A 144,179-nucleotide genomic window follows, 5' to 3' on the forward strand; every position below is an offset into this window, starting at 1 on the left:
ATCTTAAGGCGACTTAAGAAAACAACAACAATATCAGCTGACATAGCCCCTCCGAACACCAGATGGTAATCGTACCAACTTGCGAACAGATATCCAGTACCTGACGATCATTACACTAGCAGGCAATGATAGAGCATTCTCCTTAACCAATAGAACAAAATCAATTGCAAACCTTACAGACATTATTATACCAGCAGGCATTGTAGAACTTTCTCCTTATCCAATAAATCAATAACAATTGCAACCATCGCAAAAGCCACTAAAGTGTAAGAGAACATAGGCAAAGTTTAGAGGTTCAGAGCCCCTCCATGTTGAGGAAAAGGAACACATATGAAAATTGCATGGAAAACGTGGATGAAGATCATTCACTTGTAACCTGAGGCCGAAGACTGGCCTGCTGAGTCCTCAATGTTGCTCGTTTCCATGTCTAGATCCTCAGGGCCGTCTAACATGCGTTTCAGTTTCAATGGATCTGAAAAGATGTGCGGAGAACCTTGGATAATCACACGATATTTTGCTGGGCCCATAAAGCCATACTGGAAACCTCTCTTCTTCAACAGCAGTCGGAGTGCCAAGAACGCATTCCTAACATCAACTGTCTCCTTGCTAAAATCCTGTGATATGTAGATTTTAGATGACTTCCACAGGATATGGTTGTTTTTCCGCATGAAGCAGAGAATTTGCTCTACATGTTGGTAGCGTAGTGGCTTTCACACAATGGCTCTAGGGCCTTTTTGAGTCTTATTTATCCTGCCCGGCACTCTATGCGCTCTGTCAAATTCTAACGGATGGACAAAGGTCATGTTAGTAGCTTGGGTGAACCAGGATTCTAGGAAGGCCACACAGCTCCCCTGTTGATCCTCCGAACCTTCCGGAATACCAAAAATACGTAGATTCCCCCTTCTGTTCCTGTCTTCTAACTCCGCGAGTTTCCGTGTCGTTTGGTCTGCAGCTATGCACAGACGTTTAATGGCTTCACATTACTTGACTTCCATATCTTCGAGTTTGCTAATCCTCGATTCTGCTTCCAGCAATTTTGCATTGGTGTCACGGTTGTCCTGCCTGATAGCCGCCACTTCCTCTTTGGTCGCCTTTGCCAGATCCCTTACTTCATCCAATCTGCTGAGTATCAGATCAATCGGGTCAGGGTTGTTTTTTCCCCCTTTGCTGGGCGAATTCGGATTCGACTGGTCGGATTTAAGCCTCTTCAAGCTTTTCACTAGCTCTTTATTATCCGCCATGGCTGATTTGGTGTAGATTCCTTTAGTCGAGGCGGATAGTCTCTCTAAACTCCCAGCCGCCCTTTATGGAATGTTTACAGTCGCTGGTCACTCTGATACCATCAGCTATCTCAATACAAGCAGATGAAAGTTACCATACAAATCACCCATGAGCCGAACTAATGATCTCTCCTGTGGTTGTCAAACGCCGTAAGGAAGTGCGCACATTCAAACAATGCATTAAGCTTGTGCCGCCATTTTGGGAGCCACCATTTGCGTTAAGCCTTACACTATTGGAGACACGCTATCAGCCCCATTATTGTACTCAATGAAAATTGCGACTTGAAGAGCTTGTTTTGTAAGTCTAAAACTTCATGGTGCTGCCCAGGATTCATTCACAGGTTTGCTGGTCTCCAATCGACAATTCAATAACCATTTCTACAGTGAAGCAAACCCTGCCTCCATGAGTCATCATACACACCACCCTTTATTATTGAGCCGTATCATTTTAATATCACATTGCTGTACTGTGACGATTATGCATGTGTTCACCGCTACTGATCGGCAGGGTGAGCCGACCTTGTTCTTCTCCTCACATCGGGTGCCGGTAGAAAAGCAGCGCCAAAAACAGATACTGACTCCCCTACGTTAAGACGCCCTCTTTTGTACCGTAGCGGTTCACGGCTGCTAATGCGCTCGCTGGTTGTAGCTCGGTGCCAAATAACAAAGTCTATCCTATGTGTGCTGCACAGGGAGTCCTCGCTCAAGAATTAGTGCGAGCCGCCAAGTAACGCAAGTGTTCCTTCACGGGTCTAATGTCGCCCGATGGTGGTTGCGTTTACTCACGATTCCAGAGATCAGCTCTTCCAGCGCTACTTCCAGTGTTTGTGCCCGACTCCCGTCAGGGTCTTATGATCCAACCGCCGATACTCTGGGCAGCCATGCGGTCTTCTCGTCCGCCTCACTCGCTGCAGCCTCCGGGGCGGGCCACCCGAAGTAGCTGAAATACCACTTCTCAGCCACAGAAATCCACGGGCATACTCTCTAGATGCTCCCCTCACATTCCGGAAACCGATTCTGCGACCTTTAACGATGTCGGAGCGGTGAGGTGCGTTCCACCTTTAATTTTCGATCTCCGCACGGGTAGAGAGAATCACCGAGCCGCCATCTCTCTCGGCGTCCAAACCACGCCCCCACATCTCGAAAAGAAATAATGTAAGAACCTAGTATAGTCAAAAGCAGCATCCATCAGCAAAAGAGGTTTTACACTGTCAAGAAAGTTTGGATCTGGATGATGAAATAGCACAGCGAGCAAGGAGGTAGAGTATTTCAGCCGTGGAACAATGTGTATTGAGTCCAGTTATCTTTACCGCACTAAGAATAATGTGAACTTTTTATCTATAAAGATGTTGTAAAGATGTGCCAAGATTGTAGGAAATAAAGAAAAACACAGTTACTTTCATCAGTAATCTCAGTGAATGGCAAGCCACCCTCAAAACTCCCCTTCTGCAAAAGAGAGTAAAACCTTCACATGACAGTAAATCTAACTCAATACAAGCATTGGCAATGCCAACAGGTCAGGCTTTTGAATGAAAGTACCTTTGTATCATTGATAGGTTCAGGCACTTAATAAGTCAATATACCTACATTCATCTTTGCATTCATGTTTCAGTTCATCAGTCGACTGACTAATTCTTGCATTCATCGTCTGACATAACCATAATAAATCACATGGAAGTGTCAGTGGTGGCATTGTCTTCTCCCCAGCATTAGCTCCTGCATCATAATTGGGCAGTCGGATTGATGCCTTGTATGTCGGGTGGACTGTTACGGACGGCTATTCGGTGATGGTCTGCCCGACATCATAATGAGGCCCAAAGTTTCCAAGAAATGCAAATTGTTCAAACACTGCTAAGTAGTCTGAATTCATGTGTTTCTGAAAAAACTGAGGAGATGTTCAAGCAACTATTGGCAAAAATGCAACAGTTTTCGATGAAGGTGCTTCAGACTACCCGGAGAGCCTCGCGTTTATCTTACAATGTTAAAACTAACTAAAATGTAGTATATTACTTGCCAGTTTTAAAAATAAAACACGATTTTATTCGTTTTTTTTTTCAATTTTATTTACACTTAATTCAAGTAATGGTTGGGTTCCACTTCCTACCTGTGGTCTTCTTTCTTCAAATCTTGGATGACGTAGTAACACCACCTTTCACCAGGAGTTTTCACTATTTCAATGTTTCATACAGAGAAAGCAATATCCAATAACATGCAAATTCCCACAAGGTATGGTTTGTAAACTAACACCATCTTCTACAAGCCAATTTGTAAATTCCAAAAAGATTTGATTACAAAAAAATGCAACTCCAACAAGCAAAATCCTGAAAAGCAGAAAAGTGTTACAAAAGAATTTGGAAAAAAATCCACTCGCAAAAAAAATTAAGAACAAAGGGGCATATTACCAACAACTAGCGATAATTATCGCTATGTTGGTTTAGCGGCGATATTTTTATCGCCGAGCTGCGGCGATTTTTATCGCTTAGGAGCCTTGCTATTATCAAGGTTTATCTCCTAAGCGATAAAAATCGCCCGAAATGCATGAATATCGCTGAAAAGTCAGCGATATTCATGCATTACCGAGCTAATGCTCTTAGCCATGTTATCCACCTACCATTGGATAACATGGCTAAGAACTGCTCAGGGCAGGTGTTAGCTTTTGGAGATATTCGCGCTGAGCGCGAATATCTCCAAAAGTAGGTAATAGGAGATAGCGATGTTAGCGACTGTTTCCAGTCGCTAACATCTTGGCACGCCCACTTTGCATGTCATTAGTGATAAATATCACTGACATGCTAAGTGGGGGCCAAGATGGTCGCTATCTCCTACTAGCTGTCGCTAACTGGTGATAATTTTATCTCCGCTTTCTTGACTTTTAAAGCCAAAAAAGCGGAGATAAAACCCCTTGATAATATGCCCCAAAATTCCCAGATGAATGCCATGCAGGAGAAAATGTGCAATCCAAAAAGTAAAAATCCAGCAGGTAATGTCTTCTTGATTAAACATAGCCATTAAATGAGAAAAAGAAATTCCAAAATCAAAATTTACAGAAAAGCAATTCTGTTGTAGTCGATGCATGAATTCCAATAGTTCCCAAGAGCCACATGTTCTTTGTCCTGATAAATCCTCATACACAGTAAAAACCACTAAAATTGTTTCAAAAATTCATAACCCTTTTGTTTGCAACATTTTGACACCTATATTTACACTGCATACAAACGCAATCTTCATGGGAATGTAAATATGGTAAAAACAAGTAAAACATACATTTTATGTATATCTACAATCCGGCTACCTCCCCCCTCTCTCCTAATAGCACCTATCTATTTAAAAATGAAAATGAAATTATTTTTACCTGACCACAGCTCTTCCTTGCTTCCGATCTTGACTGCAACATTTCTTATGAGAAATGCGCATGCGCAGGCGTGCGCGCATGTGCAGTTCTCTTAAGCAGTATTTCTAATGGCGAAGAAGAGGCGGAGGGCAGCCCAGGGACACCGCGGTTAAAAGCTAAGTGTTTTTTAAATGCTTTAGGTTAGTTTTAAGTTATACATTAATAGGGGGGTGGAGGCAGGTGGCCTAGGGGGCTACGTGGAGTTCCACAGAGCTTGTTGCCAGCGCCGTGGCACTCCGAGTAGCCCCGCTACGCACACTATTCCAAGGGTTAAAAAACACTCCATGTTGCGAAGGTGCCGTCTAATCTCTCATTGACTCTTTCTTGTGTGGCAGATGAGAGATGTCCTATTAATGGAACCCGAAAGTATTCATCAAAAGTCACCATCAGGTGATGTCCATTGTCAAGAGGACTGAGGAAGTCAACAGCAACTCTTTCCCATTCATGCCTGGGAAACTTTTACATGTTTAAAGTGTGTTGAGCTGTTTTCAATGAGAGGCAGTTGCGTAGATGACAATCCTTCAGTTCACTTTCAACTCTCTCAATGAAATGTGTAAACCAGACTTGGGCTCAGAAAGCTTGTTTTGTGGCAAGGATTCCACAATGTCATTTATGAGCCACATCAATTATCTGTTGTCACAGACTATCTGGAATAATAATTCTCAAACCTCTGCGGTTAATGCCGTCTTGATTAGAGGACAGTTCATCTTTTACATTTTTAAACTTGTGTTGTTCACTGGTAACAGAGTGAGGGTGCTGGCTCCAAGACTGATGTGCAATAATGTATTTTAGTTTTAACAGATCACTATCGTAACGCATGGTAGTGACAATTTGTTCCAATGAAATGGAAGCTGTTGTTCTTAATTTCACAATGAAATTTATATATGCTTCAGCCATCTTGGAAGGGATACCAGGGCACTGCCGAGGCATTCTTGAGTAGCAGTCAGCAGGATTTTGATCTTACTGTGGATGGTGCACGATTATGTAGTTGTATTCTTGCAAAGTTAGACCCCAGTGTTCAGGTTCACTGACAAAATATTGAGGTCAAAAATATCAACCTACAAAATTATCAAGTCATAAGCAAAGACTGCAAAAAATATCAACAATCTCTACTTAAAAATCTAAGTACATATCAACAACATATAATATTAAAAAAGCAAACCAGTTTAATTAAAATTTTAAAGTAAAAAACATTATTTTTTACAATTTAATAAAAATATTTTACAAAAAAACATTAACAATTATAAATATTATTATTTTAAATAAACAAAACCATAATGATATAAATGAAAACAATCTAACACTAATTATTAAATATTAAAATGAATACATATGGGGCCTAATTACAGTGTCGGTCAGAAAGCCTCCGACAGTTGGTCGGAGTCTTTCCGACCGACAATGGTTTAATTATCAACTGGTGTGTCATAATGAAGGTGATCAGAGTTTAATCCGGCCAGGGAATGCAACGCGGTTTCAACAGGCTCAAGTAGCCCGTCGGCCAGTCGGAAAGGCATCATAATCCCGCTAGCAAACACAAGGAGATGATAGCCGGAGCACTGAAACTTTTCAGACGCTCACCCCACAGTCACAGATCTGAGTTGAATCTACCATCGTTCTTTATCTCACTTCGCCACCTCAGTTCAGACCCAGTCATTGCAAATCACTCTTGACCCTGTGCCTCATGGGAACAGTCAAGAACGAAGTGCCAAGCCAGGTCTTCCCTGAACCGGAAACAAGCATTCTGGTACCAGTTTCAGAGTAACACCCCTCATCAGCCAGGCTTGCTTGAATCCAGTGCAAAAAGAACAATTGATGGACAGAATGCAGAACAATATCATACATTCACCCCAGTACAGAGATCTGGGCTTAAATCCATTGTTTCTTTACTCACCATGCCATTCCAGTTTGGACCCAGCCATATGCAAATCAGTCTTGACCCTGCACCCAATGGGAAAAGTCCAGCCCGGACTGCCAGGCCAGGTCCTCCCTGGACTGGAAACAAGGATTATTGTGACCGCTGCGGGGAGCGCGTGTGGGTCCCAGACCTTATTCTAGGCACGCACTCCTCTCCCATGCAGCGCCACAGTGCTCTGCTCCGCCTGCAGCCAGCCAGCCCCTCTCCGTTGCAGGGTTCAAGACTACCCAGGGTCAGGTCTCCCTCTTGCGCATGGTGTTTGCCCTTCTGTAAATTTTTTAAACTCCGTATTGTGCGCTGTGTCAGCTCTAGTCTATTGGTTTGCTCTGTAGCTGTTTTTTTCTCCCTCTAACTTGGACTGCTGCTCTTTTTTCACCCCTCACCGTCCTTGCTGTGGGCTGTCGCTTGCCTTTGTCTCCCCTCTGTTTTTTTCCTGCCACTGCCGCCCCCACCCCCTACCACCCCGCTCCCGCCTCCCATCTCCTCATCCCTCCCCTACATTATGGAGACCACTGCGCGGTCGCACCTCTGGTGCACCTTAGGCAAGCCCGCCTGCGCCCGTCTGCGCCTGGATCGCGCCAGACTCCTTGTCCCCACAACCGCCACGACGCCCAACTCCGCTACAACGCCAACACCCTCCACAAACTCAACACCGGCCGATCATCTACTGTTGTATTTCTATCTAGGACACTAATTCGATATTCCCGATTCATGCCCTTGTGCAGTTATAATCAATAATATCATTATAAGGCCATAGGAATCATATCCATATTCAGTAATAGCCCATGCAGTCCAAAGCACAGCACGGCTACTCCCATCGACTCCTAGGAAGCACAACGCGTTCTTTAAACAAACCAAGCCTCCAGCAGCCCGGGAAATCCCCCCCTGCTTTTGTTTTGATTTGAACAAGAACTCCTTGAGTACAGCAAGAACTGTTAGTTCTTAGTGACGTCTTATGTCCAACCTTACGTCAAACCCAGCACCTTTCAGGTATAAAATACCAACAGTTGCCTTAAGCAAGCACACTGTGGTTTGGAGCAGAGCGGCTATCTTCTTGCCCGAGAGCCCAGCTGATGCGAGAGCCCACGGAAGCCGCCCCTCCCCTTTGACGTGCTGGAGAAGCTACTTTTTCTCACGCCGAGAAAATCCAGCTCCGGTGTTCCCGAGTCACCCTTGCGGGTTGCTGGGAGATCGAGTCCTGAAGAAAGAGATACCAGACCTCCCACATTCTATTACTAAGGTACAGAGCTGACTAAACCCTTAAAGAGAATTCTTGATTCAGATCCTTGGCAAAAACAATCTTAACCAACTTAACTTAAACTGCTACTTACTTACTCCTTCCCAAGTATTAGGCTTAGGTAAGGTACATCGGGGTAGGCATAGTTAGAAGCACCAGTTGAGTACGTTAGTCTATAGGTTTATGTATGTATATATATTTTATCTATTTTAAAGTATCATATGGCTAAGAAACCATATCTATGCTTTTACAGTATTATTTCATAATACTACTTTTACTGTACGCACTTTACTTCATAATAAGTATTGCAATTGTGGCAATTCATTTCTCTTGATGAGAAAGAAGACTGCTCAATAAAATAACACCTTTTATTGAAAAACGCCTGTCTCTCTATTTCTCTGCACTCTGGTGAAACTAAGTATGCACGATTGACTGAGTCAAATAGCTGCCTATTGTTTTCACACAACTCTAGAGATACACTCTATTCTGAGGGAGCATAGTTGTCATGTTTGTACGGTTGTCAGAAGCGAATCCCTTCTTGTCTAATCCGGAGAGTTAACTCTTTCATGAACATTCGAGAAAGTTTCTAGTGACGTCTGAGCTAGCTGGCGAAACTAATTAAGTCTAATATAGTCAGTAGAGACCTAGTCGACCTCAGTTCTACGTCTACACTGCTGTTTATATTATTCCAATGCGCAGAGCCTATTGGGAATATAGGAACTACACTAGACTACCTGCTTATAGGCCACCTTGAAGCTCACCCATGGACCCATCACCTGCCGAAACTGCAGCTACACCTGCCAGCGCACTGATGCACGTCCTGCTAACCCCACCAAGGCAGACCACAACCACCTCAGATGCATACAGCTCAAGACCTGCTCCATCTACAGGCACGCCGTCAGACTCTGGGACCTGCTTGACTCATCCTCCCCGGACGTCGCTTTCCTGATGGAGACCTGGATGAACTCCTCATCGGCACAAGATGTTGCCATAGCCATCCTGGATGGCTACAAGATCACCCGCAGCGACCGCATCAACAGACCAGGAGGAGAAATCGCCATCGTCCACAGAAATACCCTCAGAATCTCGACCAACACCGATGACACCCTTGGCACCGCTGAACATCTGCACTTCCAGATCCACACCGATCCCAACACAACCCTCAAGGAACCCTCGTGTAAAGACCCCCCGGACTCCAGACTCAGTTCATTGACTCCATCACAGACGCCGTCAGCACGCACGCCCTGGCCTCCACAGACTACATCCTCCTCGGAGACTTGAACTTCCACCTCGAGAACACCAACGACAGGAACTCCACTACACTACTGGACAACCTTGGCAACCTCAGCCTTAAACAGCTTGTCATGACACCCACCCACTCTGCCGGACTAACGCTCAACCCCATTTTCTCGGCCAGCAGCCACGAGTCCATCAGCCACACCACCAAACTCCACTGGACAGACCACAGCTGTATCCAATTCACCTTCAAGAAATCCACCGCACACAACGACCAAAAAGAATCCCCCACTGCAGCTGGAACAAGGTCACCGAAGACCAGCTATTTACCACCCTCACCCAAGACCCGCCCACCGACCACATCAACACCGACACAGCCGCCCACAACCTCAAACAATGGATCAATGACTGCGCCAACACTCTCGCCCTGATCAAGAAACCCACAAACAAATGCACCGATAGAAGAGCCATCTGGTTCACCACCGATCTCCAGACATCCAAGCAGACCTGCCGGAGACTAGAGAAGAAATGGCGCCACAAGCAAACATTGGAAAACCACGCAGCCCTCAAAAACGCCAGTCGCAGAGACCACCAACTCCTTTGAACGGCCTAAAGGACCTCCTTCAAGGAACACATCAACAACAACTTACACAATAGCAAAGAGCTCTTCAACATCGTAAAGGAACTTGCCAACCCCAGCTCCAGCTCCAACGACAACCCGCCATCACAAGACCTCTGCGACTCTCTAGCTACCTTCCTCCACTGCAAGATCACAGACATCTATGACAGCTTCAACACCCAGACATCTCTGACACCCGCCAACACCCCAACGACCAAGACACCATCGAGACCATGATCACCATCCACTCCGGCTCCCCATCAGACCCCTGCCCAAACCACATCTTCAACAAAGCGAGCTCCATCATCGCACCCCAACCATCTTCAACAGCTCATTCATGACACCACCTTCAAAGACAGCTGGAAACAAGCAGAGATCAACGCCCTACTGAAGCAACCCAAGGCAGACCCTAAGGACCTCAAGAACTTCCGGTCCATTTCCCGGCGAAAGTCATCTAGAAGATCGTCACCAGACAACTGACCCAATTCCTCAAAGAGAACAACACCCTTGATTTGTCCCAATCCGGATTCCGCAGCAACCACAGCACCGAAACCGCCCTCATCGCAGCCACGGACGACATCAGATCCCTGCTCGACAACGGGGAAACAGCGGCCCTCATCCTCCTGGACCTCTCTGCAGCGTTTGACACTGTCTGCCACACCACCCTAGTGCAGCGCCTCAGCAACATCGGAATCCAAGAGAAGGCACTGGAGTGGATCATCTCGTTCCTCGCCGGAAGAACCCAGAGAGTCCGCCTCCCCCCGTTCAGATCCGAGGCCACCAAAGTCATCTGCGGCGTATCACAGGGATCATCGATCAGCCCCACCCTCTTCAACGTCTACATGAGCCCCCTCAAGCCATCGCACGCCAACACAACCTCAACATCATCTCCTACGCCGACGACACCCAGTTGATCCACTCCCTCACCAACGACATAGCCACCGCCAGAACCAGCCTACAAGAAGGGATGAAAGACGTCGCCGAGTGGATGAAGAACAGCCGCCTGAAACTGAACTCAGACAAGACAGACGTCCTCATCCTGGGGTCATCGCCCTCTGCCTGGGACGACTCCTGGTGGCCCCCTGCCGTGGGCACCACTCCCAAGCCAACGGACCACGCACGAAACCTGGGCTTCATCCTGGACTCCACTCCTCCCTCTCGATGACCAGACAAGTCACCGCCGTCTCATCATCATGCTTCAATACCCTGCGCATGCTCCGAAAGATCTTCCGATGGATCCCCACCGAAACCAGGAAGACGGTCACACAGGCACTCGTCACCAGCTGACTGGACTACGGAAACACCCTCTACGCCGGAACCACAGCCAAACTTCAGAAAAGACACCAACGCATCCAGAACGCCTCCGCACGACTCGTCCTGGACATCCCCCGACACAGTCACATCTCCGGCCACCTGAGAGACCTGCACTGGCTCCCCATCAGCGAGAGGATCACGTTCAGACTCCTCACCCATGCACACAAGGCTCTCCACGACCTGGGCACCAATTACCTCAACAACGGCCTGTCCTTCTACATACCCACCCGCCAGCTACGGTCGACCAGCCTCGCCCTCGCCGCCGTTCCACGCATCCGCAGAGCCACCGCCGGAGGAAGATCCTTCTCCTACCTGGCAGCCAAGACGTGGAACTCCCTCCCCATCCACCTTCGGCTAACCCAGGACCATCTCTCCTTCAGAAAGCAACTCAAGACCTGGCTTTTCGAGCAGTAACGGACCCCTCTCTCCCCAGCGCCTTGAGACCCATCCGGTTGAGAAGCGCGCTATACAAATGTCATGATTGATTGATTGATTGATTTACTTTATTGAGCCTAATGAGATTTGCATATGTTTGCATGAACTTTAAGGGTCTTGAGTTGTGCACATTATGTTGGGTGCACTGTACCTGTACACTTTTTTAAGCATAAAGTTAACTTATGCCATCCTCTCATCTGTGTTGCTGCCGAAAAAAACGAACACCATAAATTACTTAGTTATCTAAGCATTACAATGTTGTATGTGCCCCCGAAAATTAAAGTTCCGGCAGCTGGATAAATGAAAAACACGTTCACAGTTGTGTAGAAAACAAGCACTTTTTTGTGCAAGCATATAATGTCTGCCCAGTCAAAACTTGCATCCTGACTACCAACATGTGGGTAATGCTAAAACCCTCTTCTGGTGCTTCTCAAAGCCTGTTAGTTAGGTTGACCACCAAATGTCTAGCAACTGTTATGCTCTGAGGCCATATTTAGCGGTACAAAAGGGGGTTGTGATGGACGGAGCATCTGAATCAATCAAACACTCACACCCAGTCAAAAGATCTGGGTTTAATCCATCTGGCATTCCAGCCGTCTTCAGCCCGGCTTGCTTGAATCCAGTGGCAAAGTGAGCAAGGGACTCACGTCTGAGCATACCCTGCCACACTTATGGCAGCCAAAAGCGGTACAAAAGAGGGTGGTGATGGAACCAGAAGCCGGTCCTCGGAAGCTTGTTTCCGGTCCAGGGAAGGCATGGCTTGGCAGTTCGAGCTGGACTGTTCCCATGAGGCACAGGGTCGGACTGATTTGCATATAGCCATGTCTGAACTGGGGTGGCAGAGTGGGCTAAAAAACTGTGATGATTTAACCCAGATCTTTTGACTGGGTGTGAGTGTTTGATTCGTTCAGATGCTCAGTCCATTACTACCCCCTTTTGTACCGCCTGCGGCCAGATTCAAGCAGTGAGGAATACATTGATCCTTACAACACCATTTCATTTTCTCACACATTGAGAACCCATAGAGGTCAACAGAATTGATGCAAAGAATAATTTTAGAAGTGGAATCAAAATGCTGAATTGAACATGCATGTTTAGAAGTTAAAGCAGGGAATATCTTACAACCAAACTGATAAAAGAAACCCAACTGGCAGCATTGGTTTTGTGCAGGAAGGGATACTTTTCTGCATTAATACATTTCTTAGAGGCATATTCCTCTTTATATTTCTGCTACAGAATGCAGAACACATCGAAAGAGGAATAACAACAAAAAATAAAGATATTTCCCCTTGTTATGCTCTGTCAGTTAGGCACACCATTGTGGGGCAAACCAAGGTTTACATGTCTTTGGAAATCTGGATTTGCATCAGATACATGGATGAATGCATAGAAACGCCCATTTTCAACCCATATAATGCCTACATGACACAGAGTAATGCAAGTCAGTGCTATGCACGGCATTGCTTTCCTTTTATTTACTAAACCACGCAGGCTACACAATTTGAATTTGTATGGCTTAGTAAATGCCAACAATAATCCTGCTTTGTTGCTGTGACACAAAAGTGTTGCAACCCAATGCAAAATTTTAGTAATTCTGAGTAGCCATATTTACTTTGAGTGCAGTAAAACTAGCCAAGCTCACCTGGAGCAAAGAATGGGAAGATACATTTGGCAGAAGGCTCATCTGGCATAAAACAAGGGGAAGAGGGCAGTAACAAAAAACAGCTCAGCCCACATCTAAAACTCAGAGAAAAGTGACGTCACAGCTTCATGAAATGCCTACAAACATCATGTACAGAATTATATGCATTGTTAATCAGGAAACAAATTGCATTTGACCTAAGGTTGCAGTCATCTCACTGACTAATCCAAGGTCACTTGTGATCTATACTTACAAGTCAATATAGGCTGTTACTTGCCTGCCCACATCTTATAAACCCAAGAAGAAGATAAATAATGGGCAGACAGTAAATTAAAAAGCTTTTATGTCGTGGCTGCAACCACCTGCTACCACAAAGATCTTTGAGCATGGAAAAATCTGCACTCAACAGCAGAGGAGGTGTTTGTTTCTGTAATCTTGTTTCTAGAGCTTTTGAAAACTCATCTGGCAATGTGGATATTAATGTGATCTTTTTCTTCACAGTTGCTTCATTATGTCAGAAAAGTTCACTTCCAGAGCACGGCAGGTGATGATGTGTTCTTTGATGCCAGTGGGAACCCACCACCAGCCTACGAAATACTGAACTGGAAAATAACTGCAGAAGGCGTGGAAGAGAATATAGTGGTGGGAACGTATCAACCAGGACATACATCAGAGCCAGTGCTGACCTTGAACAAGAGCCTAATCCAGCTGGATGGGTATGACCAGGTGAAAAGAGTAATCTATCTGTCATTGGGGGTTTAGATGCATGTGCTACTTAGTTTAAAAAGTGTAGAGCAAACCTGTGCCCCGTAGACCCTTCTCTTGTTCAATGTCAAAATCAAAAACTTGCCAATATCATGCAATTTAGTGTATTTATTACAATAAATTCAGTGCTTGAAGCTAACTTTAGGTCTACAACATCCGGGCTAATGAATACAATGCAAACTCGAATCACAGTGAACTAAAGACAATATTTGTAGACAGACTATATGATACGATGAAGAATGAAAAAAGTACTGACAGATGAGATGGTAACTTTCTGGAAAATATTGAATGGAATCAAGAAAATTCCGGATTGTTGAAATAGGATTCTGAATTAACCCATAGAGTCATTGACAGTGATGCACTGCAAATCAACTTGCCTACAGTCTTACCAAACACAATAAAATAATTGCATGTTGAAAATGTCGAATTATTTCCAAGCATTTTGCATCAATTTTCAAAGCACAGATAAGTTCACCAGTTGCATCAATGTATGTCTCAGCTCATATAGATTTCATTAAGATGCCTTTGTCAGAAAAGATGTGTGTGAAATGAACTGCCATTGTCATCATTTACAAAAACAAGCAACCAACGTTTTTCTACAGTTTAGATAGGACTACAAGACATTGCATCTTTTTTTATTAGAGGTTACAATTTCATATTCAAGACTGAATAAATTCCAAATGTATATTTAGCCACTTGCAAACTTCCAGGTTTTAAACTTTCTACAGGGTACAAAATTCAATAATGTATGCATGTACAACATTGTTGAGGTCTAGAGAGTGTGAAAATTAGAATTAAACATTGTTTTACGCAAATATATGCAGATTCCCCTTGCCATGTACACTTTTGCAACAGCTGAAGACAAGAGTTAAAAAAAAGGAGGAAATGAAAATATAATACAAGTTACATTTATCCTACGCTTCTTCTTAATACATGGTAAAAAGATGAGCATAGGTGTACCACATTTAGTAAAAAGGTAACAAAAGTAGACTGCTATATTGTAAGGAATGCATGTAACATTAAAAACTCAGGAGTTTAGAAAATTCAATATAAATAGCTTAGTGATAATAATACTCATTTGAATACATATTTACTGGAGTTTGAAGAACATGATGTGAGTTAATCAGGCAATATGCAAGTATGGTACTGTAGAAATGACTAGAAGCAATTTTTTTACCAAATCTGTCATGAGATATCTACATTTTTTAAATTAGGGTCCTATGTTACTGTCCTGTAGTCTCTCAATGTGAATTTGCTAGATAACTTGATGAGATAATATTGCGGCTTGTATTAGTGATACTTTGGTTGGGATAAATTACCAGTTTAAAGTCATCTCATCATTGCAATGTTTTGTAGTTAAATATACCAAAGCACTCAATGACAGTCCAGGCACAGTCAGTCCATAAAATAAGGATTCTTGTAGAAATGTCTAATATGTGGTTTATTGAAGCCAAAGGGCCTGGTAAATGTAATCTTGTACACGCCTATTGAAAGCAGCACAAAACAGCCATCAGGTGTTTCATCACAGAGTGACATCTTCAGGACTAGATGAGTAATAGTGTTCTGGCAAGAGGTTTAGGAAGAAGAACAAATTCAAAGATCCAATATCCGGTTTTCAGACAGAACAAAAGTTAAAAAAAAGTGGTATCCCTGTCCAACCAAGATCTATGGATGGGCTTTTGAAGTAGAAACAAAAATTGTCTAGCAAATCAGTGATTCGGTGGAATTGGACAGCCACAAATATACTGTGGTCCAAAGTTGAGGACGTAGTACGCCCTCTATAATTAACAGGTACAGTATAAGTTATGCTACAATTCAAGGCTGTGGACCAAAAATGGTCCTAAATTTCATTGACACGACAGTCTGATAGCGGTATTTAAGGATTGATAGTCAGCCATGAGTTGAAATGCACCCATATAGAAATGAGAAGTGAACACACTTGCAGTTTTGTGGGTATCAGTCAGAAGGATCAGACTGAGACCTTGATAATTTCCTACCTATTAGTAGAGCAGTCAGTGTTTGTGATGTTAGTGTCCCGGAAGTGAGGCTCCTCATCAGGTTGTGGATCTTTCAATTTTTTCTTCTTGTTAAACCTCTTTCCAGAATGCCATTATTCATCTAGTCTTGAAGAAGTCCATGTGTGATGACGAAACACGTGTCAGGTGTTATCAGGATTAGGGTCATTCTAACCAGTCTTGAGGCATTGGGACGGTTCCTGGCTTCGGTTTTTGTAAGTCCTGGTTTGTTCGAGATAGGGGCGACCCCTTCCGGTAGCCGCAGTGCTGCTGACAATGAAAGCCTAAGCAGCCAGTGCCCTCCAGAAGGAGTCCCAAGAGGAAAATTCTGGAGGAAAAAACCTCTGATGATGATGAGACTCCAGGAATGAAGGAGAAGACAAGGAGCCAGAAAACACTGGAAGACCAGGAGCCCAAAAGGAACCAGGAGAAAACTGGAAGTCAAGCTGGAGCAGAAGTGGCAAGGTAACCAGGCCGACAACAGAAAGAAGTGATCACCAAGAGTCAAGAAGCCAACAGGAGCGAGGACACACCAAGTAGGAACAAGGAGTGTTGCAACGCAAGGAAGGAAAGGTTCAAATCCCTTATATAAAGAAAAAGAGGAAGTGACATACAGGAACAGGAAGTGAAATACAGGAATAGGAAGTGTCAAAACAGGATTCAGAGGTGTCATCATCTTGGATAGGGAAAAGAGTGAAAAGAAGTAAAGAAAGATCACCATGTTATGAAGGTAAGTAACCCTCCCCTATTGCTTTCTGGAAGCAAGGTGAAGAGGAGAGCAACAATATGGCCCCCAAAGAAGGGTGATCACCAGACACCTACAACAGGTGAGTGTAATGTCCCAAGGACCTTGGGAAGTGGATGGGCAACTGTGCAGGGATGCGGTGTGCCTGAAAACCAACAGGTGTCCTGGGTGCTTTCCGCGACGCAGTTGAAATGGCCACAGCAGGACGGAATGCTTTACCGCGGCACCCCCGCAATGCGGCCAGGCGAAGAGGAAACAGGTAGTGCCGCGGGTCGCGAGTCGGCCCAGGGCGTAACAGGAGGTCCCCCTCCTGGAGCCTCTGCTTGCCAGGAAAAAGCCGAAAAAAACAGCAGACAAGAAACAGGAGAGTGAACAGAGTCAGCAGCCTCCCAAGTATTATCACTGAGGGGATAGCCTTTCCAGTGGACAAGGAGGTAGGAGAGGACTATAAAGTATCAATGCAGGTTTTTGGGTGTTTCAATCTGTCAGGTTTAGGGTCTTTCTTATCAGTCTTGAGGCTCTGGGACGGTTCCCTGCTTTGGTTCTTGAAAGTCCTGGTTTGCCCGAGATAGGGGTGACCCCTTCCCGTAGCCACGGTGCTACCGACAATGAAAGCCTAAGCAGCCTGTGCCCTCCAGAAGGAGTCCCAAGAGGAAAACCCTGGAGGGAAAAAAACTCTGATGATGATGAGACTCCACGAATGAAGGAGAAGACAAGGAGCCAGAAAACACTGGAAGACCAGGAGCCCAAAAGGAACCAGGAAAAAACTGGAAGTAAAGCTGAATCAGAAGTGGCAAGGTAACCAGGAACGACAACAGAAGGAAGGGATCACCACAACAAGAATCAAGGAGCCAACAGGAGAGAGGACACACCAGCAGGAACAAGGAGTGTTGCAGCGCAAGGTAGGAAAGGTTCTGAGCCCTTATATACAGGAAGTGACATACAGGAACAGGAAGTAACATACAAGAAAAGGAAGTGACAAAAAAGGTGAAGGAGAGGCGTCGCCATCTTTGATAGGGAAAAGAGTGAAGTGAATTACAGAAAGATCACCATTTTAGGAAGGTAAGTAACCCTTCCCTATTGCCTTCTGGAAGCAAGGTAAAAAGGAGAGCAACAAAATGGCCCCCAAGAAAGAGAGATCACCAGATGCCCACACCAGGTGAGTGTAATGTCCCACGGTGCCTCGGGAAACAGATGGGCCACCGTGCAGGTATGCGACGTGCCCGATAAACAACAGGCGTCGCAGGTGCTTTCTGAGACGCCATTGAAATGGCCACAGCGGTCTGCGATGCTGTACCGTGTCACCCCCGAAGAGAGTTGCACCAGGACCGGTGAAGAGGAAAGAGGTAGCGCCGTGGTTCGCGAGTCAGCCCACTGCATAACATGTGTTTTGTGCTGCCAACACACATGTACAAGATTACAGTTAACTGGCCTTTTGTCTTCAATAAATCAAATTTTTGAATCTGATATTTTGATTTTATATTTGAATCCTCATTTTATGGACTGCCTGTGCTTGGACTTCCCTTGAGTGCTTTGGTATCTTCATCTACTGGGTTTACACAGTAGAACTTAGGGACCGATGTGTGTTGGCATCCCTGGTAGTAGGGTGCTGTATATCATAATTGCACTAAAATAACTAATTTGTTCAATTGATAGACATTCCACATGTACTTGTGCTGAGAGATGCAGTCTGTTAACCACTACTATCATTTCTACGGTATGCTTTGCAATGTTCTGCACTGGTGGTGGTGAATAATCACAGAAATAACATACTTCCCATAGTTTTAGCTGGCAAAATGTGAGCTAATAAAATCTGTAGGTGTGAAATTACCAAAGTACTCATTACTCGCATCCCATCACAAGAAAGATTTTCCACCCAGGAAAGAGATAGCACAGAACTCTTGGTGAGGTCTTCCCTCGCACTCCGATGCCATCTTGGGCCACACCCCCTACCCTGGAGGGCTGCTTAATGAAGATCTCAGTGCATCCATGCAGCGGACGAGTCAAGCGGGCGTGCCGAATTATGCCTAGTGCCAAAACCTCTGCTCTGTTTGCTCCAGGTAAAATGTCATCCCTGTTGGCATATTCCAGTAGGGAACTGCATGCGCTAAACAGCTCATACAAAATGTTGCAGTCTGTCTGCGTCTGTTTTGAGATAGAAGAGCTCTTCAAAGAGCCCAAACTTACTTGCACCGTCTGCGGCCGCTCTCTGAGGGCCAATTCTACATCAGGACTGGACTTTTCTTCCCCCACAGTTAGAGTTACCGCCAAAGCCAAGAACAATGGCCGCACCAAGATTTAGTCCACTTTGATAAATGCACGCTCTCTTCCTAAACACAAGCACAAAATAGCTGAAATAAGAGCTAGCCACTATCTTGATTTCTTATTTATCTCCAATACGTGGGCAGATCCTTCGTTGGGACCAGATTTCTGACAACAGCTGCTCCTGTGGGTTTCCGTGTTTTCAGACAAGGCAGGCCCATTAAAAGAAGTGACGGTCTCATGACTCCATCGCAGTCGAAGGACGTCTGGTTCCCTCTACAGCCTGTGAAGCCTTGAGCTTCAATATTTGAGTCTCAGATCACCAATCTTTTAAAGGTTTGCTTTTTCATCCTCCTGGTTCCAGGGGAGACTTCTTAGTGACCCTGGGAAGTCTATTAGAAGCTACAGCCTATGAGTCGAGTTCTACTATAATGGGTGAATATAATTTTCATCTGAAGGTTAATAATGACAAGGACTCAGATCGTTTCATTATGGAGTCAGTGGGCCTTTTGCAGAAAGTAGCCTACCCACCCATTCAGCCGGACATACCTTAGACAGCCTCTTTACTTACAATGATGCCATAACTCTCAAGGAGGTCCTTTTATTGGTTTGGTCAGACCATCATGCAATCCTATTTGACATTCGTCTTTTGGAGGTGAACCCTCCACACCTAAGGCAGGTACCCTCCAAATTTTTCCGAGTCTGGAAGAATATAGACCAAGATGTTCTCAGACAAAACCTATCAGACACTAAGCCGGCTCTTTCCTATGACCCAAAGCAGGCATCCTTGAGCTATACAGATTGGCTTCATGCCTCTTTCACCAAATTAGTCCCCTACTAGACAGCCTCCAAAAATAGAACTACACCCTCAGCCCCATGGTATTTGGAAGCCTTGATGCTCGAGAAACAGCGTTGTAGGAGAACTGTCTCTACAAACAAGCTTTGGCCAACTACAAACATCTCCTTTGTAAGGAGAAAAGCAGCTACTTTATAAGAGAAATTGAAAACGTCCAAGATTCAACCAAACTTTTATTTCGAGTGGTATCCAAACTCGGGACCGCACTTTGCAATTTAGCCAATCTAGTGATTTAATCATTTTGCAGTTCCTTAGCCTTTAGTTTTCAGGCTAAAGTAAACTCCATCTATTTCAACTTTAATGACTCTCCCCTCTATGCAAACCAGTTCAGACTGCCATACAGAATCTTTAGGAAATTTCTCTCTCAGAGAATGCATCCCTGTCTCCTCAGAGCTAGTAACAAATCTGGTAAGGGCGGCTAAATCAGGTTCACCTCTGGACCCATGTCCGCCTGCTACACTTAAGGAGTCTTCTGAGCTTATTGGGCCAGTTCTGGGCAACATCTTTTTCTATGTTTGCAATTGGTGTCTATCCTTATCAATGGATAAAAGCTTCCATTCTGCCCCTATTAAAGAAGTCAAACCTTGACCCGGAAGACACTCTCAATTATAGGCCTATTGCATGTCTGCTTTTGGCCGCCAAATTAGCAGAAAAGATTATAAATGACCAATTGACCCAATACATTCAGGGCCACAATTTGTTGGATTAAACACAATTTGGATTTAGGAAAAGCCATGGTACAGAAGGGGAACATCCTTTTCAATGCAACTTTTAAGACGCATGCCTTTAAATCGCAAGTTTTACAACGCATGTCATTACAACGCATTGCGCTGGGGGGTCCTCTAGGATAGGGAATAGATTTAATTTACTATCCAACACCTTCCCTACTATCCACCGGGACTGGAGATGGAATAGTAAATTACACTATTCACTATCCAGCCCCCCTCAACACTATGCGTCGTAACAGCATGCGTTGTAATGTCATACAACCGGTACAGAAACAGCACTTATCAAAACCACAGAGGAATTAAGGTTTGCGTTGGATGAGGGTGGTGCAGTGGTATTGGTCCTCTTGGGCCGATCTACAGCCTTTGATATGGTAGATCATGGTCTCCTGATCAATTGTATCTCCTCCCTAGGCATCAGGGACAATGCCAAAGCTCTGCTAGCATCTTTATTAGCCAACAGAGCCCAATCAGTTATGTTGGGTGATTTTGAATCCCCTTCTTTTTCTCTTCAGTGTGTCCTATAGGGCTCCTTCATCAGTCCTACGCTTTTAAATACTTACATCACTGACCTGGTACAAGTGATTAAATCTGCTGGTTTAAGCCTTAAACCATATGCAGATGATACTCAAATTGTCTTTGGAGGCCATAAGGATGGAGACTGCGTCTCGGTGAACTATCATGAAGGTATGCTGGCGGTGAGAACCTGGATGTCTAATCACTGCCTCAAATTTAATTCCTCTAACACCACGGTGATGGTGTTTGGTAACCTCTCCCCAGCATGGTATTCCCATTGATGACCGGACAATCTTGGACTGCCTCCAGTCCCAGTCACCAAAGCAAAAAATCTCGGGGTCATCCTTGATGACAAGCTATTGTATAAATACCATGTTAACTCATTAGTCTCTTCGTCCTTCTACATCCTCAGAATGGCAAATAAGCTGTTTCCTTTTATCCCCATTGAAGCCAGGAAGATAATTTTATTGGCCTTGGTTCTATCTAAGTTAGACTATTGAAATGGTCAACTGATGCTCAGCTATTAGGCCGAACAACCTGTAGCTAATTCAAAATGCTGCTGCTAGACTGCTGTCCGGCACACTGAAATCTCATTCTGCACTGGCTGCCTATCAGAAACAGTATAAAATGTAAGACACTTTGCATTGCCTCTAAAGCCACACAAAATAAAGAACCTGAATTTCTGAAGAAATTGTTAAAGATTTACACCCCAAACAGGTAACTGCGCTCGGCCGGCGCAAATCTACTGGTTGTTCCCAGGACATAAAGATCCAACTAGTGGCTACTGCCTTGGCATTTTCTTCCCTGTCAGATGAGAGACATGCTTTCACTTTTAATGTTCAGGAAAACATTAATAACCTGGCTTTCTAATAATTGGGTTCTCTTTAACTGTCTGCTTTCACTTTGTCCTGTCTCAGGAATAGCTATCGCTGAGACACCTTTTTTGGTATTTATGTGCTCTATAAATTGTTATAACATAACACTCATTGGAGTATCCAACATTGTTCCTTCAGCTTTATTATATTTAAAACATTCTCTATGCTTCTGAGACTTGCTTTTTATCAAAAGCCTGTAACCTATTATTGTTTTTTGACTGAGTGCAAGCAGAGAAATGGTCGCCCAATGGAGCATTAAGTATTGTGAACCTTTCCTAGAATGGCACTGAGATACAGAGTTTGTGATCTTTCAGCTATGTTATTGTAGACACAGGTTTCAATCATTGAATTTCATGTGCACGCCAGGTAACAAGCACCATGTGAGCATATTGTCTTGGTCATTGTTTATATATGTTTCTCCTTTAACTACCTGAAAACAGGGTGCACTCTGTAATTTCCAAATCTGGTTCCTTATCACACTCTAGACTTTCCCACATGCGATGGACAACTGAAAGTGAGAAAAGAAAAAGAACGCTTAGTGCAGATCACTGGCATACCATTTACATGCATGGGGCATTATTTTATGTAGTAGCCTAGTAGTCCCAAATGTGTGCTTCTGGGGAATAGAGAAGCCTGGGCCAAATGTTGTTTCTTTACACCCTTTTGCAAAGACCCAGCTGCCTCCCATTTTTTACCCCTCAGCTTTACCCTCATACACCTTACCATCTGGGTGGTGTCAGAGAGGTGATCTGCATTAGTTTGGAGTGTGTAACAGGAAAAATAGAACAGATATTGTAAATGTATTGGAATTACTGTTTAGTTGCGTATATGAAAAGGAAGAAGATTATATATTGTTGTGTGGTTCCCACTAATCCATAGGATCTGCTGTTTGTGTACAACCTAAACCTTCGGTGGGGAGCCTAGACTGAGTCCATGCACCTCCGCAAGGTATGGTGGCCTAGAGACCAGCTAGCTCACATTGCCACCATAAGCCTTCGTAACCTAATAGAGGGAATTTAAATTCGTCTACAGCAACATTAGAATGTTGTTCTGCGTGCTTCTACCAGCCTATAGAAGCCCAGAACACTCCTTTGTCTGCATTGGAGTGCTCACCATTCTAAAGTTCTAATTATCAGTTACATTTGTCAAAACATCTTTTGCAGAGAACCCAGTAAATACCTCTCCCATTTACCGCTCTGAGCTCTAAAAGATATGATCATTTGTGATGGACTTGGTGGGTTTCATTTTAACCACCAAACATTCAGAAATAAGCCTGAAACTTAATTTTGGATACAGTTAAATATCATTGCAACTTAAGGTGGAATATTTAATTGTTTCACACATGTATACCCCATTTGATTAGCTGTGTAGTAACATTTGCTGTTGCTTACAATCTCTTTGATAAGCAAATGTTCTTCATTGTCCCCAAAGGAGTTGGGTTCACTGAAACAATATTGATGTATAAAATATAGAAGTAAAAAATATCAACGGAAAAATATAGAATGCAAAAATATCGAGTCCCTATACTTAAACAATATTAAACAAATTAAAAAATAAAAAATATTGATGTAAAAAATATAGTTGTACAAAATATCGAATTTTATATATATATATAGAATACAATAATAAATATTACATATGTTAAATAATAAAATTCATGTAGAAAATTAAGTAGATTGAATGTAAATTAAAAAGAATATAACAAATAAATTACATACAGTAGGGAAAGTGTTAGCTAGCAGAGGGGTAAAAATTCCTAGTCCCACTCCAGTGAGTGTACCATTAGGGAAAGTGTTGGATAGTGGAGAGGTAAGCATTACTATTCCCACTCCAGTGAGTGCAACAATAGAGAAAGTGTTGGATAGCAGAGGGGGAAAAATTACTATTCCCATTCCAGAGAGTGCAACAGTATGGAAAGTGTTGGATAGCGGAGGGATACAAATTACTATTCCCACAGCAGTCAGTGCAACAGTAGAGAAAATGTTGGATAGCGGAGGGGTAAAATTGACTATTCCCACTCCAGTGAGTGCAACAGTAGGGAATGTGATGGATTGCAGAAGAGTAACAATTATTATTCTCACTCCAGTCAGTTTAAAATTAAAAACAAACAACATTTTAACAACAAAAATATTTAAAAACAAAAGATTTTTTTAAATATGTCAAAAACTAAAATACAAATATATTTAATATTATTTTTGGAAAAAACATAATATAATGGTAAATACATATGACAAATACCTACAAATATTATATTAAATACAATAAAAAATTAATTTCCAAACAAATAAATATATGTAATTAAAAATTATTTAGAAATAAAAACATTAATTATTACATACATTTACGTTTATTTTCTACCCTATAACACCACACAATTCACAACCCACATCCCAAAAAAATGTACTTCCTTAATTAACTTATGAAAATTATTTATCATCCCACACTTTGCCCACAACTCACAGCTAAAATTAAACTGTAAAAAAAAGAATTACACAATAAAAGCTTTTTTACAATTAAAAAACAAATAGTATTTAGCAACTAATTATAAAGTATGTAAAGTTAATTTACTCATATTTCATCCAATTAATCAATTTTTGTCCATAAACTTTACGTCATTTTCATGCTTCATGTGTTGCAAAAGTAAATCTTTCCAGAGGCAGCCAGGAAACTTGGATGTATTTATTTTGCATATTCAAACGTCTAATGTTGCCGAAGCTTTACCACAGACATGTGCTTTCTACATCCTGTCGAACAACCAGTGTTAAAACCCAATGAATTTCGAACTTTTTAGTTCTTCCTCAGGGGTACTGGAAAAAATAGATAAAGGGCCGTTTTAACAGATGTTCGAAAAGTAAAAATTACATAATAATAAACATGCTATGAATCTCCCAATATTCCTTCCTGTCCTCATAACCATGCAACTAAGTTCATCAAAAAATCTTTAAATACACCACAATAGCAGTTGCCATGTTCACATAAATCACACGCTTTCTATTCCTTTCCCCTTTTAAAAAAACCTAAACTGAACCTCTTGACATACAAAAGACTCGATCCGAATGGTTTACTCTCCCCACACCCCTAGCTGGTCCTCAGTTAAATGCCACTTTTTAAAGTTATACAGTTTACCTGGTTTCAGTAAAAGCCTGTGGCTTGTAGCGAATTTACTCTCCAATATATTATGAGCGTATGCCAGAGCTCCCATCAGCCTACGTTTTCCCATCAGCCTTATCCCAACTCCCCTTCGAGCCCATGTTTATCAGATGAATCCCTTAATTAGCAGCACGTGATTATTCACAGTTTCCGTGTGTTCTCTTGAGCAATCTTCCTAACGGGAAAACTACCTTTCCCATAATGCGCTATGTGAGTGCTGTTTAAACGGACGTGTACACTGCCAACGCTATTCCAATTATGAGTAAAAAACTAGTGCCAGACAAATGCTAAATGAAATTAACTTTTCAACTGCGTGAATAACTGCTGGTGAATAATAATTTTCAAGTGCCATAAATAATCATCACCAAACAATACAAAATAAAACTGACAATGTGCGCCTGTGAAAACATAATATAAATCTGGTCCTCGTTCATTTTTGTCAGTTGTGTTTTGTTCGAGCATGAAGCTGCCTCGGTGGTGAAAGTCCTTATGAAGTTCAATATTTCCGAGTTCAATTTTTTAGTCAACAGGTGGGGTGCGCATCGCATGTGGGACAAGAATTTGTTTGCTAAACTTCATGGAGAATGGCGTGCGCACACCTTCCCTTTCTTTCTTGTTCGTGTTCAACTTATTAGGAATCAGTATTTGCGTGCAGAACAGAGCTGTGTTTGTCCCAACACAGTCATCTTAAAGTGGTTAGAGGGGGGTTCGTGATTTGCGTCCTTATCTGTTGCACAGCGGCAATGAGGAAACATTTCTCGCTAGAAGAATCCATTTATCATATTTCATCCAATTAATCCATTTTTGTCCATAAACTTTACGTCATTTTCATGCTTCATGTGTTTCAAAAGTAAATCTTTCCAGAGGCAGCCAGGAAACTTGGATGTATTTATTTTGCATATTCAAACGTCTAATGTTGCGAAGCTTTACCACAGACATGTGCTTTCTACATCCTGTCGAACAACCAGTGTTAAAACCCAATGCATTTCGAACTTTTTAGTTCTTCCTCAGGGGTACTGGAAAAAATAGATAAAGGGCCATTTTAACAGATGTTCGAAAAGTAAAAATTACATAATAATAAACATGCTATGAATCTCCCAATATTCCTTCCTGTCCTCATAACCATGCAACTAAGTTCATCAAAAAATCTTTAAATACACCACAATAGCAGTTGCCATGTTCACATAAATCACACGCTTTCTATTCCTTTCCCCTTTTAAAAAAACCTAAACTGAACCTCTTGACATACAAAAGACTTGATCCAAATGGTTTACTCTCCCCACACCCCTAGCTGGTCCTCAGTTAAATGCCACTTTTTAAAGTTATACAGTTTACCTGGTTTCAGTAAAAGCCTGTGGCTTGTAGCGAATTTACTCTCCGATATATTATGAGCGTATGCCAGAGCTCCCATCAGCCTACGTTTTCCCATCAGCCTTATCCCAACTCCCCTTCGAGCCCATGTTTATCAGATGAATCCCTTAATTAGCAGCACGTGATTATTCACAGTTTCCGTGTGTTCTCTTGAGCAATCTTCCTAACGGGAAAACTACCTTTCCCATAATGCGCTATGTGAGTGCTGTTTAAACGGACGTGTACACTGCCAACGCTATTCCAATTATGAGTAAAAAACTAGTGCCAGACAAATGCTAAATGAAATTAACTTTTCAACTGCGTGAATAACTGCTGGTGAATAATAATTTTCAAGTGCCATAAATAATCATCACGAAACAATACAAAATAAAACTGACAATGTGCGCCTGTGAAAACATAATATAAATCTGGTCCTCGTTCATTTTTGTCAGTTGTGTTTTGTTCGAGCATGAAGCTGCCTCGGTGGTGAAAGTCCTTATGAAGTTCAATATTTCCGAGTTCAATTTTTTAGTCAACAGGTGGGGTGCGCATCGCATGTGGGACAAGAATTTGTTTGCTAAACTTCATGGAGAATAGCGTGTGCACACCTTCCCTTTCTTTCTTGTTCGTGTTCAACTTATTAGGAATCAGTATTTGCGTGCAGAACAGAGCTGCGTTTGTTCCAACACAGTCATCTTAAAGTGGTTAGAGGGGGGTTCGCGATTTGCGTCCCTATCTGTTGCACAGCGGCAATGAGGAAATATTTCTCGCTAGAAGAATCCATTTATCATATTTCATCCAATTAATCCATTTTTGTCCATAAACTTTACGTCATTTTCATGCTTCATGTGTTTCAAAAGTAAATCTTTCCAGAGGCAGCCAGGAAACTTGGATGTATTTATTTTGCATATTCAAACGTCTAATGTTGCCGAAGCTTTACCACAGACATGTGCTTTCTACATCCTGTCGAACAACCAGTGTTAAAACCCAATGCATTTCGAACTTTTTAGTTCTTCCTCAGGGGTACTGGAAAAAATAGATAAAGGGCCATTTTAACAGATGTTCGAAAAGTAAAAATTACATAATAATAAACATGCTATGAATCTCCCAATATTCCTTCCTGTCCTCATAACCATGCAACTAAGTTCATCAAAAAATCTTTAACTTTTTAGTTCTTTTGAAACACATGAAGCATGAAAATGACGTAAAGTTTATGGACAAAAATGGATTAATTGGAAGAAATATGATAAATGGATTCTTCTAGCGAGAAATGTTTCCTCATTGCCGCTGTGCAACAGATAAGGACGCAAATCGCGAACCCCCCTCTAACCACTTTAAGATGACTGTGTTGGGACAAACACAGCTCTGTTCTGCACGCAAATACTGATTCCTAATAAGTTGAACACGAACAAGAAAGAAAGGGAAGGTGTGCGCACGCTATTCTCCATGAAGTTTAGCAAACAAATTCTTGTCCCACATGCGATGCGCACCCCACCTGTTGACTAAAAAATTGAACTCGGAAATATTGAACTTCATAAGGACTTTCACCACCGAGGCAGCTTCATGCTCGAACAAAACACAACTGACAAAAATGAACTAGGACCAGATTTATATTATGTTTTCACAGGCGCACATTGTCAGTTTTATTTTGTATTGTTTCGTGATGATTATTTATGGCACTTGAAAATTATTATTCACCAGCAGTTATTCACGCAGTTGAAAAGTTCATTTCATTTAGCATTTGTCTGGCACTAGTTTTTTACTCATAATTGGAATAGCGTTGGCAGTGTACACGTCCGTTTAAACAGCACTCACATAGCGCATTATGGGACAGGTAGTTTTCCCGTTAGGAAGATTGCTCAAGAGAACACACGGAAACTGTGAATAATCACGTGCTGCTATTTAAGGGATTCATCTGATAAACATGGGCTCGAAGGGGAGTTGGGATAAGGCTGATGGGAAAACGTAGGCTGATGGGAGCTCTGGCATAAGCTCATGATATATCGGAGAGTAAATTCGCTACAAGCCACAGGCTTTTACTGAAACCAGGTAAACTGTATAACTTTAAAAAGTGGCATTTAACTGAGGACCAGCTAGGGGTGTGGGGAGAGTAAACCATTCGGATCGAGTCTTTTGTATGTCAAGAGGTTCAGTTTAGGTTTTTTTAAAAGGGGAAAGGAATAGAAAGCGTGTGATTTATGTGAACATGGCAACTGCTATTGTGGTGTATTTAAAGATTTTTTGATGAACTTAGTTGCATGGTTATGAGGACAGGAAGGAATATTGGGAGATTCATAGCATGTTTATTATTATGTAATTTTTACTTTTCGAACATCTGTTAAAATGGCCCTTTATCTATTTTTTCCAGTACCCCTGAGGAAGAACTAAAAAGTTCGAAATGCATTGGGTTTTAACACTGGTTGTTCGACAGGATGTAGAAAGCACATGTCTGTGGTAAAGCTTCGGCAACATTAGACGTTTGAATATGCAAAATAAATACATCCAAGTTTCCTGGCTGCCTCTGGAAAGATTTACTTTTGAAACACATGAAGCATGAAAATGACGTAAAGTTTATGGACAAAAATGGATTAATTGGATGAAATATGATAAATGGATTCTTCTAGCGAGAAATGTTTCCTCATTGCCGCTGTGCAACAGATAGGGACGCAAATCGCGAACCCCCCTCTAACCACTTTAAGATGACTGTGTTGGGACAAACACAGCTCTGTTCTGCACGCAAATACTGATTCCTAATAAGTTGAACACGAACAAGAAAGAAAGGGAAGGTGTGCGCACGCTATTCTCCATGAAGTTTAGCAAACAAATTCTTGTCCCACATGCGATGCGCACCCCACCTGTTGACTAAAAAATTGAACTCGGAAATATTGAACTTCATAAGGACTTTCACCACCGAGGCAGCTTCATGCTCGAACAAAACACAACTGACAAAAATGAACGAGGACCAGATTTATATTATGTTTTCACAGGCGCACATTGTCAGTTTTATTTTGTATTGTTTGGTGATGATTATTTATGGCACTTGAAAATTATTATTCACCAGCAGTTATTCACGCAGTTGAAAAGTTAATTTCATTTAGCATTTGTCTGGCACTAGTTTTTTACTCATAATTGGAATAGCGTTGGCAGTGTTCACGTCCGTTTAAACAGCACTCACATAGCGCATTATGGGAAAGGTTGTTTTCCCGTTAGGAAGATTGCTCAAGAGAACACACGGAAACTGTGAATAATCACGTGCTGCTAATTAAGGGATTCATCTGATAAACATGGGCTCGAAGGGGAGTTGGGATAAGGCTGATGGGAAAACGTAGGCTGATGGGAGCTCTGGCATACGCTCATAATATATCGGAGAGTAAATTCGCTACAAGCCACAGGCTTTTACTGAAACCAGGTAAACTGTATAACTTTAAAAAGTGGCATTTAACTGAGGACCAGCTAGGGGTGTGGGGAGAGTAAACCATTCGGATCGAGTCTTTTGTATGTCAAGAGGTTCAGTTTAGGTTTTTTTAAAAGGGGAAAGGAATAGAAAGCGTGTGATTCATGTGAACATGGCAACTGCTATTATGGTGTATTTAAAGATTTTTTGATGAACTTAGTTGCATGGTTATGAGGACAGGAAGGAATATTGGGAGATTCATAGCATGTTTATTATTATGTAATTTTTACTTTTCGAACATCTGTTAAAATGGCCCTTTATCTATTTTTTCCAGTACCCCTGAGGTAGAACTAAAAAGTTCGAAATGCATTGGGTTTTAACACTGGTTGTTCGACAGGATGTAGAAAGCACATGTCTGTGGTAAAGCTTCGGCAACATTAGACGTTTGAATATGCAAAATAAATACATCCAAGTTTCCTGGCTGCCTCTGGAAAGATTTACTTTGGAAACACATGAAGCATGAAAATGACGTAAAGTTTATGGACAAAAATGGATTAATTGGATGAAATATGATAAATGGATTCTTCTAGCGAGAAATGTTTCCTCTTACCCGCTGTGCAACAGATAGGGACGCAAATCGCGAACCCCCCTCTAACCACTTTAAGATGACTGTGTTGGGACAAACACAGCTTTGTTCTGCACGCAAATACTGATTCCTAATAAGTTGAACACGAACAAGAAAGAAAGGGAAGGTGTGCGCACGCTATTCTCCATGAAGTTTAGCAAGTTAATTTACTCCCCACACTGTACCCCATAACAATAAAACCCAGACACAAAAAATATAAACAAATACCCTAATTAAATATAAATTAATTAATATTAATGATCAACTAATTTCTAATTAATCAAACATGCATTACTTCTCACCCTTTACCCCTACAAACCTCACAACCCACGCCTAAAATTAACTACACAAATGCCATGTTTAATTTTCAATTAAATGATGAATATTAATCAATAGCTGATTAATAATTAATTAAAAATTAATTACTTCCCTCCCTTTACCCCATAAACCCCACAATCCACACCTAAAAACAATCACACAATTACCATAATTAAGTATCAATTAATTAGCTGATTTAAATTAACAACTAGTTATTAATTATTTAAAAAATAAGTGACTTCCCACCCTTTACCCCTATAAACCCCACAACTCGCACCTGAAAAACACCACACATTCACCATAATTAATTATCAATCAATTCATTCATGTTAATTAACAACCCAATAATAATTAATTACAAATAAATTACTTCCCACAATTAACACTATAAAATCTAAATTAAATAAATAAAAAATAATCATGAATTTATTACAATTAAATTACTTCCCACCCTATTCCCCTATAAACCCACAACTCGCTATGGTACTAAAAAATGCAAAATGTTATTAAAATAAAATTCATAACTACTAAAGAGTAACACATATATTACAAAATATAAGCAATACTTATACAAAGAAACATGCATCACATACATTTAAAATATAAACGAAAATACCTAACACTAATTACGAAATCTTTATTTTGAAATATATTTTTGCAAACAATATTTTTTACCTTAAATTCGATATTCTTGATCACAATATTATTCCTGTTAATATTTCAGAATCACGTTATTTCCAATTTGATAATTGTGCAAGTCGACATTTCCAACTCGATATTCTGTCTCAACACCAAGGTTTGGAATCCACACAATATGCTATCTTCTTGTGTGGATCAAACTTCCCTCATGTACAATACAATACAATACAATGGGCTAACTCACTCACAACAACTGATTTAGACTATAGATTTGTCTCTACACTACACACACAAGCCTTTCTGCAATATAAACATGAATATACTCTCTGCATAATTAGGTTATGACTATTGATCAGTATCATTACAGCATCTATACTGATGGTTCTGCCCAGCCTGCGTTAGGGACAAAGCACCAATACTCAGCAGTGTGCGCAGTTGTAAAGGGGTGCATGTAGGATGAGAACTCCATCCTGAGAAATCTACACACAGTCACTCTGTGACTGCACTGCACAGTGGCTAAACTTAGCGCTCTAATACTGGCACTCGAGAGAACAGATCCGGGATTCCCCACACTCCAAGGGGTCGATTACGATGTTGTTCAGAAAGCATTCCGACCAAATTGGATCCGGGGAGTGCGACCATCAGGTTACAATGCATCCAGGTGCTTCCAGATACGATTTGGTTGGACGCACACAGACTTCAAAGAAAGCCTGTGTTTCAACTGAATACGCAGGGTCCCATTAAAGAAAGGGGTGGCTGTGGAAAATGGTGCACCCTGTGGCGGGCCACTCGTGGTTAGAAAAGGGGGTCCCTTGGGTACTCCCACGGGACCCATTTGGAAGGCCCTGGGTAAAAGGGGGTCTTCCACGTGCCCCCAAAGTCAGATTCTGACAGCCGATCCGAGTCGGATCAACTGATTTCGCAAAGCTTTTTCAAATCTGACTCTGTAATCGCTAGGTCGTAAAGCATACAAGTTGTTCAGAAATGCAGTCCATAGACACAAAGGATTCGGCTCTGAACGACTCAAACTTTCTGAATGCTGTCCAGTTCGGGTTTGGAAAGTTCGAACATTGTAATCGGTCATTCAGAATGGTTACTTAATTGGTCAGAAACAAGGCTTCCGAATTCGATTTGGAAGGCCAGAATTCGATTTGGAGCCTTTCTGAAAGACATCGTAATCAATCCCATAATGTGTGATTTGTATTATTGTGTCTACTTATACACTACAAGAGCCAGAATGGGTTCAGGGATTCAAAAGGGTTCATATTCAAGCAAGCACAAAATGCTTTCGGACCAGGTGGTAAAGCGGAAAGATTGGTTGTTCTGGACTCATGTAATCCATACATTGAGTTATTAGCATATTGGTTTACACATTGCAGGCAATTCTATGGCTGATGAAGCTTAAAATCAGCAGTGAAAACTGCTGCAGTCACTGCAATTACTCATTCAAGTACGAGAATAGACACTGACATCACTACGGTGTCAATGCTGCACGCAATGACACCCTCTTGCTGAAAGGATTTGCACTCAAGTACTTCTATAAATTAGATGCTAGGAACATACCATTTGCTATAATTCCTAGAGTAGAGAATAGCATAATAGCAAATTCAGACTGCGGGCTAAGACTAATTATAGCTGCACATAAGGGTCTTGCATCTGCACATGCAGGGGTGGCTGCTAAAATTCCATTATTGAAGCAACGCTATTGGGGGCTAGGTCTCTGTTAACAGACCAAGGACTTCATCCTCAAATGTGACAAACACTAGCACATGAAGGGTTCCACAGTGACAGGCCCACCACAGACACCTCTACAGATTTCAAACAACCCTGTGGTTTTTGTATTTCTGGATCATTGTGGAAACCGTACAATGCAGCTTCTATGTTCTTGTCTGTCTTCTATAACCCTTACCTGTCTCTCTAACTCTCACACTGCTCCTTTAAGTGTTTCTCTCTTTATACAGCCTTGATAGATCAAGACTCCTTGACATCACGCTTCACTAACCTAATTTCCAAGGACACTTGGGTTTCTCCTGCACATGTTGCTGTATTTTGTTTTAACTTATTGCAGAATAAATTTTTTTAAACTATCAATGTACAAGCTTGTACAACCAGGTTCCTGCCACTTAATTAATGTCAAGGATGTAGCTATTTTCACCTCATGTTTAAAGTAATTTTTTTGAGTTATCTTTTCTTAACCCCTTGGCCGCGGGGGTAATTCCGCCGCGGCGCTAGGGGGTAAGGGGGGATGCGCGGCGCCACCATGCTCGTGATGGAACCACTCCGTCTCGAGCCATGGTGGCACTGTGCTTGTGATGGAATGTCCCGCCCACCTAATAGAATGGTCAGTGCAGGCGCGTATTCAGTGCCGCGCAGGCACGGCGGCCGGGCCGTTACGGAACCATTCCGTCACCAGCACAGCACCACCGTGGCTTGTGACGGAATGGTTCCGTCACGAGCATGCAAGGGGTTAAACACATTTAGAAAACTCACTGAAAAAGTATATTTAAAAAATTTTGAAACATTTAGTCATGTTAAATATTAATATATTAATTTCATATATATTTGAAATGTAGAACAAAATAACATTTCCAAAGACTCAATAAGTGTTCTTTTTACTGAGTTACCCATATCACCCATTAACTCAAAACATTGTGACTAGTTCCCGCCCACAGAACTCATTTAAGATAAAAAGTATATGTAAAAACGAGTAAGTGCTAACCAACACCCTGCAATCAGCATAAATGATATAGTAATGATGCTGACTGCACCCCTGTTGCTACCTTATTGATCTAATAATGGCAGGTGAAAGGATGACAGTCGGAAAGCCCAACCGCCACGCAGTGGAGAAGTGTGGCTCACTGGTTAGAGCAGGCAGACCCTGAAGCAGAGGTCAGACCCGGGACCAGGGTTCAATTCCCGACGCGGCAGGGTCTTGAGCTCAAATGTCCACGGACTCGATAATTCTCGCTTCGGTGCCTGACCTAATCATGGGTTCACACTCTGCAACTCTGGGCATTAAGCTTGCTTAATCTCCACAATGGCCCCCCGCGGCGGGATGCCTGGCTTTCACCTTGGGGATGCCCTGTAGGGGCTATCTCACAGGGAAAAGCCAGGACGGGTTCCCAAGGCAAGCGCTTAGAGACCCCTGGGTGATAAGCCCTATATAAATCCAATATACAATACAATACAATACAATCTGACGGGCTCAATGAGCTCGTCGGTGTGTCGGAGGCATCCATAATTCCTAAAATGGTGGCGGTGCCTGTCAGACACTTCCCTAAGGAATTATAATGTACCTACCCACCAGCTGTGTTATGGCGGTTTAACCACATTAAAAAAGGCTGAGGGAAATGGGAGGCCTGTAGCAGGCTCTCTGTCCCCCCTTGCCCTCATAAGTGGGTGTTGGGGGCATCCTACGGTTACCCCTACATATCCCTACACCATGTGGCAGGCACTGCATGGTGCCTGCCACATAGTGCAGGGATATGTTTCCTGTCTATTCTTTGTACTGGAGTGAGTGCTGCAGCACGCCGCACCTGCCACAATACAAATGATAGACAGTGTAACCACCTTGGAGGCGGTCGCATTGTAATCACACTTATGCAACTGCTGATAGCTAATCAGGCAGACTCGTTGTCTGATAGGGTGGCGGGTGGCTGGACATATGTTCGCCTGCAATCCTAATCACCCCCTGGACATCAGTATGTAGTTTTGGGAACAGCATTACATAGTAAATAAGTTGTACTATTATACTACTAATAAAAGTACTATAAAATGCAGTTTTGCAATAAACCCCTGAGATGGTACACCTCTACTAACATTAATCCTGGGTAATCACACGTCGTAATGGGTTTCAAAAGGCTGCATTAGCTTACTCCTCATTCTTAACGCACATGTACATAGCAATAAATTGAGTTGCAATGAGGCACACTAGTGCTTGACTGTGAGCCTAAGTTGAGCCAAAGAAACTTTACAAAATTCCTTGACAAGTTCTGATGAGATAAAGCCTGTATGCGACTCTATGGAATATTCTTAATGTGGAAGAGAGATTTCGCTTTTTTTATGGAAAAATTAAGGATGCAACATTAACTATAATCATGGTATCAGCAGAAGAAACTGTATTACTCTGATTCAAATTTAACTGTACATCAATATTTTGTCTAAAGTGATGTATTTCTGTTCTCTTAGATACCTCAATCTTCCTGCAGTGAAATGTGCCCGGTTGGATTCAGAAAATCCACTCGAGAGGGCCAAGGAGTCTGCTGCTACGACTGCATCCCATGCTCTGAAGGGGAGATTTCTAATCACAACAGTGAGTTTAGTGGGACCCATTCAAGGGCCAGAATTATGTTTCAGTGCATTCTTGACACCCTTTCTGTGACAGAGAGATTTTCCTGAGTGGGGCTTTATAAGGAATCTACAGTTTAAAGGAATCTTAGATGGGTAGCTGTGGTACTAACTTGGAAATAGTCTGTTTACAGAAACGCAAGAGGGTGTTTTGTAGAAGAACTCCTGAATGGTTGTTGTTGAAATATGGGAATGCAAGACGGTGGGTTTTTACAGTATCTCTAGAAATGGATTTTTGAACAACCACAAGATGAAACAATTCTATCTGCTGGGAGGTGGCCAATCACTTGGGCAAGCATGCGCATTATCAGATTCTTTCTAAGTGCCACATTGGTTTTGAACTCTGTAGTTGCATGGTGAAATACCATTTGCACAAGGTATCAGGTTGGTTTTACACCCACTTACTCCTTTATTCGTTAAATGAATATGATTGGTCCTTAAATCAAACTTTTTTGTGGTTAAAACACTCAGGTTTGGTGTTGGTGATCCATGAAACGTTTTTCCATTGTACCAAATCCATTTCAGGAGTTGTTAAAGTTTCTCTGGAAAACAAAAGGAGAGCGAGGAATAAGTAGAGGGGTACATCCTCTTCTCCAATATAACAGTAAGGAACAATGTGGATGGACCCACAGATAAGTATTACCACTTATGTTGACTCAGCATAGTGTCGCAGAGTACAAACATCCAATAGCTTTGTAAGAAGACCTCTCACCCACCAACCTAGTTGGTGGCATGCTTCATCATTGGGGACCCAACTGGGCTGCTGAATGCAACCTAGTTGTGCATCAATGCCCGAGTACAGTGGAGCGGGTTTGGTGATTCAGTGAGGTTGGTGCTCAGAGAAAGGGAAGGGAAGTGAAAAAGGGTTAATACCCTCAATGGATATCCGGGCGGGCACGATAACAGTTTACCCTTCAGTCTAACTGCAATAACTAGTTAGATATTGGGCGCTCCTGGATACCACCTAAAATGAAAGGAGAGTTGCTCCAAAGTCTAGTAGGAGTCGAGCACCCACACCTTACTGGGAGTTTAGCCAGCTCTTGTGCATCTACCCCAACTGTACTCCGACATAGCCCATTGAGCAACTCCCCTCTCATTGCTAGGTGGTATCCAGGAGCGGCCAATATCTAACTAGTTATTGCAGTTAGACTGCAGGGTACACTGCTATCATGCCCGCCCAGATATCCATTGAGGGTATTAACCCTTTTTCACTTATCACATGCACCACACTTTATTTAACTTGTTCTCTTGTTCCTGAAGAAGCGCCACAGATCTATTTCGACCACACAGGCGCGAAACATGTCAACCTCTTTTAGTTACCTAGGGCCCATTAAACCTACATAGGGCACACCTGACCTATGGGTTTTTTCGTCCGCCAAGGGTGCCCTTTTCATTAAAAAAAATCTTTGGGTAACCCTTAGACAGTTTTAGACTCACTCTGCACGCACCACTGCACCCTCTTAGAGGACACACACCCGCATGCACCATATGGCGTTTTGTCTCAAAAGATCTCCGCTAAAGTGAGCCTTCGGGGGACCCGTAGGGCATTGCAGCGCTGGCCCGACGAGGATCAAAATGCCCAATGATGAAGCATGACATCCTTCGGGGTGTGTGAGGGCATTAAGAGCCAAGACTTTCTCTTTCCACTCACAAGTGGGCCTCAAAAATCCTAGGACTACCTACACCTCGATCTTACTCTATATTGAATGAGTGACTACCTGTACCCCTCATCTGGAACAGTGCCCCCTGTTTTGGTTGATACGGTTTACGTTAGGAGCAGGGGCACTGGACCTTAACTGGCTCCTGGTCTCCCCCTCTTTGTATAGATACGGTGGTTTATAATCTACATCTGCATAGGGGTATGTTTTTACATAGAAAGATTTCTTAATATCCTTTTGAAATTTGAACATTTTAGACTGGGTAAGGTCATCCTTGTAGTCAGCCATTTCTTTGTTGACTTCATCCAGACTTTTTTTAATGAAGTTAGGGTGGTTTTGAAATAATCCTCTGTAGCTTGAATGTCTATGAGGATGGCGTCAGACAGTCTTTTTGCTGTCTGGATAATTAGGATAATCCAGTCTCTGGTACACTGCCAGGCTATTTGTGCCCAGTCTCTCTGAAATGCTGTGTCAACTAGGAAGATGCGAGGAGCATTGGTGATTATTAGTCCCTTTGGGGCAGTGTTGCTACGTAAGTATTCCTTGAGAACTGCACCATGTAGAATGGTTCTGATATGATTTCTCTTTTTTTCAGTGAGATTTTTCCAATCCGCTCTTTGTGCTGTAGTCTGTGCAACATTGATGTCAGCAAGTAGAGGTGGAGGCTCAGAGCACGACAAAGCAAGTGGAATGCAAATAAGGGCAGCCACATGTTCAATGCATTTGTTTTATATGTTTGTATGTCCTTTATGGTAGGTTTTTTGAAGCATGCCACCAAATAGGTTGGTGGGTGAGGGGTCTTCTTACAAATCCATTGGATGTTTGCACTCTGCGACACTACATAAGTGGTAATACTTATCTATGGTTCCATCCACGTTGTTGTTAAAGTTTCACCTGATCCTAAAATGGGTTGCGTCAGTCTACCTAATATCAGTTTGGAAGGAGAATGCTGTGGGTGCCCCATCGAAACGGCGATTCAGTATCAGGTGTAATAATGGTTTGCAACCCAAATTCCAGTTGCATTTACAAGAAAAGTTACAGACTCACAAGTTGGGTTGGTAACCAATTTGCAAAATACTGATTGGTAAAGAATCCTTTCCTATTTTTGAATTGAGGTCAGAGTTTCAAGGGAATTAGGCAGTGGTTCCAGGGACCACTGCCAACTTCCAATGAAACTTTTTTAATAAGCATTTTCAAAAAAATGTTTTAGAGCAAACACGGAGGGGCAGATTTATGTTAACTGGCGCATCCCCAGGGATGCGCCGGTTAACGTGCGCCACAGTGCGCCACAGCTCCGCCACCCATGGTGCACCGCATTTATAATGCGGCGCACCATGGTGCAAAAACGGCACAGATGCGTGACGCATCTGTGCCGGAAATGTGGCGCATTGCTGGAGTTGTGTCGCTAAGCGTGACGCAGCTCCAGCAAGGCTCGGGGGTGCCCCATGTACACAATGCAGTATCAAGACCTATGCCTGCTTCAAGCAGGCGCAGGGTTTTGACGCAGCATTGGCCTGAAAGTGACTGGGTGAAATCTATGAGATTTCACTCAGCCACTTTCAGGAGGCGTTCCTGCGCAGGAACGCCCCCCCCTGCGCAGGAACGCCTCCTTATGGCGCAGGGCTTTACAATGTGACGCATCTCCTAGATGCGTCACGTTGTAAATAGGGTGCATTGTTTGCGCCACAGTTGCGTCAAATAAAGTGACGCAATTGCGGCGCAAGGGCATCATAAATCTGCCTCATATTCTTTAAGGAAATAGGTCTGCGTAAAAAAAATATTGGGTGCGTAGTAAAGATAGGCAGCAATAACCCAAAAACCATTACCTCCAAATGAACTTTGCACTCATTTAAGAAGGAGCTTTTATCTGTCCAATGATACAGCCAGAGGAATGACTTTGAAATATGTGAAATTTGTCCATAGAAGGGGCAGCAAACAAATACAGAAAGACGAACTTAGAAGCAATCTTAATCAAGCATTTTGGAAAGCCAATACGTAAGGCATTGGACAGCTGGTGAAATATTTATTTGTAGAAATTGTTTATTGTAAACATGTGCCACAAAAACAAACAAAAGAAAACATGTCACTGCCTAAAAGTGGCAGCATATGCAAGTAACGTATGGGTGTTTCTTAGCAGGCAGTTCTTTTAAGCATAGATATAAAAACCATCTTTAGTATTAATTCACATGCCAGGAATGCCGGAGCGTGGTATCCACCATATCTTATATTATGCTTACTGTGCTTTTAATGATATCTTTGTACAATGCTTAGAATGTTACTGAGATTTCTTGATTCACTAGGTCAGGGATCTCCAAACCGGTCCTGGAGGGCCGGATCCATTCCAGATTTTTTGGATATCCCCATTGAGATACATGTAGTAATTTTAAAAATCTGGCATGGATCCGGCCCTCCAGGACCGGTTTGGAGACCCCTGCACTAGGTAATCTGTTTATAGATTATTGTTTCCCATGGATTTGCAGGTAATCTCAGCTGTCTGAGTCGCATTTCTATGGATTAAGCTACCATTGTTTTCTTGAACTTGGATTTGCTCTTGTGTGGGTCTCTTTACCAGTGAACACCCTGGTTATTTCCAACATGCAGTGAGATATTTTGTCTACACCAGGGGTCTCCAATCTATTCTGTAATGAAAGCTACTCATGTACTACGAAAATAACCCTGAGCTACTAATATTATGAGTGTCGTAATAGAGACTGCATCAGATAAGATTTTGTTAGTTGCCATAGTGGAAGCAAAACAGTACCCCAAAATTTTAGACAACTTAAAGCTTACCTCTAATCAGAGCTGTCACATTTACTGGAGTGGAGAAGGTGTTCAATCTCAATTTCATGTGGAAATGTGTCTCCACATTAAGGAACCACCTAAGCATCGAAATTAGAAAAATACAAACAATATAGTTATATGAAGAATGCAAAACCCAAAAATTATTATAAGCCCCAAGTGGACAGCATAAAACGGAAGAGTAATGGACAACATCTCTAGTTGAAATAGAAAGTCTTCTGGCTCATCCCCAAAATCAAGGTTTTTTTTAGAAATAATTTTTGCATATGAAATTACAGAGTCTACTCACTGTGGTGTGAGCAAATGTAGCAGTTCGTCAGCAAATCAGAGCACATGAAAAAAACGTACATTGCCTTAATGCCTAAGCACAAACCCACTACATGAATATTTATACATCCCTGTAAGGATTTGCCTCTATTTGCATGATCATCCCCCAATGTATTGGGCCGTTGCCTCTGGTTGTTCGACTCTGAAGGTGCACTGAGTCTCCCAAACCGGCCTCAGTGCCCTGAACCGTAAAGTGTGTATGTCATATTGGCTTACCCAAAATTGGAGTAAGTTAACTTACTTATAAGTCCCTGTCGTATGGTACCAGGGTATCACGGGGCCTGTAAGTTAAGGCGTCTCTCATGGATTGCAGCACGTAATGTGCCATGATGAGAGTGCAAAGCAAAGCATTATTTAAAGCCCGGCAGTGTGGACTGGCGGAGAGTATTTGAACTGGAAGCTCGACTTTGCCATTAAAAGCAATGGCAAAGCCCAAGTACTCCTTTTCAACATCTATATGTCACACCAAAGGCAGGCCTAATGAGCCCTAAAGGCAAAGTGCATTATTTTTCTTAGACATGTGTTTTCTAACTTTATATGTCATTGTTATTGTTGTATTTACTGTGGAGAAGCTAGTAACCCCTCTAGTAAATACAGAGTTACACACTCCCAACTCTGAATAGGGCCAGTAAAAATGATACTTCAAGACATCAAAAGAATCATTGCATTAAGCCATAATTGATGCTCAAGTTTAATTTAATGTAACATTTGCACAAATAGCAACTTTAGAAAGATGCCTCTTTGTTGTCCAACGTTTCCAATGACCATTTACGATTGCTAGCCATGAGACAGCCTTCTGACCTTCGGGGATTGAAAGGTGTGATCGACTCTCCGGAAGGACCACAAAGGGCCTGCCTTTGAAAGGTGTGTGACCTCTCCTTGGCACAAAGGCCAAATAGGATGTGAGCACAAAAGATGAGCTTCAAAGAAGTAGTTGTATTTGAAGGGGCAAATGTTTTTTCTTCGGCATGTTGCCTGCCAGGAAGTCAAGCCTCTGTCATGGGCTAAGGCGCCCTAAACATAAAGAGAAGAGTTCTGCCATGTTGGGAGTGGGCAGAATGGTGCATTCTGTGCTAGCTAGAAGCCACACTTTATAGTAAGTAAAAGACACACAATTGATGGACAGAATGCAGAATTGATCAAAACATTCACTCCCACTCAAGAGATCTGGGGTAAATCCATCATCATTTTGCTCACTTTGCTACCCCAGTTTAGACCCGGCCATATACAAATCAGTCTTGACTCTTTGTCTCATGGGAACAGTCCAGCCCAAACTACCAAGCCAAGTCCTCCCTGGACCGGAAACAAGCATCCTAGGACGGGTTTTGGGTTTTCACCCCTCATTAGCCAGTATAGCTTTATTCAAGTGGCACAGTGAGCCCGGGATTCTTATTTTGAAACTGGACACCACTGCTGGTGCCTTCACTAGTATCTTCACTTTTGTCAATATGGACTTCTAGATTATTGCCTTCACTGGTTTCACGTTCACATTGTTTTTTACACCACTCTGGACCCATGCTGCAAAAGGGGGCTTGATTTTGTGAATCAGTCATCGTTCTCAACACTTCTTCGTCCACTACATTCACTCTTTTTGTTTGAACAGTTTGGGCCTACTGTGGAATTCCTACACACTTCACAGCAGTGTTAAACACCAATATAATCTGCTACGGTCAACACCATCTTTCCTCACTGTAATTTTTACAAAAATATCTTCAGATAACAATCCAGTTGTCTGGGTTCAATGGGTGAGATTTAGTATCTTTTGTTGGTGTTGTTGCCAAATTCACCTTTTAAGACAAAGATTTCACCACATCAGATAGACCCTTACAGTAATCTAAAATGATTCCATCAGTAAATGAAAAAAGTCAAACTTAAGTAGTATAAACCAATCTCATTTCTCCCTCCATCAATACTTCATAGGTGATATAATATTTTCTATGTCAGGGGTACCGTACTCCTGATGCTCATCAAAACAAGAGGAAGAAAATCTTGCCAATTCAAAACAGTGGAAGCACATACTTTTGCCAATTTGTTTTAAATGGTTCCATTCATTCTCTCAACTATGCCAGAAGATTGAAGACAATAATTAAAATGGAACTTCTGATCAATTTGTAGAGCTGTACAAATTAGTTGCAGAATCTCATTTTTATTAAGTCTGAGCCATAATCTGTCTCAATATAGTTTGGCAGGCCGAATCTTGGTTATAATTCCATCAAAAACGTTTGTCAACTGTCTGGCTGTCAGATCTCCTGATCGGATATGCCTCGGCCCATTTACAAATCAAGCAGCCAATCACAAGAATGTATTTAAGACCTTTTTAAACTGGCATTTCAACAAAATTTGCTTGAAGTTTTAAAATGCTCCCTCTGATTTGGCAGTATGACTCAATAAAATGCTAGCTTGATTATTCTTTAGACATGTTAAGCAGCTGCTGCACAGATAGATCTTCAGTAACATTTCAAAATTCAGTATTTGCTCAATACTTATTAAAAGTTCTTACCAGGGAACTTCTCCCTGCATATTACTTGCTGTGCAAATAATTGGCTATGGAATGCAACACTGTGTTAGACAGCACATTTTTGTTCTCAGGAGTGACATAATAGACCTGATAATTCCTCTTTTAACCAAACATTTCTCATTTTATTTTCTCATCCACTGCAGCCTCCTCCTGCAGATTTCTCAATTCACACTAAACAGTCTTAACTGTACTAAACAAGTAACACCTTACATCTTCTGTGTTTATCACAATTTACTTTTGTTGCACCTTTCTCTGTTCCTTAAGTCACTTTCTCATTTTCAAGTGCATAATATCTTGCCATTTGACAAATATATTTATTTATCACTAAGGGAAATATTTACAAAGGAAATTGCGCCATCGGAGCGTCACATTTTTTGATGTTCCAGTGCCGCAATGCCCTACTCCATATTTACAAAGCAGCATTAAGCCACTTTGCATGGCTTGATGCAGCTTTGTAAATATCGGCCCTTTCACACAGGTATCTGCGTGAAGGGGAGTGCAGCTGGTGTTGCTGTGGGCTTTCCACTACAACACCTTTTGCTTTTTTACACTTCCTCAGATGTTCAAGGATCTGTACCTCTGAGGTAGCGCCAAAAACTAATGCCACTGAATAACAGGCATTAGATTGGCACAACAAGGAGAAATACTCTTATTTCTCCTCTTTTTTTGCTCTTTCTATGTGTGCTACATCCTTCACATAAACAGTCATCCCTGCAACACAGACACCCTTGCACCACTGTGCAAGGGTACCGGCATTGCTAGGAATCATCCCTGCAATGCAGGCATCCTTGCACTATGGCACAAGAGTGTCTGTGTTGATGCTCGGCAGCTTTATTTAGCAACAGCACAAGGAAAACACAGGGGTGCACTGTATTCTTGTAGATACACTTCATCCCTGCATTTTTTAAATGAAAGCGCAGTGCTGCTAAATTGAGTTGAGTGCCTCGCAGCATCATTTACTTGGGAATATTCCCCTGAGGTTCTTAATTTCCATCACAGGAGACTCATAAGGGCTACCAAGAAGTTCCTGACCAATTCCTTATTCATTTTTTCAATGACTGGCTTCATACCTTTTCTCAAAGGTTTGTATTGTTTATTTCTATAGAAAAACAGCATTGGGTTTAACACTGATCTTAACAGGTTTTACACTTTTTAGTAATCCTATTTCTTTACCAGAAAAATTCCACAGATCTTTTTCTGACAGCATGTCTTAAATCCAGACCTATAGTATCTTTATCATCCTTTGTACAATCATTCACAAAAAATGTATCTCACTAAGCAAGTCTCTGGCCAACCAGTTTACAGGACTTGAATCACACATAATAAACTAATGGCTATTTTACTTTGACCCTATATAAAAGGAACATCTGTTGGGACCTGTTTAGTAACCTGTTTAATACTGAGTCCTACAACTTGGACTTCTCTTCCCGAGAGAGGTAGGTTTGGAACTCCCACAGAACAAACTGTAGAATGGGTAGACCGGTATCTACCTTGATGGAAACAGGATGGCCATTAACTTCATCACCAATGTATGGTATGCTTTGGTCTACCTCCAGCACTGCTCCAAATAAGCAATCCTTCTTCCCTCTCATGTACCATCAATGAGAATTATTTTCTGGAGAAAACGGAGGAAAATAATTACTCAGGATCAATGGATTCTGTTAGGACCCTGGATTATATGGAATTGTATTTTTATATTTTGCTGCAACACTGACATTATTGGCATATTCATGAAAACCTATTACTGATCATGCATACTCTGTACAGGAATTGGTTGGGCTTGGACCATTGACTGCAGATTTTTCTCTATTTTAGGAAAGGACAAAATCATTCTGAATCTGATCTCAATGTTGTCACTATTTCCACCCACAGTGCCTGATTTTATCACAAAAATGACAAACAGCTCTCTTCCTGAGCATGTCAACCTTATCATTGATTCGAAATATATTCACTATCCCTCTTCTGTGACCTTGCACTTGCCTCACTCCATTTCCCATTCTCTCACTTTTCATGGAGGACTGTACATTCATACCAATTTTGTATTGAACAAAACCCAAGTCAGAACCCATCAACTGATTCCTACCATATTCTCATATGGCTTAGACTGGGAAACCATCCGCTTCTGTTTCCTCATTGTCTGCTAAGCCTCAAACCAATCACTGCTGTATTAGGGAAATTTTGGGATTTCCTCTATACTCTTTGTTTACAAACACTTTGAATATGAGAACTAAGCGCAAGACGCAAACCCATGACATAAAGCAGAAACAACACCACTAGCACCATCTTTATTAGGATCATCAACTCAGCTATGCTACGTAAAGAGCTAGATCTGTTTCTCATAGAAGGAATGCACTGACTCATATTGCTCTTATGAGAATCTCAATATCTTTGCCCAATTAATGCCTTTCTCTGGCATGTTCTTTTTCACATGTTCTACCATCTCTTATTTATCAAAAAACCCACATTAGAAGGAGCATTCCTAGGTACAACCTTAGCTGGTTCCTCAGTCAGCCAGCTTCAGCAACCTTACACTCAGACCAAACATCACTAATAGCTATAATCTTAAATAACAAATTGAAATAAGTCCAGAATATTTTTGAAATGGTGGTCAAACCATGAACTTCCTTGTTTGACTTTTCAGGCTCCTTTTGCAATTTTGGAAGGTTTGACATAAAAGTATATGGATCAGTCATATACATGCACATACTTCTCTCCATGTACTTCTCTTAATGGGACTCTATCCTTGTTTCTGATCACTAGGTTAATCCTCACTTTCTTCCCTGTTTCTGAAGAGTGTTTTTACTAGTAATTCCTCTCATCTATCTTTCTCTATATTTCTTAAAGTCACTTCATCCATGTATCTTTTAAAACTTGTTCATCTCCTACATCCCAAGCATCCTCCCCTACTGCCCTTTTGCTTCATCCTACGTAGCCACGAAATTGGCCTAGCTCTTCATCCAGTCCTTAGGTTCTTCACGTATTTTAACCACTCCTCAGGTCATTCCTAGTCCTGATGAGGCCCTTACATCCGACACAGGGTTGAAATATGGACATCATCTTAAAACAGACCTACGCTTTTTCAAACACAACATATATTCCCTCTGGTGTTCCTAGTTGTAGTCAATACATTGGGCTGTCTTTTGACTTATACCAATATGCAGTTTGATTTACACATTGTCAAATCTTTTACTTTTTTTCAGTTGCGGTCCTTCTCACTTAGGGTTCTGTTGAAAAACTCTTGCTCACTATTCACTTGACCACGTGTCACTTAAGACGCCCCCCCGCTAAAGTGCCTATGCAGCTGAAAAGCCCAAACTTTATTTTGCTGGTGTTAATTTTCAGGCCATGAATGCCGTAAAACTATTTTAGCCCCCTAGTAGGATTTCAAATCTTTTTGGCACTTCAAACACTAGCATGGTGTCATCAACAAGCAACCTAGAAAAGGGGAGTCATTTACACAGTCCAAAAGGAAGTCTACACAGCCATTTATGAAGAGAAGGAATAGTGTTGGGGTCAAGACGCACCCTTCCTAAACACCCTTGTGGACCGTTTTTTGGTCAGTTGTTTCCCCATTAACTCTACATCTAATTTGGGCATAGTTATCAGTGGGACTAACATGTCTATAGGGTGATATGGGAGCCCCAGTCCACTTAGGGTACACAGAAGCTTTCCTCTGGGCAGCATATCAAATGCAGCCTTTAGGTCGACAAATGCCATGTAAAGGCTACCCCTATTTATGACAACCACTTTCCATCTCATGAGTAGGAATCTAAAAACTTGAGCCAGAGTATTCATTTTAATGTGGAGCCCAGCTTTTGAATTGGGAAATACTTGTATTGTCTTCAATGCACAGTAGGAGACTATTGGGATTGGCTTGCAGAAAGGTTTTGAGCAGCATCAATTAAGCTTGTTGGGCTGTAAATAGCATGGTTGGATTTAGGGCTCTTCTTGAATATAGGAACTGTCTCTGCTCCTTTCCAGGAAGCAGGGATACGGGCATCCGCCATGATGGCACTGGCAACAAGATTTAAATGAGGAGCCCTGACAGTGGGCTCTGATTTTAAAAGATCCTTAGGGATCTTATCCGTACCAGGAGCCTTACCCACTTTATGCAAGCTAATGGAACACTCAGTTTCCATCACGGAAAATAAGCAACCTATGTCATTGCCTAGTTCCTAGTCAAGTCAAGTCAAGTCAAATGATTTATATAGCGCGCTACATACCCAGAGGGTCTCAAGGCGCTTGAAGAAAGGTGGGGAATTACTTGTCGAATATCCAAGTTTTAAGTTGTTTTCTGAATGCTAGGTGGTTCTGAGTGAGGCGAAGGTGAGTGGGAAGTGAGTTCCAGGTTTTAGCTGCCAGGTAGGAGAAGAATCTACCTCCCATGGTGGTTTTGTTGATGCGAGGTACAGTAGCAAGGGCTTGGTTGGAGGATCGTAGCTGGCGGGAGGGGGTGTAGAAGGAAAGTCGTGTGTTGAGGCATTCAGGTCCAAGTTCGTAAAGTGCTTTGTGCGCGTGGGTTAGGAGGTGGAAAGTAATCCTCTTATTGACGGGGAGCCAGTGGAGGTTTTTCAGGTGACCAGAGATGTGGTCTTTACGCGGGATGTCTAGTATGAGTCTGGCTGAAGCGTTCTGGATGCGTTGGAGTTTTTTCTGGAGTTTTGCAGTGGTACCGGCGTATAGGGTGTTTCCGTAGTCCAGGCGACTCGTGACCAGTGCGTGGGTGACCGTTTTTTTAGTTTCGGTGGGGATCCAGCGAAATGTTTTTTTGAGCATGCGAAGAATGTTGAAGCAAGATGATGAAACGGCGTTGACTTGTCTGTTCATAGAGAGTGAGGAGTCCAGGATGATGCCCAGGTTACGTGCGTGGTCCGTCGGGATGGGTGCTTTTCCAAGGGCCTCTGGCCGCCAAGAGTCATCCCAGGCGGAGGGGGAGGCACCCAGGATAAGGACTTCTGTTTTGTCTGAGTTCAGTTTCAGACGGCTGTGCTTCATCCACTCGGCTACTTCTTTCATTCCTTCATGTAGGTTGGTTTTGGCAGTGTTAGGGTCTCTGGTGAGTGATAGGATCAGTTGAGTGTCATCAGCGTAGGAGATGATGTTGAGGTTGTGTTGGCGTGCGATGGCCGCGAGGGGGCTCATGTATACGTTGAAGAGGGTGGGGCTGAGTGAAGATCCTTGTGGCACGCCGCAGATGACTTCAGTGGCCTCTGACTTGAATGGTGGGAGGCGGACTCTCTGGGTTCTTCCGGTGAGGAACGATGTGATCCATTCCAGTGCTTTTCCTTGGATTCCGATGTTATTGAGGCGCTGTAATAGGGTGCTATGACAGACTGTGTCGAAGGCTGCGGAGAGGTCGAGGAGGATGAGGGCGACTGTGATAAGACAAATATCTATTATCTGTAGGACCACCTCAAATAGGCTATCCCACTGTACTAAAAGAGAAGTGTTTTCAAGTCCCATACATTCTGTTGGGAGCCAAAACCGGGATTTTCCAGCACATCCTCCTGACTATAGTCGAGAGGTATCGCCATTACCAAAAGCAGGTTTGGATTCTGACCATTTGTTTTCCACACAAGGGAAAGTCCCAAGAGATAAATATCTACTGCCCCACATGAAACAACACTATCCTTGCCCAAGATGTCCCCCTGTTAGGAGCCGTTTAGAAGTTAGCCATCTCTTTTGTGACCGAGCTCCATCTCCTCCACCTAAACCTCAAATAATAAGTCAATTTGTACCCATGTTAACCCCTTCGCTGCTCATGACGAGCTGGCACGGTTGAGCTGCGCTTATGACGAGCTGAGCTCATCATGAACAATGGTATTCAAAGAATATCAGCACAGGAGGGGAAAACCATTAGCAGCCAAGGTTTTAAAGCACCTCCTAAGCATCAGAATCAGAAAAAATACAAACAATTTAACACATAATATGGATTAACTGAGCCCATTCAATAACTGCGTTCTAGATCGATGAAAAGTTAAAGGGTTTTATTATGCAATTCAAATATGAAGGGGTACAGAGGCAATTTTATGAAGGGTCTAAAAGCAGAGTTACACATCGAAAGCAAAAAACTGTAATTATAATAAATCCCAAGTAGACAGCAAAAATCAGGAGAGAAACGGACCCAATCCTTGGCAGAAAAAGAAAGTTGCCTGGCTTACCCCCAAAATCAAGGGTTTTTATAAATTATTTTTGCATATGGAATAACAGAATCCACAGACGTACTGTGATGTGAGCAAATGTTTAATTTTATCCTCAAATCAGAGCACATATACAGGAAATACATTTGACATTGCCTTAGCACCGAAACACTAACCCACTGCATGAATAATTATTTTGCACTCTCTAAGCTCATCTCATCCAGAGATGCTAGAACATAACTAGATACATGTACAATAAGGCGTTACATGAATGCATAGGCACAGCTAACCAGTGGAAATACCTTGTGAAATGTTTTCAGGTGTGGCTGAACTGGGTAGAGTGCATTGAGAGCAGAATAACAATAACAGTGAAAATAAACCAGTACATTTCAGCTTGACTGTGTGCTGTGGAAGAAGCATGAGTGACAAGGATGACTGCAATCCTATAAAACATGGAGTTAGTTCTTAAACTGAGGCGTAGTTAACATATATCAGAAAATGACAATTCTAGGCTTCAAAGGAACTCTTTTTAGGTCTTGTGGCGATTACCGCGCGAAAGCGCGGTCTTGCCAGAGACCTATAGTCACCGGCTCAGCTTCCCAGGAGACAAGAGATGGCCACGCGCATCTTCATGAATCGGATCGGAGCGGGCCGCGTGCGCGTGTGCACATCTCCTGTCTCCTGGGAAGCTCCAACACACACAGCCACACCTCCCCCTGCTTTCGCACATGCAAGCGCGTACACCCCCACACGAGCGCACACACAGAGACACACACACAAGCGCACATACACGCACACACACATACAGAGACACCCCCCCAGCCACCGCCGACCACTGAATGCCCCTGGTTCTGCATAAAGCGTATCAAGGACTCACAGTGCGGTGCCTGCTGCAGAGCCAGGCTCTGTGTAGCTCACTCCCTGCCCACTGATCTGCTGTTGCCGGCGCGAGCTGTCCCTGCCCGCGCGCCGCTCTCTGGCTCTTGCCCACATGCTGCTTTCTCTCTCACACACTCTCCCCGCGCCCTCTCTTCCCACTGCCCGCGCCTCGCTCACACCCGCAAGCTGATTTGCCCGTTCACGCTCGAAGCCACGCCCCACTATTCCTGCCACTCCCAGCTCCACGCACGGCCTGCTCGTGCCGCGAGCTCTTCCTCTACGCTGGAGGTAAACAGGCGCCGCCATTGGTTGGCGGTGGAGCCCAATGGAACTGTCGATCTCCGCGGGGCAGAACCAGGTTCAGGTTTCAAGTCTTTATTTCGATTTGATAAATCATAAAAGACACATTGTTGTACATTAATAAAAGCTATAACTTAGAAAACTTTTTACACAGAAAAAACATATACAGATGTGTTTGCTGTTAATTAAAATCTCACTACAACAGCAACTAGGTTCAAGTATAAAAAACAATACATTAGTAGTCAAGACACCATACAAATAAACTAAGCCAAGTAAACCATACAAAAATGATAATAATAAACCCTAGATAAATTGATTATAAAGAATTTTAAAAAGAGTATTAAACATCTTAAATAAGAAACCTGATAAAACATAAAGATTAACAATTACATAGGAAACCATGACAATCAATGAAACACCGTTTCATACATAAAGTGCAAAAAGTGCGAACAGTGCAATCGTGTATTTATACAGTAAACAGAGAATGCCACCTTATGAAGCAGTATTGGAGGACTCTAACAACTTTGACATATGTTTTGACCTGATGGTCCAGGCATACCCCAGATATTTGGCTAGGCTCACTACGAAGACCTCAGAGGTGATAGTCTTTAGCGCCCAAATGGCCTCTGCAGATTTTCTAATTGGTAAACGCTGAAACAGTGGTTTTAACCATTTGTTTCGCGGCGCCAAGTAGCTAGGGCAGGCAAAAAGAAAGTGGCCCTCTGATTCCTTCTGCCCCGAGCAGCCTTTACAGAGATCTGAGACACCAGTGGACCATTTATTAACAAAGGTGTTCAATGGCAAAGCACCTACCCTAAACTGGTGGTAGAGTTTCTTGTCCAGCGGTTTATTAATGACATCCCAGTAGGGCTCATGGGACAGGTCTAACTTAAAAGTAAGGAACCTGCCCGTGAGACTGGAAAGACTGGAAATCGAAACTCGGTTTAGACGAAGAGACGCCCAATACAATCCTTTAAACTCTTGTTTGGAGTGGAAGGCATTAGTGGAGGGAGCTATCCAGAGTTGTTCTAAACCCATATCCACCAGGATGTTTTTTACCGCTTGGAGCCATGGGATTTTTCCAGAGCCACCAATTGACCTGACTTCTGCTAGTTCTTTCGCAAATAAGGACAGGTCAGGGGAGGTCCATATTCGCCTCCACAGGGCCACCAATCTGAATCTGGCCATCTCATTAATTGGGAGGCACCCCAGATCCAAGCAGAGGGGAATAGATGGAGACGACTGTGGTAGACCTACCAGGTTCCGTAGGAACTTGCATTGGGTTTTAAAGAGATTTAAGAGGTCCATGTAGCCCCAGAGATCTGCGCCATATAAGATTGCAGTGCTGATTTTGGCGTCATAGATCTTGAGAGCTGGGGTGACCCGCTTAGTGATGGATCTCTTTTGTTCCTTTAATAGACAGCCAGTTAGCCGTGCTAACTTGAGATGTTGTACGCCAACTTGATCTTTCCATCTCAAGCGGCTGTCTAGGGTGACCCCCAGGTAAGTCATGGTCTCAACTTGCTCAAGGTTGACTCCACTCAAGCTCACGGAGCTCCGGACAGAATGGTTTCTCGAAAAAACCATAAACTTTGTTTTGTCCACGTTCACCGCAAGATTGTTAATGGCACAGAACTCCTCAAAGCGGTCCAGCGCCCGCTGTAGACCGCTGCGTGTTCTGGAGAGGAGTAAGGTGTCATCGGCGAAGATGAGCAATGGGAATCTTGTCCCGGCCAGCATTGGGGCATCAGTGGGGGTATCCGAAAAAAATTTCACCACTTGATCAATGAACAGGAGGAAGAGTGTTGGTGCCAGGACACACCCCTGACGGACACCTCTAGTTACGGGAAATGCTTCCGTCACTTGTCCCTGGCCTCCCCACCTCATCCTCGCATAATTATCCTCATGGAATTTAATTATGAGGTCAAGTAGTTCTGATGGTAAACCCAAGTTTTTCATGACTCCCCACAATTTGTCCCTTGGCACAATATCGAAGGCGGACTTCAGATCAATGAATGCTGCGAAGATGGTACCACCACCGAGCAAGACCACTTTCCAGTAGATCAGACAAAGTCTGAACACCTGGTCGATGGTGCTTATACCCGATCTGAAGCCCCCCTGCATGGGAGATAATATGTCCTCGTATTCAATCCAGCCCTGAACCCGTCCCAAGACCATACGTGCGGAGATTTTTTGTATGGAGTCAATGAGACTGATCGGGCGGTAGTTCCCTGGAATGGACCTGTCGCCTTTTTTAAATATTGGTATTATCTCGGCTCCCTTCCATGATTTTGGAATACTGGCTCCTTTAGCTAATGAGTTGGCAATCATGGTTATATAGGGAAGCCACAAGGCGGGGTTTGATTTAAACAAATCCGCTGGGATAAGATCCATACCGGGAGCTTTCCCTCGCAGGGTTAAGCCAAGAGCAAGCTCAACCTCGGATTCTGTAAAAATGAGTTTCTCCCCATAAGTGTTTAACGGGGTTGCCTTTCCCAAGATTGGTAAGGGTTTGGGATTTTCACCGCTGAATTGGGCAGAATAAAAGGTTACCCACTCTTCTGGAGGTACGTGATTTGCCGGGGTGCACGAGTCAGGATCCTTCCCCCACTTAACTAAATCCCAGAACTTTTTCGGATTGTTCGAGGTGGAGGCATCCAAAAGATCCGACCAGAACCTGTCCTCCCACTCCCGTTTTGCTTCCCACTGAGTTTTTCTGTAGCGTAACCTAGCTGCTTTAACTGCGCCCATATCACGAGATTTGATAGTTTTAATAAGATCTGTATGAGCCTCCCTACATTTTTTGTTATACCATTTCTGGTGGTGGGAGTTGGCTTTGGTGGGAGCACTCCGACAAGGGAGAGAGAGTAGGGACTTTAAATGGTCGAAACAGCTAATGTGGAGATTAATAACATTATTTGCCAATTCCGGACTACCCCCAACAGATCAATTTTTAACATTTCATTATACACATTTTTAACCACTGTATTAACATTGACCCATAAGGTTTCGTCCTCCACGACCCTGGACCATTTCAGCCTCCTCCTATCGTTAGTTATCAAAACATCCCCTGTCTGTGAAGTAATAGGCTCCACCAGACTCATTATACCTGGCAGTTTCAGTAGGAGCAACAAGGGGTTATGGTCACTTTCTGGGCGCGGTGTTACTTCTATGCCCACTAATAGGGGCCAATATTCCAGTTTTAACAGAACATAATCAATACGGGTCCGCCTTAAACCGTTGTCAAAGGTACAGTTGGCTCCTTTATCTGATCTTGTTCGGCCATTACAAGCCCGGAGTCCCCTGTTTAGGCAAAGAGCCATCCAGTTCACTGCCGCCTCGGTCGCTTTGACAGTTTTATCGACCATCAAATCAGGAATGTCCCAAGCGGCGTCCTCAGCCGAACCCCAGCTGTCCCCTATATCATACAATGGCTCAATGGTACAATTTAAGTCTCCTGCTAGGAAGGTAACATTCTCACTACCCATTTCGACAAGCTTATAGTCTAAAACATTCAACAACGGGGGACTGCGGCCACCAGGCATGCCTCTGGCGTATATGTTGAACATAATCAGATCCCGGTGGCTTGCCTTGCTCAACTTAATTATGAGGAGATCCGGGCTCTGAACAGGTAGCTCTATGGGATGAAGTCCCAATGACTGCTTTACCCATATCAATAAGCCACCTGAAGCACGCCCTTTGCCCCTTCTGATCGCAGGTTTGAAGAAATTAATATAGCCCAACTTGAAGACTGGTTCAGGTGCCCAAGTTTCTTGGAGTAGGATGATGTCAAATTTATCCACAAACTCCAACCAATCTTCAGAGAGCATACGGGCCTTAATTCCTGCGATGTTCCAGGATAGTATTTTCAGATTATCAAGAACAGAGGCCGCAGGGGGGGGTGGCAGGGCTGAAACTGCAGGAAGTGCCTGGTTGCTCCCTCTAACCCTCCTGTTCTCCATGAGCCTAAGGTTATCCATAGAATCCCCACTCATTATGACCTCTGAATCGTCTTTGGGTGCTGGTAAAGTAGTCTCCCTTGTGACTAAGCCTCCCATAACTGCATCTAGATTATCAATTGAATGTGGGGTCTCCCTATTCCACCTCGTCGGCTTGTGATCAACTACTTCAGCAGGGGGAGTCAAACAGGGTGTTATATGATGTCAATCTATGGCCTCAAGGTCGGAAAGGGGACCAAAGTGGTTGGAAAGGAATGGACGTTGCTGGGCAAGGGGTGTTATTTCCGAGGGGTATCTTCTAGCTAGGGGTTGACCAAAGTTGGAATATGATTGGATGGGACTTTGCCTGTGGGGATAGAAATACGATAGGCCCAGTGTTTGGACGTCCCCCTGTCTAGCGAACCTAGCTTCTCTTCGAATGGTATCTACCACCCATGGGTCCTTAAAAGAGATTAGAATGCAATCTCCCTCCAGATCCTTGGTACCATGGCCCACCCAATCCACTCTCCTTACAAATAGTATTTCAGTGGGTGAGGAGGGGGGTAAAGGTCGGTTTTTATTTAACCAGAAGATCACTTTGTTGCGAAGGTCCCCATACGACTCCTTACTACCAGGTTTAATGGAGCAACACCTGTTAATACTATTGTATAGCGTGTTGCCTCCGCAGGTAGATCAGCGCGTGGGGTGGTAAACCTTCTATGCCTCTCCACCCTTTGGTTGGTGTTACTGCGCTGGCTAGCTATATCTCCTTGTGGTGGAAGACGGGGGGCAGGATTAGGTTTTACTTGTGGGGGTGGCCTAGTGCTTTGAGGACTACAAAAATTGTGTTTTTCAGTGACCTTCGTCTTAGATGCCTGTGTTAGGGTACTCGCAGATGACTTAGAAGATGTAGTTTTTGGCTTTCCCCCCCTATGGGCATATTGGTATCTACCCCTGGTGTTTTGTTATGGACAGGGTTGCCAGTAGAAATATTATTTGTGCTTGAGGTCTTCGGGGCTATTTGTGTTTTGATAACTCCTATAGAACTGGGGCCGGTTAATTTTTGTAACATGGCCTGGTTTGAGTTCACTGCAGCCTCCATGATGTCTATTTTTGAGGTCATTAACCTGGTCTGTTCCAGGACGGGTAGTAATAGGGTTTTAAACATGGCCTCCATTTTTACTAACAAGATTTCATCACTGTTAAGGCACATTGGACAGGGGTTCGAGGAGCCCAAGGTGGTAAGGGAGGGGCACAACACATTAGGAAATACAGAAGGAATTTGGGTGTCTAAAGGATGCCCAGAGCCCTGGCTCCCATTGTCTGATGTATCTTTTGTTTTTGGAATCTTGCATTCTCTCCCCCCCAAGAGACTTGAATCTTGTTTTCTCTTTCTAGAAGTGATGTCTGAACTTGGGGGATCTGTGGCAACAACGGTGTTAGAAGCATTAAGGGGTAAATAACCAGATATCTGACTAGGTTCGGGTCCTACACTAGCCTGTTAATCATCCCCCATGCTAGCTTGTGAATCATCTAGGCTGTACGCATCTTCCTCCAAAATGCGAACTGTTGGGCTCTCCCCCACGCTATCTAGATGAACAATAGCATGCGTGGTAATAGATTGCACACAATTGAAAGCAGCATGTGCTACGGGGCTGGTGGTGGTAGCAAGTCCGCCCAGCGATGAGCGCTTTCCGCTAATAAGGTCAAGCGAGAGTCTTTTTTCCACCATCGCAATTTCCTTCTCCAATATCCCCGTGGCCCGTGTGATGAAAGCGTCTAGTGGGCCTGATACGACTCCCTTGGTGGTTTGGATTTGGACAGTGCGTTCTTTACCTGACCTTAAGGGCATGGTGGGATGTAGGTTAAATACAAGACCACACTGTCAGTTAATGTTACTTATGTCCGTCCCCACAGTGCCAAGTATCAAGAGATTATAAAATAAGGTAGACCGCCTACCTTAGTTACATCAAATCGGCCAGGGGGGGTGGGCCTGGGCCGGACTCTGCCGTACTCGAACGGCCTCAAACGGCCCGCTCTTTGCCCGGTCTTCGCCCCGGTAGCTCCCGCACGCTACCGCGCAGCGGTTACTCCGCCCTGTAAAATAGGGCTAGTACAGGGCAGGGGACGTAGCCGGCAGGGAGAGCGGCCACAGGTGTAGCACGCAGGGACTCCTGACAATGGAGTCCCTGCTAGGCTGCTCGCAGCCCTGTCGGTGGACAAAGTAGTTCGAGAATGTAGAGCACCTCTCCCAGCGCCCCACAGGGTGTCTTCAGGCGCAGCGGGACCCGCGCAGCGGGTACGGCAAATTGTTGGTTCTTCCAGGAAAATCCTACGGTGACAGGCAGCAAAGTCGAGTGAGCCTCCAACAGTGCTCAGGCAAATCCAGTGAACGAGGTTTCCCGCTGGGTAGAGGAAACAAAGCACTTTTCACCAGCAGACAGGCAGGGAGAGCGGCCACAGGTGCAGCACACAGGGACTCCTGGACAATGGAGTCCCTGCTAGGCTGCTCGCAGCCCTGCCGGTGGACAAAGTAGTTCGAGAATGTAGAGCATCTCTCCCAGCGCCCCACAGGGTCTCTTCAGGCGCAGCGGGACCCGCGCAGGGGGTCCGGTAAGTTGTCGGTTCTTCCAGGAAAATCCTACGGTGACAGGCAGCAAAGTCGAGTGAGCCTCCAACAGTGCTCAGGCAAATCCGGTGAACGAGGTTTCCCGCTGGGTAGAGGAAACGAAGCACTTTTCACCAGCAGACAGGGGGCGTAGCCGGCAGGGAGAGCGGCCACAGGTGTAGCACGCAGGGACTCCTGAACAATGGAGTCCCTGCTAGGCTGCTCGCAGCCCTGCCGGTGGACAAAGTAGTTCGAGAATGTAGAGCACCTCTCCCAGTGCCCCACATGGTCTCTTCAGGCGCAGCGGGACCCGCACAGCGGGTCCGCAAGTTGTCGGTTCTTCCAGGAAAATCCTACGGTGACAGGCAGCAAAGTCGAGTGAGCCTCCAACAGTGCTCAGGCAAATCCGGTGAACGAGGTTTCCCCGACAGAACCACCGACCCCCGATGCCGTGCCAGCCCATTGCCGAGTAACGCCACTCTCATTGAGGCAGAGGGTTCTGTCATACACCCTCGCCGCACACAGGGAGGCTGCAAGGACCGTCCGACAGGTAAAGCGATGCTTTTTTGTTTTTGTTGCGAAATTAAGGTGGGCAGAAATTTCCCGGCAGTGGGAGGGGAGGGGTGGATCTGGTTGTAGGGCAGTCTGTCTGTGAAAAGCAGGTACATACTGTACCTCTTTAAGGAGGGAATGGTAAACTCCCAGCATATGCCCTTCTCATTTCACGCTGGGCGTCACACGTTGTTTTTTTTTATATTTGTTCAAAAAAGTGAAGAGGGGCGTACGTGTTAATTAAGGTTGTTAGTGACTTTTTGTAAGCAGTGGTGGTGTTGGAAGCGTTCACACATCTACTAAGGAACCCGGTACCTACCTCAAATAAAGGAGGGACCCACCTTATCCAGCTCAATTTCGAATCTTAGAGAATATCACTGTTGGGGGTTTATCATAACAACTCCATAGCTACGGAGTAGTGCAACAGCACTTTACGGGTTGTGGATTTTAAGTACTTGCCAGGTTAAACAAGAAACTACAGGTCCCAGAATGAAATGAGTAGCTATTTGCTAAAAACCAACCACGTCCAGCATCTCACATGGTACGTGGTATGCAGAGCCCTATATAACCCATTCCGATTGGGCTGAGAAACAAGAGTAAAACTGGAGAGCAAACAAAGGGGAATAATGTCCGAAGGAGTCAGGAAATTCACTGTCTGTCTGCGTGGTCTTTAAATAACTTTTGTGTGTGTAATGGCGTCCCATTGATTGTTGATTTGGGGGGGGGGGGGACAGAACCCTGATTTATTTTGGAGTTGCAGTGTACAGAGACTTTTTGAGAGACTCTATGCTTAATATAATGTAACGAGGACAGAAGTTGTCTTTAATTTGAGCACTGGAACATGCAAAATATGGGACCCAAAATAACTGAAAAAAATGAGCCATTGCATATTAATTCCCCGCTCTGGCTCATTTAAATATGCTTTGGTTCAGGTCTACTTTTTAGGTCGAGCCTGGGCAGCTTATGCGCTGCCCTGCGAGGCATACTGTGTTCAGGTAGGGACTTGAAGCCCCGCCCAAGCCGCACCCTTCTATCCCCACCATCAGCTGGACTTGTGTCTCTATTCCAGGCATGCTGCCCTTCGTGTTATTGACTCATGTGTGATTATTTTTACACACGGTTTTCTGTAATTTCTGCCCGTTCACGCTGTTTTGTAGCGCTATGCAGTGGAGCCAGCGCCAGCCAAATCACACACGGGCACTGCCGGGCGTGCACAGCTCTCGGGTCCTGATTCACTTGCACACATGAGTGTCTGTGTGCTGTATGTCTCTGTGTGTCTGAATGTGTACTGTGTCTGTATTTGTGCGTTGTGTATCTGTATGTGTGTGTTGTGTGTCTGTATGTGTGCGTGTGTTGTGGGTCTGCATGTGTCTCTGTAGGTGTGTGTGTTTGAAAATGCGTGCGAATGTGTCTATGTAAACACTGTAGGCCCGATTCACAGAACTAATTTAAGACAAAATCCTAAACTTACTACTGTTGGTATTCACAGAAGTTAGGATTTTGTCTTAAGTTTGTCTTAAGATAGACTTAAGTCAGACTTAAGACAAAATCCTAACTTAAGTCTGTCTTAAGTATGTCTTAAGACAAACTTAAGACAAAATCCTAACTTCTGTGAATACCAAAAGTAGTAAGTTTAGGATTTTGTCTCAAGTTAGTTCCGTGAATCGGGCCCATTGCTATGCTGCACCAGTGCGTTTTAATCAATTCAGCTGTACAATGTCTTCGAGGCATGAACAACGGCTTGTAGGCACACATGGCCATGCCGTGTTGTTGAATGGCTAGGACGGTCTATCCTAGGGATACTAATATGCCACACAACACTACACCGAGGAAGAATAACAAGCTGGAAATGTGGCCAGCCCGGCTCCTAGTAATAAAATCGCCCCCCCTCCCCCACTAGCTTCATAAACAGCCAACACCATACAAGCTTCCGGTAAAATAACAGTCCGGCCTTGCTGGAAACTCGCCCTCCTTGTTACCCTCCCTTAACAATGTACTCTTAGTACAAAGTCCTGTTCTCCTCTTCCTCTGTACTATCTCCACTAGAAACACCTACTATTGCTCTTCCTCTCCAGTGCCCTCACTACAGCTCCTACTGCTGCTCTTCCACTCCAGTGCCCTCACTATAGCTCCTACTGCTGCTCTCCCTCTCCAGTGCCCTCACTACACCTCCTACTGCTGCTCTTCCTCTCCAGTGCCCTCACTACAGCTCCTACTGCTGCTCTTCCTCTCCAGTGCCCTCAAAACAGGTCCCTCTTCACACACTCCCCACCATCACACAATCCGCACCCTCATACACTGCAACCCTCCCACTCTCCGCACCCTCCCACTCTCCGCACCCTCCCACTCTCTGCACCCTCACACTCTCTGCACCCTCACACACTCCGCACCCTCACACACTCTGCACCCTCACACACTCTGCACTCTCAGACACTCTGCACCCTCACACACAATTACACTCTACTGATCACAACATACACTCCACACAATACCACTCAGTGCCACATAATTATATGCTACATAATTACACTGCGCACAATGCAACATAAACTCCAAATACCACTCAGTGCACATAATTACACTCCACATAATTACACTGCACTCAATGCAACATACACTCCAAATACCACTTGGTGCCACATAATTACCTGCCACATAATTACACTGCACTCCATGCAACATACACTCCAAATACCACTCAGTGCCACATAGTTACACGCCACATAATTACACTGCACTCAATGCAACATACACTCCAAATACAACTCAGTGCTACATAATTACACTCTACTGAATGCAACACACACTCCACACAGTACCACTCAGTTCCGCAAAATCATATGCTACATAATTACACTGCACTCAATGCAACATACACTGCAAACAATACCACTCAATGCCACATAATTACACACCACATAATTACTCTACTGAATACAACATACATTCCAAATACCACTCACTGCCACATAATTACCTGCCACATAATTACCTGCCACATAATTACCCACCACATAATTACACTGCACTCAATGCAACATACACTCCAAATACCACTCAGTGCCCCATAATTACACGCCACATAATTATACTGCACTCAATGCAACATACACTCCAAACAATACCACTCAGTGCCACATAATTATACACCACATAATTACACTCTACTGAATACAACATACACTCCAGACAATTCTCGATTATATAATTATATGCTACATATTTACACTGCGCTCAACGGAACATATACTCCAAATACCACTCAGTGCCACATAATTACTCGCCACAAAATTACACTGCACTCAATGCAACATACACTCCAAATACCACTCAGTGCCACATAGTTACACACCACATAATTACACTCTATCTATCGTATCACCACAGCATCACTCAGCACCACCACAGCATCACTCAGGGGCACCAGAACATCACTATGCGCTACCACAGCATCACTTGTTGCAACCACAACATCACTCAGCACCACCACAACATCAATCTGTGCAACCATTCAACAACAACTGGTTCAAATATGTTCTCTCAGTGTTTCAAGCTTTATTACAAATGTCACAAAAAAAGGTTAATATTTCACTTCTGTTCTTGGATTTTTGTCACAATAAAATACACTGAACATAATCTTCACAAAAGTTATTTACAAAAATTCAACCTATTGCCATTATAAATTACAATAACTTTTATTTAAGTATTAATTATTAAAAACATTCAAAGCAATTGTTATTTGCAATATCAATACATCTAAGTCACGTAAATACAACACATATTGCATTACAAATGCTATAGGTGTCACATTTGTGAAAGTTAAAAGTATTGGCATTGTAAATGACAAAGCTATTAATGTAGCTATTTTCAAAAGCAACACATAAATAAAAAATGTGTCATTTACAATACCAATAGCTCAAACTTTCCTAATGCGAGACCTATTGCATTGCAAATGCTTGTTTTCAAAAGCAACAGCACTAAGTATGTGTGTGTGAAACTGAGTGCGGAAATACATTCTGCAAACTGTAAATGATGCACAAAACTATGAACACAAAAATATTCTACAACACCAGTGCTTAATTTGTAAAAGAATAAGTGTGGGAAACCAACAATTTCTCAGAAGCCCATGGCTGGAGCTATCAAAGGTTGGGATGCCGAGTACTAAGGCTGTGTAGTGTTGATTCCACCTCCTTTCTTTTCAATACATCACCTGGTGATCCATCGTTCTCAAGTTGTAAGTTTATTTTACTCTGCTTGACTAATTAAAGCCATTGTAAATGAATAGAACATATAAAACAGCACAGTTAAATATAGTCCAAGAGCATACCATCAAAAATACATTATTTGATAAGATTTTTTCAATATTGTTATAAGTCGATATCACAATAATTTTGGACAACAGTATCCAAAAGTGACAATACCTTGTAAAAGGACTAATAGTGATACACTACTAAATAAAACCACTAGCACTGCTATTGCACTCATTATAACAAAGCGAAAAGTGACTGTGCATCAATAAGAAAGTGCTTTTAGCATGGAGCAAAATTTGTATGCAAGCTCTGTATAGGATATCAATTTCCTGTTTACATTCATAGTTTTTGAATATCAATATCATACAAGTGCAACTGGTCGTAAAGACTAAAACAATTGGGGATACAGAATATATTCAACCAATGATTGGCAGGGTAGCAGTTCTTAGCAGTGAGTGTGCCAGTTTTATTTACAAATTTGACTAAAAAGCAAATAGCTTGAGAATTTGCATCGCTGAGCGAGAAGTCTACTGCTGCCTGAATTGTTTGTGAGCCTTGTCTAATCCATGTTTGACGAAGAAGTTTCCTACGATCTTCAATTAGGGCTGGGCAGATGCAGAGAAGGTGAAATATATTCTCCTGGGTTTTACCACAGGGCCGACATCCGGCTGAGACAGAAAGCGTTGACCATGGTGGTGCAAGATGATATGATGTAAAGTTTCCCATTCTTATAAGGCAGTGCTTAATTTTGTAGGTCACCACAAAAGTATCTGTAAGATATTTTTTTACCTTTTTTTCGTTATAACTTTTTAGTATGAGATCTTGGGTCTTAATAGTCTAACGGTCTTGTGCAAATGATACAATTTGAGTGAGATGGTTTAGAGCTTTTTAAAAAGTCTATTGTGGGAGGTTTTGATTCAACAGTGTTGTGACTTTATTAAGGGCCAATGCTTTGTGCAAAGTGTCAGTCCATGAATTTTGAATGACTATGTGGTTTGTTAAGGTTATTTCCGTCCAAATTAAAATTTTCAGAGTCTCTTTATTCGCAGCGCGAGTAGTGTAGGTAGTGGAAGATGCTAGCTTTTTGAGACAGGATGTGATCGCATAATGTGAATTACAATCTAATTTAAGCTGCTTCAGAGTGATTCGGAAGTTTAAATGAAGTTCTGAACACTTGACTCTAAGACGTATTCAGAAAAGAGCCCAGTTTCCTGGGGAAAGCTTCGGAACCGTATGCCAACATAGGGATTTATTTGGCTTTCACTATTTTCAGCAGAGGTTCTAGGGTGGGATTCTTGGTGTGCTTAAAAATAGATTGAAATGCAGAGAATAATGATGCAAGTTTTGATTTAAGAGAGTGTTCATGGGTTAAGTGACTGCCCTTGTCATCCAGCCAGCATCCAAGGTACTTGTACCTAGAAGCAGTAGATAAACAATGTTTATTGAAGTACCATATTCCGGGTTCTTTTTTTGACCAAAAATCATGACATTGGTCTTCTCAAAGTTTACCATCATACCATTTGTCGTACTATGTATGGATAAATATCAAGCAGCCTTTGTAAACCCCTGACTGTTTGGCTCTAAAGAACTACATTGTCAGCATGGAGAAGGGAAGTTATGGATGATTGCCCCAATTTTGGGGCATCGCTGACAACAACATCTAGGGAGGGAATCAGATCAGTCATCAATTCCATCTTTCTCCTTCTCCTTATTTTCCCCTGATGGGATTTTCTCTCTCAAAATCGATTGAGGGGAAATAACTGCTGGTCCCCAAAAATGTGTGCTGGTGGGTCCCACCTGCATCTAGCTCAATGTAGATACTGTGGCTTGCCCAATCAAGATTGCCAGCAATAACCACTTCAGTGCATCAGAAAAGATTAGTAATTAGTAGTAATGTAGAAAGGGCTTTATCAATCTGAAATGACGCTAAGTAGCTAATGCAGAACAGCCGTAGGTGCAATGCCCATGGCACCAAGGTAATAATGTGAGTAATAAGTACTCAATATCACATAATTTGTCATCCATATATTAGCTTTAAATATAATTTGGAAAATCAACCTTGTTTTGTCAAACATAATCTGTGATTTATATTTTTCAATCATGGTATGCCTATATTAATTGAAAAATGCCAAAGATTTAAATTAAGTGGGTTGAGTTACACACTGGAGAGCTACCTACAGGGACCTGAAGAGCTACCAGTAGCTCACCAGCTACTCTTTGTGAAAGCCTGTTTTACACAATTGCCATTTATGTAAAAGATATTGACTGTTTTCCATGCCTTGCTCACTCAGATCATCAGAATCAGACCTTGACAAAAATTTTACTGCAACAAGACGGAAGGATGACTGTAAAATGTTTCCATTCATACCCCTGGCAAATAAATCAAGGTGGTGTGTCTGATCTTGTCACATGGATATCTTTATTTTGTTCTAGATTCACCTGACTGCCTGAAATGCCCAGATGACCAGTGGTCCAGCGAGAAACGGGATCGCTGCATCCTGAAATATGTGGAGTTCCTCTCCTTCCAAGAGCCCCTGGGTTTCATCTTGCTTTCAGTGGCCACAACCAGTACCATGGTTATCATTACAATATTTGTCATCTTTTTCAAGCACAGAGAAACCCCAATAGTTAAGGCAAACAATCTGAGTCTGAGCTACCTTCTTCTAATTAGCTTGTCACTCTGCCTTCTAAGCACGTTGCTCTTCTTAGGACGCCCTACTGACATCACCTGCATGCTTCGCCAGGTCACATTCAGCATCCTCTTTGTCATGTGCATTTCATGCTTGCTGGCCAAAACTGTCCTTGTGCTGATGGCGTTCCAAGCCACCCACCCCAACACGCCCTTGAGAAGTGGACTTGGCGCAAAGATACCAACTATGATAGTCTTTGTTTGCACACTTATTCAAACACTGATCTGCACAGTCTGGTTGTCCTCATCCCATCCCTATGCTGAACAGAATATGAAGTCCCAGACTGGGAAGGTTGTGATTGAATGTAACGAAGGCTCTCCCACAGCCTTCTGGTGTGTCCTGGGGTACATGGCGCTTCTGGCCCTCGCCAGTTTTCTTGTTGCATTTAAAGCGAGAAAGTTGCCCGACAGCTTCAATGAGGCTCAGCTCATCACGTTCAGCATGGTGACCTTCTTAACCGTCTGGACACTGTTCCTTCCATCCTATCAGAACACCAAAGGGAAGTACATGGTTGCTGTGGAGGTCTTCGCTATCATCTCATCCTCAATGGGGATTGTAGTTTGCATATTTCTTCCCAAGTGTTACATCATTGTCATCCGGCCTGACCTGAACAGCAGAAATTATTTGAAGGGGAAGCTTCAGTCACTGACATCAGCCAACTGAACCCATAAATAAAATGGACAACCCTCATGAGGAGATTGTAGGTCCCATTCTGATAATTGCTTTAACCAACTAGTAATAATGAAATTATAATGAATTCAGAATTACATGAAGAATACAATGCAGAAATCCCATTACTCCCACTTTTTCAAAATATAAAGGCACAAAATAGACCCAACTTTTATGCACTAAAAGCTGGTTCTATTTTGCATCTTTAAATGTGGAAAATAGAAGGGGATATTTACTAAGATTTTGTGCTGTATTTGCTTCACAAAAGTGATGCAATTTGGCGCAAAATCTTTTTTTCCCAATTTACTTCCCAGCGTTAAACTTGTTTAGTGCTGGAAATAATGGAAAAGTAATGCAAAGCAGAGCATAGCACTTGTTCACGTTAATTTGTGCCATGGGCGCATACCAAGGGTGGAGCATGGGTGTTCCCATGCAACCACCCAATGTTTATCATGCTAAACCCAATTAACTAAATAACATAGATTGAGTTTAGCGTGAGAAAACTGCGCCCTTTTCAAGTAGGCACAAGGAAGGAAAAATGCTTTCATTTCTCCTTCCTTTTACCGACTTTGCATGCGTGCTTCACTGTGCAGCATGCATTCAAAGTGGGAAAAACTTCGCATTGTGTATGTATATCGTATTTTGTACACAAAACCTATGCTGGACTAATGCACACACCCTAACCCTATGGCGCTAAGGTGTGTGAGTGGCGCACCGCAGCTGTAATCAACGCAGGCGCAAGGGAAAGGGGAGCCATATCTCTGAAGATTTGGTGCTGTACTGCTCCCTCCCTGTCGCACGACGCAGCACAGACTCGCTTGGGGATGCGCTGCGTGAAGTTTTGGAAAATCGCCCCTAGAATTTCTTATACAAAAATTTTGCTTTTTTCCAGTGAAGAAAAGCAAAATTATGGGTCCAACATGTAGAATGCAGTTAGTTGCCCCTGATAGTCCCATGTACAGCCCAGGTGTTCATGGGCCCTGGGCTGAGGGAGGTCCCATTTAACGAGAAAGAGGCTGCACCTTAGGAGGTGCAGGACCTCTGTTATGACCCAGTCTTTATCTAAACACAAATTGAATGTGGGGAAACCACTGCCTGCCCATTTAGTACATTCCTACCCCTAAACAAACTCTGAGGGTGGCAGGAGCCTTGCCTTCTGGGGACCTTGGATTTTGAAAAAAAAATATGTAACACTCATGGACATGAAGTACTATGAATAGACTAAAATAATCAATTATATGCAAACAATGATTGAATAATTAGATGAATGATAAACCACTCTCCTCTAAACCTATGTTTTAAAGTTACAAATGTTATTTTGAAATGTGTATTGAGTTTAACCTACTTCATATAGTTTCAGATCACATGTTCTTTTGTTATTTTTCCAGACTGATTTAAACTGTGATGTACAGTAGAGGTCTCTCTAAGCAGTTCTTGCTCAGGCAATATTCTGACATATTCATTCTCGGACAACATAATATACAATCAAAAGGAACACGATTTTTGAAAAACCAGTTGATCATATCACAGGTTTGGAAGTTTTTGAAGAATCTCAGACCTACTTCAAGAGCTTATAAAATATCCATGTTGTTTTGTGATGCCTTCTGACCAGTGCATTATACTTATGATGGGCATAGTACAGACATCAAGGCAAAATTAGCATATGCACAAACAATAGCAGTGGTTCAGATCAACACAGAAAAAACGCCCACAAAATGATTACTTTAGATTTACTTTCAGAAGAGAAGAATCTTCTAAGACCCATTTCAAAGGATATATAGAACATTGCACCTCTCCTCACCAGAGCCTCCACTATGACAGGGGCATCTACGCAAGTTCTGGTCACATGGATGGATTCTATAATCTGAACTTCTGCCCCAGAAAATGTATCTTTGTACCAAAACTTTAGTTGTAGTCCTATTTCCTATTGGTGGGTAGCCAACAAGAATGCTGGGTTGGTAAAGGATTTAGCTTCTGGCCCTGGTAGAAGACTGCTTGTTGTACTTTTACGCCTCTGCTTACCTGGTGGGGTTCCAGTGATTGTCGCCTTGCCATAAATAGGACACGTCAACTTCAACTGTAAACTGAATCTCCTTTTGGGGTTTGGACTTTTGGGTCAAGAGTTTCCATTGGTGAAGTGGACTGAGGCTCCACACCTGAAAATGGGGAAACATCCTTTAAAACACAACTTTTACCATGCAGTGTCTTTACGAAGCAACTATTACAACGCAAACCATTACAACGCATTGCGCTGGGGGGCGCTCTAGGATAGGGAATATATTTAATTTACTATCCAACACCTTCCCTAGTGTCCACGGGGCCTGGAGTTGGAATAGTAAATTAAACTATTCACTACCCAGCACCCCAAAGCACTATGCGTTGTAAAGGTGTGGTTGTAATACTTACGTTGTAAAAGCATGCGTGGTAAAAGCATGCGTTGTAATGTCATACATCCCTGAAAATGTGTCAGTTTCCTGTCTTTATATGAACTGGAGTAACCTGGGCTTGGTGGTTTACAGCTGTTCTCCTTTTCCTCCATCCCCTAACTGACTGTCCCAGGTTGTTGCAAATTAAGAGAAAAGCCTATGACATACAAATGCAAATAAGATTTCTCAGGAAATGGTCAGTTCATAACAGGCAAGTCTTCAGATCACTTATATGACATTTCTATGGCTTCTGTTTGGCTATGAGCATCATTCTACTGTCAAATGTGTGACACTTTCTCATGAGTAGATCAAAGAAAGCAATAACCAGTGTTTGTGTGTCTCTCTGGGAGTTTTCGCTGTAACCAGACATCATGAAGAAATAAACATTCATCTAAAACAAACCAGGCCTATTGATTCACCAATGATTATTAGCAGAATCAGATCGATGAATAACAACAATGATTTTGTTAATGCTTACAATTGTAAATGCCATAATTGGGAAAAATGTGAGCTGTGAATTGAACAATTCTAGGTCTGTGGAAGGGGGGGGTGGTATTTGGAGTTTCTAAATCACTCTTCTTCTTCCCTTCACCCCATTTTCCTTTGCGGTTTCTCACTCTGTTGGCCACTTACCCATCTGCAGATTGTTCTGCCCTGTACTTTGCTGACAGCAGGCAGGCTGAGGTTGGTGCTAGCCATTGAGGAAGCCTGCTCTTAGACTGAACTTCTGCTCTGGTTGCAGGGCTGTCTCACAAGACTGTTCTACTGTAAGGACAGCTCTGTCTGCCTGTTAGCTGCTAGTGGCATTGTCTCACAGGTAGGCAAGCAGGAAGGCTGTGCCCTCTATGCCTCTCCTAAACTCAGATCCATTTTCAGGGCAAAGGCTGGTCGGTCAGCTCTTATATTAGTGTGTGCTCTCTGATGCTGCTGCTGGGACCAGACACACTGCACTCCCAGGCTGGCCCTCCCCCCCATGGAATATGAGTGACTGGCGGGCCGGTGAGGAATTGTTGACTAACTGCACTAGTAGTCATTGTCATTCCATATGGCTCGGACGGTTCAAATTATGTTTGGGGGATGCTAAGGGGACCGGCAGGAAAGGACTTAATCGACTCACACTCAAGCCGCTAGAAAAGAACGTCCTGCCAACACCGCCTCCTCCACAGCAAAAAACATTGACAGGGTCAAGTTGGGGCGAATGGGCAACTGCACAGAAGAAACAAAGCTGTCACCGTCATTCTAAGCCAATCATCTGCCGTGTGCTTGCATGGTGGTGAACGGGTGCCGTGCTGCAAAACAGAAAGCAAACGTGCTACTGGATTCACCGGTGTAGGTCTGCACTGCCATCCTTCTGATCCAGGTGGCTTTATTATTTGTTAATTCAGCATCATGTTGTCCACCCAGAGGGAGTGAGGCAGGCTGGGCTTGACCGGAAGTTGAAGCTGGACTTTTGTTGCACCATGATGTTCTGTCCACAATGCTCAAAACTCTAATTCAATGAAAGGCACAGAAATAAATACGGAACTCGAGTATGGGCCGGGATGCCCGCCACCCCTTTCACCACCAATCCCAATGGGAGGAGACAGACACAGTTTGAAGTTTTGGAAGGCAGGGGGGCCTCACGACCCCCCCGGCCGTATTTATTAAAATATGAAACAAAATTTAAAACTTTAAATTAAAACGTTTCATGTATCATGTACAAATTCAACTTCCATTACATTTGATGAAGACAGGTATTCAGGCTAACCTTAACAAATCTCTAATACAAAGATTTCCTAGCCGAGTCTAACATCATGACAAATGCATTGCATACGAATTTGTACATCCTAACATTAAGGGCCAATGGCAAGGTCTTAACCGGTGTCAGGTCCCTATCACCAAATTCCTGCCCTCACGTGTGAGTGGCGCATGCGCAGAGGACTTTACCCTCGTAGCCAACTAAAACTTCCCTTGTCGTGGGGGCCCCCTTTCACTCGACGCCATCTTAAGGTTGTCCGAGTTCCGGTGCGGGGTATCCGTAAGAAGGACAGCGTGGACTCCCCCCTTTTCCCCGCACTCTCTTCCGCCGGAGCGGATATCCGGCCCCCGGGAAATTCTGTGGAGGGGCATATAGCCGTCTCCCCCTGGGAGGGGCCTATGGCCGTCTCCCCCTGGGCGACCCATCCGTAGTGGGTGCCGCCCCCCGTGGGAGGGGCCGATGGCCGCCTCCCCCCGGGCGCTCCCATCCATATTGGGTGGCGCCCCCCCTAGGGACCTTGAAATCACTGCTCACCGATCATGACCTTACCACCCGACCGAAGACTAAATAAATACGACAGTTAGTTACCTACTAGGGGGAGAAAACCTATGCTTACTATTGTAGTACAGCTTGATATATCAACCGACTTTAACATTGCTACAAAGGAAAAAAGGTCCTATAGCACTGAACGTTCTTTATTGCATATATTCCTTAACATTTCTACAAGGGGAAAAAGGCCTATAAGCAAATATCCAGTTACATACATACTCTTGTCATTGACTTAAGATGAAAGCAACGATTCCCACAAGACATGTTTTATTACAATCCAATTGCAACATAGAACCTTATTCATCCCCAAATTTTGCAACAGGGGCTGGTGGATGGGTCAAAAAGTGCAGCTTGTTCCCTTGAGGGCTCACGAGCGACGAGTGGTGCAGCCTTCTGAGCGCAGGAACAAGAGGACGCTTCCCTGGATTTGCGCGCCTTTTATCCAGCAGCGGGAAGGCGGGGCCGCGACCCCATCCCGCCCATCGGTGCTTGGACGTCCGGACGGGTGTTTAGGACAACCTTTTTTAGGCAGCGGGGGCGTGCTCCGACCATGCCGCTTTGGGCATACCGGCCGAGGCACGCCCCCGCCTGCAACGGCTTCCCGGGGGATCGGGGCACCCATCCATACGTTCGGGGTGACCGAGTGGTCTCCCCTTTCCAAAAGCAGTGCTCAGCCTATTTTGAAGCCATTGATCACCCAAGGAGCCGGTACTCCACATATTTCATTTCACTCTTTTACTTGTATCTCTTTTTTCCTAAAAAAGCATCAGTCCACAATGAACAATTAATTAATTTACATTTAGTTACAAATGCAGTGCAAAATGCTACATACGTAGTAAACAGTTTGATTGGTTGAGCGTTATGCTTACAGCTTCTTTCCTTGCTCATTTCCTCAAATGTGTTTCATTACATATGATTTATAAAGCTCAACACACACTCTAGTATAGTTTATTGCTGCTACTGTGCTCAGCAAAGCTAAACAGGAAAAGTTTGTTTACTGATTCAAAAGCTATGTTTTAAGGGCTTTTTCTGAACTTGAGCATTTCCGATGTATCAAAGATTTTGACTGATATAGAGTTCCAAGGTTTGGGATCACGTATCCTAAAGGCATGCTTTTGTCTACTGACCTTGCTGATGTTTCCGAAATGTGTAGCCAGTGTAGAGGGAGGCAAGCATAATACATATTTTAAACATTATGCAAGAAGTTTTGAAGGAAAATCTCTTCCTAATAGGTAGCCAATTAAATAATCATAGGTGACTAGAGGTGAACTCAAAACTCATAAGCTGACTAGGCAGGTCTGGATAATTTGGTGATGGTTGAGTGAGGGTTTAGGGCTGTCCAATTAAACTGCTTTCTCATAATATAGTCTGGCATACACAAAGAAATTATCTTCCTTGATTCTATGAGCAAAATATAGAAAGTGAAAGACTCTTCCTAGCAGTCGTATTTGACGAAAGCATTTTTTGGTTAATGGGAGACTTGGGAATTAAGGTTCAGTGTGGTATACAACAAGATGCCCAGGTTCCTATGCTTGGGCGTGTCACGATCCTGTGATCCTGCCATCGGGTGATACTACTTGAAGACCTTCTGCAGGCCTGCTGCCATTGCGAACACTAGTTTGGAACTTGTGCTAAACTTCCGTGTTCAAACGCCCTTGGAAATCAAATCCACTCCAGATTGTATTAAAGGTTTACTAATCAACCACTATTCCATTATGGTGCTTGTATGCTTTACCTTATGATGAGAGCTGGAGAGGAGACTTTTGGCCTATCACATTACACCCAGAACTATGTCTTACCTCTTCCACTATGTGCCTGTGATGGCCGGTGCAGGTAAGAGTGGTGAGGCGGGGGAAAGAGGGGGGAGTCAACAGACAACAATGAGGAGAAATAAAAGAAATAAAAGAAAACCACTTACCATACGCTGAATGCAAGGTAAGTGGTTTTATTTAATTTAATTTTATTTTCCCTCGTTGTTTTCTGTCGACTCCCCCACCTGCCCCACCAAAACGCTCTCACCTGCACCGGCCATCAATGGCCTGTGCTCCCTTGTACAAATTCTGGTCATATTATGAGACTAGATCTAATCTATGTTACACTCCCAATGTTCGTTCTGCCCACTGGTTGCTTTCTGAAACCTTTGTGCACGTATTTAGGCAAAGAGCTGAAAGAGGGACTTTTTAAAAATAGTTGTATTGAGGTTTTCAAAAGAGCAACAACATAGAATGTACAACCCAACACTGTTATAGGATGTTTCATACATTTTGTTCACAGACGAATAGCAGCAGTTACTGTACAGCTGGTCACATTGTGTTATAGAGGGAGGGAAAAAACCCAAACAGGAGGGAGGGGGAGTCAATTAGCATAGCTTCCTGCTAAACATGGCAGCCTGCGCAGATCTTTGCAGTCAACCCTGCAGCTGGGGGGTCTACTAGCTAAAGTGTTGTCAGTGTTGTCTGCAGGGTTCTTGAGCGCATTCTAGGGTTTAAGGTACAACTCTAAGGAGGACAACACATCCTTGGGGTGGCACCTCACTGGCTTCAAATCCCAATGTGCGGTCAGCTATTCCCTCCTGTAGGTTGCATTGTTAAGCTGTACTCACAGAAATGTATCCAAATCCTAGTATGGCTCCTAAAAGCCTTCTCAAATCCTTTTGGTGGTGTATACCACACAAAGCGGAAAGAAAGGAATTCCTTTTGATATTTAACCCTCACACACCCTATTGGTGTCATGCTTCATCATCGGGTTCACCCTGACTCTTAGACTCAACCGTATTTCAGGGAGCTGTTAGGAAATGTAGACCAGGGGGACTTAAGGATACAATTCCTACTACACCCCCAAGGTATGCCTTTATTGGTGGTGATGTAGGGGATATTAAAAATGGTTAAAACGGGTCTTCTTTGAAGGTTATGGTCCTAAGACCCTAATAGACTGCCAACATGTTTCAGTCCAAAAATTCTGTGGCCAAAAGTGGTCCTGGGCTTTCGTCAGGGCCCAGGGAATATTCCCTTCCTGGTATTGATCAAAACATTTTTCTTGACCTATATATAAATGGTGGAGGTGCAGAAAGCTGCAACCTTCGTGACAACAGTGACAATAAAATCAATATCAGTGGGGACAATACTTGTCACCCTTCCTCTTGTATCGAAAAAGCCCGCCCAATAAGAGGGGAATGCAAATGTCAACATTATCATGATTGGGTAGCTTTGTATTCAAACGTAGTCCAAAGTTCCTGCCCAGTGGTCAACCTATTTGGTATTCGTGATCTCCGGCTCTTCACGAATGTAAGGAGTCCACGTTTTGTATTGGGCTGTTTCCTGTCGCTTGTACTAGGCCCACCCACACAATTGAGGTACCATTTTTATCGGGAGACCTTGGGGAATGCTGGGCAGCTAGAATTGAGTGGTCCGCCACAGATTCTAGAACTTTCCATTGCAGAAATGTGAGGAAAATGTATTTTGTTTACAAAGTTTGAGGTTTGCAGAGGATTCTGGGTAAGAGAACCTGGTACGAACCACACAAGTCACCTTATCCTGGATTGCCCAGGATGTCTACTTTTAAAAAGGTTTATAGGTTTGCTAGGTTTCCTTACGTGCTAGCAGAGCTAGAGTCCAAAATCCACAACTAGGCACATTGCGAAGAAAGAATCAGTTTTCACTGGAAAATGTGATGTATCCACGTTGTGTTTTGGGCCGTTTATTGTCCTAAGTACTAGGCCTACCCACACAAGTGATGCACCGTTTTTATCAGGAGACTTTGGTGAATGCTGGGTGGGTGGAAGTTTGTGCCTCCTTGCAGGTCCAAAACTGTGGGTACTGAGTGAGTGTCAATATCAACCTGTGTCTCCCGGCACCTTGACAGCAAACCTCCCTTCTTCATCCAAACAGGACACATGTGAAAGGAAGCTTGTTTGCCCCTAAGTAGAGTGAAAGTACTGGAACCTGTGACAGCAGTCGGGGTGGTGGGATGTGCACACAACATACTCTGGACAGCCTCCTTAATGTATACTATGAATGATACAGCCCACTGAACACATTCAACAAGGATACGGTTGGTGAGCTCAATAAAACCATTGGCCTGTGGGTGATATAAAGCCACATGCCGGTGGGTAATATCGCACTGGAACAGAAAATCTGACATTTCTTTGGATGTAAACTGTACCCCATTGTCAGATACAATCTCCTTGGGAAAACCTTCCCTGGCAAACAGACATTGAAGGAACTTGATGACCTCATGAGAGTTGGGTTCTGTCATGAAATGGACCTTCCACCACTTGCTGAAGTAGTCTGCAACTACCAGTGCAAACTTGCATTTATTGGGTAGCACATTGAAAGGTCCCACAAAGTCGACCAAGGACCATCAGGAGCCTCTACCTGTTGTACTGGAGGCGAAACAATTTTATAACCTTATCACTGGTAGAACATGTCACACACCCCTCCACGACATCATTGATTTGAAAGTCAATGGAGGGCCACCAATACACACATCAATTCCTTTTTTTAGTGTTCGTCTGACCAAGATGTCCCTCGTGACCATAATCGATGATGCGACCTCTGACAGATTCAGGAGGGACAAACTTATCCCCCCGCATGATCAACTCTCCCCCCACTAAAGTAAGCACATCAGTGACCTTGGCAAAAAGATATAAATCACTGTCTAGATGTTTTTCCTTTGGCCAACCTGACACAATAGGATGCTTCACCCTCTTAAGCACAACATCCGACTCCATTCCAGAAAACCAGTCACATTCAGTGAAACAACCCACACCATATGCATCAACTGCAGCAATAAGACACTCTTCCTCTGCATTGTCGTCATGATCATGTTTTCCTAAGGGCAGAGGAGACCTTGAAAGAAAATCAGCTTGTGTGTTTCACCCTCCAGGTATGTGCGCCACCCTAAAATTGTACTGCATCAATTTAGAGCTCAACCTAGCGATTATGGGAGTGTGGCCTTTGACAATCCTACCCTCAAGGATTGGGATGAGAGGCTTATGATCAGCAAAAAGCGTAAACACCTTCCTCCACAAAAAGCATTTGAAACGCTCAACAGCCCAGCAACAAGCCAGTAATTCTCGCTCAAAACCGAGTCGATTTTTTTACTTGGGCATAAAGCTCAGGAGGTGAAACCTACAGTGTACTCTTTACCGTGCTTGTCCTGGGAGATCATACCCCCAAGACCAACTAGACTGGCATCTTGACACCGTACATTGAAAGAGAGGATCAAAGGGAGTAAGAATGTTGCAGGACTCTAACTCTTTTTTTAATCTGCGAAAACTCTTCCTGATAGGAGTCATCCCAGAAAAACTCAGTTTTTCTTTTGAGGAGACCTCTCATGTGGATTGTCTTGGCGGCAAAGTTGGAAATTAATTTTGTGTAGAATTCACACAAACATAAGAATGAGGAGACTTGTTCTTTAAAAATGGCCTCAATTAAACCCTCTCTCGACACAATACCATCACCAGAAATACGTTGTCCCAGATATTCAATAGACTCAACACCAAAAACGCACTTGATCTTATTAGCCACAATAGGCCACAATAGCCTTACCCTCCAATCTATCCAACACCTTTGCAAGATTCTTGTCATGGAACTCCTAGCTCTTTCCAGCCACCAATATGTCAACTTGGAAGACAACCGTATCTGTGACACCCTCCAAAACCTTCTCCATAACATGCTGAAAACTGAGACTGACAAAGCCAGCCCGAAGGGCATCCTCCAAAACTGGAAAGTGCCAATGGGTGACACAAAAGCTGTCAAGTGCTTGCAAACCGGATCCAGCTCAGCCTGATGGTATGCCAATGCTAGATCAATCTTGGAGAAGTCCTTCGCACCAGCAAATTTAGAGAGGATGTTGTCGATATGGGGAATGGATTGTGAATCTACCCAAATCTCCCTATTAAGGCTGCACAAGTCAATGCATACCCTGAGAGTCCCATTCTATTTGCGTGCCGCCACCAAAGCGGATAACCAAAGTGAGGACTCGACGGGCTCAAAAACTCCTGATTCACACATTTTCTTAAGCTCCAATGACAGGTCATCCCTGATGCTGAAAGGAACATTACGCAATTTGTGTTTGATCTGGAGAGCCCCTTCCTTGACCTTGATAGAGTGTTTGAACCCTTTAACACAGCCAAGCTTGTCACCAAAGACTTTGGGAAACTTCATGGATCAGGAAACTAAACTCTCCCCTTCTGATTGTTCACCCACCACTGAAACCTGTTCAGACGTGCCAGGCCTGAGAGTCATCCAGAACAACCCCCGGTGATACCAACCAAGAATGTTAAGGCCCTTCTTGGTCACATAAACCTTCCCTTGGATGTGCCTGTCCTTAAAGACTAGGGAGGTCTCAAAGAACCCCGTCAAATCAATTCTTCTCCCTTCATAAGAGACAGGACTTCTGTCAGGAGGATTGAGACGTGTGTTCCCCCAAGTAATTTCAAACTTCACCATAATCATAGTCATACGCACCCCCTAATCCACCAGCAGTTGCAGACACTTCACATCCACCACCACATCTACAATGGGATCGACACAATCTTCGGAATCATCTGTAACAACCACCACAAAACCGGTAAGTGAGCTAACCACTTCGCATGCAAGATCACTCTTAGGTTCCTCAGAGTACACAACATTTACACTCCCCCGGAAACCGCACATTTTGTCGAAATGGCCTTGTTTCTCACATTTGCGACAAGAGGCATTCTTTGCGGGACACACCCTCGAATTGGAATGTACCACAATTTGATCTCGAATGAGTTGAGATGTGAAATGTACAAATTTGCATTCTGAAGTGAGAATGCGCAAAGCAGCTACATAAAACACTATGCTCTCTTCACTCTCCTGCTCTCTAGTAAAGAACTTGTGCCTAGCCACAACTAAACTGCTCGCCACATCAAACTGTTTTGCTAGCACATGCCCACAGCTTGATCATACACATGTAATTCTTCTTCACCCTCAACTACAACTAGAGGTGGAAGATGTTCCAAAACAGCATGTCCCTCGAACACCAGATTGTGCTCTAAAATGAAACGCTTCCTTTCAGCGCTAAATCTTGAGCCCCCCTTGGCGCCTAGGTATTTCACGAAGGCTCTATACCACACTTTCCACTTGACTGGTGGATCACCTGGAAGCTGTAAAAAAGGGGAAGGGGGTTGTACATTTTGCATGGTGAAGACAAGAAGAAACAATTACTGTATGCCGTGAAAATATCTGTGGAGTAAAGAAGTTAACCTAACACACTACAGTAAATAATTAGGTAGTTCACCAGTGAAAAAAAATTGCTATTAATAAATGAATAGAGCAACACCACGTTGATGATGAACTTCCACTATGACTGTTAAATGTTGCAGAGAACACTATACAGGCAAAGGTTGTAAATAGCTGCACATCCCTTCTTGAAAAGAACGTTAGTCACACTTGTGATGATAGGAGATGAAAATAAATGCTGCAACACTTATTCCAGAACGTCAGACAGCTGATGGGATAACGTGCTTGAAAATAGTATAGTAACAAATACAAACAACCATAGCATTCCTTTCTTAGCATTTCTGCCTTTCAAATGTAAGTCAATTTGTGACTCAGAAGTCATTTTGAAAAAGGACCGCTAATTCACATGCTTGTATGGGTACCCACAATTTTGGAAAGGTGCAAATAACCACTGCTTCTAAACTCTATGTTTCATTCCCATTTCAGAAATATATAGGTTGCTTTGGTACCTATTTTTCACTCTTTATATTTTACCAAATGAATTGCTGTATACCCTGTACGCAATGAAAAACCATTGGAAGACTCAGTTCTGTTATTGTCTCTTAGTTCCTCCGGTTCTTGGTGAAAGTCCTATACATCCCCGCAACCAGAAGGGCCCAGCAGATGTGACGGATTGCTTTAAACAATCTGTAATACTTAGAAAAGGTTAGAGTTCAAACTGCTGCCACAAATGGCTGTTTTTTATACTACATTTCAATATTTTTTTATGTTTCACTGTTAGTTTCTATTAAAAAACCTTTAAGGATCTACACAAATGACCTTCGCTAAGTTATGTCTACTTTTCAGAAATGTATAGCTTTTTGAGATCCATTATTGCTTTCATACCAATTTCTACCACTAACTGGACGGATGTTGAAAGCACAAAAAATAGCAAAATATGCCATGTCCCAGTAAAATGCCAAAACTGTGTAGAAAATATTGGTTTTCTGACAAATGTTTGCCTGTGAATCACAAGAAGAGTAACTGGTGCCTAACAGGTTCAGCATACATGCCCCTAAGTGCCAATAGCAAGAACAGGGTATGCAGTCCCTAGTGGTTGCAGAACTGCAAGATGCAGTGGAGGGGAGGGTGATATTCCAGGTGACAGAAGAAGGGTAGAAGGAGAGCAGCTCCTTTAGGAGCAAGGGTCCTCACAAAAAACAAGAGGTGTCATGCTTCATCATCGGATAGCTCCCCATTGGCCCGGCACTGCTATGCCTAAAGGGCCTCGCAAGGGGGCTTTTTGCCGGAGGTCTTTTCTTTTTGCCGATGTGAGATGGAAGGGGTGGAAGGGCATATGTGTTGGGAGCAGTATGAATAGAGGTGGAAAAGAGAGAGTGCCAAATAAAAATAGCTACAGGAATCCCACGGGGTACTTTTAGTGGCTGGGTCCCTATGCTATAGTAAAAACAAGAGACTGTAAAGTCGTAGCTGGAGAAGGACATTTGTTGCCTCTTGAGCTTAAGTTTATGTGTGTGGGGTGAAAGGGGTCAACATGTTTCATGTCTTTTGTAGTCCAATGGATCTCTGCATTTCATCAAAACCAGGGGTTCCTTGTCTACTAAAGTTGGAATGGTGTAGGTGTGTGTCCGTGAAGTACTGTACCCTATAATTTAGATTTGTTTGGTCGTATAATATATACAAATATACAATGTACCTTCTGGGTACACCTGGAGTGAGACCAAACATCAACACAGCTAAGCAACCAAGGCATCAATGATATCATGGCTGAGGTGTATGATATTTGGTTGGAGAACGTTGCAGAGCACTATAAAAACAGTAATTAATCATTGGGGTAGTGAAACAAGTACTTGTAGTTATAAAATCAAGATAATTCATTTAAAACAACAACAAGTATAGATCCATAAAAGTACGAAAAAGTACATTCACTAGTTATTCATGCTATTTGTCTTGTCGGTATTGATAAGGGAATGGCGGTACTAGTGCATTAGTTTGACACTCAATACGAGGCTCCACAGAGAGGGCAGTGGTTGTGTACCATTGCAGATGAGCCACAGCCCATGTAACCCTGACATCCCGCCACAGGGGTTGTCAGGCCAAGGCATGTATGCTACATGATGACTTACCTAATGAGGGGGGCTACTTGCCCCTGTCATAACAACTGGATTGCTCGCACATTGGTGATGTTTGAGAGCCTAAAAGGAAAGGTTCAATTAGAAGTCACAAAGCAAAGGGCCCAAATTACCTTTGCTGGGGCTAGGTGGAATCAGGAGGTACAGTTGATTATTTTTTCCTCCATTATTTATGTAGTGGGCAGTGGATTAGCCACATAACTGGTAACAAGAAAAGACAGGTCTGGTTCCAAGATTAGTCAGGCAGGGGGCTCTTGGTGAGGGCCATGGTCAAGACAAGCCCTGTGGAAGCCCCCCCCCCCCCCCCCAGTGGCTTGGGCAGCAAAGAGAGTGCCGGGTCTCAAAAATACCATAGAGAGGCCTGCTCATCAGAGGGGGATTGTAGGCTGTGAAACCCGGTAAGGTAATCAAACCGAGAAGGAGCGGGCAGCTCACATTCTGTCATACCACATACTCACACGTCAGTATGGCTGCAAACTATTACAGACCCTCAAGGTGCCTATGTGGGAGTTCTCGAAAACACTCACATCAATTGGTGCTACAGGAGGTAGGAGACCTACCCTGCGTTCAGCTGTCATGGAATGTGCTAGAGTCTCAAGGGGACAGAATACTTAACTACAGCGGGAAGGGCTTAATAGTAATAACTAGAGCGCAGATGTGGTGAAACATACGTCCAAACATGGTTGCCCAGATCTCTGTACTGGTGCGAATGTATGACATTGTTCTGCATTCTGTCCATCAACTGTTGTTTTTGAAATTGACACCCCGAGAGGGACGGGTATGCTCAGACGTGAGTCCTGTGCTCTCCATGCCACTGAAATCAAGCTATATAGTCTGATGAGGGCTGAAAGCCCGAATACGGTCCTAGGATGCTTGTTTCCAGTCCAGGGAGGACCTGACTTGGCAGTTCGGGCTGGACTGTTCCCATGGGGCACAGGGTCAAGACTGATTTGCATATGGCTGGGTTCAAACTGGAATGGCAGGGTGAGCAAAAAAACAATGGATTTAGGCCCAGATCTCTGTACTGGGGTGAATCTTTGACATTGTTCTGCATTCTGTCCATCAACTGTTGTTTTTGCATTTGTCACACCGAGTGGGACGGGTATGCTCAGACGGGAGTCCCGGCTCTCGATGCCACTGGAATCAAGCTATCCTGGCTGATGAGGACTGAAAGCCCGAAACTGGTCCTAGGATGCTTGTTTCCAGTCCAGGGAGGACCTGGCTCAGCAGTTCGGGCTGGACTGTCCCAATGGGGCACAGGGTCAAGACTGATTTGCATATGGCTGGGTTCCAACTGGAATGGCATGGTGAACAAAAAAACGATGGATTTAGGCCCAGATCTCTGTACTGGGGTGAATGTATGACATTGTTCTGCATTCTCTCCATCAACTGTTGTTTTTGCATTTGTCACCCGAGTGGGACGGGTATGCTCAGACGTGAGTCCTGTGCTCTCCATGCCACTGGAATCAAGCTATCCTGACTGATGAGGGCTGAAAGCCCGAAACCGGTCCAAGGATGCTTGTTTCCAGTCCAGGGAGGACCTGGCTTGGCAGTTCGGGCTGGACTGTTCCCATGGGGCACAGGTTCAAGACTGATTTGCATATGGCTGTGTTCCAACTGGAATGGCATGGTGAGCAAAACAACGATTGATTTAGGCCCAGATCTCTGTACTGGGGTGAATGTATGACATTGTTCTGCATTCTGTTCATCAACTGTTGTTTTTGCATTTGTCACCCCGGGTGGGACGGGAATGCTCAGATCTGAGTCCCGTGCTCTCCATGCCACTGGAATCAAGCTATCCTGGCTGGTGTGGGCTGAAAGCCCAAAATCGGTCCTAGGATGCTTGTTTTCAGTCCAGGGAGGACTTGGCTTGGCAGTTCGGGCTGGACTGTTCCCATGGGGCTACAGGGTCAAGACTGATTTGCAATTGGCTGGGTTCCAACTGGAATGGCATGGTGAGCAAAAACCAATGGATTTAGGCCCAGATCTCTCTACTGTGGTGAATGTATGACATTATTCTGCATTCTGTCCATCAACTGTTGTTTTTGCATTTGTCAACCCGAGTGGTATGGGTATGCTCAGACGTGAGTTCCGTGCTGTCCATGCCACAGGAATCAAGCTAACCTGGCTGATGAGGGCTGATAGCCTGAAACCGGTGCTAGCATTGGCCTCAAGAAAATGGAGAAGTTGAGCGGTTCATGCGCACCCTCAACTCACCCTGGGCGCAGTTCATGTTGTAGCGCTACGTGTAGCTATGCAAAGTGCACTTTGCACTATGCGAGCTACGGTTAGCTATGCGAACTGCAAAGTGCACTGTGCAAAATGCTGTTTGCACTGATTGCACAGTGCCGGATGCTTGTTTGCTTGTTTCTGAAGCAGAGCAGAAGTGCCCACCCCTCGCTACAACAGACACCATCAGTGATAAAAGTATATAAGGCACTGGGGCAGGGAGAGATTAAACACATGGGCCACTTGCAGAGGGGGTCTACAGAAAAGCTGAAACTGACTGCTAACCTGATCGCAGTGTAAACTATGCAGGAAGCTATACATTACTTGGCAAAATAGGGCTTAGTGAATTAATATTGCCATTACATAGTGGCCTAAAACTATTATAGACACATTGAGTGGAGACAAGGTCAACAGTTTAGTGGTGTTTGATGAAATATTGAGCAGTTTTTATCTTCACTGAGGTTGCATATCATCTGCTGAGTTTCTTTTATAATTTGGATCATTCTGATAGTCTTGTTATATTGGCAGGTACTACATAATAAATCATCAAATAATAGTGAATTACCAATTATTGTGTGTGTATCGATTGGGGGTGCAAGGGTAATGCTCTGCTTAATCATCACCTGCAGATAAGAGATTCTCTTACAGGACTGTCTGTTCCATCTAACAGAGCATAGCTCTCTAGAGGAGGATTGAAATACACCTGCCAATTCTTCTTTTCTCTATATCCTTATGTGGCAAAGGGGATCTATCAAGTGTGATTCTATAATATTGGGGTGACCACAACATCAGCCCTCCTGCCATACACTTAATGACCCGACAGTAATCATTGGAACGACTGTTGCTAAAGGGACACGCGTTCTCTTCTCAAACATGCTGACAGCTGGAAAGATCTTCTCGGTGTCTTAAACAGTGGTTGTCCCTAAACGTTGCTGATTTGTGTCTGCTCCCCAATGCTTCATCTTGGCCCTAGTGGACACAGAATACTAGAGCCAGGCATTTATTTTGGAAAAGTACTCCTCCATCAGAAGCCCAAGGGCCATCCACACCCCTACACTCAAGCCTGGACACACTTTGAGTGCCATTTTCAGATTTCATAACAGGTGTTTCATTTTCCAGGTTTTCTCAATATCAAAGAACTATCTTGGGTCCGGAATAATGCATGGGTCTTTTACAGCAGTAATTCCATGGACTGTTATTAAATATAATGATATGGTTTTTCCTGAGCCTTCAGAGATAAGGATGCCCTAAAAATAAATATTATTATTTGTCCTGCGCCATCTGAGGAGAGGATGCCTGCAGGGATTGGGGACAGGGTATAAAAGTCCCTCGGAGCTCTCTGGTATGAGCACAAAGGTCCCCTACCCCGAGATCACCAGACTATACTCTACCTTTTTACACCCAGTGGAAGGCTGAGGTCCAGAGACTTTGAAGCGTTTCTCTAAAACCAGCAGGATCAGCGGAGTGGCCTGCACAGCTTCTGGGAGGTTTAAGTTCGATGTTAAAAACCCTCCAGCGCGCTCAGAAGCCGGCCCTCTAGGAGCACCTCTCTGTCGGACCCTTCTCTGATCCCTGAAGTTTCAGGGGTGGCAGGCTGATGGCCCGTGTCGTATGTGTCCTCCTCGCCCTGTCTGCAGCTCTCCATCTGACCTTTGGGGAGCCCGGATGTAGGATGCAGGACCGGAAGGGAGAGGGGTACACCATGAGCGGGGACTTCATCTTGGGGGGCATTTTCCCCCTTCATTACAGCAGCTATAACTCCACCTTTGCGTTCACTGATCCGAGCGATAAATTTCAGTGTCACACGTGAGTTACATTGCATCTGTTTATTGAATTAGTATATTTGCTTAATTGCATATGCTTGCTTCAGAGATATTTTGTTCTCAAGGAGATCTGTGTAAAAGAGAATTTCATTATGCTTTCTTTTATTAACTAAAGCACCCCTAATTGCATCGAATAGAAACCTGTCAATTTGATGAAACCTCTTTCGTTTTATTTGTTAATTTCTTTTACAATTTTACTCAAACTGTATTTTGCTTGATAATTATAAGTTGTTTAAATCACGATTGTTGTTCTGCCCTAGAACAGACGTGTAATCTCCTTCGGTGTGTTTTTCTTTGCGTCTGAAATGTCTTCAAACATTACACTTTACAGGCTCTTATAAATCCATTTTACCCACTGGATTCTGCTCCACGCCCTCTGTAATTCCCAGATGTTTGATACTCTGAAGGGTCTAAAATGGTGTACTGGCTTCTCTACAGACTAGAAGAAAGTGCCATTATGTAAATCGCTAGAAATAAATATATATTGACGACATTGTTCTTCCGGGCGAGGGAGTACCGTTATTTATGTATTATTTGAGTACGTTTTGACACATCGTTATTTAGAAATACGCAACCCTAAAATCGAGTATGTGCCTGGTAGTACGCAGCTAAAGAAATTATTTCCTCGATTTTAAACGGCGAAGAAGCCCTTAGTGTTATTATCAGTCAACGCGCATGCGCAGATGACTTGTGGCTAAGGCGTCCTAAATCGCTCCGAGATGCTGCATTACAGTTTACAAAGCAAACACAAGGAGATCAGGATGGAGCGCTGACACTTTTCAGACACTCGCCCCCAGTCACAGATCTGGGTTGAATCCATCATCTTTTTTTAGCTCACTTCGCCACCCCAGTTCAGACACAGCTGTAAGCAAATCAATCTTGACCCTGTGCCTCATGGCAACAATCTAGCCCGACCTGCCAAGCCATGTATTCCATGGACCGGAAACAAGCATACTGGGACCCGTTTCCGGCTAACAGCCTTCTTCAGCCAATCTAGCTTAAATCCAGTGGCAAAGTGAGGAAGGGACCCACGTCTGGGCATACTCTGCCAATTTGGGGCAAACAAAGCAAGCACAAGGAGATGATCGACGGAGCGCTGAAGCTTTTCATACACTCACCCCCAGTTACAGATGTGATTTGAATCCATCATTGTTCTTTAGCTCACTTCGCCACCATATTCTGCATTCTGTCCATCAATTGTTGTATTTGCATTTGTCACCCTGAGTGGGATTGTATGCCCAGACGTGGGTCCCTTGCTCTCAATGCCACTGAAGTCAAGCTATTCTGGCTGAAGAGGGGTGAAACCCCGAAACCGGCCCTAGGATGCTTGTTTCCAGTCCAGAGAGGACCTGGCCTGGCAGTTCGGGTGGGACTGCTCCCATTGGGCAGAGTCTCAAGAATGATGTACATATGGCTGGGTTCAAACTGGAATGGCATGGCAATCAAAAAAACAATGGATTTAGGCCCGATCTCTGTTCTAGGGTGAATGTATGACATTGTTCTGCATTCTGTCCATAAATTGTTGGTTTTAGTAAAGCTTAAGTGAATTTCGAAGTCTTAGGCAGCAAAATATAATGTGTGTTAAACATTCACATTTGTAGCTGCAACACTTGAGGTCTGGTCATTTTCAAACAATTGTTTTTAGATTTCACCAATACACAGCATAAGCCCTAACCTGCATATTCTGTTTTAGTGAATGAATTCCATTGCCTCTATCAGATTTTTTTGAAGAGTCAGTCCGAGGTATATGGGTTTAAAACTATAGCCACGTGTTTTAATAGTGACTAAGTTTAAAATATGAATTACATTATTTTCACACAATTGGTTTTTGAAAATAGTTTCTAATTGGGTCAATGATTGTGGGTTCTCCCAGCCTTCATGTACTTTTTAGTAAACCCAGTCCTTTTAGGAGGGCATCAAGGTAACTGTATTATTGCTAATATTCCGCAACTTTGCCCACAATGTGCCTCTTAAAGTGCCAATTTTTGCGTGTTTCCAGCAATACCAGGATCCCTGCACTACTGTCTGCCTAAGTAGACAACATTCTTGGCGGATGTGAGCCTGTGAGGAAGAGGAGGGAAAATTTAACAGCCGCTTAAACAGATTGTATTAGGTTAAATCCAACCACTTTATTGCATGAACAGGGAGAAACTTATTCAGGGGATACATTTTGCTCTGATAACGTCCAAAAGCAACGCTAGAGATGTTCCTTGAATGGGATGTCAGAGTAAATACCAGTCTGTTTTGGCATGTAATTAATTATAATAAGCTGACCACTAGCAGTAACAGCAGAGTTTGTGCCAAAATAATCCCAGAATAAGGAGTGAGTGGATTTTTTTAAACTGATAGAACCTAACAGATTTTGTAACCCTGGTCACTGAACATCCCTCTCCTATTTCCTTATTGATAGTGTTTTTACCTTGGATGAGGTCATCTAGGCTGTTACAAACAGGCCTGTAATAAAGCCCCTCGGTCGGATGGAGTCCCCTTGCATCTATGTAAGGCAAATCTAGATCTTTGGGCATTGCTAATTGTTAATTTTGTAAACTCAGCCTGGGAGTCTGGTTTCCCTCATTCCTGCACTGTGTGATCATTGTACCCATTTTTAAAAAGAGAGTCTCAGTTGCTGTCATCCAATATCCTTTCTAGACTCCGTACTGAAGGTTATGGGCAGGATGGTGCTTGATCGTCTCACAACCTGGATGGATGAGGATCAAGTCTTATCAAGGGTGCAGTTTGGGTTGCAAGTGGGTCTAGGTACGATGGAACAATGTCTTTATTTACATCTTCTGATCAGTAAGTAAGTGATCTCTAAGGGTAGTTTCAACTACCTGGCCTTCATGGATCATTCATGTGTCTTTGATAGTGCTGTGAGAACAAAAATGTGGGGAATTATAGAATTTATGGGTGTCGATAACGACATTGGTACTTTTTTACATGCTTTTTATTAGGAACTTGAAGCCTCAGATATGAGCTGAATAGCCGACGCAGAAGTTGATAGAACTGTCTTGGGGGCTCAGCAGAGGAGGATTCTCTCCCCTGTGCTGTTTCCATTGTACATTAATGGGCTTGAAGCAGCTTTCATATAGTAGGGAAGGGATCTGCCCATTGTTAAGAACAAGGTTGTGTCTGTGTTCTTATATGCGGATGACGCTGTGCTGCTGGCAAGAATTTCTAATGGGCTTAAACTCTTGTTGCATATCTTTGTTGATTGTATGGCTCAACTGGATTTGAGAACTAATTCGACCAAAACCTTTGTTATGGCGGGTGGACCTGGAAATCTTAAGGCTATCTGAATGGCTATGCAGGGAAGGCCCATTATCAGAATTCATGAGTTTCCCTGTTTGGGTGTAACATTTGACATCCAGGGTTGCTGGAAACCGTGTTTTACAAAGAAGATACATAGATGTTCACATGCTGCTGGGTTTCTGTTTAATCTGGCTCCCTCAATTGGAAGTAGAACTGTCAGCCCGCTTCTAGAAGTTTACAGGAGCGATTAATGAGGCGTTGAGTCTCAACCATGTGGAAGATTATATCAAACTAACTCCCCTGTTGTTATGCTGTTTGAACTGGTGTAACTGGCAGGCCACCATTAACAGGGAGGTAATTGATGACTGCTTGACTTGTGAATTGGGGTGTCAGATACCATGGCTCTCTTGCATCCAACAAACCAGGAATATGCTGGGTAGGCCTTTAGTCTCCAATCCAAGGGCATTACATGCCAAATAAATAGGATGGATGAAAATAAATTGTATAGCACTGAAGAGGAAGGTAGCGAAAATGTGGATCTAGCTAAGACAACAAACTTTGAATATCTTAGGGTATGTACAACTATAGTTGTGGAGTCATATCTGGATATGTGTATAATGGGATTGGATCTTCCTCACTAAATAAAGGTTTAGGATCATTAGAAGTTAATTGTGTGTCCCCCTGGGAAACACAATTCTATTGGTCAACTATTATCATTGTATTGTATTGTATTTTAAATATGTTTATATAGTGCGTATTACCCCTGACGAGACGCCAAAGTGCTTTTCTGAGAGTAGCACACTACTCTGGAAACCCAAAGAGGATCAGTGGTGGATTAGTATAGGGAAATAAGAGTGAGTCTTGAGCTGTGGACATGAGAGTCTATAAATTGGATGGAATAGGATAAAAAATGTCAGGAAGAGAGAAGACCGGGGAAACAGCAAAAACAGCAAATAACATCAGATACAACAAATAACAAAGAAATCAGGTAAAAGCAGCATAAAATGACACAAAATCAGAGCAATACGGTGGTAAGAAGGTAAGTGGGTGGAGGATGAAACAGCACCAAAGACAACAAATAACAGCAGATACGAGAAATAACAAAGGAATCAGGTAAAAGCAACAGGAAATGACACATAATCATATCAATACGATGGGAAACGATTGCATAGCTGCCAAGGTTTCAGATTGCTTATCTGTAATTATGAGTGACTTTCAACAACTATGAGTGACACTTTCTTGCAAACAGTATATTTTCCCCTACACTTAGTAGTGGCGTGGCACAGACCTCAGCCTTCGTAGGACACCTGTTGCCAGGCGGGGTGGCAGAGAAACAATCAATTAAACAGTGGTTCCATGCCTTAGTCAACCTGCGCCTCTCTGGCTGGCAACCAATGAAATTAATTGCATGATCAGATCATGATCAATTGACAGAGTCTGTCCAGGCTGTCTGCCGTGTGGTACCTGAGGCTGAGTACAGGATGTCCCGGTGATGAACACTCCAATATTGAGGAAGACTTGTTTTGCAACATTTAAGTCTGCCTTGGTATTTCTTCAACATCTTAATGACGCTTCGCGAGTTTTAGTGTATGTTGCTTTGTAAAACCTGCCTTGTGTCAGAAAAATCTCATGTTTTAATTTTTTACTGTAATTTTGATTGTCTAATATACTTGGATGATTTTGTTTTTATATCTATCTATCTATCTATCTATCTATCTATCTATCTATCTATCTATCTATCTATCTATCTATCTATCTATCTATCTATCTATCTATCTATCTATCTATCTATCTCCACGGCAATAAATTGAAAGATCTGCATTATACTCTTTTGGGGTCAGTTCCCAACCCCGGACGGGGGGGAGACAGAGAGAACTCCTTAGACAAAGAGAGACTTATTTTATTCTACTGCTTGATTCTAAGGCACCAAATGGTTTAAATGCAATTGATGAGCTTCATAACTTTCAATAATTGATATTTCGAACTTATTGTTGAGGTTTTCTGGAATGAGTTTCTAAAGCCAGTCTAATTAAGTACACTCTGATTAGACAATTTTGATTCTAGTTCTACACCAAACGAATTAGGATGATTTTCATATTGTGTGCTTCAGCTGTGACCGTTTATTATTACACATTGTTTATAATTTGAGTTTTTTCACCCAATTCACACGAGCACTTTTTGTTTTAGTTGGCATACTGAGATCATGTTTCATGTTTTTTGGGTACACTGATTACAAGGAGATACACTTTTTTGAACATTATGGTTGGGTTACTAGGTGATCTAGTGGCAATTTGTAATAATTGTATGGAGCTTGAGATACACAAAATTTATTTGAGCAACATTGCACTTTATACAATATCAAGCCGTGATCAAGAATCTGATTCTCATTATTAGAAATTGATAAATTTGCTACATCACCCTACTTGATTTTGAAATTACCATCATGAATTACAGTCCATTCGTTCAAACCTTAAACCTTTGCATATGAGCACTATGCTCTGATTGCCTCTTGGTGTTTTTTACCTTGTTTTCAAATTGTACATTCTTCAAAGTGATGATTGTCTTTATTCTATAATGATTTGAGCACTATGCTTGTATTTGCTTTGTTGTGTATGTGTGTTTTATTGAACACAAACACAAAGTGACTATGTATTCATGAATTGATTTTATGCCCATTGATTGCTTTGTGCTTTTAACCCTTTTTTCATGGGTGATAGAGCCTTTTCTTCACTATATATTGTTACACCTACTTTGGGCGCGTCATGTGATCAAGCTCCGCCTGCCGAGCGTCGAGAAGAGCATTTGCTCTGCACTTTCTGCAATACATTTTCCACTGCTTATATCTGATGGTGTGATGGCGTTTTACTTCTGAGCCTAATCCATGTAATTGAGAAGAGGTCTGCGCCTGCTGTGTCACCGCTTCGATAGCGGACAGGAGTGCCGATTTGATATATACGGCAGAGTCCGGCCCGGGCCTACTCTCACTGCCCGACTTTACTATATTTTATGTTGGAGGAACGTATTGAATAAAACCCCAAGCAAACTGTGCATAGGTAGTAGTTATATCATCCATATCGTGTGGGTTATATAGATCTCTTAATATCTTACCTATTAGTGTATGAGACATAATTGGTCTAAAGTAGATAGTAACATGCCTTTAAGATCAGGCAAAGAGCGTACAGTTCAAATACAAACCACCAAGGGAGTTGTTTCGGGCCCACTTGACGCCTTTATCACCAGAGCTACAGGGATACTGGAAAAGGAAATTGCGATGGTGGAAAAAAGACTCTTCCTAGATCTTGTTAGCGGGAAGCGCTCCTCGCTGGGTGGGATGGCAAAAATTACCAGTCCTGCAGCCCATGCAGCATTCAATTGTATACATTCTGTCACCACGAGGCATTAGTTCACATAGACGGTGAGGGGGAGGGCCCCTCTGTTCTTTCTCTGGTTAATGTTGACGAGAATTTGGATGATACTCAATCAACGGGAAGGATGAAACCCAGGATAGTGGGGAAAACGACCTCAGTCTAGAAACCAGTCACCCATCTTTTAACACCTTTAATGCTGTTAATGCTGTTTCGAATCTCCCAGTAGAGGTAGACCTCTCGAGCTTAGAAGTAACATCCCGAAAGAGAAAGCAAGATTTGAGCCACCTGGGGGGGAGAGATCGTAAGATGCCCAAATTAAACGACCCATCCAGTAATGATGCTCCCGCTCTCGATCATCCTCTGGATTCACAAATACCCCCTGTACTCCCTAACGTGTTATGCCCTTCCTTTATTCCCCTGGGATCCTCTAATCCCTGCCCAATGTGCTTTAATAGTGATGAAGTCTTATTGGTAAAAATGGAGGCCATGATTAAAACCCTTTTACTTCCTGTTTTGGAGCGCACAAGGCTGATGACCTCAAAAATAGATGCCCTGGAGTCAGTAATGAGCACAAATTTGGGCTTTCTACAAAAGCTAACTATTCCCAATCCAGTGGCAGGTGTCCATACACAGCCAGCAATTAAGACAAAATGCACTAATAATGCTTCAACTAGTAAAGCCGCTAACCCAATACCAACAGGGGTAGTTAACAATAAACCGACTGTGGGGGGGAGGTCTGGAGATACTTTTAGTACGGTAGCTGTGGGCACTTTGTCACAGGCCTTTAAGAAGAAGGTCATTGACAAACCTAACTCTGATAGATCTCAAGCAGCCCGGTCGATTGAACGGGCAAATCCTAACCCCAGTAACCCTCAACAGCCACTACCAGGGCAAATATCTAATCACCGAAGCACTAAAACCCCAACTGGGGGGAAACATATTAGGTATAGTATCCCACGTGCAGACCTACCCCCGGAGGCAACCCAATACACAATAGTATTAAGAGGTTTTGCCCCATTAAAAGCTGGTAGCAAGGAGTCATATGGGGATCTACGTAATAAGGTGATTTTTTGGTTGAATAAAAACCGTCCCCTGCCACCATCATCGCCCACTGAAATTCTCTTTGTAAGGAGAGTTGATTGGGTGGGATAGGGCACCAAAAACCTGGAGGGTGACTGTATATTAATATCGTTTAAGGACCCATGGGTCGTGGATACTATTCGAAGGGAAGCAAGGTTTGCTAGACAGGGGGACGTACAAACCTTGGGGCTTGCGTATTTCTACCCCCAAAGACAGAGTTTTATTCCTTCAGTTAGGAGGTATCCCACAGTAATGACACCACACCCCCATCAACTTCCATTTCTCTTTAATCACTTTGGACCCCTTTCCGATCTTGAGGCCATAGACTAACATCATATACCGACTAGGAAGATCAAGTCTGTTGAGAACCGTGGGTATGTGGCAGCGATGCCAAGTCGGGAAGTTCCATCTCTCGCAAACAATGTAGAGGCAGGTCTGGGGGCACTAGTAACCGAAGAAGATGCTGTAATAGTTGTTGAAGATCAAATAGAGGTTATGCTGGTGGGGGAAACTTTGGATAATTTTGACAGCAAAGAGAGAAGGCTAGGAATCGGGGGTGAATCAGCGACCCCGGAAGCTTCAGTATCAATGATCCCCCGCGGTATCCTCTTCTGAAATACTTAACATAGTGTCTTGAAATGTTGCTGGAGTTAAGGGTCGAATGTCCTCTGAAGACTGGTTGGAGTTTGTTGATAAATTTGATGTTATCCTACTACAGGAAACTTGGGCACCAGATCCAATCTATAGGGTAGGTTATGTAAACTTTTTTAAACTAGCTATCAGAGGTGGTAAAGGGCGAGCTTCAGGGGGTCTGTTGATCTGGGTGAAGCAGTCATTGGGTTATCACCCAACTGAGATACCTGTAGAGAACCCGGACCTTCTGGTAATTAAATTGAGTAAGGATGGCCATCGGGACCTGGTTGTTTTTAACATATATGCACGAGGCTTACCTGGTGGCCGCTGCCCCACTTTGCTGGATGTATTGGACCATTACCTTGCTTGACTGGGCAGCGAAAATTTTATCCTCCTTGCAGGAGATTTAAACTGCACTTTTGAGCCGCTTTATGATGCAGGGGATAGTTGGGGGTCTGCAGAGGATGCAGCTTGGAACATTCCTGATTTGGTGACTAATAAAACTGTTAATTCGACTGAGGCAGCCATGAACTGGATGGCTCTATGTCTAACCCGGGGACTACGGGCCATTAATGGTCGCACAAGATCAGACCTAGGGGCCAATTACACCTTTGATAATGGACTAAGGAAAAGTCGGATAGACTATTTTTTGTTAAAGTTGGAATATTGGCCTCTGCTGGTGGACATGGAAGTGGTACCCCGCCCAGAAAGCAATCACAACCCCCTGACACTCAAATTAAGGCCACCGGGTATGAAGAGATTGAAGGAAACAGATACCTCCCGGACAGGGGATGTGCTTTTGACAAATGACCGAAAAAGTTTAAAATGGTCCAGGTTCGCGGGGGATGAGACCCTACAGGAGAATGTCGAGACTGTGGTTTCTAATATGTTTAATGAAATATTGCCTTATGATTTGCTGGGGGGTAGTTCTGAATACACAAACATTATTATTGACCTCCATGAGCGTTGTTCTGACCAACTAAAGATTCTTCTTTCTCTTCCATGTCCGAAGGGAACTACTAAATTAAATGTCCCCCGTCAGAAATGGTACAATAAAAAGTGCAGGGAGGCCTATAGTCACCTTATTAAAGCAGTTAAATCCCGGAACATGTGCGCTGTCAAGGTAGCTAGGACGCAATATAGGAAAATTCAGTGGGAAGCCAAACGGGAGTGGGAGGATTTGTATTGGTCCGACCTTTTGGATGCCTCCACTTCGAATAACCCGAATAAATTTTGGGATCTAGTAAAGCGGGGGAAGGACCCAGACTCACGTACTCCCACAAACCACATTACCTCCCGAAGCTTGGGTGACTCATTATTCGGCACAATTCAGTGTTGAGAACACCAATCCCCGATGCATATTGGGTGAGGCGCTCTGCGGGGAGAAACTCAATTTCTCTCAAACCGAGGTAGAACTAGCACTTGGCTTGACCCAGTGGGGGAAAGCACCATGGATGGATCTTATCCCTGCTGACTTGTTCAAAGCCAACCCCGCCCTCTGGGTGCCTTATATAACAAAGATCGCTAATGCAATAGCCAAAGGAGCTAGAATCCCCAAGTCGTGGAAGGGGGCGGAGATACTCCCAATCTACAAAAAAGGCGATAGGTCTAATCCGGGCAATTATCGCCCGATTAGTCTTATCGATTCCCTCCCAAAAATTATTGCACGCATGGTTCTGGGCAGGGTCCAAGGCTGGATCGAACTAGAGGACATACTATCTCCCATGCAAGCGGGCTTCAGATCGGGTACGAGCACCATCGACCAGGTGTTCAGATTCTGTCTGATCTACTGGAAGGTGGTCTTGCTCGGCGGTGGTACCATCTTTGCAGCGTTTATCGATCTGAAGTCCGCTTTCGATCTAGTGCCGAGGGACAAATTGTGGTGTGTCCTGAGGGATTTAGGATTACCAAGGGAACTACTTGACCTAATAGTTAAAATGCATGAGGACAACTATGCAAGGGTGAGATGGGGAGGTCAGGGACAAGTGACGGAACCCTTTCCCGTGACCCGAGGTGTCCGTCAGGGGTGTGTCCTGGCGCCAACACTCTTCCTATTATTCATCGATCAAGTAGTCAAATTCTTCGCAGACACTCCCACTGATGCCCCTTCGCTGGCAGGGACAAGGTTCCCAATGCTCATCTTTGCCGACGACACCCTACTCCTCTCAAACACACGTAGCGGTCTACAGCGGGCATTGGACCGCTTCGAGGAGTTCTGTGTCACCAATGACCTTAAGGTAAATGTGGGTAAAACCAAGTTTATGGTCCTCACCAGGAACCATTCTGTCCGGAGCTCTGTAAGCATGAGTGGAGTCAACTTGGAACAAGTTGAGACTATGACGTACTTGGGGGTTACCCTGGATCGTCGCTTGGGATGGAAAGATCAAGTCAGTGCTCAACAGCTTAAGCTCGCCCGACTCACTGGCTGTCTTTTGAATGAGCAAAGGAGATCAATTACAAAACGGGTTACCCCGGCGCTTAAGATTTACGATACCAAGATTAACTCGGCAATCCTATATGGTGCCGACCTCTGGGGATACATGGATCTCTTAAGCCTATTCAAAATTCAGTGTAAGTTCCTACGGAATCTGACAGGGCTACCCCAATCATCCCCATACATACCCCTCTGTTTAGATCTGGGGTGCCTTCCAATTAACGAGATGGCAAGATTTAGATTGGTGGCCTTCTGGAGGCGCATATGGACCTCCCCCGACCTTACCCTTTTTGCCAAGGAATTGGCCGAAGTCAGATCAATTGGGGGTTCTGGGAGAATCCCATGGCTACAAACTGTAAAAACTATTTTGGTAGATATGGGTCTAGAACAGCTGTGGACATCTCCTAGTACCAACGCCTTTCCCTCCAAACAGGAATTCAAGGCACTGTACTGGGCTTCGCTCCGTCAGTCACGAGCTTCTGCCTCCAGCTCTACTAGTCTTACGGGAAGGTTTCTGACTTTCAAGCTGGATCCCTCCCGCGAGACATATTGGGATGTTATCACCAAACCGCTGGATAAGAAACTCTACCATCAGTTTCGGGTAGGAGCTCTGCCATTGAACTCCTTCACAAAAAATTGGGCTAATGGAGCTACTGAATTCTGCAGATGGTGCCCATGTCACAAGGAAACTGAGGGCCATTTTTTGTTTGCCTGCCCGATCTACTCAGCGCCGCGAACTAAATGGTTAAAACCTCTGTTTCAGCGTCTGCCCATTAGAAAGTCCTCTGAGGCCATTCGGGTTTTAAAAACAAATACCTCAGAGGTGATTGTGGTGAGCCTAGCCAAATTTTTAGGGTGGGCTTGGCTCATCAGGGTAAAAAGTAGATAAACCCCTTAATAGGGCTTCCCAATGTCTCTACTAAAAGTTCAACCATCTTCCTTTTTTTCCCTGAATACAGGATAACATATTATGTATTTTGTATTAGGAATGGTTTTGCTTAATTGTATCTTTTTAAACTTTTCAAATTCAAATTTTAATATGTCTTGGTCAGGTTTGTCTTTGTATCTCTTGATGTTTAATAACATTTTTAACCTTAAAAGTGTTTTTGGTCAGTTATATGGAATTAAGCCGATGTTGCTGCTGTTTTAATATATCATTTCAATTGATCATTGTTAAGCCTATTTTGAAACCCTGAAACTTTTAAATATGTTATAATGTTGTCTTTTATGATTTTTATATCGAAATAAACACTTTAAAACCTGAACCTGAACCTGAACCTGAACTATAACGTGGGAATTTCAATGGTTTTATGTCAGTAAAATTTTCAGGTAACTATAACTGATGTGAAACCTATGTTTTTTTTAAGTGAATTTAATAGCTTTTTTAAATGCTAATTCCTAACTATAACTGGTGTGAAACCTATGGTTTTTTCAGTGAATTTCATAGTTTTTTTAAATGCTAATTCCTTTCTATATCGAGTTTGTAACCTACGATTTTTTTTATTTGCTGTTTTGTGTGAGTATTAATTAGTAATATATATTTTTTAATAATATTTGTAAATTTTTTTATTTTTTTTTTACTACTTTTTCTTGGGGCGCTCTGGGTCCGCGCACCGGTAAGCTCTCCGGAGAGCGCACCCAGAGCGTTACTTGCGTTCGTGTAAAAAAATATGAATGAAAAGTAAATAATAACGCAAGACATTTAGGACCATACATATAAAAGCAGTTTTTTTGAATAAGGAAATGAAAATAATTTTGCATTTCCGTGAAACTATAAGAACGCCACTTCGGCGCGCTGCGTAAGCGCCCCCGGAAGCGTACGTTCGCGCCGCGTATGCGCCCCTGGAAGCGCCTACGTTCGCGCCGCGTATGGACCCCCGGAAGCGCTCCGAAGCGCGCAGCGTCAGCGCGTCAAGTCATGTGACCTTAAAATAACACTTTTCATTGGTTGCTAACAGTTTTTTTTACAAAGAATGAAATCCCCACCCATTTCCTTCACTTCTTCTTTCACTTTTGTGACTGAAAGACCTGCCTTTTTTCTCTTCGATCTTGCTTGGTTAATCATGGCTGCCAGACCATCCAGCAGTGAAGATGAGCCTGAATTCATTGATGAAGAGCCTCCTCAGACAAAGGTGCAAGAGCATTTCATCTGGAATTTTTTTTCCATACCAGATGACCAGAAAAAGGTGAATGCTCCAAAAGTGGAGTGCAGGATCTGCCATACAGTCCTGTCATGGGGTGACCCCACTAAGAAATATTCATTTGGGAACTCCACAATGCTTCGCCATGTGGAGAGGAGGCACCCCCAGAATTTTGCCCGGGAAAGTGTCAGGGCTCTGGCACAAGAGGTTCCCAGTGATGGGGCCTCTACATCCACCGGAGGAGCAACTACTTCTGTGAGGGGGCGATCGCAGGAGCTGGTTCCAAACATTCAGCCTGCATTCAACAAATGTGTCCTGAAATGCAGATACTGCGATCAACTACTTACCTTTGGGGAGCAAAGTGTCCTACTCATGGTTCGAGCATTGGAGAACCATCGCTGCCGTTCCCAGCCCTAATTTTTTTTGTTTTTTTTTGCTCCTGTTGAGCAGTTTCCATTCCCTGTTTTTGTTTCTGTTCTAAAAAAAGAAAAAAAGAAGAAAAAAAAAAGTTCTTTTCAGAACTACCTTCAATTCTCATCAAAGAGCTATATTCTTAAAAAAATGAAAAAGAGTAAGTGAAGTGGAGTGCATTGATAATGGAAAGGAAAATGAGTAAGAAAGAACAGAAAGGTATGAGAGAAGAAAGGAAGTGCAGTAGGGGGAATGAAAGAAGGTGAGTGTTGGGAAGGAAAGTAAGGAGAAGGAGAGTGAACATGGGGAATGTGGATATTCAAAGAAAATGTTGAAAAGGAACGGGGGTGTGGAAGGGTAAGAAAAGATGCATTGCTGGAGTTGCATCATTTTTGTGACACACTCCAGCAATGCATCACTTTTGCGCTTATAGATACGTCTGAAATACTGACATATCTGTAAGTACTTCCGACATAATATGTCATATATTTAATATGACGCATGACTAGAAGACTGAAGGCCTCATTTATGAGGCCATGCGTCACTTTAACGCCACCGGTGCGTCACTTTTTGTGACGCACCAGTTTTGTAAAAAATGCACGTTATTCAGTCATATTTACAAAGTGACGCATCTAGGTAGATGTGTCACTTTGTAAGCCCCTGCGCCACATTTTACATCAGGTGTAATGTATGCAAAAGGGACGTATTGACGCAAGAAAGGGTCGTAGAGGTGACGCAGTGAAATCTATGAGATATCACTGCGTCACTTTTATGACGCTGTTGCGTCCAAATCTTGTGCCTGTATCACAACAGGCGTAAGACTGATGCAAGCCCTTTCACATGGGGCCTGGCCCCATGTGAAAGGATGGATTGCTGGAGTTGCATCATTTTTGTGACACACTCCAGCAATGCATCACTTTTGCGCTTACAGATACGTCTGAAATACTGACGTATCTGTAAGTACTTCCGACATAATATGTCATATATTTAATATGACGCATGACTAGAAGACTGAAGGCCTCATTTATGAGGCCATGCGTCACTTTAACGCCACCGGTGCGTCATTTTTTGTGACGCACCAGTACTGTAAAAAATGCACCTTATTCAGTCATATTTACAAAGTGACGCATCTAGGTAGATGTGTCACTTTGTAAGCCCCTGCGCCACATTATACCTACGTCAGGTGTAATGTATGCAAAAGGGACGTATTGACGCAAGAAAGGGTCGTAGAGGTGACGCAGTGAAATCTATGAGATATCACTGCGTCACTTTTATGACGCTATTGCGTCCAAATCTTGTGCCTGTATCACAACAGGCGTAAGACTGATGCAAGCCCTTTCACATGGGGCCTGGCCCCATGTGAAAGGATGCATTGCTGGAGTTGCATCATTTTTGTGACACACTCCAGCAATGCATCACTTTTGCACTTACAGATACGTCTGAAATACTGACGTATCTGTAAGTACTTCCGACATAATATGTCATATATTTAATATGACGCATGACTAGAAGACTGAAGGCCTCATTTATGAGGCCATGCGTCACTATAACGCCACCGGTGCGTCACTTTTTGTGACGCACCAGTGCTGTAAAAAATGCACCTTATTCAGTCATATTTACAAAGTGACGCATCTAGGTAGATGTGTCACTTTGTAAGCCCCTGCACCACATTATACCTACGTCAGGTGTAATGTATGCAAAAGGGACGTATTGACGCAAGAAAGGGTCGTAGAAGTGACGCAGTAAAATCTATGAGATATCACTGCGTCACTTTTATGACGCTGTTGCGTCCAAATATTACGCCTATTTCACAGCAGGCGTGCAGGCCCTTTAACATGGGGCCTGGCCCCATGTGAAAGGATGCATTGCTGGAGTTGCATCATTTTTGTGACACACTCCAGCAATGCATCACTTTTGCGCTTACAGATACGTCTGAAATACTGACGTGTCTGTAAGTACTTCCGACATAATACGTCATATATTTAATATGACGCATGACTAGAAGACTGAAGGCCTCATTTATGAGGCCATGCGTCACTTTAATGCCACCGTTGCGTCACTTTTTGGGACGCACCAGTGCTGTAAATAATGCACCTTATTCAGTCATATTTACAAAGTGACGCATCTAGGTAGATGCGTCACTTTGTAAGCCCCTGCGCCACATTATACCTACGTCAGGTGTAATGTATGCAAAAGAGACGTAATGACGCAAGAAAGGGTCGTAGAGGTGACACAGTTTTTTTTTTTTTACCCCGCGGGCCCCTATTGTAGCCCCCACATCAAACCTAGGGGGTCAGGGGGGTCTACCCTGCCCCCTTATGGTCATTTCCCCCTTTTTTTTGCCACCTCTTGTGTCTCGATCCTACCGAGACACAAGATGGCGGCCACCCGGACTGTTTCGAATGTTTACAGACACCCGTGAGCCAATCAGCTTTCCGTGCGCAAGTCGCGTAGCACACCCGGTGCGCTTCTGGTGCGCGTACCGGGGCGCGCCTATAGATATATATATTTTTTTTAACCTAAATTACTCAAAAACCACTGGAGCACATATCTTGAGACATAGCAAAGGCACATTGGGCTACCAGTCCCTACAATTTTGCCAAGTTTGGTGTAAATCCATTCAGCCGTTCGGGCTAAAAGTGAGGTCGACCGCCCTATGCAAATTAACATGGGGAAAACACGTTTTGGGACCCCCCTTTTATCTCGGCCCCCGCTTGACAAATCCCCCCCCAAACTTTCAGGGAAGGACCGGGCGCCGCGAGGCCATTTTGAGGAAATGTTCAGGCTGATTCGTCAACCGGCGCCAAAGTTATTCCAAATAGAATTTTGAGATTTAACATTGAAATAAATCCTAACTATAACTACCTACTGGCGACGGCCAGTAGGTTATATATATATATATATATATATATATATATATATATATATATATATATATATATATTTATATATATATATATATATACAAGCCTCATCCTCTGAAAAACCAGCCGAGACGCTTCTTGCCACGGTGCACCTCCGGGTCAAAGGCAGCCCGGCTATCAATACCATTCACAGCGCAACAGTGCACACGTGCACTCCTCTTAGAAAAATTACGCCCAAATCCAATAGTCTGCTACAAAGACGTTTTCTTTATTAAGTATGAGCCAAACATTTTTATGTTTGGCTCATACTTAATAAAGAAAACGTCTTTATAGCAGACTATTGGATTTGAGTGTAATTTTGCTAAGAGGAGTGCACATGTGCCCTGTTGTGCTGTGAACAATATATATATATATATATATATATATATATATATATATCCAAGCAAACGCTGTTTCCAACCTTCGTAAACAACATGCAGCGGACACCCAAATGTTTGCAAAAGCGTGTTCAATGGTGGCATCACAACTCTACGGTTCTCGGAGCCGGAGCTCCTTGCTCACGGCACAAGTAACTTTGTTGCAGTTAGAAAAGCAATTAAATAAAAAGCATGTGACCTTTGTTCATAGACATGATGAACAGACTTCATAATTCAACCAAAAAGACGACTTCTGAGTTGACCTATTTCATTCTAAAATATCACCTGATAATTCAGATATTGTAACAAATAGGGGCATGGTAATATAATGTACAGGCACATTTTTTGCCTGTTTGTTACTGAAGCTGCAGAACGTTTGATGCTATTCCGTTTAGAGATAAAGTTTTGAACTAACGTCATTGGCTGTTTCTCATTGTGTGCAGGGAAACACTCATTCTACGCTGAATGTATATTCACAACCCTGTGATTTTACTGTAGCAAGGATCATCAGCTCACAAGGAGCCAATATTGACACTCACTGTAGTGTTGTATTATGGGAACTGGAGTCCGGGACATCAGGGCTGCAGCTGCTACCAATCAACAGTGATTCCAGCTTGACTCCTGCCCATGGGAGGGCCGTGTAGCATTCAAAGAAGGGACAGAGCGAGTCTCAGTGCAACAGGCATCTGAGGAAGGCACATCCGCCCAAATGCATCATGCCCTGCACTCTGTGAATAAACGGCTGCCAGAACTTCCCCTGCTGTGTCCTCTGAATTTTCCTTCTGGAGCGGATCGTTTGTTCATATTTTCACGTGCTGGCCAATTGCGCGTGTAAGAGGACCCGCCTCACCAAGTGGCCTGCAAACAAAAGTGGCAACATGGCGAAGCATCCAAGGTATAGGAAGATTGCAGGTCTGCCACATGCAAGGTTCCGGGAATATGGCTGCTGTTAGGAACAGTCCGTCACTGTACGGAGATGCGCGGTAACTTTACCTGCGTATCACAGCCCTACTTTGAATCCAGAACTGTGACTGAGGCGTTTGGGGACCCAAGGCAACCGGGAACACTTCGAATTTGGGACTTGATAGGTTGCCATCAAACCTTTCCCTTCTTTCAACACAGGCATCTTAGCGCTGACATCTCTCACAAGGAGCCACTATTGACACTCACTGTAGTGTTGTACTATGGGAACTGGAGTCTGGGACATCAGGGCTGCAGCTGCTACCAATCAACAGTGATTCCAGGTTGACTCCCGCCCATGGGAGGGCCGTGTAGCATTCAAAGAAGGGACAGAGCGAGTCTCAGTGCAACAGGCATCTGAGGAAGGCACATCCGCCGAAATGCATCATGCCCTGCACTCTGTGAATAAACGGCTGCCTGAACTTCCCCTGCTGTGTCCTCTGATCTTTCCTTCTGGAGCGGATCGTTTGTTCATTTATATATATATATATATATATATATATATATATATATATATATATATATATATATATATATATATATCCAAGCAAACGCTGTTTCCAACCTTCGTAAACAACATGCCGCGGACTCCCAAATGTTTGCAAAAGCGTGTTCAATGGTGGCATCACAACTCTACGGTTCTCGGAGCCGGAGCTCCTTGCTCACGTCGCAAGTAACTTTGTTGCAGTTAGAAAAGCAATTAAATAAAAAGCATGTAACCTTTGTTCATAGACATGATGAACAGACTTCATAATTCAACCAAAAAGACGACTTCTGAGTTGATCTATTTCATTCTAAAATATCACCTGATAATTCAGATATTGTAACAAATAGGGGCATGGTAATATAATGTACAGGCACATGTTTTGCCTGTTTGTTACTGAAGCTGCAGAACGTTTGATGCTATTCCGTTTAGAGATAAAGTTTTGAACTAACTTCATTGGCTGTTTCTCATTGTGTGCAGGGAAACACTCATTCTACGCTGAATGTATATTCACAACCCTGTGATTTTACTGTAACAAGGATCCTCTACAGTACCATGTTGAGTCACATGTATGAATTACATACAAATACACATCTCATGTGATAGCCAAAAAATATAAGACAACATTTCTTGCTGCCCTAGTGGGCACCGTTTCTAAACAGCACTCTATATTTCCTCGTGGAATAAACCTTCTGACCTTTTGATTACTAGCTTTAGCATTACACAAGCGATGTAGCCGTAGTCACTTTCACAATTACCTAAGGGGGCATGCAAGTTGCATAGCAAAATTGCTCAGCATGAGTGTGAAAAATAATCATATTTTGACATCACCATATAAGTCGGACCCTGTGGGCTTAAGCCGCTAATGTTACCCTTGCTTCACTAGAAAGGCCATACATCAGGGCCAGTCCAATACCATTTTTTTTAATTGTCTACTCTTGATTTATCATGCTGCTTCATTCTTATAATATAGATACATTTTGCTCTTCTGCTTGCCTTCCACTTGTTAAACAGTTCAATGAAAATCTGGAAAAACAGAAACAACAACTGTGATTACCTGTCACATTTGAAACTTTTGTTTCTAAAACTAAAGTGCATATTAGGAAAACTGGTGAGCTTAAAAACAAAATTACAGTTACAATAAAAGAGTATAATACAATAAAACCTTGTTGTTCATCAGTTTGTTCGCGTTCCCATATTTTATTGCAACTTTACTTAATCCTAAGTGTACCGATAGTTCCTCATCCCCATTGTGGCCTATAGGGATCTCATGGTGTGATATTGTATTATAATTTAGGATTCTAGGCGCCCGAGTTCCCGAAACTTATCACCCCCTTATTCACATACAGGAATAGTGTCAAGCTTACAAAAAGAAAGAAGGTTACTGTTCTCATTGTGTTGAGTTTTGAAATGTCGGGCAATCGGACACTGTTTATAGTAATTTTTAATTGCTCGAAGATGCTCTAAAATGCGATTTTTTTCCTTATGTATCGTGCTACCAATGTAGTATTTTTGCATGGACATTTCAAAGCATAAACCACATGGTCGGCGGTACATGACACATGTTTTGTAATTTTGTAGGGTTTGCATTCAGGTGACAGTTCCACCTCTTTGCAATTGTGGCTAAACTTACAAGCCTTGCAACTCCCGCAAACGTAAAATCCTTCAATGCCTGTTCCTCTGAGGTCAGGTGTAGTAAATGTTTGGCAGATGATATCTTTCAGTGATCCTGCCTTCCTAAAGGTGATCTGTGGATATTTCTCTATGTGTTAAGCAAGATCGCTGTCTGTTTTGAGTACATGCCAGAATTTTTTCAGACCCTTTCTTACTTGTTTAGATTGGCCATGGAATGTCATAATGATTTCGATTTTGTGTTCTGGATCTTCAGGAGATGCCTTTTTAGGCTTCAGTGGTTCTTTCCTGGATTGCTTCATCATGGTCATTTCTGCTATAAATTCCTCTTCCGAACTACATTTGCGTTTAGCCCTGAGTAATTCGCCAAGAGCAATACTGCGTACGAGGTTTTCTGGGTGGCAACTATGAGCATGAAGCAAGCTGTTGCCTGCTGTCTCTTTGTGATACACATAGCTGTCAAGCCAATCACCATTAACATTTAGTTGGAGATCTAAATATTCAATCTTGTTTCTGTCCATTTGACTATTGAATTTCAAGTTCAATGTGTTGTCATTTAAAACATTGACAAAGTGATTGGCTTCATTGATGTCTCCCCTCCAGATGCAAAGTATGTTGTCTATTTACCGTACCCACAGTATGACCTCTTCATTATATTGGTCCAGTCTGCTTACCACCTGCTCCTCCCATCTGTCGAGGTACAGACCTGCAAAACTAGGGGTGAAGCATGTTCCCATTGCGGTACCAAGCGTCTGTCTGTAGATCTTTCCATCAAAAGTAAACTAATTCTGGGTCAGGCAGGTATATATCATGTCAATGAGCATCTTGGTGTGAAAAAGGAAAGAAAGGGATCTATTTCCGCAGGAAATGGAGACATGCCTTTAACCCTAGGTTGTGCAGGATACATCTGTACAGGCTGTTAACGTCCAGACACACGAGAAGATACTCACCTCCCACACAACATCATGGATTGATCTCAGGAAGTCACTTGTATCTTTAACGAATGAGCTGAGCTCGTCATGAACAATGGGGAAACTCAAAGCTCAGCATAGGAGGGGAAAACTCAAAGCAGCCAAGGTGTTAATTGATATCTAACTGTGTCATTGAGTTGTTTGTTACCTTCATTAACATACATTTCCCCGGAAAGTTGTTAGGGTTTCTGCACAGCAGAGAGCATGTCCCCTCTCATTGCACTAGTAGTCTCTGTAATAGCTTTCTTTAAACATACTATTGAAAGCCTTTTTTGTTATCTCAACCCCTCCCTAAGACTTCTGTGTATGTTGCTCAATGTATTCACAAGTTTGGACATTGCTGTTTTGTTTGTACATTGGACCTTGCTTTTACCAAGGCTTATGCACATTGGACCTTGCTTTTACCAAGGCTTATTTAGAGCACTCCTCCCTAGGCCATGTGTTGCTTCAACTCATTAGCATAATAACTGAAGCTCTGCACACCTGCTTGTGAGAACCACACCCAGTTCTTCGAACCACACCCAGCTCTTCGAACCACACCCAGCCCTGTCTATAAAAGGCATCCCCTGAGCCTCACCCAGTGCATGTGCTCGTCTACCTCCCACTTACCTGAGAACAGATCCTTCAGCGCTGGCATTCCTGCTCTCTCCAGACCTTCATTGTCTTCAACGGGCGCGGCTGCTGGCTCTTCCTTCTTCCGGTTTCCGGCTTCTTCTTGCCAAACCCCCTCTTCTGTCCACTGCAATCGACCTGCAAAAGAGAAAGAGGTCAAGGTTAAACTGATCAGTATCCCTTTTCAGCAACAAGTAAGTGCAAAACCTTTAATTACCTGAAAGAACTTTGTCGGCGATTTCTGGGTTCATGTAAAGACAATTGGAGACAAGATATTTCCCACGAACTTTGTGGTTCAAACTCTTTGTTACAAGAATAATTTGTGGAACTTTGTGAAATAAACATTGTTTTACATGGAACGTTTTAAAGAATCGAACAGAGGAAACCATTGACAGCAAGGCAAACAGTAAATCAAGGACTTGCACAATTACCTGCTGTATTTTGATGTAAAAGCACAGTATTTGTTTTATAAAAAGTCTGGAAATGTGTGAAAAGTGAGTTTTGCTGTTAAGAATTTAGGCTTTAGTTATATTAAGAAGAATGTTAGACGTTGGTGATTCCGATAATGAAAAGGGGGGCCCTTGCCCCCCCTCCCGCATGGCGGTGCGGCGATCCCATCTCCCCTTGCCTCCCGGTGGTGTGGGGGTGTGATCTCCCGGCGCCCAATGGTTACGCGGGAGGTATGCGCCACACCACCGGTCGGCCGACGCCCAATCCCTGACCCGGGAGGCATGATCAGTCTTCCGGGTCAAGGGGGCGGGCGTCATGGGGTGAGGGGAGGGGGCGGCCCGCCCTCTCCCCACGTCCCTGGGAATAAAGGAGGGGGGAGAGCTCAGTTGGCCCTTCTTGTCGCCTGACACTCCCCCACACTGATCGTGCCCCGCGCTCGGGGCCTCCTAATTTTCTGTTTTATCTTTCAGATCAAGGATTGCTGCTAGGAGTGTGTGGTAGCGTGACGTTGGAAGCAGACTGACGGAGAGTTGATCGTAAAGTCCGAAGCGTTCACGCAGTATACCAGTGTACAGTGGATCTGTTGAGTACAGGACACGCAAGGCATCGACAGTAAGAGGTGAGCGGGGGGCTTGCATTTCATCGCTTCGTGTGGCCGCCGGGTGGGTCTACGTTAGAGTTTGGCCACCCCTAACACTTGGAATAGCCAGTGTTGCAGTCGCAGTTGCGTGGTGCTCATAGCCCCCTGCGCATCCTCCGTCTCGTGAAGGTACAGGGAGCACGGGTTGCGAATCCACGCAGTAAGCGAATCGATCGATAGTCAAAATGCCGGGAGACAAGGGCGCTAAGGGGTCTAAAATGGAGTTGATGTTGCAGGCCATGATGCATAAAATGAATGCCATGGATAAGAGATTGAATAAGGTGGACGGCTTAGATGCTCGTATGATGGAAAGGATGGATGATATCGCAGGCCCACGCGGTAGACCCAAGCGGCATATTGAGGCGATTCCGGAGGGCGATTCCGACTCCTCGCCTAAAAAGGGCAAGTCCAAAAGACCAAGGCGCAGTGCACCCGCTCATGCTCCTGTGGCGGTGCCCATTACCCCGGAGCCGGTACTCCCGGCTCCCATGGCACCGGCTCCCGCCGTGCCAGCAGGGGCCACTCCTGTCGGGCTGGCACCGCTTGCCCCAGTTGGCCCACTTCCGTTGCCTCCCGTGCCGGCACCCATGGCGCCCTCCCCGCCGGTGATGCCGGCAGCAGTACCTGATTGCGAACCTCAGATCCCCCCGAGTTAACGGTGCAGATAGCGGCTATACTTCCTTGGCTGCAGAAGGGGGATATGATGCCCTCAACGCTAGACCATGCTGCTGAGGCGGTCAAGATGGTGGAAAAGATTAGGGCGGGAACAGTTGCGAGTGCGGCTGTGGCCTCTGTTTCTCTGTCTTTTGAAGGTTTGGATGCCGCTCAACCGAATGGAAGCGACGTGGGACTTTCCCCGGTGTCCGGTAATGGTAAGGAGGTAGCACTGCCTCTTTTAGGGGACGGTACGATCCCGTCTAGGAGCGAAGATTTAGCGCAACATGCTTCTTGGGCGGTGAAAGAGATGATTTGGGCGGGAAAGTACATATATATTTTCTCTTTGCTATTAGATAATAGGGAAATGGACAATGCAAAAATGCTGAAAGAATGGATGCATCCTAGTGAATGGAGAGTACAGTGTGCAAAGTTTAGGGTGGAGGAAACTCTGCGCAATTGGATCAGGGCCTTCTCCATCCTTTCGGCTATCACTGTTGAACGCCCTCCAAATGTGCATGCAGCAATGGCTTGCTATCAGAGCAGGATTGTAGGTTGGAGCGAACAGTATTCTGGGGACGCATGGAAGGAATTTGATGTTAATTTCAGGAAAGCGAAGGAATTCGACTTGTCGTTATCATGGGACAAGGTGGACTCGCTGTCGTGGCATAAGCAGTTCGCAGGGAGCACGGCCCCTGCCCAGCCGGCGAGCGTAACCAGTATGTTCCCTGCTAAAACTCAGCAGCCCTTTTGTGCGGTGCCGGGGAATGAGTTCCCAGGGAAGAATAGGGGAAGCGGCGGGGAAAGGAAGGGTGTGTGTTGGGACTTTAATAAGCATTCCTGTACAAGGCCGGCCGGCACATGTCGATTCAGACATGCATGCGCAATTTGTGGTCACACCTCCCATCCCGAGACAACATGCATATCTAGAAATGGTAACCAGAGTCAGAAAGGAGGAAAGAAACCAGAGTAGCGCTGGATGCACGGTTATCCCCTCCCCCGTTAATGTCCTAGCAATGATCCCATGGTTGAATAGATATCCAGACCACGCTGCAGCTGCTTTACTACAGGAAGGTTTCTCCCGAGGTTTCCGGATCCCGGCTGGGGGATACACAGGCAGTGCACACTGTAGGAATCAGTTATCAGTACAGCATAATCCTGCAGTAGTCATGGCTAAGATTAAAAAAGAACTGTCAATGGGTAGGATAGCGGGGCCATTCTAGGACGTCCCAGTGCCCGATTTTGTGTGTTCACCATTGGGTGTAGTCCCCAAGAAAGAGAAGGGCGAGTTTAGACTGATCCACAACTTATCTGCACCGAGAGGGGCGTCCTTGAATGATGCGATAGACTAAGGAAATTGCAGCGTGAAGTATGCTTCCTTTGACCAAGCAGTTGAGCTATTGCGGGGGTTGGGGCGGGGCACTCTCATGGCCAAATCGGATATTGAATCTGCCTTTCATCTGTTTCTGGTGCATCCTTTGGACCACCTCTTACTTGGTTTCGCTTTAGAAGGAACATTTTACATGGATAAATACATGCCTATGGGTAGCTTGATCTCTTGTGCATACTTTGAGACTTTTAGCTCTTTTTTGGAGTGGGTCATGAGACAGGCCACGGGCCATAACAGGTCATGCATTATTTGGACGACTTCCTTTTCCTGGGAGCGGCGGGGACTCGGGAGTGTGCCTGGGCATTGCAGGAACTTTGCGTGCTCATGCGGGCTTTCGGGGTTCCGCTAGCGCCCGGGAAGACGGTTGGCCCTACCACCTGTTTAGAGTTCTTGGGTATCGAGATTGATTCATTGAAAGGGTGCTTCAGGTTACCCAAAGACAAAGTATTGAAGTTCAGAGCGGCCTTGCGCCAGTGCCTCCTGAAGTAGAAGGTTACATTGCAGCAGCTACAAGAGACGGTGGGTCAATTGAACTTTGCATTGCGAGTTATCCCAATGGCACGCCCCTTCTCTCGGTCGATTGCCCAAGCTATGAAGGGTTTGAGAGAGAAACATCATCGCACTAGACTGTCAGCTGAGGTTCGCCAGGATATGCGGATATGGACGGCATTCCTGGAGGATTTCAATGGCAGGGTAGTGTGGCAGGGCCCCCGACGACATCAGCAGAGTTGGGTTTATGGACAGACGCTGCTGGTAGCGTGGGCTTCGGCGCCATCCTGGGAACCAAGTGGGTCGCCCAGAAGTGGCCGGAGGAATGGGGGTCATGGGGATTGACCGCTAACATCCGATTCCTGGAGTTATTCCTGATATGGGTAGCACTGATGGTCTGGCCGGAGCACCTTAGCAATCAGTCAGTGGTGTTCTGGTCGGACAACATGAGCGTGGTAGAATGCATTAACCAGCAAGCGGCACGGTGTCCATTCATACTTCGCTTGGTAAAGGAGATTGTATTACAATGTTTAAAATGGAATGTGACTTTCAGGGCCAAACATGTACCAGGCGTTCTCAATAATGCAGCTGATGCCCTTTCTCGCTTTAAAATGCAGGTGTTCAGGGAACAGCTTCCAGCAGCAGACCCATCGCCAGCACCTTTCCCGGTTGCTCTCTGGCGGATTGGTGCCCCAGACTACCGTACCTCGTGGCATCTAGCTTAGCTCCCAGGACCAAGACAGCATACGAAGGGGCGTTCTTGTCTTACTGTAATTTCTTAGGGCACAGTTAGGAGGCTAGCTGGGCACACGAGGACAGTTTTGTTGCATACCTAGAGTTGTTGCATAAGGAAGGGCGCTCAGTGGCAGCCACAAACAGGCACAGGGCGGCAGTTTCCTTTTTCGCACAAGTCAGGGGCGTAAGCGTCCCACAAACACGTTTGTAGTGCGCAAGGCTTTGAGGAGCTGGCGTCGCATACAGGGACACTCGACGGATTTGAAAAAGCCGATTGGGCTTGTAAGGCTCACAGCCCTGTTGTTAGCACTCCAGGGTGTCTGTAGTTCATCATGGGAGGTGCTGCTTTTCAAAGCGGCGTTCACACTAGCGTTGTATGGGGCCCTAAGAGTAGGCGAGCTAGTAGCTGCATCAAAAGCTGACAAAATAGGCGGCCTGCAAATGAGCTGTGTGGTGATCCATGATAATACCATGTGGGTAACGATTCAAAGATCGAAGACCAGGAGGGAAGGGGGGACACCATAGTGCTCCACCGGGCTCGGACCAACCCTTGTTGCCCAGTCTCGCATGTAGAGGCTTTTCGAAGGCAACGGGTCGGTACGCTGGGGGGGGGGCACTATTGTGTCACATGGATGGTACTCCTTTGACTAGGTATCAGTTTAGGAAAGTCCTGGACCTGTCGGTCGCATAGGCAGGCCTGAATCCCACGGAGTTTGGCTCCCACTCTTTCAGGATCGGGGCGGCAACTGAGGCAGTTGTAAGGGGACTCCCAGCCGACAAGGTTAAAAGGATTGGGAGGTGGTCTTCTGAGTGTTACAAACGTTATGTACGTGTTGACATGTTGTGACATAGCCAGATGACTCACACTTGGAATCTCTTGGTTTTGCAGTTTCTCGAACCTGTCACGCGGGAGAGGAACTTGCCGAATGTCGGCAGAAAACATCAACAAAGCAACACAAGCAACTAGAAGATCGTCAGACAATGGTGACTTGGATCGTGGGCCACTTTTATGTTCGGCGTGTGAAAAATGTATTCCTTGCAGGTGACAGGATGAGAAGGGCTGAGGAAAAGGGGTTCTCTGTCTGCTTCTTCGGGAGGGGTGGCTTGGGCATTAGGCAGTTCAAGGACTACTTTATGGAAATATTATCTCCGCAACCCGCCCCCGTCAGTGGTGATACTTCACCTGGGGGAGAATGATTTGACCAAACTGGGGAGACGCATCCTGATAGATGAGATCATATCCACTGCGGGCTGGGTGTCTAGAACATGCGCGGGTTGCACGGTAGTCTGGTCGCAACTTATTCCTCGTTGGCAGTGGTGAGGGGGAACTCGGTTAAGGCGTTGAATCACTCGGTAAAGAGGATCAACACACAGTTGGACAAATTGTTTCGAGCCCCCCGGTTACAGACGATTCCTCACGGGTGTATTTGGGGGGAGCATTTCTACCTGCGGGACAGGGTGCACTTGACTAAGGCTGGGAACGCTGTGGTCCAACAACATATTAGCATGGCTGGAGGGATTTGGGAGGGGAACATGACCTTTCTGAGGAGTAGGAAGGGGGGAGGCCAGATCGTCGGGTAACAATGCTGGCCTGTGGCGGTAAGGTCATGACCGGTGAGCAGCTATTTTAAGGTCTTAGGGGGCGGCATCATCCTTTGGAGGTGTCCGCCCAGGGGGAGGAGGGGTCACTGGCCCCTCCTAGAACTTCAGGGGCAGCTGGTAACGCAAGTTAGGGCCCTCCTTCACTGGTTAAATGAAGTTCAAGGGGGGACAGAGTAATTAACGGGCTCGGCTGCATGGGTGGACCGAGTAATTAACGGGCTCGGCTGCATGGGTGGACCGAGTAATTAACGGGCTCGGCTGCAAGGGTGGACCGAGTAATTAACAGGCTCGGCTACAGGGGTGGACCGGGTAATTAACGGGCCCGGCTGCGCATGCGCACCTGTGTAAGGGCGCAGCTTGTAAGACCTGACACCGGTTAGTGACCTTGCCATATCGCCATAAATGTTAGTATGCAAAAATTTTCAGATGAGGATGTTAGATTCGGTTAGGAAACAAGCTGTATTAGAATCTTGTTAAGGCTAGCCGATCACAATTGTCGATATGAATGTATCTAAATGTTTCCGAATATTTTTGCATAAAAATTGTATATTTTGTTTAACAATTTTTTTTATTTTGTATCTTAATAAATACGGCCCGGGGGTCTTGCGACCCCCCGCCTTGCAAAGACAAATCCTGTTACGATTCGTTGTGTTCTGGGTTGATGTGGGCATACAGGGAGAGGGGCGGTAGCCGTCACTGACCATGTGAAAAGGGGGGGCCCTTGGCCCCCCGCCCGCATGGCGGTGCGGCGATCCCCTCTCCCCTCGCCTCCCATTGGTGTGGAGGCGTGATCTCCCAGCACCCAATGGTTACGCGGGAGGTGTGCGCCACACCACCGGTCGGCCGACGCCCAATCCCTGACCCGGGAGGTGTGGTGCAGTCTTCCGGGTCAAGGGGGCGGGTGTCGTGGGGTGAGGGGAGGGGGAGGCCCGCCCTCTCCCCGCGTCCCTGGGAATAACGGGGGGGGAGCGCTCAGTTGGCCCTTCTTGTCGCCTGACGCTCCCCCACACTAGTCGTGCCCCGTGCTCGGGGCCTCCTAATTTTCCGCACCCACCATCCCTGTAACAAAGCTGTGTTGTGTATTATGTATACCTGTTTTGTTATTAATCAAGTGTTTCCCTTTAGGATGTATAATTGGAGCATAATGTCAGCAGACTGTTTGATGTAGACTGTATTTGTGTATATTTCTATTAAGTATTGGCTTCCCGTTTTGGGGAGAAATGTTAAAATGTAATTATCACTGATTTCTGCTTTGTTAAGGCCTTTTTTCCCATAGTAGCTTGATGATGGTATGTCATGACATGTGTGGTAGATAGTGTAGCTGTCCTTTAGTTCCTTTTTTCCACAGGTCGTCGTATTTATTAGGGTATTGGTCATGCAGTAAGGTCATGACCGGTGAGCAGCTATTTTAAGGTCTTAGGGGGGCGGCATCATTCTTTGGAGGTGTCTGCCCAGGGGGAGGAGGGGTCACTGGCCCCTCCTAGAACTTCAGGGGCAGCTGGTAACGCAAGTTAGGGCCCTCCTTTACTGGTTAAATGAAGTTCACGGGGTGGACCGAGTAATTAACGGGCTCGGCTGCATGGGTGGACCGCGTAATTATTGGGCTCGGCCGCATGGGTTGACCGAGTAATTAACGGGCTCGGCTGCAAGGGTGGATCGAGTAATTAATGGGCTCGGCTGCAGGGGTGGACTGGGTAATTAACGGGCCCGCTGCGTATGCGCACCTGTGTAAGGGCGCAGCTTGTAAGACCTGACACCGGTTAGCGACCTTGCCATATCGCCATAAATGTTAGTATGCAAAAATTTTCAGATGAGGATGTTAGATTCAGTTAGGAAACAAGCTGTATTAGAATCTTGTTAAGGCTAGCTGATCACAATTGTCGATATGAATGTATCTAAATGTTTCTGAATATTTTTGCATAAAAATTGTATATTTTGTTCAACAATTTTTATTATTTTGTATCTTAATAAATACGGCCCGCCTTCCAAAGACAAATCCTGTTCCATTTCGTTGTGTTCTGGGTTGATGTGGGCATACAGGGAGAGGGGCGGTAGCCGTCACTGACCATGCGGGCGAGGGGGCCAAGGGCCCCCCCTTTTCATTATCATATCATATTCATATCTAACTGTGTCATTGAGTTGTTTGTTACCTTCATTAACATACATTTCCCAGGAAAGTTGTTAGGGTTTGTGCACAGCATAGAGCATGTCCCCTCTCATTGCACTAGTGGTCTCTGTTATAGCTCTCTTTAAACATACTATTGAAAGCCTTTTTTGTTATCTCAACCCCTCCCTAAGACTTCTGTGTATGTTGCTCAATGTATTCACAAGTTTGGACATTGCTGTTTTGTTTGCACATTGGACCTTGCTTTTACCAAGGCATATGCACATTGGACCTTGCTTTTACCAAGGCTAATTTAGAGCATTCCTCCCTAGGCCATGTGTTGCTTCAACTCATTAGCATAATAACTGAAGCTCTGCACACCTGCTTGTGAGAACCACATCCAGTTCTTCGAACCACACCCAGCTCTTCGAACCACACCCAGCCCTGTCTATAAAAGGCAGCCCCTGAGCCTCACCCAGTGCTTGTGCTCGTCTACCTCCCACTTAACTGAGAACAGATCCTTCAGCGCTGGCACTCCTGCTTTCTCCAGACCTTCATTGGCTTCAACGGGCGCGGCTGCTGGCTCTTCCTTCTTCCAGTTTCCGGCTTCTTCTTGCCTAACCCCCTCTTCTGTCCACTGCAATCGACCTGCAAAAGAGAAAGTGGTCAAGGTTAAACTGATCAGTATCCCTTTTCAGCAACAAATAAGTGCCAAACCTTTTATTACCTGAAAGAACTTTGTCGGCGATTTCTGGATTCATGTAAAGACAATTGGAGACAAGATATTTCCCACGAACTTTGTGGTTCAAACTCTTTGTTACAAGAATAATTTGTGGAACTTTGTGAAATAAACATTGTTTTACATGGAACTTTTTAAAGAATCGAACAGAGGAAACCATTGACAGCAAGGCAAAAGGGTTCTAGAAGGGTGGGTGTGGCCTCCTATTTAAACTGTACCCAGCCTTCTAGAACCCGCTTTGCCTTTTGCTAGAGAGAGAGCTGGGGATTGTGGCAGGAGCTTCGCGCTGCAGACTTACCTTTGGGAAATCCGGCTTCTTCCTGCACTCTTCTTCAGCATCTCTGCAGTCTTTCCGAGCTCCCCGAAGCCTAAAAGGAAAAAGACAAAAATGAAGAGATAAGTAAATCTTTCTTTGACATCCTCTCGCACACTTCGCAAGAAAGGGTCAGGGACAATTTTTGGAACTCTTTTAAAGGAGGCTTTTAGGAATTGAAAAGAAATGCAAGAAACTTCATTTTAGAAAGAAAAGGACATTTCGAGTTTTGGGCAATATTATGAATGTTTTGAATCAATGTTTAGAATCACTAGTTTGAAAAGTTTTATGATCAGGAAGGCTCTCTGCACTTTCTCTTCTTTAAGAAGTAACCAGATTCTTTTTTGGATAATTCAGAACCCCACAGCAAACAGGATTACAAGACCTAATTCTATATAATTCAAGAAAAGACAAGCACATAAGAATCTCCAGAGAATCACCTGACGACTTGATCCACCGACAAGACAAAGACATACTGGACGCAAAACAAGAAAGCACTGATCGCAGGTAGGCTTTCCAAAACTCTCTGTTTTCTGAATACCCTTAGTGAACTAGGATTTAGGTTAGGTGAAGGCCCTACCTTTTGGACAAAGGAGTAAAATCTTAATGCATGTTGTTTCGCAGGTCGAAAGCAAGACAATCTCTACTCCCCCAACGTCCAGTACCGGCCCTCCTCCCCTATTACTAGTTTTATACTTTTAGTGTAATAATAATCTGCAAGTTTAGGGTCAGTCATTTGGGAAGTTGGTCCCTTGCGTCTCTGCGTAAATCATCTACGTCGTCTAAAAGACTTCACTTCACGGAGCCAGGTAAGAGATGACGTGGTCTCCTTGACACCCAGTTCCAATATCTATATGTGTCCGTGTGTTCATTATGTATGCAACATGCTGCCACTAGGCCCTACCACATTACATACTGCTCTGGACAGTGCATGCAACCATCTTACCTTTGACAGTGGTGGAAATCTTTAGTTATGTAACTTTGTCTCGGTCATTGTACAAGTATGTATGTAGAGACTGCATCATTACAGTACTGCAAGGAGAGTGTATACTGAATGTATAAGTGCGTGAGGATCATCGGAGTGATTGTATAAGTAAATAAGTTGGCACAGCCTAACTCCGACAACAACCTTGCCTCTAATTGGCATACCTCCATGTGCCAAAAACTGAAATTTCAACTTTCCGTGACCCTGTATTGCTACAGCTGCAACACTCCACTGAATGTGCAATAAACATTCATATCTACACAGATGTCTCATGTCCACCATCTTTCTTGTGTGGAACTATGGATGAATATAGGGTCAGTAATTCCCCGTACGTTCCATGTTGGCCATATTGTGGGACATGGCTCAGGCTTTTGCAACACGGGTGACAGTAGCACTCCAACACGGACACCCGCATCCAGTGTTGTCAGATTTTTTCAGCTTTCTATAGCCCAAAGCCAACAAAAATTTAGCCCAAATTAGCTCAATATGTCTACTTTAGGGAAGGAGGGGTAGGGACAGCGTTAAGCAGGCAGTGAATGCATTGGAATGGATGTGGCAGCAGTATGCCAAGTAAATATTTGTCTAATAAAGGGCTTTAACATATTACTTTGCTGGAGCATTGTATATAGATTTATAATCTGGCAACTAGCACAAAACAAAATTTTACCACACAACCGGAAAAATATAGCCCAATTGTGCGTGATCTACCCAATCTGGCATAACTGATGCCACAGCCCCCACTCATGGCTGGTATACACCCACACCACACCCATCCAGCAGAGGCGTCACAAGACACGTGACCCTACTAATATAAAACAACAGACGCACTTACTCTATGCCATTTTAAAGTTTAGAGTGCATGGCCTCACTTCTTACTGAGTTAGTAGCACCGCAAGCACTGAGCGGGAGTACAACCTGCGATGATGATAAGTGCACTAGTATGTCCTCTGCCATGGCGATATCAAGACTCACTTCCAAATGTGAAACCTGTTAGCTTGCAGAATGGAACTACATGATCGCGAAAAAGGTGAGCAGTGATGCCTTGATGTGCAGGGTCGGGCAGATACCTCTGGGCAGCGGGAGTGGATGGGGTACAGCAGCCTGAATGCACAAAGACGGCAGAGCGATTTAGGCATACGCACTCTTATATACTCTACCACAGCGTCGGATTGGTAACGCGAGCACTGATGCAATGCCCAAGGGGCCAGTGCTGAATTCCAACTGTCGGGTGCTTTTTGGAACAGTCTGAGGGGCAGATTTGGGCAATGTCGCTGTTGTTTAGACACAGCCAGTAGCCCAGTGGGTGCCTGAATGGCCTTTCTGGGGGCAGATGTGCGTCATTACCTCACGTTTAACAACAGGCAGAAGTATCACTTTCTTTTTCTCGCAGGGCCATTCATTAATGTATGCATACCTGAGGCGAGCCGCCATCTTGGGTGGGGCTGGACCGGATCTAGCGGTCTAGTTCTCCCGGGAGGCAGGCTTTAAAACGCTTCCTGACACAGAGTCTCCCGAGAACGCTCGGTTGGTGGCAGCAACCTGGCTCTCTTGGAACTCTGTGAATAATTTCTGGTAAAAGCGCAGTCTCTGGTAGATATTGTTGTAGCTCTGGCGCGATCAAGGCGCCAGCGCTTTTAGAAATATTTTAAGCTCATTTAAATTGTGAAAAGTCCTTTTTTCTTCACCTACCAACTGTACTGACTGTATCTTTGCAGCCCGCCCTGTTCCATCGCGGCTGGTGCCGTTTGCGTGGAGGGTGAGGCGAGCCGCCATCTTGGGTGGGGCTGGACCGGATCTAGCGGTCTAGTTCTCCCGGGAGGCAGGCTTTAAAACGCTTCCTGACACAGAGTCTCCCGAGAACGCTTGGTTGGTGGCAGCAACCTGACTCTCTTGGAACTCTGTGAATAATTTCTGGTAAAAGCACAGTCTATGGTAGATATTGTTGTAGCTCTGGCGCGATCAAGGCGCCAGCGCTTTTAGAAATATTTTAAGCTCATTTAAATTGTGAAAAGTCCTTTTTTCTTCACCTACCAACTGTACTGACTGTATCTTTGCAGCCCGCCCTGTTCCATCGCGGCTGGTGCCGTTTGCGTGGAGGGTGAGGCGAGCCGCCATCTTGGGTGGGGCTGGACCGGATCTAGCGGTCTAGTTCTCCCGGGAGGCAGGCTTTAAAATCAATGTGCATACAGGAGCGCAGCGGACGAGCGCAGCGGGCGCGACGAATGCGCGCCGAAGTCGCGCATAAGTCAAGCCCGTCTGCGCCTGTCTGCGGCAGACCGGGGCCTGGGGCCAGAATCCCTGGTCTAAATTACATATACTCCTCCTCTGAGTTATTGCTACTTAGGCCCTCTAACAGCGCGGGACCCGCCCCACCTGCTCATGCTTTAAAGCGTGCTGCCACCTATGGTATTTTGAAGTCAGAGTTTTCTACTGACAAAACCTCTAGGCCAAGCCCCCTCTTATCTCTCTCATCCTCTCCTGATTTAAATACTACCCTTAAATGCTTTTATCTTAACACTAGGTCCCTGGTTAAACATCACATGGACATTTTTCTTTTGCTTCAAACCGAGCAACCAGACATTTTACTCCTTACGGAGACTTGGCTCAATGTAGACTCCTTGCCCGACATTTTAGCAGCAGTTCCCTCCGACTACTATATTCTGCATGTCGACAGACCCGCTGATAAAAGGGGCGGGGGGGTCGCTGCGATTATTCGCAATTCCCATAAAGTCTCTCCTCTATCGTCCCTTGACCTTACAGGATCAGACAACTTGATCTTTAAAATGGATAATAACAGTGGATCATTACTTATGATCCTCATATATCGCCCCCCCCCAAAATATGCCCACTTTCGCGGCATCCATAGCAGAACAGCTGGCCCCTTTAATAATCTCTCACAATAAAATTGTGCTGCTGGGTGACCTCAACCTTTGGCTGGACTCTGCCGAGTTAGACACTCAGGCAGCTGCGCTGAAAGAGACTCTTTTAGACATGAACCTCATCCAACAGATACACCTCCCAACCCATGCAAAAGGGCATAGCCTCGATCAAATTTGGTCTCAGAACATTCCCCTGGCTATCAATTCCATCACGCCCTGCATCTGGTCAGATCATTTTTTGATCAACTTTACCATGACTATCGAAAGTAGTAGGAAGCCCCCGTCTCAGATAGGAGGTAAAACCAGAATTTGGAAGAATGTTGACATCCCTGCTCTTATCGGCACCTTAACCTCTTCCCTCCCTCCATTAGATCAGGACATTGAAGAAATGGAAGAAGCCTTCTCTAGGTGGCTACTTCAGGCAGCTGACATTTACGCTCCCTGCACCAATTTTCCCCGCTCTCGCCCCAATGACGCTCATAGGTGGTTTACGCCTCTTTTGAAAACTTTTAAACTTGAAGTCCGTCAAATGGAGCGTAAGTGGCGAACAGCATACTCAGAACAAGATAGAGCCAACTACTGCAAGGCCCGAAAGGATTACCAAAAACTCATTCAGAAACATAAAACTGATTATTTTTCTAAAAAAATCCTTAACGCTCACAACAAATCTAAAGAACTGTTTAACATTGTGGAGAATCTGAGCGCCAGTGATAGAACTTCTCTCCCGGTGGTCCCCACTCAGGAGCTCTGCAATTCATTAAACTCCTTTTTCTTTGATAAAATCTGCACCATAAAATAAAGCATCCCCACTACTCAGTCCCCCCTCCCTCTGGCTGACACTTTTTATAATACTGCGACCCTGGAATTCTTTCCCCCCGTTGACAATGCCATTTTATCCAAACTCCTCGCCAAGGTTAAATCAGGCTCCCCTGATGACATCTGCCCCCCTCACATTCTGAAAGAAGTGGGAACCAGCATTCCCGCGGGTATACTTTCTATGCTGAATGGAACGCTCACTCAGGGCAAAGTCCCAGACAAATTTAAGAAGGCCCTTCTTATCCCCCTGATAAAAAAAGTAGGAGCCAACCCGCTAGACCCGCAAAATTATAGGCCCATATCCTTGCTGCCTTACTGTGCCAAACTTCTGGAGGCTCATGTCTGTAACAGCATCTCCAAATTTTTGGAAGAATCAGAGTATCTTGCACCTAACCAGGCTGGCTTCCGCCCATGCCATTCTACTGAGGCGGTCATTCTTTCGGTGCAGAATACTTTGAGGCGGAATGCGGATGAAGGGATCCATCAGGCTCTGGTGCTACTGGACCTCTCTGCTGCGTTCGACACGGTCGACTATACCATCTTGGTCGACCGTGTCGAGCAGGCAGGTCTCAGGGGCCCTGCGCTGAGCTGGATTCGCTCATTTATCACTGGCCATACTCAATCTGTTTGATTGGGACCCTTCACTGCCCCCACTATACCTACCACCTGCGGAGTTCCTCAGGGCTCCTCGTTATCACCTTTGCTTTTTAATTTGTATTTACGCCCCCTTTTGTACTCCCTTAGAAAAGCCAAAGTTACCATCTTCAACTATGCAGATGATCTGCAGCTCATTTTCCCTCTGAACACCGAGGACTCTGTGGTAGAATTCCATAACACCATCTCCCACATTTTGAGCTGGATGAACTGCAATCATTTGAAACTTAACCCAGGCAAGACCGAACTGGTCTTGCCTGGACAGAGTGCACTCAGTTGGAACCCCAGCTTTTGGCCTTCAATTATGGGAGCCCCTCCATCCAAGTCTTCCTCGGTTAAGAGCCTGGGAATCTATATCAGCGAGGACCTCTCCCTAAAAAAACAAGTAGGAGCAGTTGTTTCAGCTAGCTTTTTCCAGCTGAAGAAAATCGCCTGCTTCTTCTCTCCGGCTGCCCTCACACAGATTGTCATCTCCCTGGTCTTGTCCAGATTAGATTTTTCCAACAGCCTTTATTTTGGACTTCAAACTGGAGAGCTTAAACGCCTTCAGCTGGTTCAGAATCAGGCAGCTAGACTTCTCCTGAATCTCTCTAAGAGGCAGTCCGTCAGACTTGGCTTGAAACAGCTACACTGGCTGCCTGTGGAGCAGCGTGTGGCTTTTAAAACTGGGTGCATTTTATTCAAATCTCTGCATGACTCTGGCCCTCTATTCATTAGAGACATGTTTAAGAGATACATCCCTTCCCGCAATCTCCGGTCCATTCACAAATCCCTTCTGATCGTTCCCCCCTACAAGAGGAAACGTCTCGGAGGCAGCTGTTTTGACCATCTTGCAGCTGGCTTCTGGAACTCTCTCCCCCTTCATCTGAAACTGAATGACAACATTCTCAGTTTTAGACACTCCCTGAAAACCTGGCTCTTCTCTCAGGTGCATTGCTGAGCTGCTTACTTTCTACTGTGACCTATGCACTTCGTTCCTCCCTATAGCGCCATGAAGCCCCCGGGCGTACGAGCGCTTAACAAATACATACTAACATTAACATTAACATTAACATTAACCTAGCAGGGCTGGGGGCCTAAGCAGAAATGGTATCACTTTTTTTTAAGACACCAGTGTACACACTCCGTGCATTTTTTGTATCTCCCCCGCCTCCCCTTTTTTAAAAAAATGTTGCCGAAGCAGTGTGTTGACGAAAGGCAACATCCAATTGTGGCCCACTTTTTTTTTGAGTGCCCGGGCCGATTTTTAACCCTAATCCAACCCTGCTTCGCCATTACTAATACTGTACTATCCTTCAGATGTGGGAGCTTGAGAGTTCCAATAGGTCATGGCACGTGGTTGGAGACAGAGTGGTGGCGTAAAGGTAAGCTGTGATGGTTTTGTACACAGTGTGGGCACTCAGTGTCCCTCCTCATCTCTTTCTTTCTCTCCCTCACACTCTTTCTATCTCCCTTTTCCTTCCTCTTACACTCTCTCTCTCTTCCTCTCTCTCTGTATCTCTCACGCTTCCTCTGTTTCTCTGTTCCTCTTTCTCACACTCTTTCTCTCTCTTCCTCTCTCACTCTTTCTTTCTGTCTTCTTCTCACTTTCTTTCTTTTTCTCTCTCTCTTTTTCTCACCCTCACTCTTTCTCTCTGTCTTCTGCTCACTCTTTCTTTCTTTCTCTTTCTCTCTCTACCTCTCTCCTTTGATGGACGCATGATGCACAATCTTATCTTGCTTTTTATCTAGCAGGCTGTGAATCACGAATCAACATTCACCCTGCCCCCCCCCCAACACCACCAAAGCTGAACCCGCGAAAAAATCTGCGATGATGCGTGGCCATCCTGAACGCACAACAAAGTTGCTTCGGCACGTGATGGGCCCTCTTACACACAGGCCGATGGCACAAGGTGAGCAGAGAGACTTCTTTCCGCAGCAGCGGGCAGTCACCTCTGGGCGGTGGGCGTGGATAGTGCGCAGCAGTCTGGGCGTACAAGAGCGCACATACACCTCCAAACAGTGGGAGTGGATGGGGTGTACCAGCCTCATTGAGCATTAACGAAACAAAGAATTATGTGTATACAGTTGTATGTACTCTGCAATTTCTAATTCTCTACTATCTTTCAGATCACTAAACTTGAGGATTGCACGATCTCCCCGCACGTGGTTGGAGACACACCAGGGGCACAAAGGTAAGCTGCGAATATTTTCTCCAGTGTCAACACTACCTCTCCATCTCTTCATTTCTCTCTCTCACACTTTTTCTTTTTCTCTGTCTAATTCTTTCTTTCTTTCTCTCTTCCTCTATCTCACTCTTTATCTCTCTCTATTACTCTCTCTCACACTGTTTCTCTCTTTATCTCTCTCTCTTCTTATCTCTCACACTGTTTCTCTTGTTGTCTTCCTCTCTGTCTCACTCTTTCCCTCTTTGGCTGGCTTCATCTCTCTCACTCTTTCTCTCTTCCTCTCTTCCTCTCTCACTCGTTCTCTCTCTCTCACTCTCTCTCTCTGTCTTCCTCTCTCACTCTTTCTGTCTCTCTCTCCCCCTCTCTCACTCTTTCTCTCTGTCTTGTAGCTCACTCTTTCTCTCTCTTACTCTTTCTTTGTCTGTCTTCCTCTCTCTCATACTGTTTCTCTTACTTGTATCTTACTATTTCTCTCTCTCACTCTTTCTCTGTTTTCCTCTCTCTCACTCGTTGTCTCTTCCTCTCCCTCTCTCTCATTTTCTCTCTCTCTCACTATCTCCTTTACTAGATGCATGACTCACCATCTTATCTTTCTTTTTGTCTTACAAGACTGGGAATCACAAATGTACCAGAGATGTTATGCCGTGGCTGTACATAGTTTTACTTGTTGTTGTTTTGTTTAAATAAAATGTTTTATATGTAAATACATGACTAAGATTCTTATTTGTCCAACTGCACAGGGCACTTCCGGGTCCAAGAAGGTTGTTGGGGGTATGCTGGTGATGTGGGAAAAGGGTGCGTTACCTGCTAATGTTGGGAGATGCAGCCTGAAAGGGGTATCGCTCAGAGAAAGAACTCCGCTATGTTTTCAGAAATGCCTCTGACAGATGCCAGCTGACGGACTGAATCACAAAATGGCTTTTCAATACTCATATAGTGAGACTTATGAACAGTTCGCACCCAGGCTCGCAGAGGGACAGCTGCGGCACGTGGGCTCGACTCGCAGAGGGAAAACTACGGGCCGTACGCTCCCAAAGGAACAGCAGTGTAGTAGCTCGCAGAGGTAGAGGCACAGCAGCATAGTAGCTCGCAAAAGTAGAGAGCTGTGAGCCAATGCACCCGCTTCTACAGGCATAGCTGCGAAGTGGTGATGATGGGCAGAGGGAGCGTAAAAGGGGGTATCACGCAGAGAGAGAGCTGCAGTATATTTCCAGTCTTGACTTCACAGATACAACTGCAGCCCCAAGAAGTCCCACCGGAACAGCTGCCAGCCCACCACTAGTTCGCAGAGGCAGACTTGCGGGCCGAATACAGTTGCTGAGGGGATGCTGGTGATATGGGAACAGGGTGCATTACCTACTGATGTGGGGAGAAGCAGCGTGAAAGGGGTATCTCTCACAGACAGAGCTCCGGTATGTTTTCTGAATTACCTTGGACAGATGCGAGCTGACGGACTCAATCACTAAATGGCTTTTCAATCCTCATATAGTGTGACTTATCAATAGTTCCCATCCAGACTTGCAAAGGGACACCTGCACCCCACAGCAACGTGCTAGCTTGCAAACGTAGAGAGGTGGGAGCCAACAAAGGGGCTTCTAAAGCCAGAGCCGCCACCTAGTGATATCAGGAGAGGCAGCGTGAAAGGCATATCTCACACAGAATCCAGTGTTGCCTCGCAGAGGTAAAACTGCGGACCCGATGGATTCTACACAGTGACATGCGAGCTAACGGAGTAAATAACAAAATGGCTGCCAACACTACCTGGTTTTAACAGTTCACAGCCAATGAGCTGCATGCTCGTGTTTGTAACCCCTCACATGTAAGAATTCTCAAATCTTGATTTTTTTAAATTTTGATATTTCTTAAAAACTACTCAACACATTTACATAATGTAAACAAAAGAGTGCTTTCTGGACCTTCACCTTTCTCCCTGCCAAATATGCTGTAATTCCATTCAGCAGTTTCACCTGTAGTCTTCTGTAAAGTTTCCTATCAAAACTACATGGACAAAACAGGTTTTGGGACCCCCTTTTATCTCAGCCCCTCCTACACCATTCACCCCCAAACTTTCAATATAGGACCTAATCAAAAAAAGAGAAACTTTTTGGATAATTTCATAAAGATTCATCAAACAGGGCCAAAGTTATAGGCACCTAAAGGCCTCCAGGATGGGGGCCGCGCAACCCCCCTCCCAAAATGAGTAAAGCCACAGGGCTGCATGGACTCCAACGGGACACCGCAACCCCTGCGAGCCCCCGCTATTATTTTTTAACAAATGAACCTAGCCAACCCAATGGCCTCATTAAATTAAAACGTGCAACCCCAGTGCTACACCGATTTTAAAAAAGCTTCTGGGACCCCCTGAGCAGGCTAGCGGGTCAGGGTGTTTCTACCCTGCCCCCTTCCCTTGTTTTATACCTTTGTTTCTCCATTTACGGGTGACTCACTTCTATCGAGCCACAAGATGGCTGCCAACACTTCCTGGTTTAGACTAGTAGCAGCCAATCACAGTGAAGCTCGCGCACAAGACTTAGGCTCCGCCCAGATATTCCAACTTTTATTTTTCTACTTTATCAGTAACTACTGTTCGGATTTACACCATTTAAAAAAAAGTACACTCTCTGACCCACGCACTACCTTTGGGCCAAATTTGGGATAATTCTGTTCCGTAGTTTTGGCTGTAGCCTTGCACAAAGTTTCCTATGGGAAAAATATTTTTTGAATTTCTCAAAAACTACTGAACGGATTTATGCCATTTAAAAAAAGGTCACTTTCTGAACCAAACTCTACCTTTTTGCTAAATGCTATGGAAATTAACATGGGGAAAATGCGTATTGGTATGCCCCTTATTTTTTCAGTCCCCACTTGATGAATCACCCCCAAACTTTCAGGATTGGAGCTGACTTGAATAGACTTTTTTTGGGAGAATTACTTGAAGATTCGTCAGACAATGTCAAAGTTATTAGTAAATCAAAAAATGCTTTTCGTCAACTGGCGCCAAAGTTATTCCAAATAGAATGTTGCGGATTTCCTATGGAAACTAGTTTGTACTATAACTAACCACTGGCGACCGCCAGTAGATTATATATATATATATATATATATATATATATATATATATATATATATATATATATATATATATATAAGTATATATATATATATATATATATATATATATATATATATATATATATATATATATATATATATATATTCACTGAAAAAAACATAGGTTTGAGGCCTTATATAGTTAGGAATTAGCATTTAAAAAACCTTTAAAATTCACTCAAAAAACTATAAGTTTTTGGGGTGTTATAGTTAGCTGGACATTTCACTCATACAAAACCATTGAAATTGCTCCTATATTGTTAGTTGTACTAACTATATTTCGCGCACCCGCAATCCACTGCTGATGATGTCACATATTACACCATGGTCAGTCCCTTTAACGCAGTGTCCTGCGTTAAAGGGGTGTGCAATGGGTGTTGCTGGGAGCGTTTCCAAAGTATAGGATATGATGATCCGAATCCAAATGTTTCTCAAGAAAAGTCATATACCGTGTCCGTGGGTCATATCTGCCCAAACGCCGATATTCCGAACGATTAAAAATGACTTTTCTTGAGAAACATTTGGATTTGGATTATCATGTCCTATACTTTGGAATTTTTGAAAGACGGACTTCTTTGAGGATGCTATAAATTACTCAAGTCTAACCGAATTGTGTGGGTAAAATTGATACCTAGTCACTTTGAATAAGAATGTTCTTACGTCTCGTCTAACATTTGGAAGAAATATCTAGTTATATGACAACAGGATACCAACATAACTTGAAGGAAATAAGAACGCCCTGAAGAAGTTCTGTTGTACAGAACGAAATGCGTCGGCTGGCTGTGGTACATAAACTTAAGGAAAATAAAAGCATTTGAATATACACCAAGATTCAGCGCTTCAATAAGGACTCTAAGTGATATGATTTGATTGGACTTGTTGTGCAAGTGGTGCTGTGCCAAACTTTGGAATATTCTCCACTACTATCTACTACTCACTCTCTACTACTCCACTACTCTTTAATACTCACTCTCTACTACTCATTCTCTACTACTCTAGTACTCTCTACTACTCTCTCTCTACTACTCACGCCCAACTACTCACTATCTACTACTCTCTACTACTCACTCTCTACTACTCACTCTCTACTACTCTCTCTACTACTCACTCTTTACTACTCACTATTTACTACTCACTCTTTACTACTCTCTACTACTCACTCTCTACTTCTCACTCTCTACTACTCTCTACTACTCACTCTCTACTACTCTCTCTCTACTACTCTCTACTACTCACTCTCTACTACTCACTCTACTACTCACTCTCTACTACTCTCTACTACTCTCTCTCTACTACTCTCTCTCTACTACTCTCTACTACTCACTCTCTACTACTCACTCTACTACTCACTCTCTACTACTCTCTACTACTCACTCTCTACTACTCTCTACTATTCTCTCTCTGCTACTCACTCTCTACTACTCACTCTCTACTACTCTCTACTACTCACTCTCTACTACTCACTCTCTGCTAATTTCTACTACTCACTCTTTACTACTCTCTACTACTCACTCTCTACTGCTCTCTACTACTCACTCTAATACTTACTCTCTACTACTCTCTACTACTCACTCTCTACTACTCACTCTCTACTACTCTCTACTACTCACTCTAATACACTCTACTACTCACTCTCTGCTATTCTCTCTACTGCTCTCTACTACTCTCTTCTACTCACTCTCTACTCTCTATTACTCACTCTCTACTCTCTACCTCTCTACCTCTCTCTACTAGTCTCTACCTCTCTACCTCTACCTCTCTACCTCTCTACCTCTGCCTCTCTACCTCTCTCTACACGCACACATATACACATATATATATGCATATATATGCATATGCATTTATATATATGTATGTGTGTATATATATATATATATATATATATATATATATATATATATATATATATATATACACATATATAAACATATATAATCTGCATATCTATATAAATACAAATATAAATGCATGCATACATATACATATATGCATGTTATTTACATGAAAGTTTGAAAAACACTAATAAAAGAAAAGCTAAAAAGCCACCTCATTACAAACAGAATGGCTTTAACTTAAACGAGGGCGAGATCTATTGCATTTTCAATGCTTGTTTACTTTGGTTCCATCAAAAAGGCATTCATATGTGTCACACATTTGCCATAAATTCTGAATGTTAGCACTCTAGTTGCTCATTAGATCATTGTAGTAAAGCTACTGCTCACCAGGGAAGTCTGCTGCTGGTATTCAAAGTGCATGTTTCAGTCTCCATGTCAGAATTTTTTTAATGAAATAGAAGAGGATTTGAGAAGTCACTCAAAATGTGCCCTCATTTTTCGTTCTGAATCAGTAATCATACTTTTTAATGCAAAATGAACCCCCTCATTTTGTTCTTTTTTAAATTAAATGTTTTCAGACTTACCACTTCATTCCAATCAAGATGGCTTCTGGTGTGCCATACTTTTGTCATAAGTAAGACTGTTAGCGCTCTAGTTGTTCTTTAGAACACTCTTGGATATTCTGTCATTGGGCTATACTTGGGCTACATCTAGGTGATATTTGGGCTACATTTGGGCTCTTTTGTCTCTGGTGGTCATCTTGGGAGACTGCATGTCAGAATGTTCTAATGAAATAGAAGAGGATTTGAGAAGTCACTCAAAATGTGCCCTAATGTTTCTTTCTGCAGCACTAATCATACTTTCTATGGCAAAATATACCCCCTCATTTTGTCCCTTTTTTAAATTAAATGTTTTAAGAGTTACCACTTTATTCCCATCAAGATGGCTTCAGGTGTGCCATACCTTTGTAATAAGTAGTACTGTTAGCGCTCTAGTTGTTCTTTAGAACACTCTAGGAGGCTGTAGTAGAACACAAAGGAATCAACTGGCATTGTCTGCCCTTGTTGGATGTTCATGTTTTACTGAGAATGTCAGACTTTATTCTCACATGACTGAGAAAGATAATGTGAATTTACAGAAAATATGCTTTCAGTTTAGCTTATAGATCCCCTTCCAAACCACTGTGGGAAAAGCATCAGATAATAGTTTTCTTTCAAACATGATTCATGATATCCGAGCAGAAGGTTTTTTCACATGGTAAAATCACCTTAGAACACACCACAATTCCTAAAATGAGTATGGTACCATCAACAAATGATTTATAATGTAACTAAAGTCTTAAAACTTTCTAATAACTGCAATGCTTTTTAATGAGGTGCTATCATGTACGTGCACCCAGTGATTTAAAAAAAATATATATATTTTTTGGGCCTGGGGGGTCCTTGTGGGACCCCCTGAGCAGCCTTGGGGGTCAGGGTGCTTCTACCCTGCTCCCTTTGCGTGTTTTGCACCTTTGTTTTTTTGCTTTCCTGTGCCTCAGTCTACCGAGGCACAAGATGGCTGCCAACACTTTCTGGTTTGGCGTGTTGACAGACATTGGCAGCCAATCAGCATGCAGCTCGTGCTCGGAATGGTACAGAGTACGGTAAGCTTACAGTAAGCTTACAGTAAGCTGCAATAGATATATATATATATGTTTTCTCTTTTGATTTTCTCAGGAACTACTGGAGGGATTTACACCATTTAAACAAAAGGCACTTCTGCGTACCAGTCCCTACAATTTTGCCAAGTTTGGTGTAATTCCGTTCAGCGGGTCAGGCTGTAGCCGTGTCTAAACGTCCTATGGAAATTAACAAGGGGAAAACACGTTTTGGGACCCCCCTTTTTACTCAGCCCCCGCTTGACGAATCCCCCCAAAACCTTCAGGGAAGGAGCAGAACTGAGGTGGCCAAAATTTTGAAAAATTGCAGGCAAATTCCTCAATTGACGCCAAAGTTATTCCAAATAGAATGTTGCGGATTTCCTATGGAAACCAGGACCTAACTATATATACCTACTTGCGACCGCCAGTAGGTAATATATATAATATATATATATATATATATATAATATATATATATATATATATATATATATATATATTACCTACTGGCGATAGCCAGTAGGTATATATAGTTAGGATTTTTTCTCTATGGAACTTTTGAAAATTCTATGTCTAATAACTTTGGCGTTTGTAGACGGAATCGGCTGAAATGTTCAGGAAAATGCCACATTTTGTTTCTGAGCAGCCCCTGAAAATTTGGGGGGGTTTCGTCAAGGGGGGGCCGAGAAAAAAGGGGGTCCCAAAACGCGTTTTTCCCATTCATTTTTCCATAGGGCGTTTGGCCTCACTTTTAGCTCGAACGGCTGAATGGATTTGCACGAAACTTGGCAAAATTGTAGGGACTGTTAGCCCGATGTGCCTTTGCTGGGTCTCAATATATGTGCTCCAGTGGATTTTGAGAAATTAACATTTAAAAAAACAGATATATCTGTGACAGCGTACCCGATAGCGCACCAGTTCGCGTACTTTTCGCGTAACGGAGCTTTGCGAAGCGAAGCTGATTGGTTCTCCGGTGTCTGTCAACATTCTAAACAGTCTGGAGCGGCCGCCATCTTGTCTCTCGGTAGGATCGAGAGACAAGAGGAGGCCAAAACGAAGGGGGAAATGAAGGAAAGGGGGCAAGGTAGACCTCTTCTGACCCCCTAGGATTGATGAGGGGGATATTAAAGTGCCCCGCGGGCCCAAAAAAAAAAAAAATTGCGATTTTTTGTCGTAGAGGCGCAAATCGGTACGTGAACCGGGCAGCTAACCGGGCAGCTAACCGGCAGCGTAACGGGAGTCTGAGGAGAAGCTGATTGGCTGTCAACATTGTAAACAGTCTGGAGCGGCCGCCATCTTGTCTCTCGGTAGGATCGAGAGACAAGAGGTGGTGAAAAACGAAGGGGGAAATGAAGGAAAGGGGGCAAGGTAGACCCCTCCTGACCCCCTAGGATTGATGACGGGGATATTAAAGTGCCCCGCGGGGCAAAAGAAAAAAAAAGAAAATTGCGATTTTTCGCGGTAGAGGCGCTTCCCGGTACGCCAACCGGGCAGCTAACCGGCAGCGTAACGGGAGTCCGACATCTTGTGTTTTTGGAGCGTCCGGTTTGCGTACCGGGTAGCGTTCCAGTAAGCGTAACAAGGGGAAAACCAAGAGAAACAGTAAAATAAAATTTAAAGGAATAGATTTCCACCAAACTTGGCAAAATTGTAGGGACTGTTTGTTTGTTGTGCCTTTGCAAGGTCTCAAGATATGTGCACGTGTGGATTTTGTCTAATTAAGGTTAAAAAAATATATATATATCTGTAAGCGTGCTCTGGCGCGCTTACGTTACGGGTTTTGTTTGCGCTGCAGAGACGATACGTCACGTTTATGCGACGCGTCATGAGGCGTCTCACGTGGCTACGTGATACGTCACGTAATAAAGAATATATTTTACAGCTATAGATATTAGCTTTTAAAAAAACAATGAAATTCACTGAAAAAACCATAGGTTATAGACCATATATAGTTAGGAATTTGCATTTACAAAACCATGAAAATTCACTGAAAAAACCATTGGTTATAGACCATATATAGTTAGGGATTAGAATTTACAAAACCTTAATTTACTCGCACAAAACCATAGAAATTTGCATATATAGTTAGTTGCAATAACTATATATCGCGCACCCACAATCCACTGCTGATGATGTCACATATTACATCATTCATGACATGGTCAGTGACATCACTGATGACATCACTGATGACATCTCAAATGGCATCACTGATGACATCTCAAATGACATCACTGATGACATCTCAAATGACATCACTGATGAGGAGCGATAGCAAAACTCTTACTAAATGCGGTTTATGTTGGATCCTAACATCTGCTCTGAAGTAGACTTAAGCATGATTAATATGCGAGGTGGATTGATATGTTAAGTCCACAGTCTTATATTACAAGCTTTTCACTTGCAAACATGAATTATCGCTGTATTTCACATGATATTGGGGGCATATTTACAAGGACAGCGTTAAAATTATTATCACTTTAGCGTCAGGAAAGTGCAGCTAAAGCGGCGATAATGGGTTTCATAATAGTCTCTTGAGAATTTCAATAGAAGCCCAGGTTCACAGCAGAACATTTTAACACTGTCCTTGTAAATATGCCTGTTGGACCTAGATTCCCCAAGCCTACATATGGTAGCCTGGCACAGTAGTGGTCTACAGCTAACTCCAAGCGTTGGCTAAGTACTTACAAGTCTTACCCACAGTAACACAGTGATGAACCACTAAAATAAAGACACAACACCTTTGTTTGGAAAAATACCGATACCTTTTATAAAAATAACATGCTCTTCTTGTTATGCTTTTTAGTCAGGGATAAAAGACAATCAAATACACATCTACATGAAGTTTAAATCACTCTTCAATATTTCTTCTGCTCAGAATTTGAAAATCAAAGGTACATTTAGGTTCTGTGGATATTTAGGACATATGACACTCCAGTAATACTTTTACAGGAAGGCAATATACAGTCTGACAGAATAATATGTTTTTAACGATACACTTGCAGGTACATTACCCCACAGCTCTTAAACACTGTTCAGCCCAACAGAATGACCTGGTTGTAGAACCTCCAGCATTTCCCATCAATAATGTGACTGGAAGGAAAGACACAATACCATTAGCAGGGTACACCTAACTGGTAGAGGATCTACTCCGCTACAAAAAGCTCTGTCAGGGCTTTAGCCCAGGAACCCTGTGGCTCCCTTTACCACTTCCACCTCTCTCCCACTTGCACCGTTATTGGATCGGTTTTACTCTGTATTGGCCAGTTCACTAGCTTGTTTTCCCTTCAATTAGGCTTTCCACTATTCAGTTACTTGTTGGGGTTATTTTAGTAGGGTTTGGGCTGAGCACTAGCCCGTTCTCTTCACTTATGCCCCTATGTGCAGTTCAGCGTGTCTCTCAATTGCAGTCCCACTGTCTCAATCCTTTCCCCTGGTGCTGCTGCCTCCCGTCCCCACTCTACCCGGCTTACTTGTAAGCTTCCTGGAAGTGCTGCGAGGGCTCTTCACACTCGCGTTGAAGCCTGGCAGCAGTCGGCGGTCGGGGGGGGTTCGAGAGAGCTTCTCTTGGCTCACCGGCTCTTTACTGGGTCAACTGTAGTGGCGCTTCTGCCTCCTCAGGCGAGGGAAACAGCTACCGGTGCTCCGTCGCGCTCGGCTCCTCTTCAGTCGCGCTACTCCGCTGGGCATGCGCGGAAGCGCTCGCTCTTCTCCCGCCTCTGCACTCACTTCACAGGGAGGACGCTGGTCTTCTGGTGACGCTGCTCTCTCGGGCCTGCCCGATCATAGGCCCCTCCTGCCACACGAAAAGCGTCTGGTTGCCGGTCATGCGCGGAAGCGCTGATCTCTTCGTTTCTGACGCGGCCGGTGCCCCCGGGGTCCCGATGCCGATCAGAGCAACGTCGCTGCTTCCTTCAAGTCGTCTCTCACTGGGGCTTCACAGGAAGGATGTCCACACCCGGCGCTCTCGCTCCACAGGTCGCCAGGGTGCCCCAGACCCCCGCACTCACTTCAGCTACTCCACGTCCCCTGGTAAGCTCAGCGCTGAGTAGGGGTAGCCTGGAATATCTTCAGTTAGGGGTATCCTGAGTGGATTTAATGGGATTCCAATATGTGAGTGGCTGCTTCCTCGAGTAGCTCGATTTCTCCTCTAATAGTTGATGGTTTGAGAGAGGGATCGGTCAAAGGCTGAAGGGGGAACAATCCTCTGAAGTAACTGTCAGCCTCAGTGACAAACTAGCTGCTCTCAGTATGTCCACCTCCTCTCACCACTGCCTCACTCCTCTACTCTAGGGTCAGCACAAAATGGCTGCTGGTCACTTGGCCTTATATAGGGTGGCCTGAGACCTGCAGAATCCTCTGGTGTATTCTAGAAAGTTCCCTAATGCTAACCTATGGACCCGTCCTCCAGTAGTGTCCGTTATGGCAGTTGGTGGACACCATTTTAGGTCTCTGGAGATCCCTAAGGTTTCAAGGGGATGACTAGGCCTCACAAGTGATGAGGGAAAAAATGGCGTCATCGCCAAGGAACACCTAGCCCCCTGACAGCATAAAAAAACTCCTGATGGACACATGTAAAAATAAAAATAGTAACTCTGGGAGGCTAAGGGGGACAAAAATAAATCATGGTGGTTAGAGTCTTCCCAGAAACAGACAGGTCTAACACGCGTCCCCCCCAGCTGAAAGTGGGGAGAACTACCCAACCCCTTGGGAGTCCTCATCACTAAGGCGGAAGTACCTAGATAGACCGTCTGCGTTGGCATGGTCTGCCCCAGGTCTGTGTTCCACCCTAAAGTCCATTCCCTGTAGGGAGATGGACCACCTTAGCAACTTGGGATTCTCCCCCTTCATTTGCATCAGCCAACGAAGGGGGCGATGGTCAGTCTGAACTAGGAAGTGCGAACCAAACAGGTATGGTCGTAACTTCTTCAGAGCCCAAACCACCGCAAAGGCTTCTCTCTCAATTGTACTCCACCTCCTTTCCCTGGGGAGTAGTCTCCGGGACAGGAAGACCACGGGTTGATCCAAGCCCTCATCATTTAGCTGCGATAACACTGCCCCAATGCCATGTTCTGACGCATCTGTTTGGACAATGAATTCTCTAGCAAAATCGGGGGCCTTGAGAATGGGAGCGGAACACAATGCTTGTTTCAAGGTCAGGAAGGCTCGCTGGCAAGCCTCCGTCCAGACTACCCGTCGGGGTTGCTTCTTGGAAGTAAGCTCAGTGAGAGGGGCCACGATAGTGCCATACCCCTTCACGAAGCGACGGTAATATCCAGTGAGGCCCAGGAAGGCTCGGACCTCTGTTTGAGTCTTGGGGGGCTCCCAGGCGATGATAGCCTCAATCTTTGCCTGGAGGGGCTGCACCGTCCCTCTGCCCACCAAGTGACCTAGGTACACCACCGACCCCTGGCCGATCTGACACTTGCTGGCCTTGATTGTCAATCCAGCCTGTTGCAGGGCATGCAGAACAGCTTGCAGATGCTGCAAATGGTCCTCCCAGCTGCTACTGAAGACAGCAATGTCGTCCAGGTATGCAGCAGAAAAAGCTTCCATTCCAGAAAGGACCCTGTTCACCAGCCGCTGAAAAGTGGCAGGGGCATTCTTGAGCCCGAAGGGCATCACGCGAAATTGGTAGTGTCCCTCAGGTGTAGAGAAGGCTGACCTTTCCTTCGCCTCCTCTGTAAGGGAAATCTGCCAGTACCCTGAAGTTAGGTCAAAGGTACTTAAGTATTGAGCAGCTCCCAGCCGGTCAATCAGCTCATCCGCCCGTGGGATAGGATGGGCATCAGTTTTGGTTACTGAGTTCAAGCCTCGGTAGTCCACACAGAATCTCAATTCCGGTGTGGTGCCTGGTGGGGCAGCCTTTGGTACCAGTACCACCGGGCTAGACCAAGGGCTTCCAGAAGGTTCAATCACTCCCAGCTCCAGCATCTTGGCGACTTCACCCTTGATGCTGGCCTTCACCTTGTCCGACAGCCGGTAGATTTTAGACTTCACAGGTGGGCTGTCTCCTGTGTCCACGTCATGGGTACACAGGTGGGTCCTACCCGGGACAAGGGAGAACAGAGGAGAAAATTGCCCCAGGATCTGGCGGCAATCACCCTGCTGTTCAGGAGTTAGGGATGGCGAGAGAATAACTCCCTCTACCGACCCATCCTTTTCTTGGGACGAGAGAAGATCAGGGAGAGGTTCACTTTCTTCTTCCTCTGCTCCATCGGTTACCATCATCAAGACAACCGCGGGCCTCTCATGATGTGGCTTGAGGCGATTGGCATGCAGCACCCTGTGGGGCTGCCTCGGGGCCTTAAGATCCACCAAGTAGGTGGACTTCCCCTTCTTTTCCAACACCTCAAAGGGGCCTGTCCAACGGTCCTGGAGGGCATTTAGCTCCCCAGGTTCCATCACCCACACCTTCTGTCCAGGCTCCAGTTCCACTGGGTGAGCGTTGTGGTCATACCACTCTTTCATCACCGCTTGGCTGGCCTCCAAGTTGTCTGAAGCTTGCTTCCACAACTTAGCCATTTGGCTCCGGAAGGCCAGCATGTAGCTCACCACGTCCTGGGGAAGTTTTCTGGGAGTCCGTTCCCATCCATCCTTCACCAGGCTGAGAGGTCCCCGTACAGGGTGCCCGTACAAAAGTTCGAAGGGGCTGAAGCCCACTCCCTTTTGTGGCACTTCCCTGTAAGAAAACAAGAGACAGGGTAGGAGGATGTCCCATTTCCTCCGCAGGCTCTCAGGTAGACTCCTGATCATACCTTTCAAGGTTTTGTTAAACCTTTCCACAAGACCATTGGTTTGTGGGTGATAAGGAGTGGTAAACCGATAGGTAACCCCACACTCCTTCCACATAGCCCGCATGTACGCTGAAAGGAAGTTAGTCCCCCTGTCGGACACAACCTCCTTGGGGAAACCCACTCGGGTAAAGATCCCCATCAGGGCCCTTGCCACCACAGGTGCAGTGATGGTCCTCAGAGGTATGGCCTCTGGGTACCGTGTGGCATGATCCACCAAAACCAGTATGAACCGGTGACCAGCTGAAGTTGGTGGATCTAATGGCCCAACAATGTCGATGCCCACCCTCTCAAAGGGGGTGCTAACGACAGGTAGTGGTTCCAGGGGAGCTTTAAGCTTCACTCCTGTTTTCCCACTAGCTTGGCAGGTCACACACGTCCGACAGTATGCGTCAGACGCCACTTTCATTCGAGGCCAATAGAAGTGGGGGACAAGCCGGGCAAAGGTCTTGTCCTGTCCTAGATGTCCTGCCAATGGTATCTCATGAGCCAATTCCAGTAGAAAGGCTCTAAAGCATTGAGGGACCACCAAGGCTCTGGCTGAACCGTGGCCAGGTGCCTTGGGCTCACTGTAGAGGAGTCCATCCTCCCAGTAAATCCGGTAGCTCCCTTCAATGTTTCCTGCTGCCTGGGCGTTGGCCTGTTGCCGCAGCCCCTCGAGAGTAGGACACTCTTTCTGAGCTGCACAGAATTCTTCCCTGGAAGGACCTCCCTCCACATGCCATTCTGTAGGGATGGGTAGGTTCTCCAAGGAAGCAACATTCTCCCCTGTGGACCCCAGATCCACCTCCGCAGGTGGTCCAGCTGTCTCACGAGGCGGAGATGTCGAGGCAGGGTCCTCCGGCCTCCTGTCCTTCTCCTCTCTGGCAGCCGGCTGGGCCATTGTTCCAGGCTCCAGCGTAAGCAACTTTTCCCTTCGGGCAGTTGCTGACCTTGTGCTGACACAAGTCCAGTCAGGGGGTCCCAGCATCTCAGAGTGAGTCTGGTACTCCACCCTCCTCCAAGCATTGTGCTCCATATCATTCCCTAACAGGCAGTCAACAGGCACGGCAGGGCTTACGGCAACACGAAGTGGACCTGCAACCCCTCCCCACTCAAAGGGAACCTCAGCCACAGGGTAGTGGCCCAATCTGCCGTCAGCCATTACGGCGGGATGGAGTACATCTGGGATGACCTGCTCTGGAGACACCAGCTGACTCCTTACCATCGTCATACTGGCTCCTGTGTCTCTCAGAGCCTCCCCTCTACGGCCATTGATGGTGACCCACTGCTCATACTTAATAGTATTGGAAGGCAGCTGGGTCTTAGGAACCATCTCCTTATCTCCCAGGGACACTAAAGTGACACCCGCCCGCTCCCCTCCATTACCCAAAGGCATCTCCTCCCCGAGCACTACACTAGTGATTCCCGGGGCTTTTCCTCCAGTGGGAGGGGGTGGTCTTTTTGGGCATCTCACATCTCCTTTATAGTGTCCCACACCACCACACTCAAAACAATGAACAACCCTTGGCTGCTGGCTTTGGCCAGGGGTAGGGTTGCGAGGGGGGTTACTCTTGGGGATGAATCCTCTGCCCCTTCCTTGCGAAGTATTTTGTGGCCCTTTAGAGAACTCCCTCTTAGTTTCCCCTCCCTCTTTCTTCTGGGGGGCGCCCTGTCCTGGTTTCTGGGAATTCCCTCCAGTCCCCTTAGTCGACACCCGGGTACTAACCCAGATGTCCGCCTCCTCAGCAAGCTTCCTGGGGCTGGTCAGCTTGCTGTCCACCAGATGCTGTCTTAGCTCGGGAAGACACTTCTCGAGTAGGTGTTCCTTGAGTATGAGGTCATATAGTCCCTCATAGTCCCCTACATCGCTGCCTCTTACCCAACCCTCCAGGGCCTTCCTGGAGTAGTCCAAGAAATCTACCCAGTTTTGCGTGCCCAGCTTGTAGCTGCCCCGAAACTTTTGTCTATATTTCTCAGGGGTCAACCCAAACTTCTTGAGCAGCGCTGATTTCATAGCCGGATAGTAGGTCTGTTCACTCTGGTTAAGGGCCAGCAAAGTATCCCTGCCAGTGGGGGGCATGTATTTGTACAACCCACCTCCCCAGTGGACTTCCAGAATCCCATGGGCCCTCAGCGAGACCTCGTAGGCGGCTAGCCATTTAGCAATGTCGTCGCTGGGTACATAACAAGCCATAATGTCTTTTGGTAGGTACGGTCTAGGTTCTCGGGTGTTGGTTTGGTTATCGCTGCCACCATTCTCTGGTTTGGGGGTACGTAAGTTTAGGGCTTGCAAGTCCATCTCCTTGATGGCCCGCTCATGCTCCAACCTCTTTTCCTCCCTCACCATGTCCAACCTGGCTAGTTCTATTTTCATCCTCCTCTCCTCCCTCCTGTCTTCTAACTCGGCATCAGTCAGGCCCCTCTGTGAAACACTACTGCCCACTCTAGATGGTGTTCTGGGTCCTGTGACAGGGTTCTCCCCTCCCACCTGGTACAGTGTTGCGGTCTCCAGGACAGTGTCCTTGTCACTCCCCTCAGGATCTACCTCCTCCCCGGAATGAGCCTCTACCCATGCCCGGATACTGGTCAGCAGCTCGACTTTTCTGGCGCCTTTCTGGAAAAACACCCCCTGCTGCTGACACCATTCCTTCAATTGGGTCACAGTATAACTTTCCAGCTCTTCCACATTTATCTCCATTTCTATATGAAGTATACAATGCTACACAGGAGAAATCCACAAAGTGACTTGAGGTCAACCTCCACCCACCGCCAGAAGTCAATTTAGAAAAACCAAAAATGTAAATTAGGAGGGCCGCAGGGAGAAAACTCCAGGTGGGGTCTCGTGGTTGGCACTGCGTTACTACTAAGTAAGTGTAAGTACAAATCCGCTATCCCACCGCTGAAACACCAATTATGTTGGACCTAGATTCCCCAAGCCTACATATGGTAGCCTGGCACAGTAGTGGTCTACAGCTAACTCCAAGCGTTGGCTAAGTACTTACAAGTCTTACCCACAGTAACACAGTGATGAACCACTAAAATAAAGACACAACACCTTTGTTTGGAAAAATACCGATACCTTTTATAAAAATAACATGCTCTTCTTGTTATGCTTTTTAGTCAGGGATAAAAGACAATCAAATACACATCTACATGAAGTTTAAATCACTCTTCAATATTTCTTCTGCTCAGAATTTGAAAATCAAAGGTACATTTAGGTTCTGTGGATATTTAGGACATATGACACTCCAGTAATACTTTTACAGGAAGGCAATATACAGTCTGACAGAATAATATGTTTTTAACGATACACTTGCAGGTACATTACCCCACAGCTCTTAAACACTGTTCAGCCCAACAGAATGACCTGGTTGTAGAACCTCCAGCATTTCCCATCAATAATGTGACTGGAAGGAAAGACACAATACCATTAGCAGGGTACACCTAACTGGTAGAGGATCTACTCCGCTACAAAAAGCTCTGTCAGGGCTTTAGCCCAGGAACCCTGTGGCTCCCTTTACCACTTCCACCTCTCTCCCACTTGCACCGTTATTGGATCGGTTTTACTCTGTATTGGCCAGTTCACTAGCTTGTTTTCCCTTCAATTAGGCTTTCCACTATTCAGTTACTTGTTGGGGTTATTTTAGTAGGGTTTGGGCTGAGCACTAGCCCGTTCTCTTCACTTATGCCCCTATGTGCAGTTCAGCGTGTCTCTCAATTGCAGTCCCACTGTCTCAATCCTTTCCCCTGGTGCTGCTGCCTCCCGTCCCCACTCTACCCGGCTTACTTGTAAGCTTCCTGGAAGTGCTGCGAGGGCTCTTCACACTCGCGTTGAAGCCTGGCAGCAGTCGGCGGTCGGGGGGGGTTCGAGAGAGCTTCTCTTGGCTCACCGGCTCTTTACTGGGTCAACTGTAGTGGCGCTTCTGCCTCCTCAGGCGAGGGAAACAGCTACCGGTGCTCCGTCGCGCTCGGCTCCTCTTCAGTCGCGCTACTCCGCTGGGCATGCGCGGAAGCGCTCGCTCTTCTCCCGCCTCTGCACTCACTTCACAGGGAGGACGCTGGTCTTCTGGTGACGCTGCTCTCTCGGGCCTGCCCGATCATAGGCCCCTCCTGCCACACGAAAAGCGTCTGGTTGCCGGTCATGCGCGGAAGCGCTGATCTCTTCGTTTCTGACGCGGCCGGTGCCCCCGGGGTCCCGATGCCGATCAGAGCAACGTCGCTGCTTCCTTCAAGTCGTCTCTCACTGGGGCTTCACAGGAAGGATGTCCACACCCGGCGCTCTCGCTCCACAGGTCGCCAGGGTGCCCCAGACCCCCGCACTCACTTCAGCTACTCCACGTCCCCTGGTAAGCTCAGCGCTGAGTAGGGGTAGCCTGGAATATCTTCAGTTAGGGGTATCCTGAGTGGATTTAATGGGATTCCAATATGTGAGTGGCTGCTTCCTCGAGTAGCTCGATTTCTCCTCTAATAGTTGATGGTTTGAGAGAGGGATCGGTCAAAGGCTGAAGGGGGAACAATCCTCTGAAGTAACTGTCAGCCTCAGTGACAAACTAGCTGCTCTCAGTATGTCCACCTCCTCTCACCACTGCCTCACTCCTCTACTCTAGGGTCAGCACAAAATGGCTGCTGGTCACTTGGCCTTATATAGGGTGGCCTGAGACCTGCAGAATCCTCTGGTGTATTCTAGAAAGTTCCCTAATGCTAACCTATGGACCCGTCCTCCAGTAGTGTCCGTTATGGCAGTTGGTGGACACCATTTTAGGTCTCTGGAGATCCCTAAGGTTTCAAGGGGATGACTAGGCCTCACAAGTGATGAGGGAAAAAATGGCGTCATCGCCAAGGAACACCTAGCCCCCTGACAGCATAAAAAAACTCCTGATGGACACATGTAAAAATAAAAATAGTAACTCTGGGAGGCTAAGGGGGACAAAAATAAATCATGGTGGTTAGAGTCTTCCCAGAAACAGACAGGTCTAACAATGCCCATTATTGACTCCTGATTTTACCCAAAAAAATATTGTCGCCTACAACTATTATTTATTCTTCCCCAGCATCCCATCCCATGAGCCTATATACAACGTTGTGGACCGTGGGTGGAGCCCCAATGTCTCTATGGTCCCAGCCAGCTCCCGCGTCCTTCTGAAGCCACCATTACTTTTCCACATGGGGACCTGCTAATATGCAGCTCCCCGTGGGAAAAAGCAATCTGCTTTGCATTTTGAAAGAGAGAGCAGGTTTGCCTGTTCTCTCTTTCAAAATCCAAACCAAGTTTGCTATGGCAGGGCAGGAGCTTTGGCTCACACCCTGCCCTAGCAAACAGCAGTGTAGAAAAAAATCTCCTGGTAAGACAGCAAAGGATTATCAAGCCCATTATTGCCGTTTTAGTGGCAGTTTGCTGCCGCTAAGGCGGTGAAAATTGTAACGCCATCCTTGTAAATATGCCCCTATGTTTTGGAAAGTGGACAATCCCGTCTCCCATTTAAATAGCAACAAATTATTTAGTGAAGTGCACACAGTGAAACATGAAGCAGCAGTGTCTGATTGGAATCGATAAAGAATTGCCCATTGTTGAGTACAGAGTAGGCAAATTGTACATGGGGTTTTACGCCAGTGGCTATTGCTCGTGCCCTCTCTAGAGGTTAAATAAAAGAGTTGTGACTTCTGTTGCTCCTAATGTACACAGTGTTCTGTCGTCTCTGTTTGCTTTCCCCTCTGTCATGTAGAGGACTTTGGGTAAATATGATGGTTTCTGTACAGCCAGGACCTTTGAACCCTACCCCAAACTGCTTACTGCCTGTTACCATAGTAACAGTTCATGGAACACTTAATTGAGCACCCAGGTCACAAGTTCAGCACACAATGTTGCTAATCCAAACAGCAAGCGTGCTTGACTTTTCAAAATTTTCCATAGGAACCGTTAAACGCAGCTACAGCCACTTATTGCAAAGGTCCAAGAGCTGGTAAAGAATTTGCCCCGGTATTACACTTCTAGTTAAAAAAAATCATTCTTTTCTTAGTAGAACTTTGACCCCCATCAGTTATTCTTTTACAAATTAAGTGGTATAATTTTAACGGCTTCCTTGTAAGTACTGTGTTAACGTCACATGTGAATTTAGACGTTTTGTAATCTAGGAGACGGCCACCTTCCCGAGAATTATTTACTACTTGTTCGAGAAGTTTGAGGCAACTTAAGACCGGGGATTGTCATATTCAGGATCTTTATTTTAATATGCAGGGTGTGCCTCAGCAGTCTCTGAAACCTCGGTGGTGCTAAGCAGTGCCTTATTTGTTTTGTAATCACACGGGCAGTACTTGTGGTATTATAAAGTGATACACTCATAGAACTCTTGTACTTGTATAATTACTCAGGATTTATGTGCCTAAGACTTACTTACATTTTTTGTGTAGGTGCACTGTAATGTTAAATAGTACTGACTTTAAAATCTTCTGTAGCAGATGATTATCACACTAAATATTAGTCAAATGTTGTCATAAAAAGAAGACCTATACACTCAGTTATTTTTTTATTATCCTTTATTAAAATAGAAATAAATAAATAGAAATGTACCTTTAACAGAACAGTATAATAAACAAAACGTGGGATAGACTCCAGTGGTAGCAGCGTAGGTTACCTGCAAAATAAAAATTAAACATAATTATGTGTGCTATGTCGAAGAAGTAAAAAAAGCTAGTTTGAATTAAAGGATCTTAGTGAAAATGGAAGGGAGGGTAGTGGGTGGACTTGAGAAGGGGAGGGAGAGTTAAAAGTAGAGGGGCAGGAGGAGATAGGGTGTTGGCTTATTGCACTCAGTATTTAGTGTTTAATGTTTGTCACTCGTTTGTCTAGGACGCAGGGATCTGCGAGATGGAGTGTGATTTAAAAGGTTCTTAAAATTAAATACATGAAGCCAGAGATCGCCGTTGTTTGATAACATAGTCCTACATTGATACTTACTAAGCATGTGCAGAAAATCTGTTCCGCTTGCGGATTTTGCGGATTTTCTGTAAATTCGCAATCCGCGAACTCTCGCGAATTTACCGAAAATCCGCAAATTCGCACGCAGCAGATTTTTTTTCTTGGTGATACAATATTGCGGCGTGCGGCGTTCACTTACCGTCATTCAGCTTTTGCCGAGTTGCTTTTCTCGATATTTTGCGAGTGCTGCGGGAGTTGGCGACGCATCGCAAGAGTTCGCAATTGCGAACATGTAGGTGCGGCGGGCAGCAACAATCTCGCACTCGCGAAATTACAAAATTTGCAAATCTGCACAAGAAATCCACCAGCAAGCAGCATAGACCTTCTGAAAATGATGATTTTTATCAGAATAACTCCTCAGGTTGACATTTGCCTGCACTTTTTTGGATTTGAGGCCTTTTGACTTTCTTTGGATCACTTTTGGATTAGAAATCAACTTTCACAAGTAAGTTTGTTTGGGGCATTACAGTTGTTGTTCTGCAGAAAAACGAGTTTTGCAAAACTGAAAGCACTCAGCAGGTGCAAAAGTTCACTCATCATTAGTAACCATTCCCTGTAGTACTTCCTGAGGGGCTCCTCCAGAGTTCAGTTGCCTATGTTTGTTTGGGGCATTACAGTTGCTGTTCTGCAGAAAAACAAGTTTTGCAAAACTGAAAGCACTCAGCAGGTGCAAAAGTTCAAATTCATCATTAGTAACCATTCCTTGTAGTGCTTCCTGACTGGGACCCCTCCAGAGTTCAGTTGCTAGTTGCAACAATTCTATGACCCTGCTCTGACCCTCACAGCAGGCTCATAGAATAGCTACAAGTAGGCCACAAAGGTCCTGGAAAAAAAATTGCACTGCAACAGAAAGCAAATTACAGATAAGGAAGCAGGTGTCAGACTGAAATTTTAAAACAGTGACATATTAATAATTCAACCCCAAATTAATTCATGTCAGTTGAAGCAGGGCAGGTGTGCTTGCTTTTCCCTCCCATAATCTACAGTGATGAACCAGAGGGTGGCATTGATGTACCAGAGGGTGGCATGGGTGAAACAGGGTGGCAGTGGTGAAACAGGGTGGCAGTGGTGAAACAGAGGGTGCTGTGAACCTGTGATGATGAACCAGACGTAGAAAACAACATAGTCGCGACCGTTGCGAGCCGACAAGTAAGTTCGCAATTGCGAACTAGTACAAAACCCTCGCGAGCTGGCAGAAACCCTTGCGAACACAAAAAAAATATGCAAATTCGCGAGAATTCGCGGATGTTGCGGATTGCGAGTTTGCAAATACGCAAATTGGCGAACGCCAGATTCGCAAAATTCACCCATGCTTATTACTTACTGGAAAATCGCATGTATGCACCTGTGCACCCAGAGTGCTGCACCCCAGTCCCTACCCCGCAATGTGATCAATTGTAGGTCTTGCATAATGAGGCTTCACAGCTCACCTGCCACCCCTGGTGTGTCCCACGACGTGTTGGTGCAAGCTCCGAGTCTGGGATACATTTGTATGGAAGAGCAGGTCTCCACAATGGAACGGTGTCTTGATCCTGCTAGGAAGGTGTTAGAATGCCCAGGGCATCATTGCAGGAGAGAGTTCCCACTCAGCCCCTTTTAGCAAATCAATTTATTTCTGTAAAGAGAGAAGTAATTTAAAGGTGGAAACATTTGCAGGTAAATGAATGCTTATTTTAAGCTTGATAGAAAATAGGAGTTGAGCGCATCCTTCGTTTTTGAAGTACGATCAATCGTTAGTGATAATCGTGGTTCAAAGAGGTGTTGGAGTGCACGAGAAAACACAAGGTTAAATAATGATATATCATGCTAATGTTTATATACATAGGAATAGAGCGTATGCTAGAAGCTTAATGTTCACGTGTAATGCAGTGGCGGGACCCTGTGTGCATGTACACTCAGTAAGGAAGTAACTAAAGTGTCCTGAAAGCTTAAGTCACGTGTCTGTAGAGTAGCGCTTGATGCTGGCTGAGGTCTATAGTACGGTCCAGTAGGTCCTTAAAATTAGATCGATGTGATTGAATGAGGTGAGAGATTACATCATTACGGAAGGCAAGATCGCTTTTTCTCACATGCACACTCAGGGTAGTGCACCCCACCCCTCCGCAGAATCACTCTCAACAGGAGTCTGTAGTGCAGCGCTGCTCGTATGCTTAGGCCTACCTTATGGTATAGATGGTATGTAAAATAAGACAGAGATGTGACTGAATGAGGTCAAAGATCACAAATTAACATAACATTTGGCAATATTGCTTATTTGCACGTGTGCAGTGTGCCTGATGCATCCCACCTCTCTCGTAGGTCCACGCTGAAGAGGTATCTGTAGGGAAGTGCCCGCTGGCGCAGATCTACAGTATGGTCCAGCAGGTCTTTAAAATGATTCAGAGATGAGACAGAATTAGGTGAGAGATCACGTCACTATGCAGGACAATATCGTTTGTTTGCACTGCGTTTATTTGGAGGCCTTGTGCACCTAGGCCGCTCTGCTTACCTTTTGCAAACAATGCATATAGCATAGGTCACAACTTGAATTCTGCTTTGGATCTATACTGCAGACTGTTTAAATTCAGCCTTGATTTATTAATCTGCACTGTGGTCAGCAGAGTTCATAACTTGAAAAGAGAAAGCGAAATAGTGTGAGAGAGAGGAAGAGAGAGAGAGAAAGAGTGAAGAGAGGAAGAGAGAAAAAGAAAAAAAAAGTGAGAGAGAGGAAGAGAAAAAGAAAGAGATTGAAAGTATGAGTGAGAGAAAGTAATAGATGGAGCAGGAGAGGTAGTGTTGATACTGGAGAAAATCTTTGCAGCTCACCTTTTTGCCACCGGTGTGTGTCCAACCGCCTGCCTGGTTATAGTGCAGCTTCAGGTTTAGTGATCTAAAAGATAGTA

At 44.3% G+C, this 144,179-nt stretch overlaps 1 protein-coding gene across 1 annotated transcript; it reads left to right on the plus strand.

The window, feature by feature from the left end:
- The first annotated feature begins 11,822 nt into the window (after positions 1–11,822).
- Positions 11,823–64,973, plus strand: LOC147678066 (vomeronasal type-2 receptor 116-like). The gene is made up of 8 exons (XM_086945616.1): positions 11,823–11,828; positions 13,571–13,785; positions 16,159–16,314; positions 17,084–17,392; positions 19,221–19,356; positions 20,965–21,135; positions 35,493–35,616; positions 64,054–64,973. Exons 1-8 carry the CDS (start codon positions 11,823–11,825, stop codon positions 64,971–64,973), a joined length of 2,037 nt encoding a protein of 678 aa, XP_086801742.1.
- The last annotated feature ends 79,206 nt before the right edge of the window (positions 64,974–144,179 follow it).

The sequence above is a fragment of the Lissotriton vulgaris genome, chromosome 12 (genome assembly GCF_964263255.1).
Source record: "Lissotriton vulgaris chromosome 12, aLisVul1.2, whole genome shotgun sequence".
NCBI classification, from domain to species: Eukaryota; Metazoa; Chordata; class Amphibia; order Caudata; family Salamandridae; genus Lissotriton; species Lissotriton vulgaris.

What these genes read in the sequence shown, in the direction of transcription:
- LOC147678066 (XM_086945616.1), top strand. An exon ending in GCTGGAGCAGAAGTGGCAAG is followed by an intron (nt 16,315 to 17,083) that starts GTAACCAGGCCG and finishes TCAATCTGTCAG; the next exon opens with GTTTAGGGTCTTTCTTATCA. An exon ending in ATCGTTTCATTATGGAGTCA is followed by an intron (nt 19,357 to 20,964) that starts GTGGGCCTTTTG and finishes TGTGTCCTATAG; the next exon opens with GGCTCCTTCATCAGTCCTAC.